This window comes from Cygnus olor, chromosome 14, assembly GCF_009769625.2.
Source record: "Cygnus olor isolate bCygOlo1 chromosome 14, bCygOlo1.pri.v2, whole genome shotgun sequence".
Taxonomy (NCBI): Eukaryota; Metazoa; Chordata; class Aves; order Anseriformes; family Anatidae; genus Cygnus; species Cygnus olor.
In genome coordinates this window covers 3,457,182-3,600,751 of record NC_049182.1, presented here as the reverse complement: position 1 = coordinate 3,600,751, position 143,570 = coordinate 3,457,182, and the positions used below count along the sequence as shown (strand labels likewise).

At 44.6% G+C, this 143,570-nt stretch overlaps 2 protein-coding genes and 1 long non-coding RNA gene across 25 annotated transcripts; 2 read left to right on the top strand and 1 right to left on the bottom strand.

Moving 5' to 3' along the window:
- The first annotated feature begins 5,651 nt into the window (after positions 1-5,651).
- On the top strand, positions 5,652-6,189 carry NEUROG1 (neurogenin 1). Its single transcript, XM_040573943.1, is given in 2 exon segments — positions 5,652-5,963; positions 5,965-6,189. Coding segments are annotated over 2 exon segments (537 nt in total).
- A 64,346-nt stretch (positions 6,190-70,535) lies between these two features.
- LOC121077764 (core histone macro-H2A.1) lies at positions 70,536-116,784 on the top strand. Of its 20 annotated transcripts, XM_040573242.1 has the most exons (12): positions 70,539-70,652; positions 73,950-74,009; positions 75,175-75,423; positions 77,074-77,242; positions 78,851-79,051; positions 92,846-92,952; positions 94,475-94,672; positions 96,524-96,634; positions 102,951-103,050; positions 108,526-108,615; positions 111,486-111,660; positions 116,064-116,784. In XM_040573242.1, the coding sequence occupies exons 5-12, from the start codon at positions 78,880-78,882 to the stop codon at positions 116,227-116,229; spliced, it is 1,119 nt and encodes a 372-aa protein (XP_040429176.1). In that variant the 5' UTR covers positions 70,539-70,652; positions 73,950-74,009; positions 75,175-75,423; positions 77,074-77,242; positions 78,851-78,879; the 3' UTR covers positions 116,230-116,784. The 20 variants fall into 20 exon arrangements, 15 of the variants coding, with proteins under 15 accessions (XP_040429188.1, XP_040429186.1, XP_040429187.1 ...); XM_040573247.1 differs by lacking the exons at positions 75,175-75,423; positions 77,074-77,242; positions 102,951-103,050 and adding an exon at positions 104,541-104,631 and having other exon boundaries at positions 70,538-70,652; positions 78,853-79,051; positions 96,527-96,634; XM_040573244.1 differs by lacking the exons at positions 75,175-75,423; positions 77,074-77,242 and having other exon boundaries at positions 70,538-70,652; positions 78,853-79,051; positions 96,527-96,634.
- LOC121077765 lies at positions 116,388-132,601 on the bottom strand. 4 transcript variants are annotated; one of them, XR_005824299.1, is made up of 6 exons: positions 132,463-132,601; positions 131,538-131,567; positions 128,195-128,314; positions 125,020-125,096; positions 120,466-120,617; positions 116,388-119,030 (listed from the first exon to the last, which is right to left on the bottom strand). It is a non-coding gene; the product is annotated as an uncharacterized LOC121077765 (long non-coding RNA). The 4 variants fall into 4 exon arrangements; XR_005824300.1 differs by lacking the exon at positions 131,538-131,567 and adding an exon at positions 123,704-123,792; XR_005824297.1 differs by lacking the exon at positions 131,538-131,567.
- Positions 132,602-143,570: the final 10,969 nt, after the last annotated feature.

Sequence of the window (143,570 nt, the reverse complement as noted above, 5' to 3'; positions counted from 1 at the left end):
AGGCTGGGGAGGGCCAGGAGGGAGCGTGGCCCGGCAACACGCCCGCACCGCCAGGGTCCGTCCTTTTTCCTCCGGGACCACTGGGACCCTGGATCGGGGCTGCTGGAGCTCAGGACCACGCCGGGTGCAGCCTGGGGGTGCCCCTGCCAAAAATGGGGGGGCACCAGGGTCCCGGGCTGAGCCCTCCAGCCCCACGCTTTCTTCCCGTCTCCCGTTAGGATGATCATATATTTCCCAGCGCCGGGCGCTTGACTGACATTTGGGCTATTATTCGGGGAGATAGATTGTTTGGCCCGAAGATGCATTGTTTGGGCTCCTCATAAAAGAAACGAGTTAAATGCCGCAGCTACCACACACAAAAATGATTCCTTCTGGCCATAAAACCAGTGGGACAAGGAAGTGGTTGTAGGAGTCAAACATAATTGATGCCCCAAAAGATGTTATAAATAATCTGCGCGGAGTCCTCTCTCATGTGCCTCAAAACCACAGAAAGTAGGGCTTTTTTTTTTTTTTTTTTCTTTATCTCCCCTTGAATTCAGGAGCATAATACACCGTGAGCACCAATAATTGATGTATGTTATAATTCTTCATTACCCTATCAGTAGTCTGGGAAAATTGGAAGAAAAGAAAATGCCAGAAAGTTATGGTAAAACTTAAGATGCGACAGAAGTAGCTTTCTTTGCTCATGCTGTGAGTGTTTGAATAAGAAGAATGTCCCTGCACTGTAACAAGCTAAAAGAATGAGGAAGACAAAGGATTTCACGAAAAAGGTTTAGATAGAAGACAAGGCAAGTGAAACTGAAAGGAAGGGAAAAAAACCATTTACAATGGAACAATGCATGTACTAATCGCTTTGATATATTATACAAACCCAAAGACCCAAAACATTGTGTAATTATTTATAAATGACTTCTCCACTCCTGTGTATAATACCGAAGAAAGAATAAAACTGCAGGCTACTCTCTAAACTATTTCTAAATAGACCTAGCTCAAAAGGAAGCAGAAGTGTTTGAAAAAAAAAATAATTAATGGTTGATTTTATGGTTGTCTCATTAAAACATTTTAATTACAACAAACAAAATACATTTGTGCTTGCAGGGAACAATCGCTTACCTACTACCCCCCCCCTTCCAAAAAAAAAAAAAAAAAAGAAGAAGAAGCTGGATCACACGTTTGAAACCTGCAGACAGAGCATCCCCGCTATTTCTGCAGAGCCCTCGGAAGGGGCCGAGCCCCTCGTGTAGGATTTTGGTATGGAGTCAGCTGTGCTGTGCCAGGACCCCCAGCACCCAGTGCCCTTCCTGCAGCGCCCCCAGCACGCGGCCTGAAGCCTCACGCTGGCGGGGCAGGTATGGGAAGAGGCCAAATAAAGCCTCAGGAAGGGCCCTGGAGCTGCTCCCAAGGCGGCTTAGGAGAAATATAGGAGAAAAATCCGCTGCTGCAGCAGGGGTTAACGCCGCCGCCTGAGACCTTTCCAGCACGGGCTGGCAGGGCTGTGCATTAGCCAGCAGCAAGTGCGTGAACCCCTGAACCCTCCGGTAGCCGCAAGCTGTAAGCTGACTCCGGCTCGGTCCCGGGGGCACAGCTCCGTCTGTCCGTCCATCCGTCCGTCCCTGCGAGCAGCCGCCGCGCTCTGTGCTGCCCACGCAGCCCCACTGAGCTGCCAGCCCGTTGCTGCTCTGTCCTAACGGGGCTGCGGCAGCGACCTGGGCATCCTGACCTTCCCTTTGCTCCTGCAAGGCTCCCTCTCGAGCTCCCTGCTCCCAGGGCGACGACTCAGCCACCAGCCACGGCGCGTCTCCAAATTCGGATCGAGCATCTTCTGCAGGCAGCTCTGCCGCCTCGCTCTGGTGACGCTTTCAAACTGTGAGCACAAAAGTGGCATTTTCCTGCTCCACACACTGCTTTGACATCCTCACCACATTATTTTTAAGCCCTCATGTAACAAAACGTAGTTTGGTGAGTTGTTGCATCTGTGCATGTCCTAAACCTATGAAAAAGCAAAGCACCCCTAACTTCTCCAAGGCACCTTCCCATTGCGGGCGCAGTTGTGCTGTGAGCTGTGCGTTTCCCCACTTGCAGAGAAGAGTGGCACTGCCCCTGCTCTAATCCCCACAGCTCTGGTCAGTTTGGAAATGCAAGGCCAATTTCTAACCCGGAGATCCGTGCAGCTTCACAGGGTGTGATCAGCACCTACCAGGGCATGGGCTCCTCTCCTTGAGCTGATGCTGGAAGCGGCGCACTCAGAGCAGAGCTGGGCACAGGAGCCGTGCGGCACCTCTCCGGCAGCCTTTCTTCCTCCTTCCCCAGCTCACAGCCTTTGGGAGTCCAGCCACAAGTGACACATCAACCAAGGGCAGGTGGAGGAGCGAGCTTCATGCCTGAGGCCAGGCCCGCAAGCGACGACCGTGCCACACGGAGCTGCCCCGTGACAGTTTGCTCTGGTCTCAAGGGATGACTTTGGCACCTTGCACGCCGGACCACCGGTGCATGGCACAGGTGGGGTGATCCAGCTGTGCTCCTACGGGTTCCCCAGTCAGAAAGGCCATTTCACGCTTCTTTCTCCCCCTTTTTTTTAGGAGTAATGTCTCTCAAAGCAAACATGACATATTTATGGTAGGCTTCCTTAGAGCTCAAAATACGAACCTAATAACCTCGACAAGTCCATCTGAGACCAGTTCCCCTTACATCCAGGTGGAGAACCTAATATCAAAGGACAAAGGCCAGAATATGGCCATGAGCAAGGTGCCGGGAACACATGCTGTGTTCCATTTGGGGATTTTTTCTTTCCCAGTCCCAGAAAAGTTGGTGAAAGTTTGGCAGCTGACTTCCCTAGGAGCATGCCCATAAGGTGTAGGAGCTATTATCTGCGTCGGCTGAATAATTTATCTGCAAAATTAGTAGACTGCCTGCGATAGAACTGGTTGAATTATTCATCGGGAATAAATTATCCAAGATATTTAGCACTTCTTTCTGTTTGCGAAGGCTTCCTGAAACAATTCTGGTTCTGTGAATGCATTCGTTATTCATAAGTATTCAGTGAATAGATTATGCAAACAAATTTCAGCCTATGGGTTGTTTGTGAAACACTCACTTCAGCGCTGGCTATTCATGGCTGTGACTGATCACAGAGACACATGGTGCTCTCTCCCCTCCTTGATTGGAGCACAAACTTTTAAAACAAGAGAATAACAAATGACAAACTGCAAATGATGGATAAGGACTAATGAATAATGCGCTTTCACTGCAAACTTTCAGACAAGTGATCGGTTGTGCCAAAGTCTGTGAAACTCTAGGGAATCATAAACATTTTAATGAATAAACTATTGACTGCTCAAAGACACCTAAACAAAAGGCAATAAAAGTGTTGCAGACAACACCGGAGTTTATATCACTGTATACAAAGTGCACGCTAACAAAAGTTTAACATTTTTGGCCATATGCTTCCATAACCTTTAAATTTCTGCCCCTTCTGACTTTCTCCTGGTTTGTGCTGGAAACTCCACCGCAGGTCTCTGCCTGCTGGCCGAGGACTCTGATCGTGCCGTCACTTAAGGACATGAGTCGCCCAGTGGAGTGGAACTGCTTAGTGCAGAAAGTCATTTAGGTATGCACGGGCCCTAAAAACATCAGCTGGATTGCAGGTCCGGTGATGGAGAGAGCTCAGTCCCTGCGCAGCACAGCCGGGCCCTGCTTTTGCCCGGTTAGTTTGTGCATCTGAGGTCCCCAGAAAATGGTAAAAAGCACCAAGCAAGCTGCTCCTGCAAGCTCGGCCCCTGGAAAAGTATTTCTGTTTTGAGGCTCGTTAATATTCATCACTCGGGGCTTTTCGGACTGCTCACTTCTGTGAGTGATCTTTTTAGCACAAAGAAGATTGTTTGTGGCGGTCTGCTGGTGTCACCGATCATCTCGAAGTGGGGAGGGTGGAAAGCAGGAGAAATAACCCCAATCAGCAAACTGCTCGCTCAGGTTCAAGCCAAAGAACAGTCGCCATGAAATTAAAATGCTGAGATACAGACACTAACTTCTGCTGTCAGTTTTCCCTGTTTATCAAAGGCATAGGAGAAAATCCCACAGAAGTGGGAATGAGTCTACATTTAATGTCAGGGGAAATTACGTAAATAAATCGGAGTTTAGGCATAGAAGTCTAAAAATGACTATTGATGGATGGTGAAACTGAAAACCATCCAGGGAGCCAAGTACCTGAGTGCTGACAATGGGGCTTCCTTACAGCACGGGGACGCAGGGTGCAAGAAGCCAGATGTCAGACCCAGGAAACTTATCAGATACTTCTAGAGCTGATCTTCCCGAAGTTATGCCTGAAATAGCGATAGCGGGGCACTTCGTGGGGACGGCAGCAGGTAGATCAGCTTTAGGATAAAAACAGCACGGTCCTTTTTGTTCGTTTGTATCCACAGAGAAAGAGTTGTCTGTATACGTTCAGAACCGCTGAAATTTGTAAGGTGAAATTAATGTGGAGTTTGTAACTTTCTGAGCACCTGCAATAAGCTCTAAGAGCCGAAGAACACCCAGATATTCAGTGCTGAAAAAACGGCGTCGAGCTAAACCTTTACCATTTCAGAACATTTTCGCTTCGACGGGCAGGAAAACTGCAAGGTGGAAAGAAAAAACAAAAAAAAAAAACACAAGAAACTCTCAGCACGGGCCTGACCGAGAGATTAAAACCAAACCCCCCCTCAACCCGGCTCAGCCTCCCCGAGCCCTACGCGGACCAGAACCGGCCGGTGGGAGCGGGACCCCCAGCCCGGGGCCACCACCTCGGGGGGAGGGGGGGGGGGGACACAAAAGCAGGGGCTCGGGGGGAGGAGGGGATGAGGCGGGGGGGGGGGGGGGGGGGGGGGTCGCGGCAGATGCGCGGCTGCCCGCGGTAATTGCGGGCACGCTCCGGAGGGCGCGGCGCACGGGGCCGACCTGCCGCCTCGGCGCGGCCCCGCGGGGCGGCCACGGGGCCATTGTCCGCCCGCCGCTATAAGTACGGGGCTGCGGCGCCGTCGTGTGCCAAAGCCGCCGCTCACACGAGCGGATCGCTGCCCGCAGCACTTCAAAGACAAGAGCGGTCGCGTGGCCCACGTCCCCCCCCACCCCCACCCCCACCCCCCCCCAGCCCCGCCTTTCTCCGCCGCTCGCTTGCTTTTTTTTTTTTTTTTTTCCTCCTTTTTTTTTTTTTTTTTTTTTTTTTTCCTCTCGCCGAGGAGCTGAAGGCCGCCCTCGCTTTCCCCTGCAGCGGGGAGCTTCGCTTTTTATTTATTTATTTATTTATCTTCCCCCGTGTGTGTGTGTGTGTGGTTTTTTTTATTATTATTATTACTATTTATTTTTTTTACCTTTTTCTTTTTTTTTTTTTTTTTTTTTTTTTTTTACGCCGTTATCGCTTAACAGCGGCCCCGGGACGTGCCTTGCCATGTGAGTACCGGGGATGCAGCACCTGCGCTGCCGTCGGGGCCAAGCACCCCCCCTCCATCCCTCCCTTGGGCTACTCGATTTCCTGCGATTTTTTTTTTTTTTTCCCTCCCCCCCCACCCCCTTTTACCCCTCATACCCCTTCCCCGGCCTCTTCGCACCTTCCCCCCCCCCTTCTCCCCCCCCCCCCAATCCCCGTAGTGACTGGAGCCCGGCTTCTCTCCCGCAGGATGCCCTCGGAGGCTGCGAGCAGCGGCGCGGAGCCCCCCGGAGCCCCCAGGGAACGGCGGCGGCGGCGGGGCCGAGGCCGGGCTCGCACCGAGGCTTTGCTGCACACCCTGAAGCGGAGCCGCCGGGTGAAAGCCAACGACCGGGAGCGGAACCGCATGCACCACCTCAACGCCGCCCTGGACGAGCTCCGCAGCGTCCTGCCCACCTTCCCCGACGACACCAAGCTGACGAAAATCGAGACCCTGCGCTTCGCCTACAACTACATCTGGGCCCTCTCCGAGACCCTCCGGCTGGCCGAGCAGTGCCTCCCTCCCCCCCCCCGCCTGCCGCGGCCCCCCCGCTCCCCCCAGCCCCGGCAGCGACGCCGGTTCGTGGCTTTCCAGCGCTTCCCCGGCCCCCCCCTCGCTCTGCGCCTCCGCCTCGGGCCCCAGCAGCCCGGCCACCTCCGAGGACTGCGCCTTCGCCTCCCCCGACGGCCTGCGGGGCTTCCGCGGGCTGCCCCCCCCCGCCGCGCCCCCCGGGGCTCCCTGCCGCTAGCGCTCCCCCGGGGGGTAAAAGGGGGGGGGGGGGGGGGGGGCACCCTCCCGCTGCACTTTCCAGCCCCCACCCCGAAAAAAATAAGAACACCCCCCCCCCCCTTCCCCAAGCCCCTCTCCCGGGTGCCCCTTCTGCCCCCCCACCCCCCCCTTCTCCTCCTTCGAAAAGCCGGGGAGAAAAGCGACAGATTTGCTGCCGCAGACGAGGTGAAAAGTCAATTTTACAATTTGTAGCTCTCCGGCGAAGAAAAACGAGCATGAAAATTTGGTTTGAACGCCCTGACAATGCCATGAAAAGGCTTAGGGGGCCGATGCTGCCCGGGGCGCAGCACGGGGCTCAGCGCGCATCCAGCGCCCCCCCCCCCCCCCAGCGCCCGGGGCGGCTCAGCCCCTCCCGGGGGGGGCCCCAGCACCGGGCCCGATGGGACCCCCGCACCCAGAGGCTCATGCATTATAGATGCTGACCCCCGGCGCGGCGGCCTTGCTTTGGAGCGGGAGCAGACACGGGGTATTCAGCAAGCGGGCCAGCGAGCGGTTTAATTTATTCAAGATGTTCATTCATATGAAAATTGTATTTTTGTACATAAAGAGCTTTATTCTATTATTATGCCTCTTATCAAAGTGGGTTTTGTTTTTGTTTTTGTTTCTAAGAAATTGTGCTTTACCCTGTAAATAAAATTTTTTTAACGTTTTTACTGAATTTCGGCGGTGCCTGTGGAGTTTGGTTTCTTAAACTCGGGATTTTCCCTCCTCGCAAGGAGCCTGGGCTGGAAGGGAAGGGTTCGCCCCGAGGTGACACCAGCGTTCCTCACGCCACCCCGCTCACAGACACGTGCAAATCCTCCCAGCCAGCTCAGGGTACCTGCAAACATCAGCTGCCCCCCCGCATCTCACGGGGAAGGGATTAGAGACCCGCTCGGGACACATGGGCAGAGAGCAGGAGCAGCACGGTGCCTCTGGCACTGCTGGCTTTTAGGGCCGGCCTTCCCACGGCTCATACAGGGAGCTGGGAGCTGTCGGGGGATTTGGGGCGAGGAGCGGATGCTGCACCCCTGGACGGGGTAAGGTTGGCTGGTGTGAGCTGCCCCTTCTCCTCGAAACCCGGGGTGCTGGTCACTGCCACACAGGGAGCACAGAAAGGGCTGAGGTTGGAGGCACAGTGCGTGGGCCTGGCACCGGGCCTGGCACAGCGATGGCTCAGCAACAGTTTCCTCTTCCCCCTGTTTTACAGGGGGATTTAAGGCAGTTCAACCGTCTCTCTCCATTTGTCTCCAAAACTCGGATCAATCTGAGCTGTAAATGGGGTGTTTGTGGGGCAGGGAGGTGGGTGCTTGGGTATAGGGCACTGTGCAGGCTGGAGTATGCTAAAAAGTCAAGCCCGACACATCCTGGATGGGACAGCCCATGGTTAGTGGAATTAATTGATTTCACTTTCCTATGCCTCAGTTTCCCATCTGTACAGCTGGGATACCACCATCCCCGCACGTTGTTGGTGAGCTTAATGATTTCACTTAGCGGAGCTCTCAGAGCTCTCAGATGCTCAAAACCCAAGAAGGAATTCAGCCTTTGGGACAGGATCATACACTGAGCTGGGGAAAAGGCAGAAGGTAAACACTGAAATCATTGGGCAAAACCCTAAAAGGCCATTCAGCACACATCAAGGCAAAACCTGTGCCTTGAAGTCACCTCTCCTGTGTAACAAAGAAGGTGGAGATATTATCTAAAATATAACACAGGATCATGCAATTGCCAAATAAATAAATAAATGAATAAATAAAAGAAAGAAAGAAAGGAGCTGAGATAAATTTACACAGGCACTCAGTGTCAGCATCTCCTCCTTTTCAAGTGCCTGTGCCTGCAATCTTTCAGTCTTTGTATTTCTTTAACATAGCTTTCACGTGCTTGTCTCTGCATACACATACATCCAGCTCTGTTTCAGTAAGGGTAAATGCTAAAAAGGAAATGTCATTGTTTTGAAATTTTAATAGCACTTTAATACTTATATTAATTAAAGACACCAGCAACAAGTATAGTCCAGTTCCTTAATGATGTCCCGTTCAATAAAAGAGATTTGTGAAATCTAATTCTGGCAGTAACAGGTCTTGATCTGTGACGCAGTGAAGCTTTGCTTGCACCTGCCCTTGAAAGCCAGGAGGTTTTGTATGGCGTAGCCTCCAGGGGCTGAAATTTAGTACAGTCCGTGGAGACGGAAGGTCATCTAAAGTCACTGGGTCCCAAGACACTGGACTTCAATCTCAAAGAAAAAATAAAAAACTCCACAAAACTTCAAAATATCCTCTATTCCTTTGTGTTTCCTTAGCTGCCAGCAGAGATCCGTGGGCATTATGCAGCATATAAAGACCGTACATCTACGAGGACTCAGTTTATGGCGTTAATGTTCCTAATGGGCACTGAAAGCTGCGTGCTGCGGGAGGGCACAATCGGATTCATACATTAACATGAGTCAGAGAACAGTTTTTGCCCCGAGCGATGATAGGTTCAGACATAGTTGAACAAATCTGCCGCCGGGACAGATGGAATGCCCATATTCAGGGGCTGCAGCACCCAACTGCACCCCGGTTCACAGCAATGTGTTTGTTTTTATTTTTCTGAAAAGAACGGCTCGGCGAACCGACAGGGAGCTGGAACGGGCTTCCCCGGCTGCAAACAGGTGGCTGGCAGTTGCACTAAATTCACCTCCGCACACAAACAGAAAGGGAAAAATAGGTAAATTAAATGCCGGAATTGACAAAATCCTTGGCAAATTCTTTGATAACACCACAAAGTTACCGGGTAAAATGTTTCCCTGAACCGCCACCCATCTCAGTGTCAGTGCAACCAGTGGAAAGACCCCTGCTGGCTTCAGAAATCGCAGGCTCAGGCACTCAGAGGCAGTGAAATAGCTTGAATTTGAATTTTGGCACCACACTGCATATATGAATATGCATTTTTTTCAGATGTCTGCTGATGGGCGTTGGTAATCCCTTAACCTTGCTGGATCAAAGCAATCACCTCCAGGGCATGCCAGGGTTAGGGACCCTCAGCCAGGAGGTCCTGCAAGTCCTTGGGTCTCATCCATTTCGCCTTGGATTAGGCAAGTGTGAGATGGCCCCAGAGACAGGGTATCTCTGCTAGCTGGGAAACCTGCTGCGAGTGCAGGCTCCAAACACAGTGGAGATTTCCCCACTTTCTCTCTGCTGAGATTTACTGTGTGCAGACAGCCCGATACCAATTGCTAGGTGCTCCTGTGCTGTGCCACAGGGGCCGTAGCAGCCTCTGTACCAACCTTTTCTGCCCGATATGAGGCTCTAGAGAGTCTCCGCGAATGACCTATGCTCAAAGTATACACAGAGGGAACCAACAGCTGTGAGTCCAAAACTCTGCACAGGTTTTAGATAACAAGTATTTTCTGTGATTTCGCTGCCATGTGGTGCACTGCTGGGGCTGGTCTCAGACAATGCCTGGGGTTAGTTATTAACAAGAACATCTTCAGAAGGATTTTTATTACTGGGTGTCAGTCTGCTGTAGATTCTGATTTTACTCTGTACATGATCTGGAAAATACAGTCTGCACTACTACCTGTGAGCACATGAAATTTTATACTATAATTATAGATCTCTGGGGCTCAAATGCTCCATTAAGGGTGATTTGTATAGTAGGCACAGATTATCAGAACAGAGGCAGGTGATAACTAATTTCCAGGACCTTTTTCATTGGTGGCATATGCCATTGAAAGAAATCATCTGGAGGAGCAAAGTTGCTAAGGATGGGGCGGATTTACTGACCGTCAGGTACGTGAGCACTGCAGAATGGAGATGCCAAAATACTGCATAAAATAATCCCAACTTCTGATACCTTAATGAACTTTTACTTTTGCAGTCTGCAAATGACATTACTGAATCATTTATTAATCTTGATTAACAAACTGACTTGCTAAAAGCAGTTTATGCTCAGTATTCCAGTAACTCTGTCCGTGATCAACCAGTCCTTTTTCTCTCTCCCTCCTCAACCAAAAGGCTGAAGGATCAATATTAAAAAATACCGAAGACAGATGTCATAGAGCCATGGTGAAGCAGCAGATCCTTTTAAAAATACAAACCCTTTTTAACTCTGTTTTACAGATTTGCATTTTATGCTCTGTCAGAAGACAGATATCCAGGGAAGGTGAGAAAGTGCCAAAAAGAGGAAGCGTCACTGATGGAGACTATGGAGAATTTGGATGCTGAACAGTATGTTAGGTCCAGACTTTGAAGGTTACTTTAGAGTTTCCCTGCCCTGTTCAGAAAGGCCTGTGGGGCCCAACCCCATCACTAACCACCAGGGCAGTGAGGAGCGTAGGGCCAAGCTGAGAGGTGAAATCGCTGTGCCCTCTGCAATAGGGTTTTCCTCCCCACTGCCTCTCTGCTGGGGTTACTGCCTTCTCAGAAGAGATCAAGGCTTCTGTGTGCTGAGCAATGCTTCTTTTTATTATTATTATTATTATTATTATTACCATTACTACTATTTTTATTCAGTTGTCAATCTTACAGTTTAAGATCCACTAGACACGAGTGAATAGCCTCTTCCCAATGGCTAATGCCTTTCTTCATCAGCGTGGAAACACTGATGGCACAGCACTCGTTGTTATTCACGTCTCCCTCTGTTACCTCTGGTTGTGTCTGCAGCAGCATCTGCCAGCACCTCCTGTCTCACTATTTGAAAATCTTATAAAACTCTGATGGCTCAAAGAGAGAGAAACAAAAAATCACCTTAGAGAGGCTGGGACAGAGGTGCTGTCCTTCCGTGTGCTATGCACGCAGCTTTGTGGGTATAAGAAATGGATCTTGCTCAGTTCCTCTCCCATTCATTTGACTTGTTGGCTGTTGGTAAGATTTTGGCAAGGTTTGGCAGGAAGGGGTGCGTGGCATGATGTGCAGGATGGGATGAGGATCTCCTGTTCCCACCAGCCATGGTCCTTCACTAATTCCCTCTTCTCTTTTCCCAAAATCTAAAAGTCAGTCCCTACCTGCAGTCTGTCCCCCTGGGGGCTGAGCCTACTGGTTCTATATATAACTTTTGTATACTTCGTGCACAGTAAAACAGCATAGTTGGACATAGAGTAAAAACTTGCTGAAAGAAGACTTTTAGGGGAGAAATTAGCTTTATTCTTTGCGTAATAGTGAGTAAGGACCAGCCAACATGGTCCTGCATCCACAGTCCTAGTGGAAGTGTCACTGTTGAGGTCAGAGAGTGCTGGGTTTTCTAATTTCTAACTGGAAAAAAATGCTCGGACAGCTTCACTAATGTCCTGCTCTGAGCTCACTCCTTTAGCTGCACTGTTCAGTGTCCTGCTCCCTTACTTTCCACCCAGGAGCTGCATTGTGTTTTGGGAGAAGCCAGCCTGTGTCATTACACAGCCTCCTTTCCACTCCTGTTTCATGCCCGTGAGATGTGCTTACTGAGGAGCTCAAGCATCTCAGGCTACTGATGCCTCTATTTCCCAAACAGGGATTTGACAGCTCCTGAGGACTTCACTATCTCTTTCTTGGATTATTACATTCTGCACATTCCGAGGTAATCTTTTTTTTCTTTTTTAACTTGAAGATTTCACAACATTGCCTTCTAGGAAGGCATTTAAAGCTGTCTAATGGCAGTCCAAGGCGATTATGGACTATAATGGTTTGTTGCACAAATACTGGATTAAGTTCCATCTGTAGGACTTAATTGGACTTATTCCTACAAACAAACAGCGTGTTCTGCCTCTCTCTGCATGGCAGATGTCAGCAATCTTTATAAAATCATGCCCACAAGTACCTGCAGTGGGGCTGCCTGCAGCAGCATTCGGCCTCTGCAGCCCAGCGCAAACCATGCAGACATCACGGTTCTCCAACCTGCACGTTGCCATTGGCCTAAGAAACCAAAAGAAACACAGCATCTGCAAATACAAAAGGTGCCAACACAAAATCCCATACCAAAAATGGTGTTAGTCCACTTCTGAAAGTGGCAGGAGAGGGGAGACGTAACCCTAGGGAACTGGACACCCTGGGTCCCATAGTTTGTCCCTGTCCAAAATTTAGCACTTCAGTTTAGATAAATAAGGCAAAACAGAAAGCAGAAGTGCTAAAAAACAAAGGGAGGAAGATGAAATGCCAAGCATGGTCATATTCATGTTGAATTCCCCATGTTGACCTTCAGGATAACATACCAAAAAAAGCATCTCACAGGCAGGATCAGAGAGACTGGAAATCACTAGTGACAAGTAAAAGCTTAGCTGCCTCCACTAAACAGCCCTTCTCAGCCGAATTTCTCCTTTAAAATAATTAGTTTTGAAAAAGCAGGTCTCTCCTTCAGCAAGGCCAATCTCCTTGTAAAAGACTGGCATCTGGCCTTAGGATTTTAGGGGACACTCTGTAAATCTTGACATGGACCAGAAAAAGCATATACTCTTCCCCTGTGGTTTTCCAGTTTGGTCTCTTGGACTTGTGGCAAATAGACATTACTTATAGATTATTTTTCCCAGAACCCAGAAAAGCTGGAGACCTTAGCAGTCAAAACCAACAACTGTATGCAGCTGGGTCAGTCCCTCCCTCCGAAGCCTACATAACTCAATTTACATTTCTATATTTCTTTACTCAGCTGTCCCTAGGTAGAAATGCTCAAGTTGTTTCTTTCATTCATTGGTATGAGTATCCAAGGAGTGTAACTCCTGAGGTAAAAGAATATGGCATTTTTTTCCTTCCTATTCGAGTGCCATCCACCCTGCACCACGTCTTTGAGCTGAAAGGAAAACCTTCCCTGTCACAACAGCAGTAATGGATATTGCTCTCTCAATTACCCCTTGCTTCACCAGGAGAGCAACTGATGCGCATCGTGTTTATCCAGCTCACTGAAGTGCTTTCATTATCTGAGAAAAGAGGTTAATTAGGATTTAATCAATCTTTTCACAGGGTACAGTTTCCTCCTCTCCTATTTGCAATCCAAAAAGATGTCAGCTCCCAAAGCCATAATGCCCTCTTGGTAAATCAAGTGGCAGCTAATGAGGTCCGCCTGGTGCTGGGGACGGAGGAGTGGGGCTACCTGGCTGCGGCCACCACCTGCACCCGCTCCTGGCCCCACCAGCGGGGTCCTGGGTGCGATGGGGATGCTCCCTGGGTCAGCTGGGGCACAGGGACAGGGGTGCGTGCCTCTGGCTGCCTGCAGGGCTCCGAGGAGCCACGAGATGCATCCTGCAGTAAGCACAGAAACTCTACCCTCCTGAAGGAAACAGATGGGTCTTGTGGTTTTTGTTTTTTTTTTTTCTTTTTTGTTTTTTTAAGGGTGTTAAAAATAAGCTGGGAAACATCTTTGCACCTGTACGGGGCTAAACTTCAGAGGTGAATAAGAGATGCTAATGATACTTGGTATCAAAATTAAGGATAATAAGAGCATTTGCCCTCTTAAAAGAAACATATGTAGAAGGATGGAGTTTCCTTCATTAGGCAGGAGGCGAGATTTTATTCTTCCCTGAAAACTGCCAGCAGCAAAACTGAACTCTCCCTGATATTGTGAGTCCTGCCGGCATCTGGCCATGGCTCCGCACAGCCACCCTGGTGCTGAGCTGTGGCTGAGACAAGCACCCACCAAAGCAGAGGGGACTGAATTTTGGCCACCCCCACAGAGGACCCTGGTTGAGATTCTGGCCCAGGACAGCTGTTCCAGCCGTGCAGCCTTCCTAGTGCCAAGAGAACCAGCAGAGTTTGTAATAACGTTGCCTTTCTGAAGTATTTAAGCAGAGAAAGTGTCCCGTGCGGGCACATGCTTAATGCTTCTTGGCTACTGGGCTATTCCGCCCATAGCCACGGCTGCTGACAATGCGGGGCTGAGCCACATGCCCTGTGGTAGCCACACTCTGGGTTTCTTTCCCTGACTTTGGGAAATTCATTGTCTTTAGCACAGTCTCTAGGTTCAAAGTCTGCTTTCGCTCGGCGGGGCGCCTTTTCTGGGTTCATAAAGCTACGTTCAGAAATCTTTGGGCAGACCCAAAGCTGACAAAAGTGTCATTAAATAATGCTGCCCGTGAATGAAGCTACCAAAGAAGACATAGTCCAGTTTGCATCTCAGTTACCAGAAGAAAGTGCAATGACAGAGTGAGTAATTGGCTAATTGTCTATCCGAGCCCTATTTTAACAGTGCAGTCGTGCGATCGCACCATCTGGGGGGGAGCCGGGGAGCGAGCCCCACGCGCACACAAAGCCGGCCCAGGCCAGGCCTCTGCCTGCCTCCTGGCAGCCCCCCGAGCCCCCCGGGCACCGCCTGAGACCCTGAACTTCTGCTGAGAGCGCCCGACCCGAGAGCTGGGGTCTGCCAAAGGGTTTCTGCGGGGTTTCGGTGCGCTCTGAAGCCCACCTGAGTTGCGCCCTGAAATGAGCCAAGTGGCACCGAGGGGCGATATCTGCCTGATTGCCCGGCTGCTAATGAGCACAATTAAGTGGGCACTGTTGGGTTGGAGGTAGGGGCAAAGAGCTGCCATCCCCAGGCAAGGCTTGGGCCCAGCTCCCCGTGCACGGGGCGTGCAGAAACGATGGCATTTCCCCCTCCTCGTTGGGAAAAAGCTGAATTACTGCCTTTCAGGCCCCATCTATTTTCCTCCAAAGTTACCATGAAGCAAAAAAAAAAAGTATAAATCACACTTTTAAGTGGGCCTGGCACTCGGCTCACAAGAAGAAGAAGAAGAAAAAAAAAAAAAAAAGAGGTAATGCCATAATGTAAAATAGTTAAAAGCTTATTAGAGCCGTTCAGGGCAGTATGATTTCCACTTTGTTTCAGAACACCCCAAGCCCATCCTTTCATGCTATTGTGAAGGCAGCAATTCAAATCTCCCTTTGTCAGTATGAATAGCCCCTCTTAAAGCTCTTTTATGCCAACATATTCCCTACAGGCATATGCCCTTTAGCTCTATTACTGATTTACCCAAGTATTCAGCCCATACCTTCTGCTTTTCTTTTGCACTTACTGAAGTTCCCCATGACACGAGCTACGGCCTCCGCTCTGCTGCCGGCCCCGCACCCCGGCCCCAAACGGGGACGCTGCTGTCCCCGGCGCAATCCTGCTCGCCAGGAAAAGCCGCACAAAAAATAATAATAATAATAATAATAAAATAAAAAATAAAAAAACCTAACAGAGGGGACTTTTCGAATGATTGATTTCGCTCCCCCCACCCCGCGCCTCTCCCCCTTCTTTCCAGGCCCGCATTTGTCAGCGCAAACAAACGGGCGGGGGCCCCCCCCCCCCCCCCCCTCCCCAGCCTTGCAGAGGCTTTGAGGGGGGAAAAATGCGTGCGGAAAAACGCAAGTGGGCCTATTACCTCCACTTACCCTAATTAGACTTGCTTTGAAGGGCTATTCAGCGGGTTTGAAAGGCTGTCCTCTCCCTGCATCTCATTGTGCAATGTTTGCAGAGACATTTGCATCTGTTTGTGCTTCGGAAAATAGCAATGGATGCTTTCAAGAAAAAAAGCAAAGCCACCTCCGAGCCCCTCGCAGCCGCCCGGGGCCGCGGCAGCGCAGGGGAGCGCGGGGCGGCCGGGAGGGGGACACGGCTCCCGCCGGGCCCTGGGGGTTCCCGCAGCCCCCCCCCCCCCCCCATTTAAACAATTGCCCCTTAACAATGCAATTTGGAGGCATAAAAAGCTAGCTGCTGACTAGATTAAATCCAGATGACACGGGACGCAGAAACAAAACCATTAAAAAAAAAAAAAAAAAAAAGGAGAGAGAGAGAGAGAGAAAATCCCCCCCCCCCAAAAAAAAAGGAAAAAAAAAAAAAATCGAGGCTAAAGTAAAACGGGAGGCACCCTAACAGGATAGAAAGTGTGAAATCCATGCGGAGCGAGAGAGAATAGCGGGCAGCACAGCCCGGGCTTTCATACGCATATGGCCTTGACCATTTGACTCTGGGCCCATTGAGGTGATCAGCTGGAGACGGGAAGGGGCATCTCTGGCAGCGCACACGTCCCGCTCGCTCCTTGAAGAAAGCCCGGGGAAATAAAGCTGCGGAAAGGTGATTGATAGTAAACATTTTGTAATTTGGGGGGATTAAACTCGCGGATGATCTTGATCAGGTTCTCAAGGCATTGCCAGAATGCAATTACATTAGAATAGCCGCTGCAGGATCGCTGCTGGCAGAGCCACAATATCCGCCAAAGAAAGGGGGTGTGAATGGGACAAAAGGGTTAATTTGAATACGTGCTGAAAAGACTGGAGGTGGACAAGGAGCTCTGCAAGGACTTCATCAGGAGCCATGGCCAGAAGGAGACGGTTTTGCAAATACAGAGGGCGAGCGGAGAGGATGTTTGTAAAGCACACTTGGAAAGGGGGGAGAAAAAAAGAGAAAAAAAGCCCCACAAAGCTCAAACTGCTTCTTTCTTCCATTGCCCTTGGCTACGCTCAGAGGAGCACTTTAGATGGATTAATCACAGGGAAAAACAATAGGATAAAAGTCGTCTTCTGCTGGAGAGCGCTCCTCTGTCCGTCTGTCCTCCACTGCTGCTCTTTCCCACCCAGACACAAACTCCCGGCATGGGCCTGGGCTCAGCACCATGCCCGCAGCTCTGCCCGGCCTCTGGCCTGCTCCTTTCCATGCATTTTGGGGCTGGAAGTCCCACAGGTATTTTGTGTGGCACTCCCAGCTGAGGTGATGCTATCAGGAGGTTGAAGGTTGGAGCAGATCGCTCCCCCAAAATGCCTGGCACGAATTAAGCATGCAAATCCATTCTGCTGCTCCGGAGACAATGCACCCCGCCATGCCGGAGAGAAATTCTCCTGCTCGCTCAGGCACCCATGACATGTGCTTTTCCGCTCATCTTTTTAACTTTTAAACACACACTGGCATCTGGAAAATGCTCCCATGCGCGGAGCAGGCCTGGCAGCTCTGGGTGGGCTGGGGGGGGGGGGGAGAGAAGTGCCCCATCCCACCTCCAGCAGCACGGGGCATGTCCCACCCCTCCGAGGGGACAGGGAAGATGCTCGCTGCCACCTCCTCCCCACCCTGCCTGCTCGAGGGTGCCGTGGCTGCACCCTCCCCGCTGCAGCACCCAGTTAAAGAGGAAGAAAAGGTCGCGTGCCCTCATGGTGTGCTGCGAAGGATCCGAGCCTGAGCCGGAGCAGCAGGGCCTGGAGCCAAGGCGGGGGGAAACACACAGGTGGGGAAACCTTGGTTTCAAGAGGGAAGGTGGGAACATGCTGCTGTTGCTGCTGGCTTGTGATTTATGGCAGATCTTACACTCTGCAGCTCCCTGCACAGTGGCCGGAGGCTATACGAAGATGATTAGGGTGACAGCAGGAGCTGGGCACGGCTTTGAGCTCCAAAGCCAGGCAGGTTGGTGACCCTCAACATCTGAAATGAGCCCAGAGCTCCCCAGCAGGGACACGGCTGTGGGAGCGAGCAGCCACCCCAGCTCTTTTGGGCACTGAGACCTGCTCAAAGCAAGGCACTGCCGGTGCATAACAACAGCAGTAGCGACCCAGCTCGCTTACAGACCGCTGCCTGTCCTGCTTGTGGGGCTGTACTCACTGCCTTCCCCACCGTGATGCCACCCCAGGGACACTGCCACCCCCAGGGACACTGCCACCCCCAAGGGACAGTGCCAGCCTGACCAGCTCATCGGTGATGGCACCCCTGCAGTGGGTCAGGTTGGGGCTCGGCAGTCTCCATGGTGCACGGCCTCAGCTGCCCCAGTCCCTTTTTGACATTTGAGGCACCGAGTGAAATTTCAGCATTTTCTGCCCGAAACACCAGTAGCGTTTAGCTCCGTGTTGTTGGTTTTGAGCATGCAGATGCACAATCTCCACGCTGTATCTCAGCCATTGCATTCATTAAACACTCTCCAAAAGCAAAGCAAACCTGTTTGATTTTTATATGTAGGAAAGCAGACCCCCACTTTCCATCACCCCCCGGCTTGCTCAGCCCCCCTGAAGCCAGCAGAGCCCCCCGGCTGCCCCTTCTCCGGCGCTGCTCTGCCCGGCAGCTCGTGTGCCTGCGCTTCGCCCCGGCTGCCCCTCGCTGCCAGTTTGGGGAGGGCTTTTTCCACCGGGTTTTGTTTCCTTTGAGCACACCCCGTGTTTGTGTTGCTCTTTCTCCGCGGCACAATGCGCCTCTCCATTTCCTCGGCCGGGGCTGGCGCGGGCGTCAGATCTCGGCGGAGCGAAGTCGCAGGGGTCGCGGGTCACCCGAGGGCATCGGGGACAGACAAAGTCTCTTCAGCGGCTAATGTAAGCCGGGTAGCGGCGCGCTGAAAGCGCATCCACTTGAGACTATCTACAAGGCACTCAGCCCTCTCTAAGGGCTTATAATGTTGACTCTCCTGTCATTGGATCCAACCCTGCTCTAAGCCCTGGAGGTACGGGGGGCTTAGAGACATTCATTCAGAAAAATAAATCCCCCTGCTCCCATTCTCTTCATGAAGATAAATATACCACAAACAGAACAAGGAAAGAGGCTGAACTCCTGATCTCTGCTCCAGCCGCTTAAAAATTGCAATTAAAAAAAAAAAAAAAAAAAAAGAAAGAAAGAAAGAAAAAGAAGAAGAAAGCACATTTTATTATACTCCTTTATTATTTGCATTTAAAAAAAAAAAGAAAAAGAAAGAAAGAAAAAAAAAAGTTTATTAGACTCCGAAAGAGTTTATTAGTATATTTTATTTGTACAACTTGCTTTCCATAGGAAGTCACTCCCCTCAAGAGAGAAAATGGGGTTTGTTTGCACCTAAGCTCGCTGCTTTGTGTGGCGTTGCAGCCAGAAGCCCCCTGTTCCCTCGTGGAGGGGCTCATTTCCCCACCCCAAACTGCTGCTCCCCACAGTGCAGTTAAACCAGGAAAGCTCCTGGCCGGGCAGGACCACGGCTTGGTGGGACTGTGCAGAGCAGGGGGGACCTGGGGCTCCAGCTCGCAGCCTGGAAAGGCTCTCCCAGCACCACAGACCTTGGGGTAAGACCATCAAACACCGCGTTGTCAAGCCTCACCACCTGCTTTGCCTCTATTATTCTCACCCAAATTTTTGTTTACGTCAAATCTTGCTGAAATACTCCTTAGATTGTGGCTGTGCTGAAGGGACTTTGGGTGGCTGTGGATCTTTTTAAACTTACGGAGTTTTCCTGAGAAAGGTTCCCTGGTGTCCCCTGGGAGTGCAAAAAGAGCAGCAGCTCCCTCCAAGCCCCTGTCTGTAAGTGCATCCAGATGGGATGCTCCCAGTAGCTCCACATCCCCACAAGCTGGCTTCTCGTGGCCAGAGCTCCCTGTTTAAACCGGTGAGCACAACCGAGCTGCCGGCCAGCTGCTCGAGATGTCTCCAAGCCTGCAGAGGGGACGTGCGGAAGGTCTCCGGCAGAAGCACAGCCCAGCAGGGGCTCTGATCGACAGATCTGAGCCTGTGTCAGCATCAATTCCTCCACTCCTGTGTGGCTGGCTCACTGCAAACACCACCTTTATGAGGATTTTGCCCTGACCTCCTGCTAGACAAAGGCGTGAGCGTCACGTTGGGCTCTGCCTCCAACATTCAGGCGCTGAAACTTCACCAGCACCTTGAAAGCAAAGCCTGAGAGCCTCAGCAGGCTTTGAAGTACAGAAAATTCTTTCTTTTTAAGTTCAGAAAAACAGCTTTCTACTTCTCTACCTCCCCTCCTCTACCCCCATTTGCTGTCCCTCGGCCACCCTTGCTGGCACCTGCGAGGGCTCAGGGGGAAGGGCCCAGGGTCCCGCGGTGACACCCAGGCTCCGTGGCACCGCGAGGCTCTCGGGGAGGGAAAACGCACAAAGGGGGAAAATTGTTGCCCTGGGTAGGGAAAAGGCTGAGCTGGTCAAACAGCTGATCTAAAGGGGAAATAATGGGATTTTGCGGGAGTCACATTGATGTTCGGATGAGAGGAGCCTCTGGTTGCTTTTTTTTTTTTCTTTCAAGCCACCAAACAAGATTCTTAAAGCCCTTTAAAATCTGCCTTTGCTGAGCTAATTATTATCACCAGAGTTATTAAACAAAAGCTCAATGGCTTTTCCAGTGGCCCTTCAACAGTTTTGGGGCTGCCTCAATAGCAAGAACTACAGCTGCCTTTTTGCCACATTCTTCCACAAGTTCCCAGATGTTGATCTTTACTTTAAACCCCACAGAAAACCCACAGAGGAGGTGGGCACCCACTGCCCCGGCTCTGCCTCCTCTCACCTGCCGCCCTGTGCTGCCGGCACGCAGACGTTTTCTTTTCTGAAGTCCACCAGCGGAAAAATAAATGTCACAACAGAGTATCCAGTTTTTGAGTAGCGAGACGGAGGCCTGCAGGAAGCCTGCGCCCGGCGAGGGCTATCCAGTGACTTATTGAAGGAAGCCATTGACACCTTGTCCCCAAGGAGAGGCTGCCCTGGGAAGCCACCGGCACAGAGAGGGGCTTGTGGGGTTTCTGTCTGAGCAGGTCGCCAGGGAGTTTGATACACTGACTTTTTTCTTTTTCTTTTTCTTTTTTTTTTTTTTTCCTATTTCAGAATCAGTAGTTGCATGGCTTTTAACCAGAGATACTCGAGGAAAAGTAGAAAACAATAAGCAAAGAAAAAAGTCATAAGCAAATGAGTGAGGGCAGCAATAGAGCTTTTTAGGGTGGGTGTTTCTTCAGAAATACCGCAGCAGCAGAAGTGGCTCAGGACCTCGTTTAGCACCTCGGAGGTCAGTAACTGTTCAGGGCTCCCCAGGTGGGAGAGTTTCCCCTCTCACCAGCAGAGTGGCAGAGCACCGAACTGTCCAGCGGTGAAAGGATCTCATCCAGTGCCTCCACCTGAACCAGCAGAGCTGCAAGCCCAGCATCCCTAATTTTTAGGGAACAACTGCTAAAAAGAAGCTGCTGCTGGAGCAACCCAGGGACTGGTTGTGGAAATGGTTGGAAGCTGTCCCACAGAGCACTCGTAACCCCACAGCTCACCCGTCACGGGCCGGCCCTCGCCGTGGAGCAGCACTGAGCCGCTGCGGCGAGTCCTCCCACATTGTTTGGAGAGGGCCCTTCAAGATGAATGGACTTTTTTCTCCGCAAGTGAACATCGAAACAAAACCCCTCCAGCAGCTCAGGGAGAGCCGCCTGATGGACAGCCAGGAAATGGGGCTGATCCATCACGCGCTGTCGGCCCGGCGCTGGCACCCGGGCTCAGGTTTCGGGGCAGAGCCCACTAACAAAGTGGTCTCGTTTGTGCTCTCCTTTCCTTCCCCTGCAGCACACAACCAAGACGTTCCCTGGCAGTGCCAGCACCCATCCCTGCAGGCCCTCAATGTTAAATACACCCCGGATGAGTCCTCGCAGGCTGGTCCTTCAGCCCCAGCTGTTGGAAGGAGCCCCCGGGGCTGTGCCCTGGGGCTGGCGGGGGACGTCTCCCCCCTCCCAGAGGGGCAGGGAGCGTACACTCACTGCAGTTTGTGCAGATCGAGCACAGGTGCCAAGCTGGTGCCTTCGCATGTGTCCCCGGCACCATGCCCACCATAGCCACAGTTGCCACAAGGAAATGCCACTTCTATGTTCATGAAACCATGTGGGTTTTTTTATCACCCCATATGTGCTGAGGCTGGGCAGTGATGGGGCTTCTGAACAAAGATAAGGTATCTTTTTCCCCTACAAACTGCCCAATTAATACTTTAATCGATTTTTCAGGGCTCATGCTAAAGCAAAGCCTGGAGCTGTAGAGCTAAGCTAGATGTGAAGCTGTGCTGCTTGCCTGGACCCGGCACAAGGAGGGCCGTGTGGTGATGCTCTGGAGTCAAAGAATTGCTCCAGCACGGAGACACAACACCCTTTTCTGATTTCTTGGGTACCAGCAGGTGCCGAGCAGCATCTCCAGCCCTGGTCCTACGTACCATCCTCTACCAAGGCAACATCCCAGCCCTGCAAGCTGATCTCCTCTCCCTTACCTCTTCTTCTGTCCCCTCTCCATCACCCCCGTGACCGGAGGTGCACACAGGAGAAACCCTCAGCGACCACCCCCCTGCCAGCAGCACCAAGAAATCGCCCCCCGGCGGCCCCCGGCTCCTCTCCCTTCCCCTCCGCAGAAGTCATCTATTTTGTTGTGTGTACACACAGAAAACAAGGGGCTGCCCCTTGTTCTCCTCCAGCCATGACACATCAAATTATCCTGCCTCCAAATATCCCATCTGGCTGTTAGTTTTTAGCTTTTTTTTTTTTTTTTTTTTTTCTTCCCCTCTCTAGGTTGTTTCTGCTTTCCTCCTCCTCCTTTCTCTGCTCTCCAGCCCATGTGTAAAAGTAGCAGGGGGGCCTTTATGAAAAGCAAAGCCCCACGGCAGCAGCTTCCCAGCCAAACTGCTCTTGTATTACTTTTTGATGAGTTTTCAATTTAGGCCTTTGCAGACAGGGGGAAGAAGGCGACTTGAGAGACAGAGGGGGGAAAAAATGCAACAGATGGGGCCGATTGTGCTCTCTAGGCAAATTAAGGAAGACATCTGTAGCTCCCAAATACTGGTGGTCTAAAGCAATTAGTCCCCTGTGAAAAGGGGCCTCTCTGAGCCTCCTCCAGCCAATCCGCGCCCCGGCAGCACTCACGTTACAATGGCCTTGACCACAATTCACTGAGCCAAAAAAAAGAAAGATTAATCCAGGAGGAGCTGCGCGGCCGGGCTGGAGTTGCTAGGCTTAAAAGGGAAGGTTACGTCCGTTTCTGCCCGGGGTTTTGAGCAGAAAAAGCAGGCTAGGGGGGAACTTCTGGTTTCTTCTTTCCGCCCGTCACCCAACATGTACCTGTTTTACGTGTGTGTGTGTGTGTGTGTGCACGTGTCCCTGTACCAGGAGAGAGCCGTAATCTGTAAATTGCTCGGGGACCTCAATTTTCCACTGGCTTGTTCGGAAAGTGATGAATGAAGACGCAAACCCCTGCGGTTGGAATTATCTCCCCCAGCCCCCTTTCGGTCACCCTCCCTCCCGTATAGAAAGAAGCTGTTATATGATAAGCCCCCTCTGCAAGCGATAATTATAAGGATTGTTATGATGCCAGGGTTCTGCTCGCACAATTGGAAATAGGAACTCCGGCTGGGCTAATCCGGCCGTGTGGTCCCTTATTTCATGCGACATCAGGAAGCTGCGAGTGGAAAATTCAGAATAGGACTTTACCCAAGCTGGTTCTGAGCCCCCTCCCCCTGCCCTCCTCTCCCCTGGCTCTTTTATTCATGCATATTTATGATCAGTAGATCTCAGCGGAGGAAGAAAAAAAAAAAAAAACACATACAGAAAACAAAACCGGCAGCACAATGGGGAGAGCTGCTCATGGGAGGTCACAGCACCTTTAAATTACACCTCTTGGCTTTGTTCACCCCCGCACAATGGAGCTAAGAGATAGGAAGAATAGCACCCTGCGCCCTGGTGCATCACAATTCTCCCAATGATTTCAGAAAGAAAAGAGAGCCCCGACTAATTTGATATCTTATTGGGTTTCTGTTAACCTAGGGACGTGCCTCGTCCCGGCCGCGGAGGCTCGTCTGGGGCTGGGCCATACAAAGAGCATTACTAAATCTCTGCACTGCGCTGGGCTTTGCCAGTCAAAGAAGATCTGTCTTGGTCAGGTTTGAATTTGAGCTGAGTTAACTGGTTCGGAAATACAAAAGCACCACCCGCCCACTGAACCTTTGCCCCTTTAAATTAATTAATTTAATTAACGTGCTTATTGTCATGGCACCCGTCAGAATGGGATCTTCCTGGGGCCGCACCAAACTCAAACCTGCCTCGCGCACAAAGGGGATGGGTCCATGGTTTTGGAGCTGCATTTGAACCAAATGACTTCTCAAGGCCCTGAAATTTGAGTCTATATATTTATTGCTCACTCAACTTTTTCCTAGCCTGTCACCAGGACTGAGAGCGGAGCTGGGAATTGCCATGAAAACAACTGCTGCCACCAGCATTTGCTGCCACATCCTGGCAGTGGGAATGAGTTAGATGGGGAAAAAAAAAAAAAAAAAAGCAATTTTAAGGTCAAATCCCATTTCAAACAACATTTGCAGCAAGCTGTTAAATGCACCAGCCCGAATATTTAGTAATAACTGCTACTGAAGACAAACTAGATAGGGAAAAGTGAAGCTGGTGCTGACAAACAGCAAAAGCCCCTTCAAGAGAAAGAAAACAAGGGAAGGCCCTGCCCTTGCCCAAGAGGACCGGGCAGCCTGTGAGCATCAGCCCCCGAAGCCCAGCCTTGTCCCTCTTCTGTTGTCCTCCCTTTCAAGGGAGCAAAATAACCCCAAGTCATTTCTAGACCCTGAGTGCTGAAAACATTTAAATGTTGCAAATGTTGCCAATGTTAAATACTACATGGCCAGAGGACTACTGGGAATTTGGAAAGCTATTTCAGTTCCAGAAATGCTAAATGGAATCACCACTATCCCATAATGAGCCTGAAGAGCCTAACCATCGATGTCCATGCCCACGTAAGCCCAAACTTTGCTGTAGTCCCTCCGTGTAACTCTGGGTGGTATTACACCTAAGAGATGTTAAAAATTGCTTGCTGCACTCAAACTCTGACCTCTTTTCATTGAAAAGAAATACAATATTCATACTTCCCTACCTCACTTTATTATTCATGATGGCCAGAATTTATGTTTAAATACACTTGCCCTTTAATACCAACAAAACCCATCTCCCTCCAACTCTGCAAGCCTCCCAGCCCTGCCTACGAATGCCACTGAAAGAGGAAGAAGAAGCAAGTCCTCGTACCCCTAACAGAGGAGATAGGGAGAAGCTTTCGAGGTGCCTTCCAGCTGCAGCTGGGTGTTTTCCCAGCAATACGTTCGTATCTGCTGCGAGTGTCCTGCAGAAAGTTGCTCGCCACACTTATGGAAGAGGCTGGGGTATGGGTTTCCTTGCCCAGGAGCTAGGGCTTGACTGACATCACCATGGGCACCAATAACAGGAGATTTCCCCAAAGACGCCCAGGGCTTTGAAGAATGGTCTTTCAGCCTGTGTTGAACGTACAGATAAAACGTCCATGGCAGAGCCAAAGAAACTAATCAGATCAGCTGTGCTTTGCGTTGCTGTTTGCTCAGGTCACTATCCCATGGTTTACAGTGATCTCAGCCAAAAGCCATACAGATGTCCAAATTGGCCTCCTGGCTTGTTCCTGGAGAGTCCTACTTTGGAGAATAACGATTTCTATGGGGAAGTTCTTGGCCAAGTCCCTCACATTTAGACCCATCTCCAAGGAGAGAGTCCTGCTCCAGCTTCCAGGCAGAGCTGAAACATCCCAACGCCACGCAGTGCCAAAACAAGCACTGAAAAATCGCAGGTCACACAGCAGGAACATGGAGACAAATATTTATACGTGGAGAAGAAAGGATGGGGAAAAAGGAGGTGAGACTCCCCAGATGTCTGCGGGATTAGATTTCCACAGCCATTTAAAAGAGTTGGGACTTCAACATGCACATCTTCGGGATATCCCTGGGAATTTCACAATTCTTTCTGCAGCTTTTCTGCTGAGTGTCAGTGCTCACATGCTTCGTTTCCCCTGCGTGGCTCTTCCTGGAGATCAAGATATAGGTAATGTAGCAATAGCATGGCAGTGACAGCGCAACTTGAGTTACTTTTTAAATAATGTAATTGTTAATAATCTGCTTAACTACTGCAGTGGCTATAAAAAGGAAGCCTGACTGGGTGGCACCATCTGCCTCCCTGCCTGAGAGCGATGGGGTTGCCCTTGGAGCCTCTGAAGTGCTGCTGGTTTGGGTTTCTACTCAGTTTTGATTGACGTGGGCTGGAAGATGAGGTTTAAAATCAAGTTCTCCAGAAGCAGCTGATGTCCCCCAAATGCTGTTGGTGCTCCTGCAGCAGGGCTCGGCTGCCCTGCAAGCCTCCTGTGCCCCGTATGAGCCCAAAAAAAGCAGCAGCAGCTGCAGCAAGTTCAACAGACGTGCATCGAGCACCACCCTCTGGCACAAAGCTAAACTGGAGGGGAAAACGGGAAGGATTTTTCTCTATAAAGAGGAATAAAACTTTTCTTTGCAAAGCACCCTGAGCACAGTGACAGCAGGGCAGGTGTGTTGTGCATAGCACTGTGGCCTGAAAGGGGGAAAGATGTTCTAGAGGAGTCACAGTGGCCATATACAACTAATTAGTAGATCTAAAAGGATCTGTATGGCTTAGATGTTGCAAGGAAGATGCACCCCAGAATAAAGGAGTGACCTGAACCTCTTAAATCTTGCTCCTGGGACCTGAGCTTTGCTACCTTTGGTGTCGCGTTGGAGCAGCAGCCCCCATGGTCAAGGGGAGCCAGTGCACAGGTACCTAAATTCAGTGCCATAAACCCAAAACCGAGCGGAGGAGTGGGAGTCTGCTTTGCAGGGGTGGGAGTCTGCTTTGCAGCAGGGGTCACTGCTCCCCCTGCATCCCAGCTGTGTCAGGGAAACGGCTCCAAAAGGCCTGGGCTGGTGGCCTGGGCACCTGGGATGCCCCATCCTTCAGTGCAGTGGCTGAGAAGCCAGAAAGCCATAGGAAAGCTGGGCTTTCACTTTTGGAGAGGTGCCTGATGGCTTTTCACCTTTGGAGAGGTTCTTATGGGCAGGTCCCATCTCAGCATCTCTGGCACTGGGTCCCAGCACCACAACCTGCTCAGCCGGGCTCTAAAAGCTTTTCTCAGCTACTTCTATTCTTCATTTTCCTAACCAAAAGGCCTCTCAGTGGCCAGGGGGCTTTTATGGGTCAGGTCCACCTGCTCCCCCCCAACAGAATGGGGGACAATTTAAAAAAGGAGAGGGAAAATACAGTTTCCGTCTTGGTCATGTCACTTGATCTTTCAAAAAATAAAAAACAAAAATAATGAAAACAGTAATAAAGCACGGCCACCCTGTATGGTCTAGCCCTGAAACGCTTAACCTGCTCCTTACCTTAGCCTGGGTTTCATTCAGCTGCTGCCCTGCCCTCTGTTCCTACTGTCACAGCATCACAGAATGGCTTGGGTTGGAAGAGACCTTAAAGATCCCCTGGTTCCAACCCCCTGCCATGGGGTTTCTTTATCTCAGAGCGTTTTATAGAGATTAATGACAAGTTCATGGCAGGGATTTTTTGCTGCCAGGTATTTCGCAGGGCCCACGGAAGCAGCAGGCTTTGTTACAAGCTCCTTACAGAGGGCCGGGAGCTGACAGATCTGTGCTTTGTCTCGCTTCCAGAAGATGGAGCTCGAAAGCCGGGAGTAGTTGGAGCAGCGTGGGAAAGCCGCCGCCTCCTCCTCCTCCTCCTGGGCCACACCAGCCGCGGACGGGGCAACCTGATGGGGGTTTACAAGGCAGTTCTTTTCAATAATGATTAATAATAATAATAATAATAATAATAATAATAATAATAATAATAATAATAATAATAATAATAATAATAATAATAATAGAACTTCATAATCACTCACAAAGTGAATGATTTTGGCGATACTTTTGTAACAGCCATCGCCCATCATTTTTGCCTGTCTGCAGAGTCTTCGAGTTTTTAATTTTCTGATGTTTCACTTACAAAACTAAAATTAGGAAAAAAAAAAAAAGATGAGATTATCCAAGAAACGCCACTTATTGAGATACAATAAGTCCTGGTGTTCAGCTATGATTAGGGAAATAAATTTCCTAATATCATTTGCCATAAAGGAATGAACCACTTAAATTCTTAGATAGCAGGATTAAAAACTTAAAACTGATTAAAATTCATTTGATTCAACCTCTTTACCATTGCAACTCAAGCACAGGCTAAACTTAATAGGCAAAATCCACTGGAAAAGCTCAGCTGGATATTTGTGAAAGTCTGTTTATTGCGTTTTTGTACTTCTTTTGGTTTCATTTGCTCTATTTTGTTGAGGATGGGTTGGACCAGGCTGTGTGTGAGGAGGATGCCTGCAGGAAAGTGTCCCTGCTGCCACCTTGGAGGCTTTGCAAACAGCTCTTGCTGTCTGTTCTGCTCTCCTTCCTCTTCCCCATCCTGCCAGGGCTGCGAGGAAAAGCCTGATGGCAGCAAGCGAGCAGGCGGGGACTGGTGCCCTTGGCACCTGCTGGTGGAGGGGGGGGGGGTCTTGCCCCTATTGTATCCCACAGGATGAAGCCAGCCTGGTCAGCAGGGTCTATGGGTGGAAAAACACCCCAAAGTTGCAATGTTCCCTCCCGGGTCCTCCTGCCAGCTCGATGCCTCCCGTAAGCTGCATTCCCCCTTTTTTTTTTTGCTGCCAGCTCCTCCAGCACACACAGCTTCTCCAGTTAAATGTAACCCAAACGATAAACAACGTCAAGAAATTTGTGTGGCTGCAGCGCTTTCCCCTTCCCAGTAGCAAGGAAATCAGCATGTTTTGTTTTGTAGATTCAGGTAACAACGTCATCTGAGTGCTGCAAATGATTTATGCCCCTTTCAGCAGCAGGACTCTGGAAAACTACTTGGAAGATATGAACACCAAGCATTTTTTCATTTTCTCATCAGATTTCAATTGTTATGATATATGCCCTCGAGAGACTGCGAGGAGGGGAGAGGGGGCAGGGGAAAGCCTTTTATAGTATATTGAGATCCATATGGAAAAAATATATATTTCCCACACATCTGATTCAATACAGCGTGCACATTTGTAAGGCATATGTGAATGAATGCCAACAGAGGTGAATTTTTATGAAACCAGACTGATTACATGGCAAAAAATATACCGGCTGAAGCTAGATTTATTTACAGCATAGTAAATTGGCTGCTCAGAAGGGCTGGCACTGTACTGGCGATCAAGATGTCTGGGGAAACGTCGAGCTGGGTTTGACAAAAGCCACCTGGGACAGCCCAAGCGCCCGTTGTTGCGTCTTCTTGTTTCACAACAAACCCTGTGCTGAATAACATTTGCATCGGCCTCCCAGGGGTAACATCGGAGAAGGGAAGGAAGAATGTTGCAGGCTAAAAATGTAATGCATTAGACAGAGCTCCAGAGACTTGGATTTTATTCCCATTTCTGCCCCTGGCCAGGGGGGTGACCTGGACAAGCTGTTTTCACATCAGCTGGAGCAGAGTGCCCCCCTCCATCAGAGTTGTGGCTGAAGGGGAGGAGGAGGAAGGTGGGATCCTTCATCCCAGGCTGCTGCACAGCCACTTCGGTGTTGCCTTCCCCAGTCACGGACCCTGCAGGATCCAGACAGGCTGGCAGAGGACAGCACCAGGGAGATGGGCTTCCAGGAGAAGTGGTGACAAGGTCTGGTAGCCCTCGGTGGGCACACAACAGCCATCTCTACTTCAGAGGGAAAAACAGCCATAAGAATAAGGCTGCTGCCCTTTCCCTCTAGCAGCTCTTGCCCGGACTATGGGATTTCAGCATCCAATAGAGTTTTCTGTAACTTGGAGTTGCCCTTTGCTTACTTTTGTCCCATATTTGTCATTCCTGTTGTCGCCTTTCAACTCCACCATGATGTACGCAGCAAAAGGGACTCGTCTTTTATTTCCGCAAGTTCATGAGTGACTTTAATACATCACCCTATAATTAGTGGTTCCTTTTCTAACCAGGGATGAGCTGGAGTGAAAGGGATCATGTCAAACATGAAGAAATTGTGTTGCACCACTGATAATCCCTGGAGACGTTCCGTAAGTGCTAAAACTTGTCCTGTTTCAGAGTAGATGGTCTCGTTACATTTTCTTCTGTTGAAATGGTGGGGCAGGTGGAATCTGTTGTCCTTCCTGGAATTAGGCTAATCTGGGACAAAACTAATGAGATTTGAAATATTTATTTGCATTGCAAAACAGCAAAGAGGGGCTGAAAGAAGATACCAGAATCCTGTTTAAAAGCACACCAGCATGTATGCCTGCACACACGCTCACTCACACACACACACATTTTTTTTCTTTAAGCAAAAGCAAACCAGATTGCATTACCCAATAAGATTAGTACTTTATTGAACCTCATTATAGGTTCACGTCCTCCCATAGTCATATCCCACTGTGTTATTTTTGGCACATGGAGCCATCATGATTTAGTATCCTGTGTGAGAAAAATGAAGTCTCTTTCTAAAATATGTTGACTATTATTCCAGATGTGGTAGTTGCCTGAGATTCTTTTCAAGCAGGTTTTTATGGCTGAGGTTGTTTGAATCAGGCATTATTTATTTATATGTTGGAGTTAAAGAAGGGGTGGGAGCAGTTTTTAATGAAAGCTAAAGGAAAAGGGATAATAAAGTGTGCTCACTGGAGAAAGAAATATTTACACATAACTCTTGTATGTTTCCCAAGAAAAATAAAATGAGGGTATATTGAAAAGCACAGTTATTATTTGGCATTCTCCTGCAACAGCAAAATCCCAGGAAAAGGCTGAATTTTAAGTAATTAGACTTTCCAGTTAATTAACTGGTTATAGCTAACCGTGTTATTGGCAGGAGGTCAGGGAGAGGCAATGAGTCACCGCAGATTCTTGCGAGGCAAGATCACGGCTTTGCGGATCGGGCCGAGGCAGAGGCAGGGGGGCGAGGGGAGCGGGGCTGGCTGCGGCCGCACAGAGCTGCCCTGCTGGCTGCCCGAGGCTTGATTTACGGCTGGCCCACCGCGAGCAGAAGAGGTGTTTGCACAACCCGACCGGGCACAGACATGCAAAACGAACGTGGGGAGTCAGAAGAGAAAGCAGCTCAGGCTAAGGAAGAAGGGGAAATTAATGCGTTGTGTGAGGAATAGCAAGAGATGAAAGTGGCGATGAAACTGCCCAGGGAATGAGAATTTTGGCACTGATGCCAGTCGGGTGAGGATGTGGCCCCCATGTGGAAAAGGACGGTGTCCATCGGTGTGCTTGTGGGTGTTAACTGGCCTCTAATTCTTACAGTTGTAAGAGAACTTTCTCCATGAGCGAATTCCTTCTCAATGCTCACGGAGGAGCCTCCCGTGGGTAGAAGACGTGATGCAGAGCAGCAGTTCCTTTGGAGCACGGAGTGCCAGCATCTCCACAGAGCAGTGGGCTGGGATTTGAAATTCAGATTGCCAAGAATCCCCCCTTAGAAGGCAATATATATATAGATATACGTAAACCTCCACAAATCCTGAAGGACACTCATCCAGAAGACAAGCTCATAAGGAAACATGTTCAGGCCCAAATTTCCATGAACCATCCAACAAGCTCATCCAGCCCCAAGTCTGTTCCCACAGGGATTTTGCCCTGTATCTTCCCTCCTGCGTGTCTTGAGCAGACCTGGAAATGGAAGCACAGAAATACCACTGGGCAGAAAGCTTCCTCGTGGTGTTTCCCCATCGCTAGGAGGACCAAAGTCCTGGGAACTGTGCTGCATTGCTGGGCTGGTTTGGCAGAGCGAGACGGCACGGTCACAGCTGAGCACAAAGGATGGGTTTGGATCTTTCTCCAGCCTTCTTCGAGGGTTTAGTTTACCAGGATTCACCATCAGGAACTTGTTCGTGTGCTTGGTGATTTCTGGAGCTGCAGCCCCCCGCCAGCAGCCTTGTGGCCAACTTTGTGCTGCTCCGCGTTTCCATGACAGCTGCGTGCTGGGACATCTTCTAAACACAGGCAGAATAAGGAGAGAGCCTGCTGTTGGGTTTTGTTTGTTTGCTTTTCCCTCCTGATATAACAAATGTTTCCAAACATGAAAAATAAATAAAATAAAATAAAATAAAATAAATAAAATAAAATAAAATAAAATAAATACTTCCACATCTGCGTTCACACCTAGACTCCCTCAGCAGTTATTTCAGATCCACATTTCAAAGGCTGAGCTGCTCCCCAGCTGTCTGGACAAGACGTGTAATTCCTCACGCCATGCTTTTCACACACGAGCAGCACTTGTCCCTTAGTACAGATGCCCCTCATCCCTTTCCAGGCAGTACGTAGGATATGTGGTTTGAAGATGTCAACAGCCACTGCTAATTGCAGGGTCGTAAGATCCCTGCCTTTTGTTTCTGTATTTCTGCCAAGCCACCTAAGGGTGTTGATGTAACCGCATTGGGAAATTTTATAGGGCCCAGCCCACAAACAGCCACGTCTGATCCAGCTCCTGCAGATCCTGCCCCAGATTGCTGCCCCAGCCCTACACGTCCAGGCTGAGGGGTTTAACGGAGCTGATCAGCGAGCAGCAGAAATGTATGAAATCAGTACAAATTGGTTAATTTGCTGTGTAGGGATATAACAAAAGCCTACTTTTAATTAACAACAACATATCTTACATTATGCCTGAATCCACTGGCAAGAGCTGGTTTATTATGAAAGCATCACATGGCTGGCAACACACCTGGATGCAGAATTAGCTCCTGGAAATTAATTCCTCGACCACAGAGTTCCCTGCTCTGATAACAGCTCATGTGAATTTAGCTCACTCTGCACAGGAACGGATGAAGAGTGCTCATACACTCCTCACAGCCTCTTGAGAGAGTGGGAGCAGGGACCTCGCTAGATTTTGTTGCTGTATTATCTCTTGCCTCATGAGCAGGCCCCGTGATTCTGTGTTTAGCACGTAGGGATAAAGGGAAAGAGAAGACAAGTTCTCAAAATCAACAATGAACAGAGCAAAATATCCTCTGGCAAAAAAAAAAAAAAAAAAAAAAAAAGGCACAAGCTTGCTGGGGTCTGCCTTCAAGAAAAAAAAATAAAAATCCAGCCCAGGCACAATGTAATTCTTATTTATTAGCGGCTCTGTGCAATGCAGTGGGAAAAGTGGCATGGAAATGGAAAAAAAGTGGGGATCAGTTGGCTCAGAGCACAACAGGGGCCTATGTGCGGCCTGTATGAAGCCTGCAGGTGGCTTCGTGGGGCTGTGCCGACAGCCGGCCTGTGCTCCTGCCCTCAATGCCTGCCTTTATCCGCAGGGCACGCGCCTCAGCCTCGCTCACGCATGCACACACACACACACTTGTGTTTATAAAAGGACTGAGAACTTCTTTACAAGGGTAATACCCAGGAGATGACAAAGGAAACGTGGCCGGGAGAGGAGCGCAGGGCTGGGTTATGGCATTTTTGCACCCCCTCGAGCAGAAGCTGGTGGTCCCGCAGCAGGCCCAGGCTGGGTGTGAGGCTGGCCGGGGTCTGCCAGCATCCCAGGGGACCTGGGGAGCCCGGCTTCCCTTCCTCTTCTGCCGGGCTGACACTGCTAGAGACCCCCGATGGGCCTGCACGAGTGAGAAATCGGCATTTTTTTTGGCTGGCTTTTCAAAAGAGCACTCGGCAGCTCCCAGGGTTCTTCCTATTGGCAAAAAAATAAAGGGGATAAATCTAGAAAATGAAATGTGTATCTGCTGCTCTAAATCTATTTGCTGATAGCCAGATGTTAGCTTTAATCTGAGTATTTCAGCTAGGAGGCACAGAAGGGCCGGCTACAGATTAGGTACAGGGAGGTTCGCTTTTATCCTGTGGCCTTCATCAAGTCCTCAGGAAACTGAGGAAAAAATATTACCCGTTTGATGCCGTGATAACGCAAAGTAGGTTGGGCTGAGGTAAGGGCACGAAATGGAGGAGAGCTGCATGGGGAACCGCAGATCCTTTCAGATGATGCAGATATTTTCTAAAAAGCACCAGGCAGAATGCAAAGAGAAGGCAGAGCTGTTGTCACCCTGAAAATTGGCTGCCTCCCAATCTGCTGATGTGCTCGGATGAGGTATTTGCACAAAATATCACATTTTCAAGCAATCTGGCCATTCCTACTGATTTCTCTCTGTCATGCTTCACCCTCACGGCGGCTCTTTCTCCAGCAGCATGCTGCCCCTGACTGCAGCTCCCAGCGCCACTGCCCCCCTGCTGCCGCCCCGGGCACCCTGGTGCCAAGGCCCCCACCAGTTCTGGCACTTTCCCATTGCCTCTTCAGAACACTCGACATGATTTTTTGTGCAGAACATTCTTTTGGGGGTAAAAAAGCGAGAATTTCACGTTTCAGCCATTGCATAGGCACACCGAGGTACTAGCGTGAGGTTTAACATTTTTCCAGCATTACTCAGCACTCAGGAAAAAAAATTTAAAAAAAAGTCAGACGATGGATTTATATCTTTGCATTTCAGTGGATGTGAAGGGTCTAAAATCTCCCTCATGTTTCTTTTTATTGATTGCTCCCAAGATGAAACAATTGGAAGTTTGAGTAAATTTATAACTGGCTTGTGAAATAAACCTCACATCTAGCAAAGAAATTACACTGAACAGGAAACAAGCCCACAGAAATTCATTATGTTCCCAGAATTAAATGAAAACAATATAGTTTATGGAGCATAGAATGTAGTTACAGTAAAAATGAAAGGAAAATCCCCCCGCTGCACCGACAGCTTGCGCCGAGGTCCGGGGTCCTCGGGAGTGAGCACATTGTAGCTGCCAGCTTTGTGTCATCACTTCGGCACTCCTGATCTCTCAAATGTGCACCAAACTGCAGCAGAAAAACACATGGGTACGGTCTCGTGCCTCTTTTCATCCCACAAATGTGACCTGCTGAGCCCCTCCATAGCACTGGGGACCGCAGAGGGCAGGAGATGCAGTGATCCTCCTGGGGATGCAGCATCCCACAGCCGATGGCACAGCCTTTCGGGCTGGCAGTGAAAGGCAAAAGGCTCTTGATAGCCAGCCTCCCCGAGCATTTATTTTTAGAGGAAGAAGCATTCCTCTCCCACCTCCTCTGTGACCTGAGCTGAAGGGCTACGGTGGGAATCTGTTTGCGGGATTTACAGAAGCGGAAAACTGCTTGCTGCTGGGTAAACATTGAGAAATACATATATATATATATAATAAATGATGTTTCCATATCACAAGCAGATGTTGGGACATAAAAGGGTAACTGTAGGTTCAAACACATCTTGAAAAGACTTTAAAATCCTGACCAGCGATGCCCAAACCCATGACAGCAATGTGCAGCTGTTGGGCTGTGGCACCCAGTCCCCAGCAGCAGGCCCGTGGCTCAGGCTGTTTATTAATGGCCCTGCAGGTGAAAAGGGAAAGATATGGCGCACATTTAATGATGCTGGTTTTGCCCAGCCACCCCCATGCTGTCCCCATACCATCCTTGGCCAGTTCAGCCCCGTTTGCAGCTATCGCAGCAGCAGCCAGAGCTGCATGTTTGTTGCTGATGAAAGCAAAGCTGGTTTCAGGCTGACAAAACCAGGTTGTATTAAACCGTGCTAATTAAGAACTGACCCAACATGGGAAAGCCGGCTCGGTGGCCCATAAAGAATAACTCTGACAGTTGTTAACAAATGGCCAAGGATCTCGGTGTGCAGCAAGCCCTGGTCACCAGGTTAATGGAGAGGCCGCCGAGTGCAACAGGCTCCTTCCCTGGACATACAGACACACAGACAGGGGCAACTGACGGCAACAGGCAAAGTAGGGACCAGCAGGTCTGGGGACACAGCTGGAAAGTCCCCATGGCCAGTGCTCACCCAAGCCTGCAGCCCCAGGAGGGTTTTAAAACAGGAACAGGGAAGGACCCTCCCATGGCTGTGGCTCCCAGTTCTTGTAACAAGGGAAGAAAATTTGGCTGGGCAAGCACAGCAAGGGAATGGGTGAACCTGACGGGTCTGGGGTCCCCTCCCAGTCTTTGTCCCTTGTTCCTGCCATCATCTGAACATGCATCCCCTGAAGAGGGGAGGGCCAAGTGCTGTGGCAGCTGCACGGCACAGCTCAGGCAGCCCTCCACTGCCTGGGGAAAGCTGCTCGAGCAGCACCAGCCAGAGCTCACATCAGGAAAACGAAAAGCCATAAAATGGCCTCATCATCCCTGCAGTGAGGCAAGGAGGAGTGAAACGCCAAAAGCGAGAGAGGCAGCTTACAGCAGGGTCACTTCTGTAGGAATTACCGCATGGAAGAAATGGAGTCAGAACTGATTCATGGTCCCCGCTGCTCGGGGGCTGGGGAGAGGGGCTGCGTGGGGAAGGACTTCCCTCCAACACCGCATTTCCAACAGGATCCTTTTACCTCTGGAAAAAAAGGTTTCACATGCACTGAAATAAGAGAAGATGTAACAAATAGCGTAATGGAAACCTGGCCAGGCTGGGTCCCTGCGCTGGCTTTTCCTGGTGCGTGCAGCGAATTTCCAAGGGCTGCAGCCCAGCTCGCTCCTGCGCGGGGCGCGCCCCACGGAAAGGCAGCAGGAAAGTTTCCTGGCACCGCGGCCTCTTGCCCTGGCAGAGACTTTTAAAAGAAACCAGGTTCCCACTGCTAAAAAGCTGGCCCAAAAAAAAAGAAAAAAAAAAGAAAGAAAAAAAAAAAGTAGAAATGAGAATATTAACTTCTTTGTGAGTTTTAACACAGATATTTATGCTGTGAACAGCAAAATTAATAAAGCCTGGGTCTCTCCATACTTTTCCTTGGTTTTGATTTTAAAGGTCAAGCAAGAGTGCTCTTTTCCAGGGCTGGGCTATTCAGAGCAGCTGTCACACATGGGGGCTCCAGAGCATCTTCTGCATAAGCCGGTCTGTAAGAGTTCTCAGCCAGGACAAACGTACATCGCTTCTATTTTCTTACACTTTTAAGACTTTAATTCTGAGCTCTCTCTTGCTGTGTGCCCAATTTGGATAAATTGATGATTAGGTTCAGAAGCTGCAGGCGGGCAGGAGAGGTTGGAGGGGGCAGGCACAGGCAGAGACATGAGCGCAGGGAAGCTCACTTCGTAATTCAGGCTCAGGGCTGCTCGACCCAGGCTGCCTTCATTTCCGAATGGCAGGGAAGCGTCTGCAGTGTTATCCTTTCCCCAATTACGAGGAGTATCGGTCCTCTGTGAGCGGTGTTTCTGGCCAGGTTTAGCTCTGAGGTCATCAGGACTTCCAATGAGTTGAGAACTGGGCACATCCTCAAACACTGCCCTCGGCACGCAGCAAAGAGCCTCCACCACCCGCCGTGACCTAATTGTCACGGGAGGCTGCTGGGTTCTCCAAACCCAAGCCCTGTTCGCACTGAGGTCAACACTAAAACTCCCTTCTGCTCCAGTGAGGGCGACAGCTGGGCCAGAGCAAAACACTTTGGAAAAATCCCACTCCATTTAGGCATTTAGATGATTACATATGGCGATGAAAATTACAGATTGCTTAGATGAGATACCATTTATCCACTTGCAGACAAAGGCTAAATAAATAGCTGCAGATTTATCTCATGGTTTGACAGCATCTCTTTCAGGCCACCAAACTTCTGGACTCTGTTTATCTGCTACTGTGGGTCAGATGCCTTCATCCCTTGGGCTGAACAAGTTTTTTGGCCCCAAAAGCCATGGGCATGGACACGCCACAGCCTACCCCATGTGTCCCTTCCACGCAGAGGAAACCCTGAGAGCAGCCCAAAGCACTTCTGATGCAGGATGATTTTGGAAATAGCATGGCCAGCAGGAAGCCCAACCTCACGGGCTTCTCTTCTAATATTCAGAAGGTGCTTTTATAATAAATGTAAATATTTGTCACAATTTACAGCTGTTTCCGTTTATTATTCCACAATCTTAATGGAAATATTGCAGAGGAAGCCAAACAATGAATCTTTTGAGCATCATCCACGTCTGGTGTGCGTGTACCAAGGCTCATTTCTTTCTCGCTCTCAGCCTGCTAATGTTCACCAGGACACCGACTACACGGCAGAGCTTTCTCAGCCTCCTGCACATCCAAAGGCTGCATTTAAATGGCAATTATTCCCGCAGTGACTTATGTGGTTGAGCTGCTGAGGCCAGGACTGGCAGGAAACACATGTTAGAAATTAGTGTATGTCTGGTACTGTCTCCTTTCTCTGTTTCTCCAGGTGGCTGAGCAACAGCAAGCGCAAGAACACTTTCTGATGCTGACCCTGGTTAATGTGAGCATAAATACAAGGTTAATACCCCAAGGATGGTTGATGAAGGAAAAAGTGAAGAAAAGTAATCAGGATGAGGAAAGTAATTCAAACAATTCATTGAAAAATGTGCACCTTTGCCTTGTATTCTGACAACAAAGAGCGAGGATTACCATGAAATAGGAGAATAGCATGTGTTATGTTACTTACTCCTCGGGAAGTAAATCAACACCGTACAGAAGATGTTAAATCTCGAAGTAAAGCTAACGCTGTCGCTATCTTGAACCAGGCAGCGCGCCCCAGCAACAGGCAGTGTGCGCAGGCCCCTCTGGGTGAAATCAGGTGGCTTTCCTCTATGGACAGATGATGTTTTCTTGCAATCTTACAGCTCAGGGCTTTCAAACCCATTGCAGGGAGGAGCGGAGTGGAGCCGTAGTCACTCAGCAGTCATCCCTGCATCACTGCATGAAACGCTTCCTGCTCTGCCTCCTCCTCGGGACTCATCTCCTCTGCCAGGGACAGGCTTGGGGAAACCAGCAGCGTCCCCAGGAGTGAGGAGCACCAGCAGAGCCGCTGCGTTCGGTGCTGGGGACCTTGGTGCAAGTCAGGATCAGCCAAAAAGCAGAACTCTGTGATGCCAGGGGAATTGTTCATCGCCTCTGTCATTTTCTTGTCTTTATGTATTATTTCAGTACCACACTTAGCATTTTTTCTACATCTTTGGGAAAGCAGCATTCTTCCACTTAGCCCTGCTGGGTAGGGCCAGAGGACCATGAGCTTTTATTGTCCTCCTGGCAAGAGGAGACCAAGGGCCTGACAAGTCAGAAGAAACGTGCTTGTGGCTGGGGCAGGATCACATCCTAGAAGAACCGAAATGTGGTAAAATAGGAAAACCCGTGGTTTTGCCATTTACCTGGAAGAGACTTGACACCCCCATGGGTGGAGGCGGAGGCTCTGCACCTTTCCGGGAGCTGCTCCGCAGGATGCCAGAGCTGCCAGGGCATGCAGAAGACGTGACTGGGGAAGGGAGGCTGAACATTGCCTCCTTCCTTTTCCAGCCCTCTCAAATTGACCTTCCCCGAGCCATTCAATGATGTCATTTTGGGCAAATATATGCACTAAGTCCTGCATTTTTTAATGCCAGAGACTATAGCACTTTCCTGTGGGAAGGAAGAGGGAAATTCCTGCTCCCTCCCCCACCACATACTCACTCAAAGCACAATCTGTCCCAGAGCCTTAATAAATTTTTATGCGTACTTCAGGCCAGTTTCTGCTCTCAAATTCATCAAGGTAAATCTGGAAGGAGCAGACTCCAGTGGAGCTGTGCCAGTTTCCCTAGGAGCAACGTTGCCCTTCCTCTGCCCAGAGCAAACAGATGAAAACGAAGAGAAACGCAGCTTTGGCATCCCCCTCCCGGGCTGGACCCCTTCCCCTTCTCACTTGTCCTAAGTTTTCCTTCATGACCTGTGATCTCCTTTGATTAGCTTATCTGCTATGTTTCATGTCCCTAGATGGGAGCTTGGGATAAGATTTGGGATGGCCACTTCTGCCTAAGAACGCTCTAGAAGCATCCCCAGCATCTGTGCAGCTCTGTCCATGCGAGGTCCTTCCACCCTGGGGCCAAATCAGCAGAAGCAGGTCCTCTCCTTCATCCATGGGCCTCTCGCCTACCTAAACCTGCTCTCAGTCAAATACCAGCCTCCTGGATCCCTACCAGCACTGCCAGCAGGCACTCTGAGTCCCATAAGAGCCAGCCAAGCTCCCAGCCCAGGCTGAGCAGCTCCAACACCCCTGGATCCCCACCCAGAGGTGCAGCCGTGGGGCAGCACTGCCCCTCGGGCTCAGCACCACGCAGCACCAAGCCATGGGCACGTCTCCAAGGCAGCCTTCAGCACGTGCAGGACACCGCAGGGGATCAAAGCAGAGGGGCAAGAGATCCCTCCCCAGATGACGGAGGGATCAAGATAAGAGAAGTAGCTCTTGTTCATAAAAAGAAACATTCCCAGAACATTATGGCTAGCGCAGGAGAGGGTGAGTGTGCACTCACCCCCTTTCCTGATTTACAGCGTTGAGGATGAGCATTAGGAAGTGCGAGTCTTTTCAAGAGAGAGGCTGCAGCACGAACAATAGGCAAGGTTATGAATACTTCTACCACTGCCTATAAATTCTTCCTGAATGTGTAGAGGGAGAGTTAAGAATGAGCTTGCTTGGTTACAAAAACATATTTCAAGTCATTTCAGACACAATGAAATGAAAATTAATACAATTTATGTTTCCAGCCTTCCATAAGGCAATAATCTCGTCAAACAGCAAAGCAGAGCTCTTATTCTGCTCCTCTGCCGTCTTTGGGGCTGCAGACCAGAGAGAAGACAAAGGGTTTTAACCCTCTGAAGTCATCCTTTTTTGCATCTTAGGTTCCCTCTGCCTGTTACAGCCTTTCCAATTCAGCTTGGTGTCTCGCTTTTTGCTTCTGGGTCGCTTTTGCCCTCCTACCTTCCAACCACGTGTTAGCCTGGGATCGGGGAGGGGAGGAGAGCCGAAGTTGGAAGAAGTCCCGCTCACGGCAAAAGTCCAGCTCGAGGCGAGCTCCCTGGTGCCCAGCCAAGCCTTGTGCTCGGCTCCTCCTGGCCGTTCGTCTCCCCCTTGTTCCTGACAGAGCCGCGCTGCAGGAGCAGCACTACATCTTTATGTCAGCTGTGAAATAAGCCTTGTCAGGCCTAACCATGTCATCCGACCACCCAGCAATGCATTAAAATATACCACATCGCTTATAATCGCTAGCTGTAGACAAAGAGCCTGCCTAAACCACTCTTCCCTCAAAGAAAACCAGACGTACTTGCAAGACCTTCAATTAGCCCTTAAGCCACCTTCTCCTCCCTGCTCCACTCATCCCTGAAGTCCCTGGAAAACAGATGGTTCCTGCAGCTCGCCTGCGAGTTTAATAAATCTGGTGTCTGGTGGGCCGAATGAGAGGAAGCAGGTTTCAGAACGAGGGGGCTGCGGCGAGGAGCCCCCACCAGATACTCCCCCAGTCATTGTGAATTTCAGCTGATGCTCGAGCCCCTCGCTGGGAGGAGGAGGAGCTCCCTCGGCCTCTCCCCTTCCCTCTCTCTACCCCCAGCTCACAAAATCGTTAAGGCTTCACCAGCTCCGTCCAGATCTGGAATTACCCCCAGAAACACGCTGGCAGCCAGGGCTGGTCCCAGAGCTCTGCTAATGGGCTGCTGGTGTGAAATTCGGCCGGAGGAGCCCGAGAAAACCAACGCCTACCCCTGGGGACAAAGACCACTGTCACCTCCCCAAGCGTGGCAGCTGGGAGCTGTGTCCAACACGTCCCTGCCCTGTCCCAAATAATTCATGCTCTGTGGACAGGAGGTAGATAATGTCATCCTACATGTGCTGTCTCAGAGAAGGAACAAAGGCTGAATTTATCTCCTCAGGCACCCCAGAGGAAACACAGCCGCTGGCTTTCCTTTACTCGTTGGACATTTACACAATCCGCCCCTAATCATTCACAGGGCGCCTTGGGGAGCGATGAAGCCATACCTGCCGTATTTCTTCATGGCGCTCCCTCTTAGATATTTCCTGCAGGAACCCCAGCAAATCTCCTGTAATGCCACTATCTGCCTGCTGCTCATAACCAGTAATAGGGATAAGCCCCTGCGTGCACAGACGTGGGACAAGTGATGGGAGAAAGCATCCTCCTTCCAACAGCAGCCCAGGAGAAAGCACCACAGGCATCGGGGCCTCGCGCTCAGCTATAAAACTCAGGTCCAATCTGGATCAAACATGTGCCAAAAATATGGATATATTCAGCCCAGGGTAATGATGAATACTTATAATCAGCTCATAAAGAGGACTTTTGTCAGCTGTTTAGGCAGTTTTCCTGGGTGGGGAGACTGATGTGATGAGTTCAGGAGCAGTGGCTCGGGTGCCACCCCGTCCCCCTGCCCTGAGCTGCAGGGGGCTGCACAAATGGTGGGGAAGAAGGAAATAAAAGGATGGATTTTGCTACTTTTAATTTAAATCTCAGTTTGTTGGAGAGTATCAGATAGCTCTTATAGGTATATGCTGGGCTTATCTCCCCATTGCAGCTCCCAGAAAGGAAATCTCTTTGCAGGTTAACTCAGGCTGCCCTGAAGTTTGGGTAACGCAATGTGGCTCACTCAGCCACAGACGGGGGTGTCTTCGCAGGTGCAGTCACCCCACATTCTGCACAGGGCCATAAAACATCAGCCAGGCTCCATTTCCTTCCTCATCCTGATGGAGCATAAAGAAGAAATGGCCGTGATCCCCAAAGCCCCTCTGAACATGCAGAGGGCTCAGACGCTGCTATAACGAGCTGCTATCACCCTGACCGGAGAGCTGAAGTATTTCAAGACGTTGCTCATTGCGAAGTTAATGATCTGTTCGTGGCGAGAGCACACGCAGGTTCAGGCTGGAGGGATGGAGTCAGCCTACTTGCCCTGAATCTTGTGAAATTAACCTTCTCCTGGAGTCTGACCTCAGGAATGGGACCAGGGAAAGCCATCGATGTAAGAGAAGAAGCTGTGATTGCAATCAGGTGGAAGGCCCCAGGTGTGGCAGATGCAGGCATGGGTGTTTTCTAAAGAAATCTTGCCTCAAACCTGGAATGGACTGATGGATGAGTGCAGCTCAGACAGGTGAATTATATAAAAAACAAACAAAAAAACATACAAAGATTCAAACAGAAAACAATACATGTGAGTGGCTACCAGCCGGGCTAGCAAGAGTTAATTAGTTTTGTTTCAATAAGTGGAAAATTCTGCAGAACAAACCAACATAAAACCTCACCAGACTAATTCCAGGCGAAGAACAGGGCTGTTGCTTTAACACACTTGAGCGTTAACAGAGAAAACAGAGGACTGTGTTCACATCTGAAGAGTGTGCTAAAAGAAACGCTTGAATTTACAGGCAGAAAATTATTGAGAGAGAAAAGCTTGTTACATAAAATATATAGAAGTAATATAAAAGTACACCCTCCGAGTCCAAGCACTTGGATGCACGGAGCACAAGATCATCATCAGAGCCTGTTTTGCTGATGTGCAAGTATTTCAGTTTGCTGAAGTAATTTTGAAGTGTTTATATAAAAAGGAGAATTGTGGCGAACCACTTTGAAATCACCTCTAAATGCTGAGGACAGAGCACTCGAGCATCCGAGTTTGCCAGGGAAGAAGAACTTGAGGGAACAGAACCTCGGAACAGCCAAGGACATTTCAATGTAGAGGGAAAATTAAGTGGACAAGATGAGAAACGGGGAAAGGCTGCTAGGCATATCTTCGAAAAAAAGCCTCTTCGCGTATCCGTGGCCTTGAGGACAAATAACTTTCAAGCACTCTTGCAAGCATGAGTGCAGGGGAATTGAGGGGAAAGAGAATTTGCTATTAACGTGGTTCTGACTCATTGGCATGAGCTCAGCTCTTCTCGGTCTGAACACTCCTCTGTAGAACAGCTCAGGTTTTGCAGGAGGAGAAGCTCCAGGCCCGCACAGAAGGGCCAGGGGCCAAAGGCAGACCAGGAAGTGATCTTTCCGAGCCCCATCCAAGGCCTGGTAAAGCCACCAAGAAGCATTTCAGGAGACGCTGAATCTGCCACGGGATGCTTGAGTGCCTCAGAATCTCACAGGTATTCCATGGGAAGCCTGGGAGCAAGAGATATGTTTGATGGAGGCTTTTATTTTATTGCAGGAGCCAAAATGAATGTACTGTGCATTACTTCAAAATCTGGATTTTCGAAATGTCACCTTTTAGTGAGGAAGGCTTCTTTTTTTCAGAATCTCACACTTTGCATGTAATTCATTCTGGAACGCTACTCATTTTTAGACAGGAACCCCTTTCACTGCCAGCTCCGTGTGGGAAATAAAAAGGTTGTTTCCCTGGATGCCCACATGCAGAAGTCAAGGTGTGTCACCCTCCCTGCTGTAAGCAGCCAGCTCTGGTCCCAGAACACATCTGCCAGCACTCGGTGTCACCCACCGGGACACTGATCGTGGCCCCCAGCCAGGGCTCCGGTGACCTGCAGGTCTTGGGTGAGCTGCAGCCTTCATTTTGAGTTGCATCGAATGCTGCTTTCAATACTGGAGATGCTCCAAGACTGTCTTAGCTGTGGGAAAAATAAACAAATAAATAAATAAATAATAAAATAAACATTAATTGTTTCAAGAAGAATCTCCTCTCAGGTGCAGGCAGGCAGGGGCTGCAGTGACGAGACCTGCCAGAGGATAAAGAAGGGCTTACTGCTCCTGATTCTGTAAAGGGGCCAGAGCTCAGGTCCCACTTCTGCAAGGCAGCGAAACGCAGACTTAGTGTTTAGCACGGGAAGAGTCTCTCCTACTTAGGAGAAGCTTTTTTCCACAGCACATTTAAAAAGATTGGACAGAAAACCAGGAGAAAAAAAAAATCCCACAATAAGTGGGAAACTGAGAAGGAGGTCTAATAGTAATAAACGTTCACCGCTTCTCGAAGCAGTGTTTGCTGTCTCAGAGAAAAATCGTCTTTGGGTCTGAGCCAAGGATGTGCCATGTCGCCCCAGGGCCACCTCCAATGCTGGCAGCAGGGGGGTGTTACTTTTTTTTCCTGGAGCAGGGGGGAGAAGGGGAGAGGAGGAAGCTTTTTTGTGGATAGCTCAGCAAAAAGATAGGAATATTTCCCCAATGTTGCCAGGTTTCTCTCAATGTACTTCACTCGGGCACTATAACTCCACGTGCTGTTGCCCTGACGGGCGATCTCACAGTTCCCATTGCCCTCAGGAACACCCTGAAACCTTCCTGCGCACGCAGAGGCAGGGCTTCCTCCAGAAGGAGCTGCAGAATTTAATTAACTCTACTCCATGTTTGCAGTCCTGTGATTTCTCGTACCTTTAACGTGAACTCACATATGGATTAAAGTGAAATAAAACCTACAATTTGAGTTCAATTCAAAGCTGATTGGAAACATGTATTACCTTTCCTTGACCCGGCAGTCAGAAGGGAAGTTATTACAGTTCTTTAGTGAGTTTGTAAACTCTTTACTGCTGTGGCAGTTTTAATCCTGCTGAGAGAAAATTTGATCTGGAAAATAAATTGCTCCCATTTTATTCTTATGTTTCACAATCTCAGGTTGAGATAGCACTTAAGCATCAAGTTGCTTTGGAATCAACAAGCGAGAGCATTATCAGCATCCAGATGGCGGTTTTAGGTTAAATAATAAGCAACCATAAATAACGATAAAGAAGTGCTCCAGGTCTTGCAGACTTTAACACGCTGACATGAGACAGAAAAAAAAAATAATGGAAATTTTAGAGATCTGTTTACACTGTGACCAAGAACCAAGTTGTACGTCTGAACAAAACTAACTGACAAGCGGATAATGTGCTCCCAGAGAAGCCATCGGATTGTCACCATCCTCTGCAAGTCTGCAAACATTTTGGGGCCGCACAGAAGAGAAGCACGTACTCGGGATGCTGAAATACTGGAAACAGCTTCAGCAAAGTGAGAACGCAACAACAGAGGGCCGGTCCCCCCAAGCCCAGAGCAAAGTCCCGTTAGCTGTGATGCACTCACAGGACCTCGCGGCTGGCTGCACGTCAGCTGAACTGCACCGGGAACAAAGCGTGCGCTCCGAGCGACGAAGCTGATTAACACGTTACGAAGGGGAGAATTGGATTTTCTCTCTCTTGAGGTCTTCAGAGCAAGGCAGGATGCGTTTCTTCACGGAAGATGCGCTTTGGCAAAGCAGGAGTTACGAGGTTCCAGGCAGAAATCAGCTGGGCAGCGTTTATTGGCCCGTGATAGATGAGGTGTACCGGCGCTGTACCTAATCTAATGTTCCTCCAGCTTCCAATGCCACAAATCTCTGAGCAAAAAAAAAAAACATGAAGGGTTTCACCCAGGAAGTCTAAATCAAATATCTGGCGCCTTTGCTCAAATTAAGCAAATCAAATACTCCGTGCAGGGCTGAAGTGCCTTGCCAGCTGGGGCAGTTCCACTCCCGCATGCACGTTTTTGCATTTGCACCATGGCGAGGCACTAATCCCCCGTGCAGTGTAAGGTTCTCAGCCTTTCCTTTCAGTGTACCACCACGAGGTGCTTCTGCTCGTTCTCACACTGGGGAGACCTCAGCCTGCTCAGATGCTGGAGCTGGTGTCCACAGGAAAGGAGCCAACGCCATCAGGGTCAAAGAACTTCTTATATTTTAGCAGCAGAGTGAAATGCCACCTGCTAAGGATTTTTCCATAATTCCTTAAAAATAAACCAACGAAGAAGGCTCAGGAAATAGGAAAAGAATTTTTTCCCTCTACTCCTAATTCCTCTGCCAAGCCGAATGCTTGAGTAAGCCACCTGGGCATCTGAGCACTTTGAAACACGCAGCCTGCTAGCAGAGTTTTCTCTAGCACCTGGGCACCCAGTATCCACAGTTGCTGAGATTCATCTGCCACATCATTAAGACAGAAATGTTAAACACTCCAGGATATTCAGCTGAAAACTGGGTTTTATTATTCTAAATGAGCTTCAGTCTCTCACCAGGCAGAAAAGATCAATAATATTTCTTTTTAACCCAAATAAATTATTCACACTGTACAGCAGAGTCAACCCAAAATTATTTACAGGAACATAATCGTGCCACCCCTTTTTAGTCTCTCCACTTTTTGCATGGTGCAACAGTAAGATGGAAAAATATTGATGCTGAAAGCAAATCAGAAGATGACCCAGTGTAAATGGAGCATAAGGGAAGAACTTTCTGGACTTGTTTTCTCTGCTGACATCTGTTCCTTCCGACACGTAACATTACAGAGAATGATACTCTGCTTTCACGGGCGAACAAAGACCTAATGGTAAAATAGAAATAAAATCAGAAGCACACAAAATGTGCATAACGGGCTGCACCGCAGATGAACCAGCAGACAGAGGCTGGTGCTCAGGCTTGCAAAAGGAGGAGGCAGAGGACGGATGCAGCGCGCTGCTTCCCCTGCCTCCTCTCCCTGCTGCCGCAAGCTGGCTTTCAGGGGCTCCTAGCCTGACATTCAAGCCCAAGCCACCGTGTTTCACACCGACCAGCTGAGCTGCAGGACTAGGATTTAGTCAGACCTCTGCTTGTACAAAAGGTACTGCCTGGTAATTTCACTGAGTGCTCCCTCCTTTTGCCTTACAGCAAAAAGAACTGATTGTCTCGTGCTCGATTTCTCTATCTACACACAGCTTCACAGATCCATGCCCTATTCCTACTCCACCACCTCCTTCCCGAGTTGAAATCCTTCTGCTTAGCCTCTCCTCTTCTGGCAGCAGTCACGCACTTGTGTCCCTCCGCATCGCTCTTCTCCAGACCTTCCCCCAAGCGAAAGCCTTCCAGCAGCCCCCACCTCTGGGCGTAGCTGCTAAACCAGGAGCTCTGTAACAGCCCCAGCCCTCCCGTCCCCCCCGGCTGCCACGGGAGGGGACGGGGATGATGTCCCCCCGTCCCTGCCAGGGGACACAGCCCTGTCCCCAGCCCTGCTCCCGTCCCTCCCCAGCCCCTGTGCTGCTCCTGCGGAGGAGGACTGAGCACAGGATTTCTTCACATCGCTGCAACCAGCTTACTGCGCTCCCCCCGGCCCCGGTTTGACTTTCTATCATTAAACATCAAGGTAGGGTCCAGAATACCTAAAGCCTTTGAGTGGTCAATGTAACCTACACCCGTCAAAAGCTCCTGATCCACGGCCAAAGCTAACTCATTAGGTACCAGAGAACCAGCACTTGTAACACTGTTTTTCTTGAAAAGCTGACTGCAGTGGGGATATTATATGAGGAATGTTTAAATGGAATATATTTTTTACTCAGTCAGTAATAACCCTACGAGGTTTGTAATTGCTCAGGTCTTGCAGGTCATGAGTTATTAAAATGCAGTTATTAATTTTGCATACCTACCGATGTCTGGTGTAATGCTCCGAGAGCTACCCCATGGCTCAGGGATGCTCTGAGATCAGGAGGATAAGAAGTGTCCTAGGGGACAGATCCTGCTCCTGGCTCACAAAACTCCTTGCTCGCAGTGAAACATTTCAGCCAGGCTTTCTGGGCCGCTTTTGTTTCCTTTCTGCCTCTAAAAACCTGCCAGGGAAATGCTGTGCTAACACGTTAGCCAGTGCTGTGCTCGACACATGAAGGGAGAAGGAGGCGGGGGGACAAACACAGGCACCGAAACCCCGAGGTCACTGCGCCGATGAGAAGCACAGAGCAGGCTTTGTGCAGATCTGCCCTGCCAGCTCCCTTCATTCTTGACTTGAAACACTTGCTGATAATCCACTCCTTGACCTCTCCTACACAGGATGCAGTGTCACTATATGGAAGCCATATGGAACGAAGGGATCGCTCTCGGTACACGCTGAGCACACAAAACTAAAGCTTACAATGGCACCGTAGCCCAGGCAGCTGGGGCGGCTGCTTGCCAGCATGCCCTCGTGCTGGCAGCTGGACGCTCATGTGCCTGGTGTGATAAAGCCCAGCACACCAGCCTCTCTTCGGAGGCATTTCAGCCAGAGGATGTGTTTGTACGTACCTCTCCGTAACTGAGCTAGCTCCTGAATTTATCGTCCTGCTTTCTTTTCCCTTTGGATGTTCATTAAAACTGTGAAATGTTTTCTAGAACATGAGAAGCAGAAAGGATTCTTGATGTTCCCGTTCCTTTGAAGGAGGGTACCTGGTTCCCATTAATACCCTACGTGTTACGGGACGAAGCTACGGACGATTTGCTTCCTAGCGATTGCAGATTGGAGTACAAAGCTCAGTAATACTCAGAAAATGCACCGAGTTTCTGCTCCAAATGCTTTAAATGCGCACACATATGTCATGTCTAAAATGTAGAAATATCTCATTATTTGCTGATCGGTCCCCAGACAGGGCTTGAACAACTCCCTCCGGGATAAATGACCTGCGTGTGTGTTGAGGCACCCAGCTCAAAAGCAGCAGTATTTTACGAAGAAACAGCAAGACTCCAAATTTGCCCCTTCGGTACAGAAACGAGCACGAGGCTTCAAACAAGCCTGGCTGCAGATTGAGAAGGATGGAGCTCCGTGTAAGGCCTTGACCATCTTGTTCCATATTTCTTCGCTAATCTCTTTCTCTAATAGCAGAAACGATCTTCTGGCAGATGCAAAAGGCACCCGATGACCAAATTCTAGCTGACGTTTCCATCCCACGTTTACCACAAGGTGCTAGTCGTGCCCTGCCCTGCATTTCCAGTGCTTCTGGAGCAGATGGCTGGAGGCAGATCGCAACCAGCACCTTGTCTCCCCGCTCCTTTGCCTTTCGGGAGGGTTTTATTGGAAATCTCATCTGCTCCCATTGGTTTGGTCCCGCGCCAGCTCTAAATGAGAAATGGCCCATTTCTTGCTTCATTTCCCCCTCAAAATTCACAGAGAGTGCTCAGGGAAGCCTGACTGCTTTGAATAAAGCCCTGTCCAAAAAGCCCAGCACGGGCTGAATCTGTAGCTGGAAGCAAACGCCAGGTCTTCAGCCCATCGGTGCTGCACCAGCACCACTTGGGGGTCCCTGCTCTCTGCTTGCTTTTTGGCAAACCATGGTGAAAATCAAATTTCTCAGTGTATGGCAAGGCAGAAGCAACGGCTCCTCCACCAAGACAAGTGAAACCTTTCTCCAATTTCCAGCTGGGAAAAAAGAGGGTAATTTGGGGCTAATTGTTCAGGTATCAGGTTCAAGTGTTTGGTGTCCAGCAGGAAAAAGGTGGAGAAAAATGTGATGTGTTTTGAAGCAGAGATTGAGCGACCTTCCTCGCACACAGATCCCAGCTTGCTTCTTTTGGGTGGCAAAAAAAATGAAGGGCAAAATGTGTCTTTTCTTGTAAGCTAGCAGCTGACCTCAGCACAGCCTGAGGGCATTTTAAACCTATCTCCGTCTTTATTACGTGTGTCATATGCCCCTATTCATCCTTTGTAGTTTAAAGCAAAAATGACCTTTTATAGCTATCTAAAGCGTAATTTTGCTCATGTTCTCCACTCTCACCATTTGTTTTGAGTTAAATATCAAACAGATGTGCACCCATTTTAAAAAAAAAAGTTTAATATTAGAGAGCATGCCCTCATATAAGACTGGGAAAGCCTTTCAGGGAAATAAGCCTTTCAAATAAAAAGGCATATTAGTAAATTTTAAGGTGATTTTAACTGTATATTTTCAAGCATTAAAGGAAACAGATCCAGCAAGCCATAAAGTGACAAGTGGGAGGTGGGGAAAGATATACGGTACTAGTTTGAAAGAGAAATTAGACCTGGAACAGGGTGGAAAAATCCACCTACCCTGGAGCTATTTGGATTCACGGGTCTGGGGGCAGGGAGGGAGGGAGGGCTGAAGGCTGGGAGGGGGCACAGGTACAAGCATCAGCTGCATCCCTCACCCCTCTCAGACGCAGGCTGCCGCCTGACCAAATCACACCACGGAGAAGGTGACAGCCCCAAGGCTTGTTTTATGCCTCATGACCAAGAGATAAAGAGGTTTTCTGAAGCCAGCTCTCGGTTTGAATCTTGTGCTGCGGCTCCGACGAACGGATCAATCAGCTCAGCAAAAGCTTTGCTCCAGTTCCCTTCCTGACTCCGCAGTGCTGCATTAAACATTCCACATCCCCTAATATTTCTTGGTGTTGCACATATTTAAAGCTCGGAACCAAATTACCTGGCTCCTATGCTCTGCAACAGCCATCTCCTCTGATGGCTAATGCTGAAATTAAAGTATTTCCATGTGGCTGCTTGGATTTCTTCTCCTGTAGGAAAGGACTTTCTCTGCTGACATATGCCTGCAAATTACATTTCCATTTGGCACCCAAGGTGGTTTGCATAGCATCATTCTGCTCTGTTCTGGGGCTGTTTCGTTTGCAGTTTGTGGCACTAGGGAGGAGAGCTGATACGCCTGGGGAACGGCGGAGCTGGTGGTGTTTTACAAACCCAGAGCTGTGTCCACTGGCACGGAGCAGCAGGATGTGACTGGTTATCGCTGCATTAGGCTGCTGCAGCACGGCCTGGAACCCAGAACAATCCAAAGTCATTTTCCTTAATGACTGCTTAAGGGAAATCATCCCGTTACCATCCACTTGGCTCTGCCAATGCAGCCAAGCCCAGGGGTCTATAGGAATGAGAACTTTGCAGGCTCGGGGAAATAATTCCCTTGCTTGCTTGCTCTCTGCCTCTTTTACGAGCCAGGCTGCCAGCCTGCACATCCACAGCAGCCCCGCGGGTCCGATTGTTTAGCTTTACTTGTGGTAAATTCAAGGTTTGAGAAGTGCACCGCGGACCTGGGAGGCATCTTCCCGACTGCCACCCTGCCGAGCGATCTCTGAACCAGGGCCTCACAGCTCGGAGAGCCCCGGAGCCTGGGGCAGCAGGAAAAGCCTGCGTTTGGGTAACCTTTGCGCACCCCTGGTGAACCTCACCCCGTGGACAAACCTCTCCCCACAGGCTGTGCACGAGGGCAAGCAGAGCCCCGAGCTTTGGCCTGACGCTGCACCAGCCCTGCAGCCCTTGTCTGCCATTACCAGAGCGTTTGCCTTCATATCCATGAGGGTCACTCGCAAGCCAGCTGCTCAATTCCACCCTAATGAAGAGCGTTGGCCTGTTTGCTTAACCTGGGATGACTCCACTTAGCACTTCTGGTTTCTTGTAAAAGTCCACACCAGCATTGCGTGCACCAGGCTCGTGCAGCCCCAGCTGAGGCTGAACAAGGACCATCTCCTGGTGCCTGCTCCAGGTACATCAGCTCCATCACCACGCCACGGGACAAGCTGCAGTCCCAGCGCCTTGCAGGTACAGCTGTGTGTTGCTCTTTCACGGCCACCCTCACTGGAGTCAGCGTGTGTTTTCCATGCTAACCATGCGACAAGGTTTGTCCACTCTATCATGAATATTGGGGTCAAAAAGCATTGCTTTCATCCAGAGCTATTTGTCTCTTTGTTTGTCTCCTTAGCTAATTTATGAAGTCTATCATCACCACCTAGGTCCAGCACAGGGTCCTCAGTCCCTGAATTAGGGCGGATTTTGATTGTGTTCACTCACAAAAGAGTAGCTTGGCCACTCGGAGGCCTTCCAGCTGACTAGGGCCTGCTCCATCCCCCAGGCAGTGCTTGCATCTGGAGAGGGAAATTAGCACGAGTCAGATGGAGAACAGGAGCAAAACAAGACGTAGCTGTATTATTCAGGCAACTCAAATCACAACCCAACAGAACTCAATAGCGTTTTTTTTAAAAGCAGTCCATTAAATCAGGACAACTCTATAAAAGTAGCTTTTCGCCCTAACTATTGAAATAGAACAATGAAATTACCGCTGCTAGATGGACTGTTACTTAGCTCGGTAGGATTTTCCCATCCTTCACTGAGAACAAACACAGCAGCAGCCAGAATGTCAATGTGTGGTACCGAGCACTGAGAATCATTTAGATTCCAAACCAGCCCATCCTAATCCTTGCCTCCCCACTAGCCGAGTTATTTGTCGGATAACCAGAAACACCTGGGTACAAGGAATTTCCTGCTGCAATTCAGCCTTAATTTCCTCAGATAGTAAAAACCTAAGGCTCGCAAAGGTGAAAGAAACCAGCAGTCAATCAAGTAAATCACCACCACCACCACCGCAGCAGTGATAGTACATTCTAAATTAAATTTTAATTCCCACCTGATGGTTCACCGGGAGTTACTTTTATACGAACCATTCATCTGACCCACCTTTGTATTTCAGACGATTTGTTGGGGTCCCATTAGTTATTAACACCCATCCAAGTTCCAGGACAGCTTTTGCTGTACTTGTGATCAGAATCAAAATTCAAACCAAAGAAGGCAAGGTTTGTAGGTGTTAGCTGGACAGATACATTAAGGCTAAACAGACAGCAGTACTGTGGAAAGCAATGAGCAACAGAAATGCCAAGAAATTTCCCCAAATTAAAGCACATCCTTAAAGCCAGGTTTTTAAGAGGAATATTCATGGAGTTTCTATTTTTACATGCTCAGCACGGCATCTGCAGTCATTTCTGTTTGCAGTTCTGCCAGACCTGCCAAAGCAACAGACAAAACTAAAGGATGTTTTGGCAAAAAGAAAAAAAAAAAAAAAAAAAAGCTGCAGAGTAAAAAAAAAAAAAAAAAAGTGAATGCCATAAAAGATTCACCAAAAATTGCTGGCACTCATTTTTTCTTCTCAGTAAATATAAATATGAATGTTCAGAAATGCCAATGAAAACTAGATTCTTTATGCTAAGAAGAAGCTTCACTAGGCAGCTTCCTAACACACTTGAAGACCTAAAACCAGGAAGCTTACTGTCCTCTCTGGGCAGGGGACAACAGCCTTACGAGTTGTGCTAACAGACAGCTGTCAGCACCAACCAGTAAAACCCCCTATCACAGCTGCTGCTAGCTTCATCGGCAGGTCCCAGGAGACATTCGATCCAACAGCTCATATTGCAGCCTCAGCACCCCAAATATTGGGAAATTCAACCACACAATTCTGTGCTGGAAAGCCTTTTGCTGTATGGGTGAGGAGAGATATACAACTTTCCTCTTGATCAGCTTCATAATTACTTCGAGCTGAAAATTTTCGTTATCAATGTGAATCAGAAGCATCTTTAAGGAACGATTTGGCTCTAACACATTGCAGTGTGGGCCTTTTTAAGACAAGTCTATTTTAGAACAGTCATGTTAGTGGTGTTTGAGCAGCAGCAGCAGCGAGGCTGCTGGCACATCTATTTTCAGACAGCCCCACAGTAACAACCTGCACACACCACTTGCCTCTCTCACATCGAGATCAGTGCAAGGCAACTGAGACCTTTGCAAACCCTGAGACAAAGCATGAAGCAGGTGTCTGTGCCTGCAGAGACAGGCAGCGACAACCCTAAATTAGTAAGGTGGAAAAAAACCTGAGGCAAAGACATAGGAGATTCTGCCACTGTAATTTAGGAAACAGAATAGGGTGTTATGGCAACAACTGAGTGATGTGCTTGCCAGAGTGGAATTCATGTTGGAAAACAGGAATCCTATGCTCTCAAGGAGAAAACCAAGCAGAGGGAACATTCAGGTTTTTATCTTTTCTCATTTCTGTTATGCTACAAAACTGGCCAAAGCCATGAAGTATCACCATATGCATTGCTGGGACCTTCTGAAGGAGAGGGAGGGTTTCGGTCTGATGCCTCTGTAGGGCCCAGCTCCCCAGTGGTCAACTTACTCCTAGGGACCTCATTCAGGAGAAGACAGAGGACGAGCTGCCAAACCACAAGGACGACATTTAAAACCCTCTTGGTCCCCACGACTTGGACCAAAACCTGCCAAAATGACAGGCCAAAAAAGGGAGAGCATCAGCAGTGAAGAGCATTTCCAGCCTACGACACATATTTCCAACAGAGTGTACCTTTCCTTACTGCTCTAACCATACATGCCTCCAAGGGTGACCACATCCAACACACAGCTCTAAGAAGGGAAGGTTGGTGCGTTGACTGAACAAGAACAGCAGCAGGGATAACAAACACAATAATCTGAAAATAATTAGAGCTCTTCCTCAGGGGAGGAGATTTGTTTCTCCTTCCTCGAGGTTTTCTGTATATTCCTCCCTCTTGTTTACCCCGGGCAATTTTTTAATTCATAAACTTTATTCTGTAGGTGGGATTTTCCAACCTCCTGGCTGTTTATTGCAATTAGGGTTGCCTCTGTAGTGATATCGTGTCTATTAAAAAATGTTTATCACTCTCCACTTTAAGCACATTTCAAAGCATGGCTGTTGCTCAGCAACAGAAGAAAGCTGGCTGCTGCTTCCTGAGCAGAAAATCGTGAGCGTAATCACCTCATGTCATCCCATTCACTGATAATTAGACAAATTATGTTGAAGGAAATGCCTCATATTAAGGTTGCAGCAGTGATTTTTGCTTCCACCTGCAGGATCGGATCTTGGCTCCTCTTCTGGGCGGCCAGAAAAGCTTCGTGTTTTATGAGAAGTGTTACTGCTAAGTCCTCTAACGCAGGAGAGCCCTGGAGCCGTCACCCAGACGAGGTCACATAAGAAAGGGAAGAATCACACTCAGACCTCTTGAAATCCATCCCAACGCCCCATCCCCACAAAGAGCCTACCCGAACTGTGTGCAGACATTTTCTCTGGGTCTCCACAACCCTCTCTGCTTCCCATGGCCTGGAGGCCTGCCCGGGTCCGAGGTCCTGTGTGTGCCCTCAACTCCGTGAGCCACCAGAAATAGTGGCTCCTCCTCAAGGCTTGCCCTCCCCGGAGCTCACCTCGGCTGGATTGATCCCTGTCTCTGGATGCAACGTGCTCCAGTAGCAGTTACACACCATCTCGGGTGGCACTGATGATCCCAAGGAGGCCTGGTCCTGTTGTGCAAAGGAGGACTCCTCCAGGGCCCCTTCCAGTGCCCACAAGAGGAAAGCATGGGCACCTAAACAGCTCAGAGACTTCATAAAATGAGCAATTAATTTTAATCCCCACTAGATGGTGCAGGAAGTCAATAAATGTCAATCGTCCTCTAACACTGGACTTGACTTTCAAGCACTTCCATGTTTCCCTGCAGTACCTCGTCAGATGTTTCTGTCAGGAAGGCCTGAGCAGAGCTCGAGCTTCATTCTGAACAGCACCTGCCTGCCTGCCATGCACCAGGGAGAGTTTTAAAGCACCTTTTGGGCATAGCTCTCTGGGTTTATACAGCACATAATTATTATGACAAATAATAAAAACAATGCTAATAATAATACCTATATAGAAATTACTTGTAAGACTTAACAGAAATTGAGTTCTGCTGACATTTAGGACTTCTCTATGAGATTTAATAGGAAATTGCATCCTTTTTCTATGATAAGATGGTTTAATGTATCAAAAGACAAGATCTGTTGTCTTATAATTACATTGTAAATGATTTGAAAGTACAGATTGTACAGCTTCTAGTACAAATGGTCTAATTCGTGGTTAAAGACCTCCAAGATTCTGGAATAATATAAAAATATATATAAAGGTAATGAAATCCTGATGTTTTTTATAATTATTTCTGTCCTGCAAGATTACAATAGCTTCAAAACCCTATTTCAGCTTTCTGAATCTCAGGCCATAAACCAGAGGAGTATTGCAGGATCAATATGCAAGCTATTTAGAAGACTGTTTGATGCACATATGACTTTCTGTAACACTGACACATGGCAGCATGTAGATCTAAAACCAACAACAAAACATGCACACGCTTGGGTAAGGATGAAAGAGAGAACGAACATGGCAGATGTTAGCTGGATCACATAATGCTTAGCTGGAAGGCACTCAGATACTCTCTGGTGATGAAGGTGGAATAACATCCTGTATAGATGAGAATGCAATTTACCCAAGGAGCTTGCAAGCAAATAAAAATATATATATATATAGTACCATACTCATGAAGCAAGCCCTCTCTCTTCAGTCCTAAATTTTGCCATGAGGCAGTGCTCCTAAATATCTAAATCTGTATGGGTCAGATGAGTTTCCAGCTCTCTGAACACAAATCAAATCCAAAGAGATAATGAGCCAAACAGGGACATTAATTATTTTTTATGTTGTCATTTATTTTGAGACATTTAATTAATGTCATAAAAATATATAATATACATTTTCAATAAAGAATTCAAAGTACCACAATCAAAGATCACATGACCTTAGTTTCATTATGAAAAGTACCTGGATTCAATAAAAAGAGGACATAGCTTTATCCTAGACATAAATTTGGTTCAGGCAGCAATATTGAGAGAGGTTAAATGCTAAAGAAAACTAATCTCTTAAGGCAATATGAATCATAGGAAAAGACGTTGTGGTAAAGCGATAATAAAAATCACAGCTGTAATTTTCTTCTCCCAGAACCGATGCCTACTAGCTAATGTACCACACTGCCGGTGCCTCCACACTGCAGCCATGGAACCATAAACCTGACCGACCAGGGGCTGAATCTGCAGGGTTTGTAGGTCACAGATGGGAAGTGAAGGTAGGGGTAGATGCCGTCTGCTCCGTATTAAGCCATGAGCATCTCCTTAACATGGCTGACTTGCAATCTTCAAAGTGCCACCGGGGTAAAATGCCACGAGCACATCATCTTCTGGTGTCAAATGGTGCAGAAGCGTAGTTTCAGTGGTGCTGTGCTGGTTTCCTCCGATCGACAACTTGGTGCCATATATTTCCAATTAACGTAGTTGCTTGCTTACATTTATGAGGCCAGTTTAGATTAAGCAAAGGCAGTTTAAAAGTTGTCCTTTGCTCCTCAGTGTTTATTGTCTTTGCTGTCAGCCTGAAAGTGAGACTACCCCAAACAAAGTCAGTTATCTTTATTGCCATTCGCACAACAGCTTTAGATTTTGATTTGCTCAAAATCTGGAGTCGAACAGCAGAGATCAGCCTCTTGGACAGCACATCTGGTCAGTCGTTTGGGTTCTGGAGCATCATCTACAGAGCAGTATAGGAAACCTTCCTGTTGTTCTGCTTTGTTTTTCAGTTGTTTCCTTTCTTTGTCTAAAAGCTCGGCATGTTTGGGGTTTAGGTTTTTTAATAGTCCCTTTGGGGGGTCAAATTTGATCTGAAGAAATATATCACAAAGTAACTCTTCCTGTAATGCTCTGATGCCATCACAGGCAGCTAGCTGCTGTGTAGGAGTGCTGAGCACAGCAGTAAAGGCTTGCCACAGAAAGGCCTTTAATAGTTTGAAGTTGGAGCAACACTGTCTGCTACGACTTGCTTTTTATACAGAGCATGATAAATGCCTCTAGGAAGGAATGAGCTAAAAAAAAATAAAATAAATAAAAAAAAAAAATTAAAAAAAATGGAAAAACAATGTCCTTGTTCTCCGGTTTTATTTTGGTTTCCTTTTGTCTTTCTGAGTCCAAATTGGAAAAATACAATAATGTGTGGCAAGCCTGTCAACGCCCAGTGAAAAAGGCTGTGTCTTGCAACCATTGCTTCCTGAAGGGTGGAGCTGCAACATGTTCTCACACATTTGCAAAGGAGATGACTCCCTCATTAGGAAAATGCAGGTAGGTTTCCCTCCTGGCATCGGAAAAAAAAAAAAAAAAAAAAAAAAAAAAAAAACTTGCTTTAAATGATCATTCTGAATGGCACCGTTGCTGAGAGGCTTAGGAAGAGAAGACTTAGATTAAGTCTGCTTCTTTAACAAATCAGTTTGACCCTGTATTTTCCTGATACCTACATGAAAATCTTGGCTGCACATGGATTGTCCTGCTATGAGCTGCCTAAAACCATAATGAGCATCTCTGGGATGCCAAATGCGCTAGCTCTGTCTCACATCGGAACCTCTTTGATGAAAACATGAGATGCAGAGGCTGGAACTGAGTTGGCTCTCAGGGGAAGGACGATACTTCCCAGGAATGAAAATCCCTCCTCCGTTGCTCACCAGCTGGATGCGGACAGCACCAGCTCATGTTCCTGACAATTTTCGTATGTGGGCATCAGATGGACTCTGAAGTGGGTGAAAGTTGAAACCTTCTGCAGCGAGGTCTCCCTGGATTTGGTGCTCGGGAAGAAAAAGAGAAAAATTGCTGAGAGGGACTGAACTCTTTTAGGCTCTTGAGCAAGCCAGGGACACTTCCACTAAAATATTGGACTTATTCATAATTTCTCTAACCCTCAGACTATTTATTGCCAAGCCCTGAGGAAGTGTTCCAGCATCTCTCCTTTCCCATTTCCCTGGGAACCCTGCAGCAACACTCAGGATTTATTCCTTTCTTGAAAGTCCAGACTAAGTCTTCGGTTTGATCCATCACCTCCCTCACCTCCCCGTACAGGAGCTGTCTTCACATTCTGACATATTCCCCGTGTGTTTCTCTGTTACTTTAAAACTATTTTTTATTTAATTACACTAAATCTGCTTTTATAAGTGCTAGTTTGTCTGATAACCAAAATACGGTCATTGGGGTTGTGCTTTTCCGTGCTTTAATAGGGAGCCAGCTCTCCTGCATGGCTTCTAGAGGAACAGATGTAGGGCAGGTAATGCTGCCTGGGGAATGGGAGCCCAGCAGCCAGGGAGAACACTGCACTCAGGCATGTTTTACACAACCCAGAGCCCTGACAAATAACAGTTTAAACAAAACATTAGCTACCTTATGAAATACACTGCGAGTACCGCCTAATGAGAAAATACCCATCTTCAAGATGTGTATCTGACAGAGGTCTTTATTAGATAAAATCAGCAAATTCTCTTCAAATGAATCCTCTTGCAGCCTCCATAGCTCGTATCTGCTCATTCCAGCTGTAACATTAAATCTGTTTGCTTCTCATGCTATAATCCCCTCTTATAAACAGTCACTGGCAATTCTTATACAACGCTAACTGATCACAACCTCCTTATTTTAACTTCAGTAGCTAATCCAGTCAGATAGCAAAAATGAGGAGGTTCCACTTGCCTTTTGCACAACTGCTCTCCATGGCCTGCTGAGTTATCTCCCCGATTTAAAGAAGGGCGCGGTGCAGATCAGAGCTGCGGTTGTATCACAGCAACTACAGCGCAGCCATCTGCGAGGGAGCAGCACGCATGCACGCAGCAGCCCCAGCAACAAACAGCTCTCTCTGCAGCAGGAGACGACAATTTCACGAGCATCCGTCGTGGAGAAAAAAATAAACTAAAAAAAGCAATAGCCCTGGGCGACAACCTACCATAGGTCTCTTGAAATCTTAAAGCTATGCACTACAGGATCAAGCATGGGAGCAGGGGGCTCTCAATAAAAAACCATGAATTTCCTAGAAAACAAAGGTGATGATCTCCTATAACCCTCTCCCATGGCGCTTCCTCATCCTACGTTTCTCCCTCCTCACACCCTCTGACTGGTAGAAATGGGAAAAGATGTGGCGGTAATAAAACATCCACTGTCTGCTTTGTCTTCAGGCTGAGGTGATGGCATGGATCTCTGCAGAAAACAAAAAGTTACTGCAGATGATGTAATTTTAAAACCATCTGTTGTAATTTACTGAATAATGAAGCGAAGCCTTGCTCTGCCCAGCCTGAGAGTGGTTTTCCTTTGCTCTGGCACACCCCTGCAATGCCACAAGCCTCTTCCAGACACCTCCGGGCACAAAGGCGCACGGGCGGATTGTGGTGTCCCAGCCCTCCCTGGTGGCTGCCCAAACACTCCTCATCCACGGAAACTGTGAAATGCCCACAGTTACTTCAGCCCAGCTCAGAAGCATTACAGCAGAGCCAGTTGTGCAATGCTCTCCGAGGAAGTTGTCTCCACCTCCCCAGGGAGGGCCGAGGTCACACGGAGTATGCAGCAAGCCCGAGTCAAACCGGAGTTCATTGAGCATTGATCGACTCAGGTTCAGATGCAATTCCAAAGGTAAAATCATGTGTCACCTCCCCAGCCCTCCTTTTTATCTTATATAGCAACTTGGAATCCTTTCCCTCTTCTCTCTGCTAATGCCTGCTCACTTCTTTTGATGTCTGAAATAAAACTCGGCGTGCTGGAAAGATTGCAGTTAGTGTGTGGGAACCCAACCATCGCGTTCCTGTTGGGCTCCCATCTGATTGCAGGTGCAAAGACCTCGTACTCCACACATCGGCTGCTAGATTTTGCTTAGAGTCTGAAGAAAATAACATGAGAAAAAGCTGAATTAGAGAAACAGCCTGATCTTGGCTAAACATCCTACTTCTGGTTTAGGGAGGTTTAGAGCTCGCCAGCAGCTGCAGCCTTCACCCTCCACACATTTTCTTTCCTTTCCATACGGGCAAGCATGGGGCTGTTGGGTCGGTAGGCACTGAAGTACACGGCATGCTGACATTGGGCATGAAGCACTGCACGGGGAGACAGGGAAGGCGTTGCGGTTCACCATACATTTTCTTTGCTTTTTGAAGCTTTCTTTAAGAAGCGTCTGTGGCACAAGGTGCCAACTGCGCATCGCCTCCTGGCGAGCTGTGCCGCATGACGGTGTCAAACCAAAATGCCAGACACGAGACCAGGACGGATCCCCCCAAGCAGCAAAGCCCATTTTTGTGGCAGAAAACAATCACACAGGCCTTCAGACCGTGGAGTTTCCTAAGGAGGAAAGCGAACCGCTGCAGGAGCAGAGCGGGGTGCGCTGTCGGGGGGGGGAACCAGCTCTGCGGCCACAGCTGCTTGCCTCTCCCTGCACATTTGCCAACTTTCATTTTCTGGCACTCAGGTTGGAGAAATTTTTGCTTTTTGCCAGGTGAAAGGCGTTGGCTGAGCTGAGCTTACTCAGTAGTAAATTCTTTCTAGAGCTCTGTTTAACGTAGCTTGGACCCAGCGCAGTTTGCCCATCTGCTCACTAGCTGCTGCGTCCCTTATGGGTGCTGAGACGTCAGCAGCATTTCAGCCCTCAGTTTTATGGCTCCCATTATTTCCTCCTCCTTTCTCAGGCATTCTGCTGAGCAGGTGCCTTGCTGATCGCAGTATATGAGCTTGGATGCAGACGCCAGGGCCTGAAAGACATTTCAATTCCTCCAAAACCCAGGCATTTTTCAGCAGTTTTTTGGCAGACCATGTCAATGTCTTTGAACACACTTTTTATTTTGCCTTGGATCTCTCCTCTGAGCCCTTTGTCACAGGTTTAGTGCCCCCAGCGCAGGAATGGATCTGGTTTGGATTAAAGCAGTAGCTTCTCTGTGGCCTCTGCAAGCTGAAATCTCAGCCTGTACATTTTTGTTCAGTGTTCTGCCTGTAATCCGCATAGTCTCAGCAGCAATAGGGCTGTGTCATCAGCTGCTTTTAATGGCTGCCAATTTCCTTTCTTCTTTCGCATAGCTCGGAGGAAGTCAGGCTAACCTGGCAGGCCCCGATCTGCTTGGCTTGTTGGCTTTCCCTTCCCTTTCTGCATGCTCCTGCCTGTTTTCGTGGCCAGCATTATTCTGGATTTTGGAGGCTGCATCTCTGTGAGGTTCTGCATCCCAGTCATGTCAGGAAATTGCAAAATTTCAGCAAAATTTCAGCCTTCAAATCACCACAGCACAGTACAATCTTTTTTTAATTTTTATTTCTTTTTTTCTTTTTTTTTTTCTTTTTTTTTTTTTGGCTGCAGCCTGTGACATAAGGACCTCTCTATGTGCCAGCAGTGCTTACATCTCCATTAGCCGGAGCACAGCCCGTGATCATTTTTCTTCGCAGCCTTGCACGCTTCCCGCCGTGACTTCTGGATAGCAGCAGAAACTGCCTCCAGAACAGACGAGCTTATCGGAGCAGCCTTCATAAATCAGGTCTTGCCTTTAACCTTAAGCCAGAGCTCTCAGCGTAAGATAAAGTGGTGCCAGACCACACAGTTCATCTCGAAGACGGAGGTATAAGCCTCGGAGCCTGGCTTCATTCCCGGGCAGATGCCAGCCCTAGACACATCCTGCTCACAGGGGTCGGCCAGCGCTGGCTTCTCATGCTTTGGCTGTTGTTCAGCGCTGGATTCAGAATACAGCTCAGTGACAGATGCAATAAACCCTTCTCTCATCTGCCTTCCATTGCTACCCAAGGAACAGTACGATTTTTGTCAGCTCTTGCTTGACCCTCTCATTTCTTTCAGTGCTTAATAATGCTTCTAGCAAAGTATTGCCATCAAATCCTATCTGATCTTTTTCCTCTTGAGAATGAAAGCAAAAAATAAAAATGCTTCCATGAGGAATTCAGGTCATCTGAGTGCTCCTTCTCCCTTCCAGTCAGTTCAGGTATGTATAAAATTGACAGCTGACTCTTTTATTAATTCACACATAACAACAATTATTTGGCGCTCCTCCACAGCTACTCCAAAGTCAATGTAAGTGCGTTCATCAGCTACCTGCACCACCTCTGATGTGATGTGGCCTACAAATGAGTGGCCTGGCAGCTGATGGAGGCTTTAAGGACCCAAAGCTCTTCCAGCAGCGTCTGTAAGAGGCATTTCCAGCAGCACGATTCCAGCTCAGCCTAAACCCGAGTCAGAAGTTCTGCTGTTTAAACGCAATTTAAACTCCACCTGCTGGCTGAGCTCCTCAACGGCATCATCTCGGCACAGTAAGGGTGCTCCAGCGTCCCCTTTCAGTGCTTAGGGGCTAAAGAAAAATATCACGGTAAATCCGACTGAGAAAAACACTAGGCAGGACTTTCTAAAGTGACTGATGATTTTCGTAGCTCTGTTTAATAGACAGATATCTAAAAGATCTGATTTGCAAAATCACTAATCACTTTTGAAAATGTTGGGCAGAACAACGCAGGAATAATGAGATGCAAATGAGTCTAAGGAGAAACAAGAAAAAAGTCCTCTCAGTTTAAAAAATAAATAAATGTATTTTATGAAGAAGGCTTGGGATAGTGGTTTGAGTAACCAGATGTTGCTTCATTTGCCAAATCCAGTTTCCAGAGATATCTTTCAAATAATTATATAACAGTGGACTTAATTGTGTATACAGATGCAGAACTCAAAGTATATCATGATAACGGGCAACGAGATGGGTGCAGAAAGTGGACATTCACTGAGGATTCCTGCATGCCTATCTTTTAACAAAGCCATGCATTGAAAGAAAATTAGGATTTTGCTTTCTTTTCTTTATTTTAGTACCAAAAAAAAAAAGCAACTTCAGTGGAAAAAAACAATATAGAGAGCTGTTTAAGGATATGAGGTGCATTCAAGAGAAGTGCTGTGCCCTACTAAATGTTTCCATCTGTGATAAGGGTAATTTAGCATAAAACTGCACATCCCTTATTTTCTAAAAGCTGGCCAGACCTTAGAAAAATGTTATGATATTAATGAGACAGAAACCTCTGAGAATTCAATGCATAGCATGTAGGGAAATAAAAAATTAATTTAGGAGGCATATTCCCAAGCGGTGGGGGTTGTCCACAACAACCAGCACACTCAGCAAGTCACCAAATACTATTTCCTTTTCAAAATAGTACATAGATTTAGATTTTCATTTTGTTACATATTCATATTTCATATTCATTTATTATCCAATAAACAGTTTATGTGACTGTATTTCTAGTCTATGAATTGTTCGGGAAGTATTCACCACAAGTATCACCTGGAGAATGCTTTGATTTCCATGGTTTGAGTTGTGGGACAGGTCAACCGACACGTGAGCCTAATTCTGCTTGCCTGGTTGATCCACAAGCCCCGCAATGACCCTCTAGGCAACTCCAAACAAATATCCTGACATTTTCCTCAGTGATATTCACCCCAATGCTTTCCATAAGCCACTTTTTCATGAACAAAAATGTCATCAGATGAATTAGCAAGGAGCAAGTAGAAGGGAATACCATATCCCAAAATAAGTTGTAGGGCTTTATATAAATACGGTAACCAGGAATATTTTTCTGTCAAAAAAAAAAAAAAAAAAAAAAGGAAAAGAAAAAAAATGATCTTCTGTTTATACATTAAAGACACTTGTTTATTCTTACTGTGCCTAATGACATAGCGTGGAAATGACAAAATAAAAGTCTGTCTCGCATCTCTAGGCTTGTGCTTGGTTTCTGGGCATTGATGTTTTCCTGCCTTTGTAATGGGTAAAATAACAAGTTCCTTCTTCCAAAGGGCTATGTAGAAGGATGGACCTGTTTGCTTGTTGGTACATAGTTGGATGCTGGTTACCCCATCAAAAGCAGTACGTATGAGCACAATCATACCACAAAGCCCATGAGAAATAATAATAATAATAATAAAAATAAATAATAATAATAGTAATACAAATAATTATAATAATAAATCCAGCAATAATCACTGGGTTTCTCATAAACATGTATAAGCTCTTTAAAAGCACAAGTTCTGAACAGTTGTCAGGAAACCAGGCCTCCAGTCAGGCCCAGTTGGTCACGGTCCATGCCCGGGGCAGCTGCTGGCCCGCCTGGCCCCGCAGTGCAGTGCAGGTGACTCCCGCAGAGGGAGATGTTGCTTTGTTCCTTCCTGCTGTTTTCCAGCCATGCTATGGGAAAACCTTCACGTGTTCCAGTCATTGCACTGACTCTTCGCAGCATGCAGATTTTTAAGATGAGCAGAGCATACACTAGAACTTGTTGCCGATGTGTATTCCTGAATTAAATGTGTGTGTTGTCCTCACACACAGCTTTTCTTCCGATTTCTGCTCCACCAACAGCTGGAGGTGGACTGTTACAAAACGACACGGCAGATCTTGCTGAGCCAGCGTTACCACATTTACGGTTCGTGCCTGTTTCCTCAGCCATGCCTGTTTCCTTAGCCCACCCCAGCTACGTCTCCCAGCCTGGAGGCAGCAAGTGGCCTGCAGCAGCACCCCCCAGCGCTGTAGGTCCTTCCCCAAAGCCCCCTGTGACCGCACCGCATGGCTCTGCTTGGACACAAACATGCAGGAACAATTCCACACAAGCATCCAGCACCATCATTTCTTGCTTTGTTTTCTGTCTGCACGGAGAACCCGCTTCAAAATAAATAGGAGGTGCAATGGTCTCTGATTTGAACGGATTTACGAAGGGCATTTTAAACTGAGGATGTTAGCCCCTAGCAATCTTCTGTTTGCTGTGACAGTGATCTTCATATCTGTGTATTTTGTTGAATTTAAAGAGTAGGGTTTGTCTCATGAGATGAATATGGAAGCCCCTGATTTCAGAGCTGCCTGGTACTATGGCAGACGCCAAATCTCTTGACTCCTTCATGAACTATATTCTATATAATATCCGTTGTCCAGCACAGGAGCTTTTTTAATTAATACTCCTCAGAGAGGTGATCTGATTTTTCTCTTGGAGGCAAAGAAATGGGTCCATTTTAAAAATAACCTGTTATTTGAAGTGATGCATCAGTGAGCTCTCATGCAGAAGAGCAGTTAGTAAAGTATGCCATAGCAACAGCCACATCTTAATAGACGATCATCTCCTGGACATCTCCCCCTGCATTTCTGCAATTACCAACTCTGTCTCCTACCATCTGCAATTACATAAAATCCCTCTGGCAACTATAGCTATTGCTTACACGGAAAATTAATGTTGGGGAAGCTATGGGATTTAATAACTAAAAATAAGAGATGTGAGTTATTACTGCCTGACTATCCACCAAGCTTTCCACCAGCTACCAGGAACCACTGAGCAGACCATCATGGGACGTAATTTTGAATCCTCTGGCTTAATGATATAAATCATAGCTCTTAGATTTAATACTTCATTTGCACAATAACACAGAACTTTCCCCAGCCACTTGACATTCAAAATGCAGTCATGCAAGAGGCTGCTTTGAATAGCAGAAGAAAATGAACTGCGTTGCTTAATGCACAACCTGAACCAGGTTACGCTCCGAGCAGAAGGCTGACACTACACATAAGAGGCAGACAAGTGTGCCCGCTCTCTGTGTGCTCCAGCGCGCTTCAGTCTTATTTTAGAGCACGCTTCTTCTGTACTGCTGGGAGACAAGCATTCATGCTTCCTGATGTCACTGCGTCATACTGCAGTTTTGCTAACAACTTGATAACTCAAAACAGCATTTTGCTTTTATTTTGATGAAGGATGTTTTGAAATGCATTAGGTCGCTTTTATTTTGAAGAAGCAGGTTTTGAAATGCATTATATTGGAGGTTAATGTTTTCCCAACTCTTCAGATTAATTATGACTTTACAGATTTTTGGCATGTCTTTGAATCACAGCATCCATTAGCTGTATAAATGACTTCACAATCTGGGTTAAAAAGTGCAAGTATCATCATGGTTTTCATCTTCCAGATTTAAAACGGAAAAAGGTTGCCTTCCTTTTTAAAAAGTGGCATTTAAAAATTTTTCAAAGCAATTAAAGATTTTTGTGTGTGTGTATGATAGGGGACATTGATAAAAAGTTGCATAGATGATACTTTTCTAGAAGAAAACAATTACAGCAACAGCATAGATATTCAAAAATTACAAATTTCATTTTTGGAAAAACACAAAAGGTTGTCTGCCACCAAAAAAAAAAAAAAAAAAATGGATTTTGAACAAAAGAAGTCAATTATCTGTACTAACTCCTCTCTGTTTACCAGCCTGGAAAATGAATCCCAGACACCCACTTCTGCTCTGAAAGTATTAATCTAACCATAACATATTAGCACCAGTTGGCGCTTCTGCTACAGAATAACATGTCTGGCAATAATATAGAGTTGACAGTGCCTTGAGAACATTGAGGCAGGAAAAAATAATTGTTTTCTACATTCAGCAGAGGAGTACACTCACAATTGTTGGGACCTGAATGTCAAAGCAAGGAGTGGCTATCTGAAAATGGGATCCATTCCGTTCACCTATGGTAGAGGATGGCTGGGTGTAAAACAGCAGCTCGCTTTGACAAAGGCATCTGTTGGTTTTTGAAGGATGCTGGAGACCAAACTGCAGTTCTCTGTCTATATAATGAAGGTAAAAAGGGATTGTTATGATCACTGGCTCTGACCCTGCACAAAACAGGTATCAAAATTCATGTTATGGTTCCAGCAATAGTTCCAGGCATTTGTGGTCAATCTCTCTTGCATAAGTTCCTGATCTTGATGGGTTAATTTTGAATAATTGGGAATCCGCATATCTTTATCGTGGCAGGAAACCAGAGCAAAGGGAAAGAAAAGATCTGCCCCACACATCTGACTTCCGTAGTGCAGAATTTCTCATAACAGTAACAACCATGGTGGGTTATAACAACCTGTATCGAGGCCAGTGTCAGCCCTCTGGAAATCACAGTTAATGCTCTCTGCGCTCAGTGGGGATGGATACTGGCTCTGTGCGTTGCATTAAAGCGTGATGAGCATTGACTGGATTTGGTAGGAGGTCACTGTGCCCGTCTGACGCAGAATGCAAGGATGTCAACAGCATTACACAAATTACGGGTATATATAGGTGATTGTGACCTGACTTTAAGGAGTCAACCGAAGCACAGATTAGTGGTATAGTCTGCAGAAAGAAAGAGAGCAGACTAAGCAGCTGAAGGAGGTTCAGGTAGCCCCTCCAGAGAAGTAGGTCACTCCTGAGGAATTTGAACTTTCTCTTGACCATGTGAATGTAGAAGGAAACCAGCAGGGATCTGCTGGCTTTGCACACTAAATCCAGAGAAGATATTTCAGCAAACTGAAGTAACCTAGGCCATGTATTCTAAATATCCAATCTAATAAACACACAAAAGCACCACTGACAAATGAGGTGACACATTCAGAATTAAGACAGCTATCCCAAAGTGAAAATGCTTACCTAAGTTTAAGGGGATTACATCAGCTGCAACCCTCCCTGCACTGCTCCTTCCCCTCCCAAGCAGTATTTCCTTCTCTGTCACCTATGCTGCATAAACAAGTTAGGTGTTTAGATTCTCAATCACTTAAAACTATCTTCTGCAAATAGTCCCTTGAGGTTGCTCAAATTGATTATAGAGTCAGGATGTCAAAATGAAAAAAAAAAACACACAAAAGTGTAAGAACACAAACTGTTTGTATTAATCATAAAGGCAGCAGAGCTCTCGGAAAGGTGCTTTTTATCATCCTATATCTAAATAAATACATCACTAATCTGGCAAAGGGAATAAAACCTAAGCCAAAGTTTGGTTTAGTGAGGTAGTTTATGTAGGGTAGTTTTACAGAGTTTTGTAAGCAATGCTCCCCTTTATACAATCATTTGTGCCACTCTGTCCTTTCAAAGCCAGCCAAAATGAGCCCTCTTTGCAGACCCAGCAGACATTCAGGATGATAAATCTGTGCTTTGGTGGGAGGTGAGGCAGTCAGTGTTAACATTACAATGATCAACATCAGTCTCTGCGCCAGCATCCTATTCCATGGACAAATTGTTCAGGCTCTCTGCAAACTCAGGCAGAGCTCAGGCGAACTTCAGAAATTCTCTCCAGTTGTATTTGGAAAGCTTTCTTCAAAGGCACAAGATCGAGATTCCTCTTAAAAACAGAAAACATGAACAAAGACAGTAGAAGGGTATAGACAGCAACCTATGCTGGTTTGCAGATAACTATCTTCACCTGGTCGCTGTGTATCAGTCCCATTAGACAAACAATATCGCAGGTTCTTTAAATTCATATAGACCTTCCCAGCTTTTCATGTCAACAGAGATGTTTGGGTTGGATTGTTTGTTTTTAAATAACGTTTGTGTGGGTGACAGCAAAACGGGGTGGGGAGAGCCAAGCACTGCAGAAGCAGTTCTGCTCCACGCACTGCAACAGCCCATGGAAGGGCTCCTTTGTGGGCAAGGGAAGAAAAGAGGAGCGGTGCTTACTGCGGTGTGAACGCGGAGGAGGAGGTGGGAGGGAGATGGCGTGTGTGGATGGGAACCTGGAAAGCAGAGCATGTCCTCAGCTGTGTAAGATGAGCCACGGCAGATGGCCTAATAAGTACTGTATCCATATCCTTAGGTTAAGGGCAGTCAGGGACTATGCGGTGCTTTACTTAGCGGGGAGTCTTTGTTAGGCAAAACTGCGTGTGTGAATAGCGTTGGGTTTGCAATTAGTGCTCAGGGAGCACAGCCAGACCGCGGTTGCATTTGACTGTGTGCTGCACTGCGATGAAATGAGGGATGTCTTGGGAGAGCAGGAGTTTAGCCGCACTAAAAACCAGACCGATCCTGGCCATTTTTATGGATGAGAACAGCAAAATTATAATTACTGAGCTTGGTTAGCGGAATTGCATGGTATTGCTATCGGGGGCCACATTCACTGCACGCAGCCCTGCCTGTACTGTACCTTCTCTCCATCTATTTCAGAAACTTTTTTGGGTGATGTATCTCAGGCCAGGGGCGATATTAACCCTCATTTCTTTTATATAATCCTCCCCCAGTTCCCTAGTTTTCATTCTTCCTTTATACCACTCCCTTCCTTTCTGCTTTCTTTACCATATGACAAAGCTTCTGTGAATATGTGCTGATGCTGAGCAGAATAAGGAGAGCTGGAGCATGGGGTGGTGAAGAGAAACTCCTTGCCTCTACCTGCTGTGCCTCAGCTGTTCTCACCCCTTGCCCCTAAGGGTTAATGGCAACGATGCTGTGCCACTGCCGCTGTCACCTATCACAGCTCCAGCAACACCAAGGGACACTGGGGAAGAGGCCACAGGCCTTATCTTGCACTGAGCAGTGAAGAAAGGGAGCAGCAGAAGGGCCTGGGAGCAGCTGGGGGACAGCAGGAGCAGGGAACGTGCTGAGGGGACACCAGCCACTGCCCCGTGACCCTCAGTCGGTGCGGGCAGGGGCCGCGGACGGCAGGGAGCTGGCTCTCCCGATGCGGCAAGGTGCGCTCAAGGACATCTGTGCCACCACAGCAGGAATTCCTCCAAAAGCTCCATCTGGGGCCTTCGCAAAATGGCAGCCAGCCACTTTTGTACAGTAGAAGAAAGCATTTCTCCCAACGACTCAGTGCCTCCTCTCTCCCCGAACAAGGAACTTCACTCAGGGAAGGATGCGGCACTGAGCCTCCCCACCCATCTCCTCCCCTGCCTTCCCTCCTTTAGGAGCGGGCACATTTTGTACACAATGGCCGAGGCCTTATGTCCACACAGGGGCCGGGCGACGGGGAACGGAAGGGAACTGAGGAGAATTGAGGGGAACTGAGGGGAACCGGGGAGAGCCGCCTCCACAGCCCGGCGGGCACCGCTCAGGCAAGGGTGGGCGGCGGAGGGGACGGAGGTGGCAGCGCTGAGGGCACCGTGGACGGTGAGGAGACGGTGAGGAGACCGTGAGGGGACCATGAGGGGACCACGAGGGGACCGGGGGGGAACTGAGGGGACCGGGAGCGTCCCCGTGAGGGGCGGAGGAGGCGGGGAGGGGCTGAGGGAAGGGGCTGAGGGGAGGGGAGGGACGCGGCGCGGGGCACTGTGGGAGCCCGCCCAGCCGTTCCCGTTGGCCCCGCGGGCGCAGCGCAGGCAGCGGGAGCGGGGCGGCCGCCGGCAGACATCTTGCGGCCGGGACCGCGCCGTAAGTCGCCGCCGTGGGGCTGTGGCCGCGTGTGGGGACGGGGGAGCCGCGCCCGCCCTTACCGGCGGGCCGGGGCCGCTGCCGGCGCCGCTGAGGGGCCGCTGGAGGCGGTGGTGCTGGGGAGGGGTCCCGGGGGCAGCCCCCTCGCTAAGCGGGAGGTGTGTGTGGGGGGGTGTTGGGTTTTGGGGTGAATTTGGGTGTGGTTTTTTTTGTTTGTCTCGCCTGGGTTGTGGAGGCCTGTCTCTGCTCAGGCCGGGGGAGCCGGCGTGGTGGTGGCAATGAGGTTTGGGGGGTCGGCGGGCGGGCTGCGGGGTGGGGGCTGCGCCCGCCGGGACCCGGCCTCGCCTCAGCCCGCCCGGCCCGGCCCGGCCCTAGCCCGGCGCCGGCGACCCGCAGCGCCCGCCGCCAGCTGCAGGCGACGAGCAGCAGGAGGTGTCCTCAGCCCGCTCCGCCTCGGGTGGAGAACCCGTGGCGTAAAAGTTACCTGCCCAACGCGAGCGGCTTCGGTAAAAAAAAAAAACCGAGCCGAATGGCGTTCGTAGACCCGTCACAGGCATCCAGGAGGGGTGAAAATCAGCGTTCGGCTGGAAATGGGGCCCCTTGTGATTTCCGAGCTGTCACCTCCCGTGTAGCCTGCAATATGTCTGCCTGCAGGAGCCCGGCAGCCGCACGGGCTGTCCCTGGTAGGGGCTGTGAGGAAAGGTGGATGCGGGGGCTTAGGGCACGGGGCATCTTACAGAGCACCCAGACCTAGGCAGGGGACCGACGTGTTTGCGCACGTAGCAGGCGGCGAGGGGAACGACTGCTTCCGTAACTCGCATCTCCTGTAATCCTTTGGTTTCCATCTAATCTCTCAAAGTAAGTTGCAGAAGGCCGGGGCGCTCGCATCTGAAGCGGGCGTTTGGAGCCAGCGTGTTTGGAAGCCCAGTGGTGTAAGCCAGGTTGCTTCGTTTGTGCTGATGGAAAGAAAACGGCTGTTGCGATGGGTTTGGATGAGGCTTGTTATTTCTCTCTCGACCGTGGAAGTGGAGGACCGTTTTTTCCCCAGGACTGTGTGAGGCTGTCACTTAGCAACAGGTCTGTGGGGAACTTTGCAGATCCGCTGTCTCCCTCGTTCCTGAGAGTCGGTCGAAGTAAATGAGCTAAGCAGCAAGTGAGCAGCTACTGGAAACCGAACCTGGGTTCTTGGGCACAGCACTGAGTTAAAAGGTTCAGGCATGAGCAAGACAATTACAGTTGCTTCGACGAACACATTTTAGCAATTGAACATGATATATTTTGTATCAAGCAGTCCCTAGCCAACTCCTGAGTGTATTTCTAAAAGTGGTCTGAAAGAAAGGAGTTACATTGCTTTTTTTCCCAGGTTATTTTGCTGCGTTGCTACATTGTGGTGGCAGCTGTGTTTTCTGGGTAGTGGTTGCAGGTTACTTTGCTGTATTATATATTATAACCTTGCACACTGAAATGTTTTAGGCCCCTTGGGTTCCTAAAGAGTAACTTTGTTTTGTTGTGTATGAGGCATAGAGTACTGATTGCCAGTAAAACTAAATGTCGATAGTGCAAATTAAGCCGTAACTGATCTAAGAATTCATAGTTAAGGCTATAATTTGGCCTAATGATGGTAATATAGGAAGAGTGCTTAAGCATTGCTTATTTTATAGATCAGCATTAGCAGAAAGAAAAACCAGCTACTGCAAACTTGCAAAGAAGGGATAAAGGAGCAGGAAGCGTTAACTGATGCCACAAGAGGAAAAAAGAGCCTCCAGAGAGAGCCTCCCTTGGGAGGAAGAGTATTGATCCGGGGGCAGATCAGTGAGCATTAGGCTTTGTCAGCGCAGTGCTTCTGAGAGGTGGATTTGGAAAAGAAGTGTTCTAGGTGCAGTGCTTGCTCACTTGTCAGGGAGGGATGTAAACAAGAGCCTCTCTGTGCACAGAGACGTTGTAGTGCCTTACCCAGACCCACCCTGAAGAGCAGATGGACAGGATTCAGCTTGTGGTCCTTGCTCCAAAAAGGGTGATGCTAGAAGCACATCACTCACGGCCTCATCTGTGGGCTGAGTTCTTGCACTCCCTCCCCTCAGCAGTACAACATCTTCATTAAATTTTTGGGTTTTCCCTTGGAAGCATCCAAGTGAATTCTTTACTGTGTTTTCACTGTTGTCCAAAACGTCAAGTGGCAAACAAGTTTTCAAAATGTTCTTTGAAACAGTTTTTCCCTGAACACTGAATTCATAAACAGTCCAGTGATTTAAGGTCCTGTACCGAATTTGACGCTTCCTACCTACTATACAAAAAGCTACAACACACAACTGGACTTGTTTTCATGCTAGCACTCCCAACAGCGGTCAGCGAATACAATTGTATTTACGTTTTCCTGACTATTGGTGGCAGGATGCCCAGCTAAAACTCATGTCACACTCCCAGCACTGTTCAGAGTGGGCATTTGCACATTAAGAGGATATTTGTTTCAAGGTTTCAGACCCATTGTGGAAGGAAGGGACTTCTGCCAGTTGAATAAAATTGTGCAATAGTATTCTGTTTTGCACACAGATTCGGTGAAAATGTTATTTCTCTTTTCGTCCTGCTCTACGTTCTCATGATGGGAGTTTGAGTCTTACTAACCTTCAGCAAAAAAAAAAAAGGACATCCATAGGGCACTGGTAGATGAGGAATATTCTTTCAGGTTTTCATGTGAAAATAAATGTATACTGCTACCTTTGCAGATAAGAAATTATTGTAGTGCTGGAACAGCTGTTGTGCAACCAGTTTCACTCCTCTCTTCCAGACCACAAAGAATTGCTTCTTTGATAAAGCACTTAAGCTGAAATTTGAAATCACGTCAGACCAAACAGTTACGGAGTTATTAGCTCTTCTTTTATGACTGTAGTACCTAGAAACCACGGTCACAGCCTGAGACACTGTAGTGCTAGGCAAGCATTATTAGAGACCATTTTTTTACTGACTCTGTAAGCAGCGCATTTTATAAATATGTCAGACTAGCTTCTGATTAGCCAAGAACACAGCAAATTAGTTGTCAAAGCAAATTCAAGTGTACCTTTTCAAAACGAGTTCAGTGAGCAGCTATTATAGTACATAAATAGATTGAAGATGGAGTGGCAGCACTTACTCGTTAATCTTTTGAAATAATGGAAAGAAAATAGCATTGCAGTTAAGCCCTTGTGATACAAAAGTGGACTTTTCAGCTTAGTCTTTGTATGGGAAAGAGGAGAAAAATTACTAAATCCTAGTATTTGTCCTATTGTAGTAATGGTCTCCTGCATTCCCCTATACTTACAGATGTGATCCTGTAGCTCTAAATGTAATCATCTGTTTGCTGAGTGCAGTTAATACACCAAGGTAAGCCCACGATGAGAACAATCCCTGTCTGACAGCAGTGGAACTCACAGCAATTTTTTAAGTCATTAAAAAGCAGTACCTGAAAACTGTTAATAGTGAGTGGTCTTTTATTGTTACTGGTGGATAAAAGGGTCAGACTGACTGAGTTAATGAAGTAGTGGTATCTGAGCTATGAGAAATCAGGCATCACTTGACTGGGATGTGCAGTCAGTACCTCCAGAACTACCTGATGTTAAAGTTTCAGAAAAACACGTGCCTGTGGACATTTAATGTAGATGGTATTTAAAAGTGTGTTATAGTGGAGTATCAGCCTTCATACAGAAAGCTACGGCCAACAGCCAGCTTCAAGCAGAAAAATATTAATTATGCTGATTTCTTTGCTACACCTGAATATTATTTTGTTTCTTAAGATATTTCTTTCTGGCTTGCAAACGCTTGACAGCAGAGGAGCCTCGTTTGAGTCTTTGCTGTGAGCTAATATAACACCATCACATTCTTGTTTCTGTAAATTTTGAAACATTAGAAGGTGGCATGAATCTTGCTACAGCCTTTAAGAGGCTTTCAGAAGGCTGAGTCAGGTGCTGCGTTCTGCAGCTGGGGCAATCTGTGTCCAAGCTCAGCAGAGCCGCTGGAGAACACAGCATTAAATTTTAGTCAGAGTCAAAGGTGGGCTTATCGAAGTTGACCACTCAGTGATATCCCATGATTATCACAGTGATAATTCTGTGAACCGTCACCTTGAAACTATATCAGTTTATTGTCAAGCCTTCGAAGACGCTAAGCATTTGACAAAATTTCTAAGTAATTGCATTGTAAAGGCAAGAGAAGAGTAAGAAAGGAAAAGACTGGTCCATTGACTGTGATTTTTTTTCCACCTGCCCAAATCTTGTCTGAGCTATGGTACATGTGATAAAGTTCCCTTTGGCAAGCACTGCCTCCCTCATCTGCTGGCTAGCAGTGACTCAGCAAGCAGCTCTGGTTCATTAATGTTGGCTGTGATCCAGAGTTTCTGGTGCTACAAAGATAAACCATTTGAAAACGTGTAAGGCACATAGTTTTCTTTGGGTTTTGATCGGTTGCCCTGCTCTTTACGTTTAACTTCAATAAATTTCTTTGTGGCTGTTGCAAGTGAAATCTCATTTCTTTCCCTTCTCTTTTGCCATAGAAAACCAGAACTGGAGAAAAGTCTCTGAGAGCTCACTGGGCCATCCAACGCTCTGCTCAAAGGCAGGACAAGCAAGTTCTGTAATGATCCCAAATCCATGATTAAGCCCAAAAAAAGCTCTTCCATTCCAGGCTCTCTTTTCCCCTTCCAAATCAAGTGGTTGGCAAAAGGAAATGTGGTGCTTAGAACTTAACTGGAATTTCCCTCCCTTCACTCCCAGTATGTAAAGACAGTAATTCATTACGTCTGGTAAGGATGGGATCCTTGAGACAGGAAGCTCTGAAACTCACTTTATCACATTTTACATTTAATATTAAAAGTTTCAAAAGTGCTTGCTTTGTTCAGTAGGCAAGCCCCCAGCTTTCTGGTTTGGGCAGAGTTTTTCTTTGTAAATAAGCTTACAAGTAGGTAGCTCTCTAACATACAGTATGAGAGGATCGGGTTGTCAGGATATTTCCAGGGTCATCCTAAGTATTGAGAGAAATGTGACTAGCAGTATAAAATAAAAGGGGAAATGATCCTCTAGATTTTGCAGAAGAGGTAAAATAATCTTTTTATGCAAGAAAAAAATATGATTTTATATATGGGTAGGTGTTAGATAGTTACAGATGCTAGGAAACTTGAAGGTATTAAGTAGAAAATAGTACATTAAAGGGGAGAACACTTCCTGATCTCCAAATATGATGGAAACTAAAAGCAAAGTGTAATGCTCCAGCCCGATAAGGGAGACTGGTTGAGCATGACCAAAGACAACTGGCAGTATGTTAACAACAAACTTAGCATCACTTTGAGTAGATGATATTTATCCAGGGACAGTGATTCACAGTAACTGTTTGCTTCTACGTATGAAGGAACTGCTTCCCTTCCTTCATGAATAATCATTGTCTTGGAACTGAAAATGAAAGGGCAGTGCTCTTTCATCTCCTTCTGTTGCCAGTTACAGCGTGGCCATCCATGTATGTCTTCCATTTGGATTTTTAGGTTGGGTGAGCTGTACTTACTGCAGCTCCTTCAAAGCTACTTTGGCAATAATTCTATATCACCCCGTATTTTACTCATGCTTTGATCCAAATGTTGTAGTAGCTCACGGGTGGATGACGTTCTCCCAAGGGAAGACCAAAAAAAAGACGACATCAGGAAATAAGGACTTCCATATTGTCTTCCAGCTAGCCTGACCATCCCATAAACTCAGTGAGCTGCATTCCATAGATCAAGACCACAGCTGTCTGAGGAGAGGCTTTGTGAGAGCTCACATCTGTGTCACTCTCAAAGACCTGATCCAATTGCTCAGCTCAGGGGAGACAAGAAGCCCCAGAACTTCTCCATTATTTGCTTCCTTTTTCTACTCCTTTCCCATCTTCCTTCTACATGGACTGTGCAAGTTCTGTATCCTGATTTTTGGGAAAATAGGCAGTCCAGAACAAATATGTTCCTTTTTCAACATCTCTACTGAATTTAATTGTTTCTTCCTTTATTTTCCCCTCAGTAGAAGTGCGAGTAGATTATTTAATTGTTCCCATCCCGATTCTCAGGCTCATACCAGTTAGGAGGTCAGATCTGTAATGAACACAGGGCGTTCAGTTTCAGCTTTTCCTTCCCCAAGCTGCCCTGTTCTGCACATCAGGATCCTTGCTATAGCTGTGGAAATCAAATGGATTTTCACAAGGAGTTAATGACCTGTTTTTAGAAGTGTTATGTGTTACAAAATGTACTTTATTGTGACAGCTAAAATTCAATTACAAATGGTTAATATAAATTTACAATTTAAAGCTTGCAGGTTTTCCTTGGAAAGAATCTGATTTTTCTCATTCACCTATCAGTTACAAAACAAAGGAATTACAGGTGAAGCTAGAAGCACAGCTGTTTCTCATGCCCATTTTCTCTCTTGCTTAACTTCAGTGAACTTCTTAACATTTGTGAGATTAAACATCTGTAGCGCTGATGAAAATGGAGCATGGACCATAAGAATTTGCAGGCAGCAAGCCCGTAGCCAAGTGAAAGCCCCACCCAGCCATTCTCAGAACAATGGCAGAGCTAACAAGATGACAAAATGCAGCTAAATTGAAAGGTTTGTAAACCAGCTGTGGGCTCCAGTTTAGGAGGTTTCTCTAGGGAAGAAAATGTCCTCTTACAGAGTGTGAGCTGTTACTGAGCCGAGTTCGCAGTGAAGGAAAGGGGAAGCAGGGCTTTTGATGGCTTCCTACTTCCAGTTTCCTGTCTGGTTTTTGACATCACTTTCATAAACGTAGCCTGACTTCTGTCTGAGCTAAGAAGGTGGGATTGTTCTGTTTACCTTTAACAAGCCATAAACTTGTTGCATTTATCTTACTTAATGTGCTATGCAGTTACAGAGTCCTTGATGAGTAAAGCGTGGAGGTGGAAAGGAAAATAAACATTTAATTCGTAAATTTCTTTTATCCTGAGTGGTCTTGATTTGATACTTAAGTAGTCTGTATCTCAGTGACTCACTGAGGTTTAAAAGACTCCAGGACATGTCAGTACAGATCAGTAGTTGCAAAATCAGAGTTGGTGAACCTGTTTTGCCTAATTCTGAGTTCATGCAATCACGGATTCAGATGGTTGGCAAATACAGTTAAGTTCATATGGAGAAGGAGAGAATTCAGCATAAACATGAGGAAAAAAATAGAAAGGGAAGGAAAGAACTAACTGCTGTGATGGGAAAGCAGGCTTGGAGAGCTTCTGCTGAGTATATAAACACAGCAACAACTTTGCATTCATATCAGGTAAAATTTGGGCATCCAGGAAAGAGCCGGTATGTATCACTGATGTATACCACTGGTTTTCCTAGAGTTCAGACATGCTGGAGGGAGGGAGGGGGAGAACAGTCTCCTTCCCACTGAGTTAATTTCAAACCCCAGTGCGTTGCCTAAACCTTCAAAGACACTTTGAGAGTCTGCAAACTCTCCACCTCTTTGGGTGTGCCAGCTTCTATTTTACAGCCTGAGCAGAAATCAAAGAGAGAAAAAAATATTTGACAGCTGTATCAGCAGCAGGTTTCTTCACAGAGATAAACTGAGATGCAGTTGTCAGATAGCTGCTGGGTGTTTAGACTACTGTTATATTAGGGAAAGATAGCAGACAGAAGGTCGTACTGCTGCAACATGCCATCTAGGAATCTGATTAACTTCAGCATGGAGATAGCTGGATGCTGGTAGGTTCGAATCTCAAGGGGTTCATTTCAGGTCTTTCTAAAACACACCTTTAGTTTACAGGAGATGTAGTTTACCATGCATGGGTCTGTGTTCTGTAAATCCACACAGTCCTGAAAATTTGTGTTTTGTAAGGAAGATAAAATGTACAAGAGTCTTAGTGTGGATATGGTTTCCTAGTTGGGAACATAATTATTCATGAGTATAACAGTCCTACCGTGGATGTTCAAATGCCAAATCAACAGTTTTTCCAGGAGAGCAGAGATTCATGACAGTTCTCCCTGCAGAAAGCATCCTCTGCTTTCATGCTAAAGTTCTGTTTTACATCTTAGGTGGTTATCACACTTTGCTCCACTAATGGTGCCAGTTTTAACACGTTAGGAATTTCAGAAAAGTAATTCCAAAGCCAATTTATATGAAGCTGCTTCTCTGATTACCGCTTGAAATCATTTAAATATTGTATTCCTTATTGATAACCTTTTATCTTTTTCTTTTCCCTAATATATAGTGTTGTTCCAGACCCAACACAGCCAAAATGTCCAGCAGGGGTGGGAAAAAGAAGTCAACCAAGACTTCGCGCTCTGCAAAGGCTGGGGTCATATTCCCTGTTGGAAGAATGCTGCGTTATATTAAGAAAGGCCACCCGAAGTACAGAATTGGTGTAGGTGCTCCAGTGTACATGGCTGCTGTACTGGAATATCTGACTGGTAGGTTTTGCAGAACAATGTGAAAATAGCAAAAGTTAAAGAAATAACATAAACTGAATTTGCACACTATGCTAATGGAAAAGCACTAACAGATCCTTTGATTTATAGACGACTAAATAAAAAGTTACCGCTGACTTAAGTGCCATGTTGTTCGTGCATCTTAGTCAAAACCAAGGTACAGCTACCCCTGCCTCAGAGTTTTGATGGCTTTTGTGCATTGCAGTAGTTGATTTGCTTTGACCTGTTGTAAACACTCTTTTCCACATAGGCAGTCAGAAGGATTCTTACTGACATTAAGTATGGACTAGGCCTTTAGTGTTGCAGTCCCCTTCCTGCTCTGATTTTGTGCCTCGTGGCTTTGTTTGGGTTATAATCGTTGATACGGGAATACGTTCCTTTTAAATAGAGAGCTTTTCAGTGTTTACACAGGGCTCAGGTTGCTTACAGTGGTGTTTAAGCATTTTTCCTCAATTTACAGATTATTTTTGAGACTATGTAGGCCCTTTGCAGTTTGATGGGGTCTGTGTGTAAATGCACACTGTTCATCTGCCACAGATCAGCATAGCTTAATTGCTTTTGCTTGTAGTCATTTTTCTGTTTCTCTCTTCACAACAGAATGAGAACACCTTAAATGATTATCCCATCTTAACAATGCCGTCTTGGAGGCTGAAAGTATTTTGTCCTCTGTTTAGAAAGAAAATTCAGTAGAAGAAAGTGCTTTGTCCAAAGACATACTTAACAAGATATGCAAGTAAAGAGCATTACATAGCAATTCTTTGCTCATACAAGACTTATGACATTGCAAATTTACCCCACAAAACAGCGTATAAAGTAGTCTTCTGAAGGAAAATGAACCCCAACTGCAATAGCATCAACATACGGACTTTTTGCAGTACCATTTTTTTTTCGGAATAAAATGGACAAGAATGAAGGATCAATTCAGGTTGCATTCACATGGCCAGACTGACTTGCAAACATGTACCTGTAAGCTAGGGATTTAGCAAAATGCACAAGTGCTAAATGGGTGAGTGTTGGGAGACGGGTTCTATTAGCATGACTACCAAAAAAAGCTTGTATTGGATCTCATGTCTCATAAAGAAGTTCTGTGTACAGTGCATTTGCTTATTTCAGTGTTCTGGTTGCAACAGATGCAAGTGTTTCAGGGGATAGTGGTCTTTAAGCTGTAATCAGTTGTGGGTTTTTTTTTTTACTTTGATCTGAGCAAAGCATGTAGTATATATAACATGTGACCTGAGTCTGACAGCTATGATCATACACATTTAAGGCAATTTTAGATACGCCTCATAGTATATATTGACAATGAAGGATAGAAATAGGCTTGTTTTCTATAAAGCTTCCAACCCTAAAGATGAAGATTGGTAACATCAGAGAAAAATTAAGAGTGCTTGATTTCTGTAAGGTATTTATATTACATTATTGAATTTTCTAAGCCATCAGACTTTTTTCTTCACTTGTTCGTGCTCATGGTTTTATTTATTTGAGCCTTTTCTTTAAAAGAATGCTTTTAAACTTCATAGATGGCCTTAAAAATTAACATTTCCTTCAGCTAGGTTCCTGCTTAGAGCAATAACAACTCAAATAAAATGCTTCTTGGGGTGAATGGGGCTTTGAATGCTGCCCTTTTAAAGAAACAGAACAGTACAGGTGAGCTCAAGGCACTGCTAATGAGCAGCACATGTTATTGGTTAACTCTTTGATTTAAAGGTTTTCTCAAGCAGTGATAGTTTAGGCAGCAGAGAATAGGCTGGGGAAATAGAGGTGTTTCTTTAACTGCCATGCATCCTTGGAAACTGGTTGAGATTTAAAATAAATAAATTCATACCCATCACTCTGTCAGGAAATAGAAAAAGGGGCGAGGGGGAAGAGGGAGGAAAGCTATGGGCGGAAAGTACCTCCTTTCTTCTCCTTCAGAACACTTTTAAGGTTTTCGTATTGCTGTTCCCTCCCCCCCCCCAAAAAAAAAAAAAGGTTAGGTAGATAGTCCTAGGATCCTGCATTTCAGGATTTTCTTTCATTTTATACATAGATGCATCTCAAAAACATAAACACTCTTTTTCCTTATCGAGTTAGTAATAGTTTTGTTTTATGACTGTTTCAGTCTGGTGGCTTTTTTCCACCGTTCTTTAAGTCTTTTACACTCTATATAGCATAATCTATTAACCTTTAATAATGAGTATATTTTCTGAACTTCAAGTAACTCATCATTTTCAGTATGATTCAGAAATACTTCCTGGAAATGGGATGCTCTAGAGATTTTTCTTCTGTGTGGTGTTATTTTATTTTTTAACTTCTTGGCGATTATTATTTCAGGAAACCAGAGAAATCTTTACTTCTTTATGGGAGAGTTTTCAAAGATGCTCATGTCAGCACCTGATCTGAGGCTAAATGAAAGCGTTTGAACCTTTTCAAAATAAAAGGAGGAATGTGACCTAATAGAAATGAGACCATGCAAAGTGGTATAATAAACTGGCTAAATCAAAAAAGCAATCCTGTGCATCCAGGAAGGAGAGGAGAAACATAAAATATCAAAAGCAGTTGCAGGAAAGAAGATCTTTAGAAAAGACTGGGAAGGGAAATGACAGAAACGTGACCTAATAGGAAGAAACCTAAGGTTTGAAAACTAGTTCATGTGTGTACGGAATATGGCACTGGCTTTAATCCTTTAGAAGATGAGGTGCTAAATTTCGCTGGCCTGTGCGAAAGTTTAACTCTGAATGTAAATCTGAAATTAGGCCATAATGTGCTCAGATCTGGGATTTTTTTTGATTCAGCTTGGGATTTGAACTTTTATAACGCTTCCAGCTGTTCAGACTTACAGTTCTGTTCTGGATCCATCTGTGGGTATGACTTTATCTGCTTCTTACTTTGAAGGTAACTTCCTGTTACCATATATACACTGCTATTCATCAAAAAGTGAAAATACACACTCGGTAACTTCTTGTAGTGTGTGGGTCTGTTTGGACTTTAAGCCCTTCTTCAGTCTCTGCTCAACAAAGTGCTTTTCAAACTATATTTGTGTTCTCCTCATGCTTTTGTTAGCACGTTTGTGTACTGTATAGCTCCAAGAGAAGGAATGTGTGCTGTTTTAGCACGCAAATTAGTTTGGCTGCTTCAGTTGCTGTGAACTAAAAACTTTTCATGTTTGCTGTGCCATGCATATTTGTGTTGTACCGGCATTGAAGCAAGTGGACATACTTCCTTTCTTTACTCCGGAGGAATAGTGTGGGTGATGAACTAAAATGTATGGTTCTTATTTCTTCTTGGCAGTGACAGTTCATACAGTGCTGCCTATCTTGTAGAGAGACGACATAGTCAGAATAATTGACTAGTTTCTGCTTATGCTACAGAACTAGTCTTAAGCATTATTAACTAGCTTAAACTGGCAAGAAGTTCAGTGTTACTAGTTCCTTCTGTCGTCTTTCCTTATTGTGGTACTTTCCTTACAATTGTTCATTGCTCGTATATCTCCCCATAGGTGTAGTTTGGAAAACTACATCCACTCCTTATTTTCTCTGCAAAGTAGTGCATATCAGTGCATATCAGTTAATATCAAATACAATACTGAGTCAGTCAAGAGGTCAGACTTCATTTGGGGCATTGCAGCTGCTCTGATGATGTTGTATGGTTTTTATTTGGCAGAACTGATCCAGCCCTACAAGTAAACAGTTATCTTTCCTTCAGATCTATAGCTTGCAGAGGTTACAGCATAGTCCAAACTCACTTACTAAAAGACACTCGTTTGCCCTTGGAAAAAAAGATTCTCTTGAGTATATTTAGAGGTAGCGAGAACCAGGCCTGCAAGCGATTTCTGCTCCCCCTGCCCCCAGTCGCTTTCTCTATGCTGTAAATAATTTTCATTTGCCAAAATGTCATAGCAAATAAGGAGAAGGAGAAGTTTATAAAACAGCAGGAGAACAGAAATACAGAAGAAATAAGACTTTGATTTATACTTGTTCTGTACTTACTGAAGTAAGGTAGGAGAAAAATGTCTGTTTTCTCCATTAGACTTTTTTTCCAGTGGGATTTTATTGCCCATTGTGTATTGTTGATCATGTATTTTGTCAAAATGTAAACTAAACACCTTTTCGGACCCAGGGTTAGAATTGTGTCTGAGGCATTCTGGTGCTTACCCGAGTTTTTGTTTTCAGGCTTTCTGATGTCACCAGAATCCTTTAATGGAGGTTCATGTGCTGGAGCTCAGTTCGATGCATTTTCATCTTGATTAATTTTCGATGTGGAAAACTTTCTTAGGCCAGCTGCTGATTGGCTGCAAAATGAAAGTCCTTCCCGAATGCAGTAAGTTTAACTGCTCGCTTCAGATGCTCACTTTCCAACGTGCAAGCTAATCAGCTTGAACTGCTGTTCACCTCTCGTGTTCTGCTCGCTGCTGAACATTTTTACAGGGTCACAGAGGAAAACAATGATTTGCCCTGTTTGTCAAAGCAGAAGTAAAGCTGAACTGCTTTGAGGCGGAGGGGTAGCTCAGAGGGCCACACTAAAAAACAAGACATCAGGTTAAAAGCAGATTGAAGTTCCAGGCATTTTGAGACAACATTATAGTGGTCTTTAGGGAGTAATGAAATTTAAGAAGGGAATTAATTGACAGTATCTATTTGATACAGTTGAAATGTATTCACTACCAGGATACATTTCTTCTATTTAAACAGGCAGCTTTAGAAACGCTAATCCCTATTACAGTGTTGTGCCACAAACTGTGTCCCAGAAGAGGTTTAAAGTAAATTAAGGGGCTTGTAGGACCCATGCTCTATTTAAGCAAGCATGAAACTACCTCTTCAGATGCAGGGTGTTTTTAACATGGATTAATACTGGGCCTAAAATACAGCAGGGTCGCAGAGACCTTTGAAAAATACCGTTATAGAAAGCTCCTTTGTAAAATTCCTCTTTTACATAAGGCTTGAGTCATTTTCTTAACAGAGGTGGGATTCACAGCTATGCTTTTAAGAAATGCCACTTTAGATTTAAAACTTTGCACTGTTATCATTTGAGCGGCTAACTTTCTTTCTGAACTAATAAAGGCATGAATTAGTCTGCTTCAGATGTATGTAAATGAGGAGTTTTCTTTCACTGATAAGACTTCCCTTGGCTCCAGCCCTGTAAACACTTAAGCATGTGCCTGTCTTAACTTGTAGTCTCACAAATTTCACTGGCTCTTCTAGTTACAGAAGCTGAGTTTACACAAAATGACTTGCCAGGTCAGGGTCCCACTGTATTCTCCAAGCCTCACAGATCAGGTTTGATGAGAAACGATAACTGAAAGCATTTTTACATAACAAAAGCCCTCACAATACATACTGATTAGCCAGTATAGATATTTATTTCAGAAGGGTAAATATCAAAATTTGCATTGTGATGTGTCATATTGAGATAACGTACACAATGGTAGGTTAGGGTTGTTGGGGCTTTTTTGTTTTTACATCTTGATCATGAATAACTTTATCCCATTGATAACTGTTAAATTCAAGTTATATTTTAATATTCTTAGATATAGAATTATATATTTTCTCTCTACTCTAGTAATATTACATCTCTTTATTTGCCTAAGTTCCAACTATAAGTTACTGTTCAATTTAATAGCGGTGCAGTCATTGTTCAAAAGTGTATAAGGGGAAAGGGTGTTGCAGAAAATTCCTGCTAGACTGAAGAACACCCCAACAGAAATTCCGTGTGAGGGTTGAAATGGGCCTAATACTAGATGAGAAATGAAATATGTAATTTAAAAGCTGTACTTTACCATTGATAAATTCATTCTGTTGTAGGCAATTTTAAAATGTATGTTGGATTTGTCTTCTAAGAAATGTGTATTACAATTTCAGTGGAAAGAACAGGGGTTAACTGCCATCGTCCCGTTAGACAAGAGAGCTGATAGCATCGTTGGTCATTCCTTCTGGCCTTCCTTCTCTGACATGAAATCCTTGTTAACCCCACCTTGTAGAACACATGAAGTAATACAGGATATTGCTGCGAGAAATTAGCAGTAATAGCACACTGAAATAAAATACACGTGGTGTTTCTAACCTTTTAGACATTACAGCCATGCATGTAAATGCTTTCATTAGTTCATGATACGTTTTTTTATTCTGTCCTCAGAACGAGTGCTATTATTTTGTGTTCTTGAATGTCCGTGGCATATAACAGCGGTTCAGTTGCAAGCAGCTAATCTGCAGGGTTGGAATTTATATGGGAGTTCACAATTTGAAGGGATCCTGGCTCAGGGCTATGAAACAGGTTTTCAGCTATGTATAGCGGCAGACTTTTATAAACTTTGATGGAGAGTTTAAAAGAGTAATATTAATTTTCACTTGAATATGTCAGAGCTGTTTTTTTTGTGACATCACAGGTAAGAGCTAGTTTTTTTCCTCAGCTTTTTTCAAAGTTTAGAGGTTCTTTCATCAAGTATTGTAAGAATGCTTTTTTTTTTAATATTTTTTTCTGTAGGGATTATATAAGAGTGCCTGAACTCTGGTCACATTGTGTTTGCCTTGGGTCTTCAGTGGTCTTTTCCACACTGTATTTATCCCTAATTTTCTTTCAGGGATGAAATTCCATATAGATTGCTAGGTGCAGTCAGACGAAATGCTCTGTCCTTGACATAAACTTCCTCGGGGAAGAAATAAATTTAGGGGTTCTGCAGTGAAAGAGAGTATTTTTTAAATAAACAGGAGGTACTTTTCCTCCAAATTACAAAAATGTCTGTGATGTAGTGAGGCTTGTTGTTGCAAGATGTTATGGATTCCAGAAATTTGAATGGTTGCAGAAAACAATTAGACACATCCATCAAAATAAATTCCATTGGGGGATACACATGAAGATAGCATTTCTAGCTTCAGAAGCCCCTAAGCTGCAGATGTCTGGTAGAGTTCTTAAAAAACAGCATTTTAAGTTTGCCTTTTCCTTTAGTCCTCTGAAGAATCTGCAGTTAGGCACTGGCAGGGGACAGGTTATCAGGTTAGATGCATTTTTTTGCTCTGATGAAATTATAGCTAGATTAGACTACCCTTGAACACCCAAAGTAATGGAACATTTTACACGATATATTCTCCAGGCATAGATTTAAAAAAAAAAAAAAAGTTGAATATTCTGTATAGTCTCTCCTCTACAAAAATACTTGTAACTCTTTTTCTTCTAAATAATAAGTTTTATTTGTGTGCAGATACATGTATTTATTATGACTTCCATTGCCATCTTGGTACAAAAAGCAAAGACTTGGAGTGGCGGAAGGACTTAGCGACAACAATTTAATGAGTCGTAGTATTTTCGATAATAAATTTGGAAACCTACTTCCTCTGCTGTCAGAGGCGGTGTCTAATACAACCATTATCACCATCTGCCAGATCTTGTTGAAATGACTACACTGCAAAAAACGAGAGCACAGCATATATGGATTGCGTCAGCTCGTTGTTTTGTAGAGCCCTTGACAGTGACTTGGATGCTTTTCTTCTCTTTACGTGGGCATGGCTGCACACACCCTTGCTATACGGAACCATTCCTCTCCTCTGCCCAGGGTTTGGAGTCACTTGAGTAAAATCCAGAATTTCAATATGAAGTCCTCTCCTCCTTTTCTTTGCTTAATAACATTATTAATGTTCACCGAGTGTCAGTAGATGATTGTCAGCTGCCACTTTAACGTTTGGATATGCAGATTCCTAACATGTGCCTGCAAAGGTCAGAGACTAAGCGAGGACCAAGTCTGAAGACATCAGTAGTCTCCTGCACTCTGTAACAGCCAGACCAGAGCATACGTGCTGCATTTGATCAAGTGACGTCTGGCAGCAGTTAAATTAATCATGTTTGAGTGTCTTTCTAAAACATATGTAAACTGTTAGGAGTAACAGCAAAGTGTAAAATGCTGGGTAGAGGAAACTCCACAGAAACAAAAGGGTTAATTTGAGTTGGATAGGATTCTTTAAGTCAGTGGAGAAGAAATAGGCTATCACTTTTTAAATTAGTACTCAGTGTGACTGTTATAATAAATAACATTTGAGATTTAAGTTCATTTGAGATTTAGGTTCATTTTCAAGTTTCATCAAAAAGTGAACTCATACATTTTACAGATCAATATTTAACCAAGAATTTTTTTAAAAAATTAGGAAGCTAAATAGCTTTAGATCTCCTACCAAAAAAAGAAAAAAGAAAAAAGTAACAGATTGTATTAAAGTGTGGAAATGAGAAAAGAGCTCAAAAGAAGTGTGAGTCAGATCAGAAGGCTCTAAGTGGAAGTGGCTTTTGTGGCCTGAACTTGGATTTTATGTAAACAGCAGTCTGTCATCTGCCTCACAGAAAAGCAAAACTTACAATAACTTGGCAAAGTTAACAGTTTCTCCTTCGAGGGGCCTAGTTTTGATACAGCTCAGAGACTAAAAACTGAAGTGATTTTTTTTATCGCATCCTAAGAGAATGATTGCTCTGTTGAGAATTGAGGTTTCATCAAGGCTTGTTCAAAGCAGTAAAATTTCTTGAATTGATTTTCACTGCATCAAATTTCCATGACTTTGAACCGAGGCTGAGAACTCTTTTACTGGAATGCATACGAGGGAAAGTGTTATTAAATGATTCTGCCTTCACTGTTAGGACTGCAGATTCCAGTGGGATTGGGTGGAATACACAGAGAGAAGAATGCAGGAAACTCTTAACAATCTTGGTTGATTGGGGTTGATTGGGTTAAAACCTTCCGGAATCATGTAAAATGATTCTGAAGTCAATAAAACGCTGATGGAAGGATGATTAATTTAAAGTACAATAAACAGACTCCTTGTCATGTAGCTGGCTTTGTAGTAAATGCACATTTTCTCAATGGAATTGTATCAACATTCGTTTTGCTTTCATTTCTGGATATTGCTCTCAATTTTATTTTGAGGAGAGGCTTCAAAATTTTTTAGAAACCCCGGACTTGTTCCTTGTTGGAACTTTTGTGTTCAGAAATTGGCTTTGTGTCAACACGTCACCTGTTAGTTGTTAAGAGCTTAATTTTCAAAGCTATGATTTCATCTCCCAGAAGAAAAGGTGGACAAAGGGATTCGATGCAAACAGCGGTGTTTTAGCTCGAGACGTAAACCAAAAAAAAAATAAAATAATAATTTTGGGATGAACTCAGACCAGATTGAATTGAGCATTTACATTTAGGAAGTAATACAGCCTACAATGCGTGCTAAGCTGAAGGCTTTGTCATTTAAGCTTTTTAGTCAGTAATGACCAGTAATACTTTGAAAATTAGGATGAACGAACTGGTGTATTCTATATAAGTAGGAGAAGAATGCATTTACTTTTGTTTCCATATAGGTCTGCAGTTCGTACTGTGCCTGCTTTATTTATGTCTAATAGTAATTTGCTTTATTTTAACCTCATTGTTGAGTTCTTGTCCCAAAATCTGCAAGTGTTGTGAAACACCAAAGCAATGGTACTCAAGGCACAGCAGTACCACTGTGAAATAGGCAAATACAGATAGTGGAACTGGGAACTTTGTGGGATGTCCAAGAGATGATCAGAGGAGAGAAGTCTCCAAGTAAAGGATGAGGAACCTGTTCTGGAAATTTGCTTTAGGATGAGGTAACTATGGAGACTTCTAACACTTCTTGCTTATGTTTGAGTAGGAAATGGCTTGAACAGCTTTTCCTGTGGTCTTATCTCACGCTTCAGTACAGAGATACACAACCTGTTTTCTTTTCTCCTTTTAAAATGTTTAACTGAATTTTAAACAGCTCAGGAGAAAAAAAAATGCTCAAGTGCTGAGAACAGGCTTAGACCAGTTTTGGTTACCAATATCCATTTGCCTAGTTCCAAACGTTGCAAAGGATTTTTTCATTTGATATAAATGACAATTTTGTATACGTTAATTTTTAAGAGAAAATTTCCTAACATAAGATTTTCTTCCCACTTTAACCATTTCTTTTAAAGATGGAAAAGAAAAATATTAACTATAATTGTGTATTTTGAATCCGACTAGTGTGTTTATACTTGCTTGCAATGTAGAAGTAATTCATATGGGAATCTATCACATGCTGACATTACATTCCTACTTAGTTATTTCTTTCCTAATTATATGCTTTCCACAGCTTTTCACTCAACTTTTTCTTATATTTGCAGTTAAAGCAATACATATTGTTCTGCTTTTTTGAAATATACTTAATAGCACAGAAAAAGTCATTTGTAAGTCAAACATGAAGAGTATCTCTTCTAGTTAACCTGAGATTTCAATAAGTAAAAATCAAAGAAATGGACTTACAAAAGCTTATAATATTGAAATATGTTTTTATTTTCTTCAAATATAAAAAACACGTTAAAAAGAATCTTCTGTAAAGTGTCTTATAGCTGCCTCTTGCTTGAGTGGTGGTGGTATAATTATTCCCTAGTGTGGAGTAAATATATGGAAGGAGTGGAATAGACATTATACAACTTACTTGCATCCTTTTTGTGAGCCCTCATTTTTTAAAAATTATGTTGTTTTGGTCTTCTGGCTGGATGTGTACGTGCCAAGTGAATCCTGACGTCATGGAAGCTCTTAAGACTTTTTTACTTTGACAAAAGCAAAGCTTTCTATCTCAACTTTGTTCAGTTGCATGAGTTGAATTTTGAATATCAATTTGTTGTGAATTCTCGTAAATTGATATTTACTTGTTTACATATTCAGACAGACTTAAATTGGTTTGTGTTTATAAATCACAAACTTAGATGTAATTAAATCATTAAACTTGCTACAGTATTAAATATAGAGAGAGAGAGGAAAAAAAAATCAATGCATTAGGCTCTCCATTTGACTGCCTGTGTCCCAGTCTAATGATGCTCTCTGTCCAGGGATGCTGCACACTTCTTCCCAGTGTTGGAAGATGACCTTTAAGGAAACAACTCTTTCTTGACTCAAAGCTTTGAACCTGGTAGAAGGGAACTTCCAAAGCTGCCCCAAAGAAGGGTCTGACCAGAGAATTCAGGTCCAATCTCAATTTTAAATACCTTTTTCCACCTTCTCCTCTTTCAGCTACACGCCTAAATCCAGACAGATTATTCTGAAAAGTTGATTCTCCCTTACAGAGCAAGCTAGATTTTCATCTAATTTAAGATTGGTTTCAAACATGGCTGAAACACCATTTAAACCCTTCAAGCTGAAGTAGCGTAAAACAGATGTGAAAGGAAAGTTGGCCGCACGTTCTCTCCAGCCGAGTAGTTCGGATCCCATCCGGATCCAGAAAGTCTTCATTTCCAGCATTTATAAGCGCTCCGATCTGCTGGGTTTGGGTCAGTTTTGTTTCTGTCAGTGATAAATCAAAATATTGCTGCCTGTATTGGTGTCAGCCCCTTTGAGGGTCCCCCTTTGGCCAGATTTGTTCACCTGGCGTAGTTTTGCTGCTCTCTGCACGCCCCAGCAGTGCTCGGTTATTGTTGGAGAGCTGTGAGGAGAAGGCCAGAGGAAAAATTCCCCCCTCCGTGCCCTCCTCCTCTCCCAAAGCTCCTCTTTTGTGGTCCTCGACACCAGTGCAAAGCGTTCTGTTCCTGCAGAGGAAGTGGGGTACCTCAACTTCCCTAAAGGACCATTAGAAAACTGTAATTTCAAAATGAGTTTCCTGTCCAAGGAAGAGGGCTTAGCACTTAGAAGAACAGTTCTCCACTGTACAGGGCAGACATTTTAGTTTTATGAGGAACAAATAAAACATTCCTCTGTGCTTTACAGGCGTAACACTTTCTTAGGCCCTTTAGTTACGAAATGACCTGTCTGCATAGTTATGCTGATCGGTTGCAGAGAATAACACGGCCCGACTGTTCAGCCCTGCCTGACGCAGTAAAGAAGCGGAGGTGGGGGAAGCAGGGGTAAACTGCAAAGTGGGCTGCTGTTTGTGGCAAATCCTTCCCCTGCTTCGCAGCCAGCAATAAAGTCTGAGATGCAAACAAAACAAGTCCTGCGCTGGAGAGGTGGAGATGTTATTGCGGTGACACAGAAGCTTCCTGAGGTCAGTGGGGATGTGCGGGGTGTACCCCAGAGCACAGCTTGTCCTTCTGAATGTGACACGGGTCTTCTGAATGTGATTCTGAATGTCTTCTGTCACTACAGGCAGCTGTGTGCTCTGCCAAATGCAAGCTAGACCTCAAATGTCTGAGCTGCGGCTTGTAAGAAGTACGTGAGAAGGATTATGCCAGCTTAATTCTGTTCTTTGGAGGTGTGGAAAGCGTAGTCAGGTTGACCTTACCCTGTTAATCCCGCTTTAAAAATAAAGTAATTCTTGTCAGCATGAAACGTTATAAGAGTTACTTCTGGGGGCTTAGTTTTGTATTCTGTCTTGCCCTGTAATACAGTAAACTGTGCGCTTTAAAGAACACAAAAATATCGAAGGCCTACCATGAAACTCAACTGCAGAGCATCCAGAAGCAGCTGGAAGTTTTACAGTAGGTGTCATAACTAGCTTATTGTAGGACTTACAATGAAAAATAATTGGTGAATCATGTTAAATTCAGTCTAACGAGAAGCCATAGTCTGTGCTAGTACTGCTGAAGATTTACTGTGTGTTGCAGTAAAGGCATGTGGCGATGTGGCCTTTGGTTCTAGGCCAAGATCTTCAAGAAGAAGAACTGAAGATCTTCAAGATCTTCAATCTTCAAGATTACTGTCTTAATTTACTCTATTTGCCTCTAAAGCAAGCTTGTGGTAGGGCTTTCATGGTGTAGTCAGTTGTTAAATGTGAAACCAATTTCATACACTAGTTCTGATGTTAAATTTTAACATTTTCATGTCCTACATATATATTTATTTATATATATATATATATATATATATATATGGGGACATTTTCATTTCTTTTTTTCTCTTTTTCTCCAAAAGTTTACAGGTTTACAGAAGGTAGGATACCAAAATGCAGAGGATTAAAAGGTTTTGCATAATGGAGACACCAATAGCATGTAATTGCAAAGTCAGAGAAACATATGCCATCTTTGTTTATTGTTCCCCAGACTTCCTTGTAATTAATTTTGGTCTTTGCCTAAGGCTTGTTGAATTGAAGACAGATAAGTTAGCAGGTAAAGCTCCAGCCTTGCACTTCACGGATCCTTACAGGAGAGCAAGTTAATCTTTTCTAATTCAGTAACAGTTGTCATATGCACACCTGTTAAACATAATTTGTCAGGAGTGGAATTTTTTTCTAAAAGGATGATTTACTAGGAGCAAACAAGCATGACTTATCAATTACCTTTTCTGGACATCTTCTCAGAGACAGAAAATCATTAAGTCAGTGTAGCAACGGAGTTTGTATTTTTAGTACCCTAACTTGGACGTCGCTTCTATAATGTTACAAAGAAGGAACTGAAAACAGGAGCTTCTCCAGTAACAAAAAAGTGGAAGCAATGCAAGCCAGAAGTCACATTTGTGACAGGTTTGAGGAAAAAACTGTAGCTTTTGTACATCTAGTACTCTTTCCCCTTGTAGAAGGGGGATTGCAGGAAATAAACACGCAATAATCTTGAGAAGAACACTGAGAAGTCAAGAATCTAGAGGAAAGGCTTTAAAGGGACAAATATATATTATATAAACATTATATATAGTTTAGACCACAGATCTTCAGGTGCACATTCTGCCTTCAGCAATTATACACAGAAAAGCAAATGAAAATTTTAGGGTTAGATGGCTCATTGACGGTATTTTGTGGCAGTCAGGAGTAACATATATGATTCAGATATCTTTTTTGCTTGGATGCTAAATGACACATACTGATTTTTCTTAATGATCACAATGTAATTAAAAGGGGCTTACTCTTTTTTTTTTTTTTTTTTTCCCAGCGGAAATTCTGGAATTGGCTGGAAATGCAGCAAGGGACAACAAGAAGGGTCGAGTCACTCCTAGACACATCCTGTTGGCTGTAGCAAATGATGAAGAATTAAATCAGGTAAGAAAAAACCCCACTGTGTGAGGGCCAGGATTTCCTTCAGGGCTTTTTAAATTGTCTTTCCATATAGCTGAATTGTAATTCAAGACCTCTGCTTATTGAACAGCCCACCAGGAAACAGCTCATTCACTCACTAGCACACTCGCTATGTAGCTAACTAGAGCAGTCAGCTTAATTATGTATTTCAGGACACTTAAGATGTGTGAAAATGCAAGGGAGCTCTAGTGTGACATTTGCTTGCACAATTACAGCCACTTCTGTTAAAGACTGGAACATTGTTATAAGCTCTGTAGAGAAGTGGTGGAAATCTTGTGCATACTTTTTGGTTGGTTTTTGTCTCCCCCTTAACCAGTTTAGGACTCAGTGGGACCTATCCCATTCCTACTGAAGTCTGTCATGACAACCACAGAATTAAAAGCTCTGGAACTCTTGGAAGACTGTGTCCTTTACAAATTTCAAGATGTCTGACTTAGCCAAAAAATAATTCAGGCATTATTATTACAGTGTTGTGGTGGCAGCCAGAGGCACTGGCCAGGATTAATGTCTCTTTGTGTGAGGTGCTGTAAAAATACACCTAAAAAGACACTTTTTCCAACCCTGTGCATCATGATGGAGCAGGAAAAAAAAATCCCCAAACCATCCTCCTTCTGTCTGAAAATTGCTAATACTTTCCGTTCATCATTCTCTTGTAAGCTCAGAGCCTCAGTGGGTTGTGGTTGGGGAGCAGGGAGCAGTAAATGTGAATCAGAAGGTGGGAATACCTGAGGGACTTTGATATCACCGTTTGTATCCTTCCTAATACTGAATTAGTCCCAATTAGATGTTTAAAAAAATGGATTAAAGTGGTTTTAAATGCAGAACATGATTTATTTCACCTCTGCTTTTAAAGGCTTGAATGAACTGCACACTTTTGAGTATTGATCTGCTTTTCTTCAACTACATAAAGATTTTTTTGAAGAAAGACTTACAGGTATAGAGATTTGTATAAATGTTACCCTCCATTTGAAGTTTCTTTTACTAAGAACTGATTTCTGTTTTAAAAAAATGCCCGCTCAAGAAAATTCAGCAACAGAGACGTAATACTGTGTTGCCCACAGCATGGTACATATTGCAGTCCTGTACCATGGACTTCGGGGCCCCGTCCCTCAAAAAACAGGGCAGCCCCAGCCACAGACATGAGGGCATTGCAGGGCAGCCTGCTTTCTAGTAGCTGGGTAAGTCTTCATTGCATAGCTTCACAGCTTAATGAAGAAACAGCTCTTGTGTGAGCCCAAGTGACGTTCACAGTAACAAGCATATGTGCAAGAGGAATATATATTCCCTTTACAGTTACACCTTATTACATTATCAACTTTTTCTGATATTTCACGTTTCATGTCTCTCTTCAAAGACGTATGTTGAGAAACATACAATAATTGGTTAGAACTCATGACAATCTACAAAATTTGCAGTAAATGCCATTTTCTGTTTCTTGGTGAGTAAATGCTGGAATTTGTCATCTACAACTTTTATTTTTTATTAGCTATTGAAAGGGGTCACCATAGCCAGTGGTGGAGTGTTACCCAATATTCACCCAGAGCTGTTGGCAAAGAAGCGGGGGTCAAAAGGAAAACTGGAAGCCATCATCACTCCACCTCCAGCAAAGAAGGCAAAGTCTCCATCACAGAAAAAAACTGTATCAAAGAAAACAGGTGGCAAGAAAGGGGCAAGGAAATCCAAGGTAGAGTAATCAGTTTATTTGAAACACAAACTCGGTTATAGTAGCTGTAGAGAGCATCATGTGGGGTAGTTCAGGGATTTCAGTAGCAGCACAAGCAAATGCCGAAGGAGGAGTGCTGCCCAGTCCCTAGGGTAGGTGGAAGAAGTAGCACAGGTCTGCAGGACAGGCAGGCAAGCCAGGCAAGACTCCTCAGTGTTTAGACTTGGTGTTTTTAACTCTGAGGAAGAAATTAAACTAATTCAAAAGGAAGTGTGGAGGTGAGAGAACAAGAGGACCAAAATGTGATTTTTCTTATGCTAGAAAGCTAGGAAGAACATTTAACTGCCTTTTTTCCATTTTTAGTTTCAGTTTGTAGGAGTAGAGAATCTTTCTAATTCGTGCATGTGTAGTGAAGGATAATTCCTTCTGCAAAACTATTGTAAAGCAGTAGGTTATGAAAGTAGGAAGAAAAGTACATATATTTTACCTGAAATTGATGGTGCATTTGAAAATGTTGCCTTCAAACAAAGCTTCTATATTCATCCTGTATGTCTCTATTATTGTTTACTTGGAGACTTCTGATTGTTTCACTCGGTTTTTTGAACTGTTGAATTTAATTTTCCCTTTTAGAACACCTAGTAGCTGACATCTCAGGTTCAGTGTTTCTAATAACCAAGCACTAATAATTTTCCTAAATCTGGATTTTTTTTCCTGCTTGATTACAAAAGCAGGAAGTCTGTTGTGGGGTTCTGTTTTTCTTCCATACAATACAATAAACTGTATTGTCTGCTTAATATATTGGTATTCAGCTAACAGTAAATTCCAGGGGAACTGAAATAGGACCCCTGAAAATCTAATTTTGAAAACAATTATGTAAAGTAAAGCATGGCTTCAGCTCTTAGAAGCACCAACATACCTTTGCATCAGTCATCTCAGTTGGTCTGCCACAGATTTAGTTTATATACTTTGGAAAGGAACAGTAGGATAACATTGGCTTGCTTAGTGATTCAGGTGTGCTTTTAGCTTCAGCATAGATATTGGTGAGGTAACAAATATTTATATGAAATCACAAGTAGTAGTTTTATCGAAAATTATTTTTGGCATCACTTGAGTTGATAACTGCAACAGTCAATTCACTATCTTCATGATGCATCTTTTTCAAAATGTTTTTATTTTTATTCAGTAAATCAATGCATTCCTGAAGCCTATCATTTTACTTCAGTTAAAAAATAAATAAAATAATAATGATTGAGGGGACTCCCCCTCTACAGTTTTACTGGAGATAAAGGAAAGTGATCAGGTTAAACAAGACAGAAAATTGTTCACTCTTTCTTATTGTTAGGCAGGTAGAAAGTAGAAGTATTCTTCTGACGCTGGCTCTAAGGTCAGACAGATTTCAAAACCGTATTTCTAAAAATGTTTGGGAAACCTGTAATCACCTCCCTTCGCAGAGGGACAAAATTTGCACTGACAAGCCAGTTTTAACCTTAGAATGAGCGTCTGCCCACACATAGATATGTAGGGGGTTTTGTTTGGTTGGGTTTTTTTGCACACAAGTCGTTACAAAGCTGTTAAAAATTTGTCGTTGTTTGTATTTTTCCTTCAACACTTAAGACAACTGTCCCATAAATAGCGTACTATCGTAGGCAAGAAAAGCACATATAGAGATATTCAGACTTTGAGGTCAATTTTGTTATTGATTCCTTCAGCTGTTAGCAGTTACTTTAGACTTAAGGATAAAATCCAAATGCCAGTTTCTGTACTGGCATTTTATTGCCTGGTAAGCATTTATGGCATGTCACATATCTCAGTGTTATTAAACAGTGTTTTTCTCTTAGTCTTGAGTTAACTAATTAACTACATTTTTGGAAGAAGAAGCAGGGAGAAGTGAGCAAATCAGCCAGTGCTGACAGTACAACAGAGGGAACTCCTGCAGATGGTTTCACAGTCCTGTCCACAAAAAGTCTGTTTCTTGGCCAGAAGGTATGCTTATACATTTTTATAAATGAATACCTATTTTCAGTGCTGCTTAGGGAATAGCCCCTCCCACCACCCCCTTTTCCCCAAAAATGTCTAGGCACAATTGGTATTTCCCTATTGAGCACACGTGGGGGTGTGTGGTATTAGTTTTTGAAGAAAGAAATTCTCTGAAACAACTTCTAGAACACTTTAAAAATACATGAATGAGTCTTTATGTGCCTACGTAATTAAATATTCAAATAGAAGGAAAGCCTGTGTGCTTGTAATCTATCTCACCTTATTCACAGACGGCATAATTGGAACTGCTAATCTTTTGCCAAAGGTGAAATTACTTTAAGAATGAAATGGCTCTTCTGAAGGGCATCCCTCTTCATTCCTGTTGTGAAGGATTTACATTTTTTAATCAAAACCTACTTTAGACATTTGATTATAGTAGTTTTGTGTTTTGTTCTGCTTTTTTTTTTTTTACAACAGTTAATGTTGTGTAATAATGAATGATGCTTTTATGAAAAGCTATAAGTCAATGATCCTTTTTTCCCTGTGAATATGCTTTGGGACATGGGGTGGTTTAATACAAATACTTGTGTTTAAAGAGACAACTCATTTAAAGAGACAATTCAATAAATTAATTTGGTCTTTTATCTTGAAATCTGCCTTTAGTTTGCCATACAAAATTTTATTAAGTAAAACTGCATCTTTCTTCTATCATTCGGTAATCAGATCATTGTGTTGTAAGCCATAAAAGATGAACCATTTTTGTCCATTGTGGAATGTATCCTCTGACCCGTTTTTATTTCGTGTTGAGGTTGTTCTCCATTTACCTTTCCACAACTTGCTTACTAAGTTTAAAATGCATGAAAGTAACATTATTTCTTGCAAGACTTCGTTTTTCCCAGTTAAATTTGCAGCTAGAGCCAGATTGTTGGTTTGGTAGGTTTTTATGTTTTGGTAGGCTTTTTGCTGTTTGAGTACTTCTACGGGGGGTGGTTTAGAACTTATTTTTAAAAACATTTTGATGACTAAATTGGAACCCAAAACTTATAAACCAAGTTACTGGTTCAAGAAGGCAAGTAAGAAAGAGTTTTATACCTGACTTTGAGCTCTTTGTAGTTAGTTACCATAGGAAACCTGTAATCAGAACTAATGTGTTCTAACGAGACTGGCCTACAAATCAATGGGGCTTTGCTGTTGGGCTCAGAGGAAGAAAATCGTGAACTCCAGGACTGCTTTAAGCGGTGGTGAGCACAGCCAGTGTCTGTCGGAGAGCTTTCCAGTGAGTACCTTGTACTGGGAAATGGACTTTCTGGCTTTCTCGTTCCCTTGGAGTGCAGCCCCCTGTAAAGACATGGGCTGCTATGTGCCCATCCTCATACTGGTTCTTTGTCTGTTAGCCCCGCATTTTTTCCATTGACATGAGAGAGCCAGGTGTTAGGTTGTATTTCTAACACAGTACATGTAAATAAGGGAAAAATGAAAACCAGTTTGGCTCCTGTGAGGGAATAGTCCAAATGAAATGGATTATTTTCTCAGGGGTGGAAAATGTACAGATGTTGTTGAGATATTTCAAGCACAGATTATATTTTGCTTTTGACTCCATGAGAGAAACCCTCTTTAGAAGCAGTAAATGATTAGTATAAAAATCTACATAAAAAGTAGGCTATGTCTAACAAATATACAAATTTTCTGTATCTTGTTACGTGGGAGTTTAAAATGAAATTCTTGTTTGTTTTGACTTACTCCCAAAACAGCATGTTTAGACCAACCTGAATTCTTTCAAGCATCCATGTTAAGACTGAAAATGGGAAATCCTACAATGCAAAAAAAACTTCACACTGCAGTGATCAAAAACGTTTCATTTAGCATAAAAACAAAAATGCACCCCTGTTATGCTGGCTCATTCCTAGAAATGTTTTTAAAGTATTCTACAGAAATTATTTTCCAAACGTGCATTTTCCAAATCAAAATATTGATTTTCTTCTGTTAAAAAAGGCAGAATTAAAACTTTCAGTCATGGATCCAGTGGGAGCTCAGTGCTGCCTGTCTCCTACACTTCTGGTGGGCCAGGAGGTTTCTGGCTGAGCCAGGGTGTGTGCTGCTGAGTGCAGGGTTAGCAGACTGGGAGCTCACTGGTGGTGGTCGATAATTATTTGTGACACATGGTAATCTCAGATAACTGAGTTTTTATTTTGGAAATTTACAAATGAAATGTAACAATATCTTTAAAACTGTAGTGACTTTGAATCAACTAAGTGCTTCTACTTAGCCACTTCTACATGCAATTGCTGTTTAAAAGGATAATAGTGATATTTAAAACGTTTATCAAAGTCTGTTAATTTTGATGCTTAACAGAAAAAAATCTGTTTAGTTGTAGCTGTCTTAAATTAGTGCCACATGATTTTCATAAACACGATGATAAAAGAATTTTCTTCAATAGCTGTCCTAGACAAGCGTTGTGGTTCAATTCCTTAGGCTCGTGCATGCCATGTATTTTCAAAGGACATGAAGACAAAAGGTGATTGATTGCCTGTTTGGAGGAGGACCTTTCTTCCATTTAAGATAGCTTCACTTTTAAAGAGCATTTTGAAGGAAGGAAAACCTTCTAGTCTGTTGGGCAGGGAGAAAAGCACATTTAGGTGGTTTCACATGGAGGCCTGGAAATACGAGTCCTGGCTTGTGGAGCTGGCTGATTCTGAGATGCTGTGAATCACCTCATCTTTCTCTGTTGTCTTCCTCATTCGTGAAATGGAGACAACTACACGCTTCACATGGATGGCAGGAAAGCTTAATACGTTAAAACGTTTCGAGCTGTTCAATTGGAACGCAAAGATGTTCATATTGATCACAGCTATTTAATTTGTCTTGAATTTGTACATACAGATTTTCAGTATGTTTAATGTTCTTTGTTCTTAATAGAAATGTAAACTACAGTGCAAACACAGACACCTAAAACAAACAAACAAAAAACAATCAGTGTCTTTTGAACTTGATATCCTTGAACACCTTTACAGCATGTCTCTTTGGTCTGCAGAACCGCTGTCTGCTAGAACAGCAAATAATTTGCTAGATGTGGAGAAGGAAGAAAATAATCTTGGTCTTAGCAGCACATAATTCAGAGCTTAAAGCAAATATCTTTTTTCTTGTCCTCACATTTGCAGAAGGGGAAAGGAAAGGTTTTACTCACAAGAATGGCTCTTCATACATCTAATATCCCCAGATTTAATTAATGAAAAACATAATGGAAAATATTGCTAACCTGAGTATTGTTCAGTTTTTTACTGTTATTGCTTTAAATGTTAAGACAACAGCTGACGTTCAGCTAGAAGTTCCTGGAGATGGCTAAGAACCCTTCAGTTATACTTGCAGAAATGTGTTAGTTCTACACTATACAATATTAAAATCCAGTCAATATTTAAATGATTGCACATCCTACAAATGACATCCCAGTGGAAATGTGATATTCTGCGCATTAACTAGTTTAATTTTCCTGAGACAGTTATGGAGCAGAGGCAGACTTGTAAGACCTCAAGCCTAAGCATCAGGGTTTGGACATTCAGAAAGATCTCAGCCTGTTGGTCTGCAAAAGGCACCTCTAGTTTTCTGTATGAAGCTCAAATCAGAAAAAGTTCCAAGAATTTAAAGGTAATTCTGTCTGAGCTAAGAAATGCAAGGCTTAGCTCAGTAGAAAGTACTCATGTATGTGCCAAGTGCCATCTGCATTTTATCTAGCATTTAATGTAAATGTTACCTAAGATATGTCCATTCTTTATTGCACGTGTATGAGCAAGTTTTCGTATGTTTTTTTTAGAGTGGCCCTTTAGGGATTCATTTCTTCTGTCTGAAATAAATGCTTCATAGTATTGAGTAGTAAAATTGAGCAATTACTCAATGGAGTATTTAAACCTATAGGAAAACTTTTGGTTTTTACTGTACTACTTGACAATCGGCTAACAGTACATTGAACAGTAAATGCAAAACTCAGCAAAATAATGCTTAGCTGCCAACACGTCATCAGTTATGAGCAGCTTTTTAAGCATTTTCTTATTCCTGTTAAGTTGAAGCTTTAATTGCCAACTGGTTGCTTTGCAAATCCCGTATACGAGTAGGTGCAGAGAGAGTTTAAAAGTCTGAAAGCAAGATGGTAGTCAGCCAATAAATCCGGGGCAAAAACTTTTAGAATATAGGGCATTAGGGATCAGAAAGTCACTTATAAAATGAATGAAATGTGCTTAGGAACATACTAAAATTTCCACAAAACAGTCTTTTGGTGTGTGCATGTATTTTGTTGATTGTTTTTTTATTTCAAAATTCATAGTTTCTTTAACATTTTGGTTTGACTTGATTTGACTTTTTTTTTTAAACAGCAGTTGCTTGTAGTCAAACTCAAGACTCAAACTCAAGTATGAATAACTCACCAAGTGTGAAGTATTAAAGGACTCTAAGCTATTTGGAAAGTAAGCTTTTTTAGATTTGTTACAGACTCCCATACAGACTTATACTTAAAACAGGGCTGAATTACACTCGTTTTTAGCCAAAATCACCCTATATTAAAGGAACATCGGTTTTTCATGTAACATATGCAAAATATATGATATTGCAGAAAAGCAAGGTCAATTCATGTAATCAGATGAATGAAACGGAAATAGTTTTATCCATAAAACTTAAATAAATGTATGTTGGCCTCCTTAAATGACTATTCATTTGTATTGGTTTTGTGAATTGGTTTGTATTGCCACTAATAAACTCACACATGGAGAAGATATAAAAAGTTAAGTTTACAGAATGTGTGGATTACAATCCACGAGATGAAATTCAGTTATTGATGAGATTAATTGCCATGCCTGAATGTATATGTTAAGCTTCATATGTTGAATCCAGTGGGCTTTGGATTAGAAGGAAAGCCTCACTTGGTTTCAGCTGGCTTCAGGATTGCATAAATAACTGAGAACTTTCCATTTTGTAGTTGCTTTCCCTGTTGCCCAATCACCTCTTGAAACAATGATTTTAAATGGATATGCATGATGTAGATCTAAGCATAATTTATGATAGAAACAGTCTATTTCCATATACAAAAGAGTCTGGGTTTTTTTTCCCTCTGTAAAGTGCAAAGTTTTGGGTCTAGTAAAACTGGTGCATGTGAAATCAGACTTCCCAGGGTTGGCTGCAGAGCAGTGGTCCAAACCCCGTCTTATAAGCCTCCTTACATATCTGTCAGCATACTGCAGTTTTTACTGTTGCTGACTTTGGCATTTACATCAAATTGTCTCAAATTATGGAGTTGTTTCTGTGACGTGGGTCACAGGAGACACTCAAACCGTCAGCAGCAAGGAAATCGTGCCATTGCTTGACACCTCAGCACCAGTCAGTTACCGCTTATGGTCTGTATATTCCATTGGCTTCTTATCTGTTTGTAAATCTTGCTCAAAATGTGATGGTAGAAGTTGAAATCTCTCACATTTCATTAATTCTTCTAAGAACACATGGTGTGGATGTGAGCTTACTCTGTAGAAATCTATGCTAACTTCCTCACCGGAAGCCCGTAAGAAATCCTTCTGATGTCGTAACAAATAGCAATTGAGAGGCGTGTTTAAAATGCAGGGGTGTTACTTGGAGTTAATGGGCATTAATGGCTGGGGTTAAAATTTCTATTTTCATAAATAACATAAGGAAGTAAGGCAAATAAAATAATAACTAGAAGTGGTAAGCACATGAGTGTGCCTGTTTGCAGTATGTTGCTGGTCACAAAGCCAGCAGAACTGGGCATGTGAAATGTAAAGGTACTGCAGCACAGAGTATGGGGACCACTAGCATGCGAAGCAAAAGAAGTGTGGCCCCTTGCTAGGGTGGAGTGAGCTCTGGAGCCAAGAGCCTGCTTTCCTGAAGACATGCTCCAGTTTGCTAGCTTAAATAAGGAAAAGCGGTATCTTTCTTCCAGTTTCGGTGCTGAACAGTCACAGCACATGCATGTGACTAATGCAATTAATGCATGTGAAATTATTAGGGTGTCTTTCATCTATCCTTTCAGGAAAAACAAATAGCCCTTCATAATGCCAAAATAAGAATTCCAGATAGAAGGCAGCCTAAAGCTGAGACAGAGCCTTGTTAGTAGGTACATTTACTTCCTCCTGGTGTGAACAATGTTTGAGTCTTGTGTTTGAATATTTTTTTTTGGATAACAACCTTCCTTATGACCTGCCTTTTATTTTGCGTATTTGTTTGCAGTGATGCTATCTCCATCTGTGTTGCAAAGCTCACTTTTCTGCAGCTTCTCTGTGATTTCCCAGCTGTCCTGTTATTTCCCACCTCATGCTTTTCTTTTCAGCTGAACCTTATTCACAGTGAAATCAGTAATTTAGCCGGCTTCGAGGTGGAGGCCATTATCAATCCTACCAATGCTGACATTGACCTTAAAGATGACCTAGGTAAATGGGGCATGGGTTGACACAACTAATGGTCACATGGAAATTATGGAACCCAGAATTTACTCTGTAGGGCTTCATACGTTGAATAAGAGCCAAATTCAAATCTTCCAAGTTCTCTTTTTTTGAAGAACTATATTCACAAGACATTTTTACCAAATCTGAAAACTTGCGGCTATTGCTAATCTTCAAGCTGAATTCAGTTTAAACAAATTAAATTCTTTTCCATAATGATCATATGTGACTGTTAGCTATTTTGGGGGGTTTCTTACGTGGCTTCTTTGAGGACTAAAATACTTTTTTTTGTCAGGTTGTTTTCAAAATAAGCAGTTTCTCCATTCTAACTGCAATCTCTGTGTTTTTTGGTTTTGTGTTTTTTTTATAATCAGAGTAGGCATAACATTATTTAAAAAGGAATGATTAAATAATTAACTATCCTCAATTTTTTCTGTCTTGATTTCATGTTTGATTCAGTCAAATTATGTTTCCATTGTGTTTAAATTACTCCCTGTCACATTCTCATTCAGCTGAAAACGGAAGCTGATATTACACCAACACTGAACTTGCAGATATTATCATCGATGGGGTATCACTTTTAAACATCTATCTTGTTACAAATTGAAAACCAAATCCTGCTTCAACTGTCTCTTCTTCAGGAAATGTCAAAGAAAAATTAACTTCCCTGCGTTATGTACTGCCTTCCCCTGTTACTTGATTATACCTGCTGCTGTCTTTTTTTTTAAACTTCCTTAATGGAATGCAACCCATAATTCTCCTACTACTGCATTTCCTATGGGAATGTTCTTATGTGATTTAATAAGAAAAAGACTTAAGAAGGCTAATTTTTAAGTCAGTCTTTCTCTGAGATATGTATATTTTTACGTGTCTCAGCCTTTACAACACATAATTAGAGAATATGCCTTGCCTTTAAAATATAAGGTCGATCACTTACATGTTTTAAATCATATTCAGTAAAACCCTGCAAATGCGTGGTTCCTTCCATATGAAGGAGACTGCCATTTTTAGAAACAAAATGATAACTTGCTATTCATATGAAGATTAGCGCTTGTCAGCTTATTGATGCTGACAAAATGGAGAAACTAGTTATTTTGTTTGGCTTGATGATCCTGAATTTCTTTTTTTAAACAGATTCCGTATTTTAGTGTCATGCTTTGTGGGGAACTAGTTGTTCTAGGTTTCTGCAAAGTGAAAAGGGGAATAAGCTGATCTTAAAGCTTTAGAAATGATCTCATTTGATTGCTCTGACTTGTCATTTTAACATTGATTTGATCATGTCGTACTCAATATTCCTCCTCCTGTTCCCTACACCCCTTTCTCTACACACACCTGCACACACAACTCAGCATACTCCTTTGGCGCAAGGTTTGGAGATGTAAAGGTAGGAAATATGGACGTTGGTACATGTGTAAATGTAGAGCCTGTGCTGGGTCTCTGTCCAACGTGGTTGATATACATCTGTTTACCTGTTGTAGTTGCAAGTTGTACAGGCTGACATTGCCACGATCGACAGTGATGCTGTCGTTCACCCGACAAACTCTGACTTCTACACCGGTGGTGAAGTAGGTAATGGAAAGTTCAGTGCTGCGGAGTTTGTATGTGTGTGCATGGTCAATCAGCAGCCACAAGCTTGTTGTAGCTATGCAGATTTGCATTTATTTCTCACTTCCAGCAGTCCTGACGGATAGTAAAAAGAAATTAATTATTGCAAACTCAGTAGGCATTTCTGATTTGTATCACCAAATCAGATTTTCAGAAGTAACGATAGAATGCACTCTCAAAATCTGAAGTGCAAGAACAGTATATGTGCAATGCAGGCATGTGAGCAAGGAAAATGAATTACCACACTGTTTGTTTGGCATGTTAAATGCCTGTTTTCAATACAGTTTGAGTCTCGATCTTTAGATTTCTGGCCGCTTCCAGTACGTTCTCTCCATGCCAAGTTTCAGATGTTCACATCTGACATGCTGGATCTAGCCCACGTGTATTTTCTGAACTCTTTTAAGATTGATTAGTTTTTTTCATGCTTTAACTTATAGACCAATTGCCTTTGTAGCCCTGCTCAATGGTCCTTACAAGCACATGGCTAGAGATGCAACACACGTTTTTCATATGGTCGGTCATCTAAGCTGCACTGATGAAAGAAGGCATCGTAATACAGCATGACAGACGTCTTAAATTGTATCTCTGGTTTGCTCAGGGTAACTCCTGTCTTGGTAATACCCTTCTCTAAATACAGTATTTTGAAGGATTTCATAAACAGGCAGCAACACTTTAACTGAACTGCTGTAGTAATGTGAGAAGGCAAATCAGAATTTGGGCTGAATATGGAAGTTGCTGATAAGGGTGATGACACACTGTGCTTTTTTAAAGAAAAAAAAAAAGTCACATTATCCCAGCCTCTGTTTTACATCTCATCTTAACTCATCATCACCGTGCGAAGGGTTAGTTACCCTTTGTGCCGGAGGCCCTGCTTCAGTGCTGGCTTGAAGGGCACTTGTCCTGCCACGGGGCGGGCAAGCCTTACACAGCTGCTGTTTCTGAAGGAGCTACTTTCTGAGTACTGTGCAGAAAAATGTAGTTCTGTGTAGCCTGTCGGAGCGGGAACAGCTGTGACTTGGCTGGCTAAACATTATGCAGAGACATTAAAAGAAAAGTGTCGTAATACCCTGTATCTAAAGAATGTGCTTCTAAAGTCTGTCAGACTCATTTAGCTAATGTGCTCGTCTCCTGTCCTTTGACAAAGAACTGCTTAAGAAGCTACCCTACAAAGAAAATTTTCTCTCAAAGCCGCACTGCTCATACCTTAGCGTAGGTTCCTGTTGCCTCTGACTGCTGTAAGAAAGAATAGAAGTGCACAAATGCCTAGCTTCCAGTGATTAACTTTTACCCATCTAAATTTTTTTTAATTTTTTTGTTGTTTTTTTTTCCCTAACAATATAAATGTACTGGGGGCTTATCCTGAGAATTTTAGAGCCTAAATTTCTGCTAACGCTGTTTTCAACACTGATACCAATGCCTGCTTGGAAAGCATGAGATAATGACCTTATTCTCATGGGAGTGGCACATATTTATGCCTGTGAGCAAATAAGCTGCTAACCTTGAAGCTGTGAAGCAAGACTTCCATCAAGAAACTTGCTAATGTAGTGGAAAATGATTAAATACAGTATGTCCTTTCCAAGATGAAGCTAATTTACGACATAGTTCTGAAATATAATTTCAATATAGACCATTACTATTAAGCAGAAGAAGGACGTATTTAGGAGTGAATGCAGAAACCATCACTGATTCATACCCCATACTACTCTTGCTCTTCTTTGCACTGTATCTGTGAGAAGAGTGCTCCGTGAAATAAACTGACAAGGTTGTTCATTGCCGTTAATTATAAATTAATTCCCAGTAGAAGAGAAAAAGCTGGTCTTCCTGGATTGAATTAAACAAAACTAGGCTAAATTCCATTAAACGTACAACAGCTTTGCAATGGCAAAGAGATGACCTAGATAATAGATCTTTTCTGTTCCGAAGTTCTATACAAGGCTTAATTACGTTTTGCCTTGAAACAAGAGAAATTAAGGATTATGACCGTCATGGGGTTTAGAACTGATTGAGTTCATGGATTCACGGGGAATATAACTGGAATTATATACACGAGTGAACAGGGATATGGAAATGCATAAACAAGAATATAATTAGGATGGAGAAGTGCTTTTTTTCCCTCCCTGAAAGAGTGATTTCACAAGTCCCTGGTGTCAGCCACACCAGGTAAATAAGTTCAGCAAAGGGCGCTGTGTGTCATGCTGCCGTCTGCGAAAGGCAGCGCCCTTCAAAGCTCCTCCGTCCCGGGGGATCTCTGTTCAGAGCACGCTCTCTTAGGACACCTTGCTGCTATCGATAAAGCCATTACTGTCTTGCCTAAGAGATTTGCTGGGCGGTGCCTCCCACTCTGTTGCACAGGTAGCTCTGAGTTTCAGAGAAAAATCTCAGTGAGGAATTTGTCTAAATAACCTTAGACTAAAGTATTTACACAAATAAGCTTAAATGAGTACATGGAGCAAGGTGTACCCTGACATACGCAGTCTGACCTTGCAGTCCGACTTCTGGCAAACACCAATTGTGAATTGGTTATGAAGAAAGCAAAATACGAGATATGTTTTTTAATTATCCTCAGCTTTTGCACCCCAAAAGCAATAAACTGCCAATAGCAAAATAGAGGTAGGGTCACACGGTCAGTTTTTGAACGAACAAATGCCTTGTTTTCAAGAAACAAAAAACTTCTAATATTCACGTTGGAAGAAATTCAGCAATGGTGTCAAAACAAAAGCTTCTGGCAGTCCTCTTAGTTCTTAGAGTAATAGCTCTGTGCATTAAACTGAATCTTGGAGGAGGGGCTCTGCTTCCTTGAGCATACAATATGTGCACTTCCATCAGAAAATGCGTTTTTTTCTTTCTTCATCAGTGAAAGTAAGGGGTTTCACCAAATGAATGTCTAGATCTTTAGAGATCCAATTCTGAATTTTTGGAAATCAGTTTTCAAAGTAACGTCTCAAATAAGAGCCTTTATGATACCACTGCTTTTTACTTATTTACCTGTATATTTAATATGCACAGTACAAAATTATTTGGGATGCTTATGTAGTTAGGAAAATGCTTTCTTGGGCTGTTTTTATTATATTAATACCTAAAACTAGAGCTGCAAAATAAGATCTAAACCATTTAGTGATGGACTGCCTTTGTAAATGGCATACCTTTTGGTTGCCCTGATAATGCTGCACAGCTCTTCTCCTCCCAAAATGACTTTGTCCAGCTCCTTAGCTGTAGTTAGAGAAGTTCATTGGAGGAATATGTTCCTTAGAGATTCTCCTTATTTCTGAGGCTCTTCCTCTTGGTTAAAGGTGGCTCAACAAGCTGGGCAGTTACCAAGTAAAGCAGCCCGCTGCACTCACGAGACTGTTTCATTCCTGGTGCCACCTGTTGGGGTCAGGGACCAAGATCAGGTGAGTCTCAAATTCTTATTGTGGCAAATGGCTCTTTAAAACCATTTATAAGAGAGAGGGGAAATGAACCTTGAAGGCAGGAATTATGAACCTTCACCACTCTTGAGCTAGCACATTCTTTTGCAACGTTTCACACTGACAGATGCTTCTGATAAGGAAGGAGATAGGGACGTCATGTCAGATGTTCTGACTTGAAAATCACAGTCTGAGAATGTTAGCAAGGGATTCAGACGTGAGGTTTTTGGGTTCTTAGGGTTGTCTTTTTTGGTTTTTCATTTTGTTGTTGTTGTTGTTGTTTTTAATAAGTAGCTAATTCTGAAGTCCCAAAAGGTTTAGATCTTACTTTGCAGTCCCCAAAAAACGTTTGGGCAGAAAAATCTAGACTGATGTAATTGCAAATAATGATGAGTCGTGTCTGCTGTGGAAACCTGGGATCAGAGGAGTAAAATAACAATTCTCTGTTCAGGGAGCACTTTGGAAAAGAAAGGCGGCAAGGAGTTTGTGGAAGCTGTCATTGAGCTTCGGAAAAAGAACGGGCCCTTGGACATAGCTGGAGGTGAGGCTCTGCGCTTCGGAAACCTGCAGGGAAAAAAAACATTGGGGTCACGAGCTTCAACGTCTGCGGCCGTCCTTGTTGCAGTCAGCTGGCCAAGCTCATTCTAGCACACCTCTTGGGTTCATGGTGTCCCCAGGCAACTCTGCTGGGTTAAAGTTAATTTGTGCCTAAAGTTAAGCAGCTGTTGGGTAATTGGTCTAAACAGTGCCAAAATCATCACTGTAGAAGCTTATGATTTTTTGATGCCTAGTTATCAAAATTTATGTAATACCTGAGAAAAATCTACTATAGGAGTACTAACGTTTGGTAATGACAATTTGACACCATCTGTGATATTGCTGATACATGTTGTTCATATAGAATGCTGGTTCTGCCATCTGTGTTTATGCTATAAAAATAAATAGAGTGCATGCAGTTTTGTAAACGAATTTTGACTAAAGCTGAGGGGGAGATGTAAAACTTGAGCTATGGCAGGAAAAAATATGACTGTTTACTTCTGGTGCTTAATACAAATTTTTTCCTTGCTTTTTAAAATTTTTAGTAAGTTTTTCTTGGAATTGTTCTACAAAAATATGTAGAATCAATTACTCTTTTTTTTTTTCAGTTGCTTATGTGTGCCATTCCTTATCAACCTATTAACGAGTTGATCAAACTGTGCTAACAAATAGATTGCAATTTGGAGAGAAAAATTTTCTTCTCAAACATCAATGCATCCCTCAGATCTGAGTGCTGCTTGGCAGCCTGAGCCTGTAGGGAGCTCTCTGCTACCCCAGCAGAAACTGGACTGCTGGGGAAGAATTGACATGAATCAATTTCTCAGTTATATGGATATCCAGTTTTCACATTTCCCAATTACATGGGTATCCCTTTTAATATAATAACCACAATCTTTACCTGAAACATAACTGTAAATAGCACAGAATGTGGCCGTGATTCTTTCTGTTCGTTTCTATACCAAAAGTAAAACTTCCCCTTTCAGAGCATTTGCATTTGAAGTAAGGGATGGCCACTTTGGGTAATTAACGGTTGTCTTCAACAAAATCCTTATGAGTTAATTAACGGCTGCCCTAGAATACACTCTCTGTCTGAGAAGCATTATAGTTGGTGATGCGTATCGATACAGTATTTTATTCGTTCAGTGTGAAGATACTATCAGCATTTCATGTCTGACTAGAGATATGTCAGCTGCTTTTATTAGATTTTTTTCTTGGATTTACGATGTAGTCTGGATCTGCCAATGTTTTAGTTGCATATAAGGACAAATTAAAGTTGCCTAACACTGAGGTTATTCAACATGTTGAGAATTTACAAACCTATAAAGACATAAATCCTTGCGCTTCCATTGTCCTTTAAAGTGTACTCTCCTGATTAACCTCCTGTCAGAATGCCACATGACAAAGTCTATTTTCTGTCTTCTTCAGCAGCTGCAGGACAGTAGCCATATGTGATGATAGTGCTCCGAGAGTTATTTCTACTATATTTAAATTACAAAATGCCTCATAAACATTCCAGAGTGGAGTAGAGGGTTTCTGGCTTCTAAGCACCTTTGCAAAACTGATTTTTTTTAATTTAAACAAACAAAAAAAAAAAGGTACTTTTCTTATTGTTTTTTTAGAACAAACTCCCATTTTATTCCTGTGCTTCTGTGGCCTTGTATGATTATGTCCCAACGCCTGTTATTGGGCTTTGGTGCGTGTCCTTGTGAGACCGACTAGATTTATTTCTTCCATGAGCTTGTGAATAAGATGTTTTAGTTTCATCTCTATTTTTAAACAACCAAAATTTACAAGTTCTTATCTGAAGCCACAGAGCTGTGAGGTCAGAAATGGCAGGGATCTCTCGCCCGGCTTTCTGGCAGGCAGAGCACGGTTTGCTGCCCTGCGATGGGAAGCGGTGAACCCAGGATGCGTTCTGTTACTGAGACAGGGACTGCTCTGGAGACTGGGTGTACGTAGTCTGTAGGCAGGCCCTCTTGTGTCTTGGCAATCCCCACGTGTCCCTGATAGTATCCTGGTGATGATATGATTAGTACGGTAAAAGTTCTCCATTTCTTCATACATCCAAGGCCTCACCTGTTGGCATATAAACAGCGTGAATCAAACTTTGTAAATCTATAAATGCAACCTGGCCAGCTGTTTGTCAAAAATGTGACAAACGTTAACTAAGAGAGGCATTGTTGAAGCGGTCTTGGATGACCCATGCACATAAAAGCTTGAATAAAACTAGGCCCAAAGTTTTGAAATCACAAAAAATATTCTTTATAGTTACTTAGAAACAAAGAAGGAAATAAAGCAAATACTTGAATTCAACTCTTTTCCGGCCTTCCTTATCAGTTTGCAGAACACTAACAGCTCTGAAATAATCCAGTTTGTGGTTCGGTGTGATCAGAAGTTGGCTAAACAAGCTGTGTGTTTAGCAGGAGTAGCTGAAGGTCACACAAGTCGTAACACCGACAGTGCAGCATCCTGGGATTTACTGTCGCTTTGCAATAAACTCCGAACCGAAGCATGATCATCTCTTGAACAGGTTTATGTCCTAGCATATTACTGCCTTTCTCCTCCGACATTGCACAAGTTTGCACAGTCCCCAGTAGGAATGTGTTTCCTTTGATGTCAGTCATGAATTCTTGCTCTCTCTAAAATAAGCTCTATTATAACTATGATTTATAAATTACCACAGCAAAGTACAGCTGGAAGTGGAAAAGTCTCTGTAATCATGTTGTTATATTTTAAGGCTGTGTGATTTGTAATCTAAAACATTCACAGGGGCTAAAGGAATGTCTGTCAATTGTTTGCTATTTTAATCACATATGCATTCTTTTAATCCTAATGAGAGGAAAGCAATTATGTTTCACTTTCATTTCTTACTAGCTGTTGTCAGTGCTGGCCACGGATTGCCTGCAAAATTTGTGATCCACTGTAATAGCCCAGGCTGGGGCTCAGACAAATGCGAGGAGCTGCTGGAAAAGACAGTGAAGAACTGCTTGGCTCTGGCTGATGAAAAGAAGCTGAAATCAATTGCGTTTCCTTCAATTGGCAGTGGCAGGTAAGGCTGTTACATAAACATGGTAGTTGATACAGGCTACGTTTCCTAAGTGCCATCTCATATGTACCTGTCCCTTGTCAGGTACAAAACTCATTTCTACAATGCTAACTTCATTCTTGCTCGTTTGGATCAGTTCCCTGAATGCAATGTTTCTTCTGGGTTCCTTCAAGCTGCACATGGAGCCTGTAGTATTCTGAGGAGTAGTTAAACTTCAGCGTGTCTAGCAGTGATCCCTGCAGACCTTTGAAGCATACAAATAGATTGAAGAGCACAAAAATAACTTTTTAAGAGTATATTAAAAGTATTTTTTCAGACTTTTATTTGTTCGTATGAACTGGGGACATGGAGGAGAGCACGAAGAAAAGTGGTCTCTTACCTAGTTTTACTGCACGTCGTAGAATGGCCAGAAGACACAGAATCATAGAAAGGTTTGGGTTGGCAGGGACCTTAAATATCATCCAGTTCCAACCCCCTTCCCAGGTCAGGGACACCTCCCACCAGCCCAGGTTGCTCCAAGCCCCGTCCAGCCTGGCCTTGAACACCTCCAGGGAGGGAGCAACCACAGCTTCTCTGGGCAACCTGTTCCAGTGCCTCACCACCCTCATAGTAAAGAATTTGTTACTTATATCTAATCTAAATCTACCCTCTTTTAGTTTAAAGCCCTTACTCCTTGTCCTATCACTACACTCCCTGATAAAGAGTCCTTTACACATCTTAGTATTTGTTTAAGCAGTAGACCTGAAGTGCCTTGATTCTCTGGATTTCCAAAATCACTTCAAGCTTTCACCCAAAGTCCATAAGCTGAACTCCACGCAGTTTTATATCATGGGACTCTCCCAGAAAAAAAAAAAAAAAGGTTTTAAAAGTCTTTGTCAAGATTTTTGAAAGCCAGAGTATAAAGCTAAGGTCCTCTAGATTTGTACAGGATGCTCAGTGCCTTTGAATGTTGGATAATGTTTTTCAGAATCTAAATATGGACGAGCATTTTAATTTAAGGCTCTTGTGTTTGGAAAGGATAGGGAGGTTTGGAGCACTTGGCCCTTGGTGGCTCAGAACAAAGACCAAATCTATGCTGAATCACACAGTGGTGTATTTAACTCTGAACAACTGCCACTTTTGAAATTGCAATGAATTTGGCTGATCTTCACCAAGAATCTTCTTCCCATTGTGCCATGTTGCAACATTAGGTTAATCCCTGCATATTCTTTGTAGGGCAGAAAGCACTATTTGAGCTTTTGGGTGAATGGCAGTGCAGAAATAGAAGTTTTATTAGGATAATAAATTTAAGTGACTTGCGTCAGACGCAGCTCCAAATAAGGTGGTTTTGTATGGGTGGCATTTTAAGGAGGTAACTCGAGCAAACTTTACGGAACGGTAGAGCAATATAGTGGAGGATTCATACTGACCTGGTGAATTAGCTGTCGGATAAAGCAAGGCTACAAAAAATACCTTCCGTGGAGCCCTTTCTTTTCTGGAGAGCTCCCAGTGAAGAACCTTTCCAAACCGTTGCTGCAAAGTAGTTGAGTGGTGTTGGAAGATGATGAAACCCTGAATAATCATGAGATCCACATTCTGTTATGAAATCTGGTTACTGACAGGCAAGATCTGTGGCTATTTTCTCAGCTTGGCATATGCATGTTGCTCTTACTCAAGCAGTTGAAGTGGTGCTTTGAAAAGATGGAGAGGAATCAACAGGCATTGAGAAATGTATGAGGTTGTATATTTTCCCTCTCCTCTTTAATTAGAGTTGTTCAAGCATAAATGAATTTTGGAGAAAACAGAATATATTCTGACAATACTCTTTACTTGTTTTTATAAAGTCAGAAGTGTTAAAAGAAGTAAAGCTTTTAAAGAAAGCAAATGCCAAAGACACCACATGTATGCAGCTGTTCTAGCACAGACATCTGTCAAGCAGACATCACCCAATAAACCCACATAAACAATTTCATTCTCTTTTATAGTTGAGGAATGGGATTACATGAGGGCAGTTCAAATAAATCATGGGGGAAAATAAAATAGCATACTTGTAGCGTTCGGTGGGCCAGATGCTCAGCTACAGCCAACTTGTGGAAAGCACAAATTGGGTGCTGTACAAAGGTAGCCTGGAGTTCACCCTGGTAGGGCCAGCGGGAGAACAGGGAAGGAAGAGTTTGGGATTGAAAATAAAATCATCCTCAAAGTAGGGATTTCGTCCTGAGGCTCCAGCTTTGATCTGAATTGACACTAGCTTGGCTAAAGCCTCAAGCCACCTTTTCACAAGAATTTAACTCAGACCAGTAGATCGATGCAAGAGGCTTCTGTTTCTTCTTACAGCCCACACACGGCCATTGGTCAGCATCCTACTTCTGATTTTTCCACTTTGTCTTTTTTCCTTCTTTAGAGAGTGGTCCTAAACAGCTCATTTTCATCAGCCTCCCTGCGTGCATGCCTCCCTTTGATCAGGCTGCTCTTCTTTCGTTAGCCCTGTCATGACCACTTTGCAGGGACACAGCTGAAGTGGAGGTTGCATGGCTTCAGAGTCCTTGTCAGCACTGCAGAAACAGCGTGTACTCTGATTTTGATGCTGGCCTGTTCAGGAGCAAAGTTCCTCAGATATCTGCTCGCTATGTGCCAGGATGCAGCATTGCTACGTAACCGGCAAGGGATCAGATGCGGAGGCGCGCTGACTCCAGGCCCCTTTCTCTGTGTAAGCCAACAGTAGGAATTAGCACAGTTTTGACATTGGGGCTGTCAGTCGATTACCTTATCACACAGCTGGTTCTGCCTGAGCAGCTCAGTTGTCTTTGGAAGAGTACAAGTGTTTTCACAGTGCTTTTTCCTTTTTTTCTCTTCTTCAGTGAGAGAACAAAATAGGCATTTTCAGAAAAGAAAGAAACAGCACGATGTGCTATTCCATGTCTTCACTTCTGAAATATCACAAGCACTGTCCTCAGGCAGCAGGTGTAATACCCCATTACAGGCAGCACTACCCCAGAATTGCTCTCACAGTATATTTTATGGTCAGGTAATGTGCAGTAAGCGGTCCGTGACACAGGCAATTGCCTTTCTCATTTTGTGTCTTGCAGCGTGTAATGAGAGGGAGAGTACAACAGCGTTTTATTAGCAGAGGTTGGTGCTTCAGTGAGCAAATGCTGTCATGTTGCACCTGTTAACACCAGAGGTGAATTTAGTCCAGCTTCTTCGAATTGCTGAGAAAACTCAGAAACTCACCTATCTGTGTAATTTTTAAATTATCAATAATATTTCCCAATATTATAGGACAGTGTAACATATTTTTGTTGGCTTAAATGAAAGAATATATTAAATGTTACCAATCCTTTTGGATAAAAAAAGATGAAAACTTGTCAAACTTAGAACTGTTAAGTCACTATCCATCTCTGCCACTCTGTATTGAAAATACACGTGAAAGTGGTTTTAGTATCTCCTTTGTCTAAGAAAGATTTGCATAAATGCACACTTTATTACTTGGAGTGTTGACTATCGTGCATCTGTAAGTGCATGTCAGTCAACCAAATGATGTTCAACAGCCTCTTCAAATTCTGTTGGGTCCTGCTCTTAACAGAAGGGTGGCATCCCATCACCTTCAGACTGATTACTTCCGTGTACTTTACTGCGGCTTGGGGATTGCTCAGACTTTGACGAGGGCAAAACCACCCACTGGTGGGCAGAAGCACTTCCTGAGTAATATGGCAGCAAAGCTTAGACCACATTCCAGTACCAGGTGTAATCTGGGGCTTTTGCCATGACCTGTAAAACTTTTTCATAGTTGAGGTCATGGCTTTGTTCAGACTGCTCTACTTGTGCTTGGCCTGTTCTAACATTAGATGAAACTTTCAGACAAGAGCTACAAGAGAGAAATGAGGAAAGAAAACTGTAAGCAGAGTTCCTAGGCTACGTACTCAGCTTTGAAATTCGGCCATGCACAGTTTAGTCATCTGAGAAAGCAGCAAGGTTTTTCTGTTTTCTCCTCTCATGCTGCTGTTATACCAAGTTCCAGGTCCCTTTTTATTTTTCTTCAGGGATTGGTTTACTTTCACGATGGGTTTGACTCTGTAACTCTAAGGTATATGCAGTTTCCTGAACACTTCAGGCTGACTGGCCATTGGTTTCCTCGTCTGTTAAATGAGAATAATTGAGCCTTCGGATGGTGAAAGGTTCAACACATTAACGTGTGTGGACTCTGTGTTCATGTATTGGGAATGCTTTCTTCTGTTTGAACATTTTAAGTCTTGCTTAAACAAACAACTTTGTAGCTTCTAATTCAGACTGTAAACACTAGCTTTGTAGCTTTATTTACTGCGCTGCATTAGAGAAAAGACTGAGCCTTCCCTGCAAGGTTACACCATCAAAAGCTTGTTCAGCAGGTCTTGATTTCCTTTCTTTTTTTCTGTTTCTTTTACTAGAAATGGTTTCCCAAAGCAAACAGCTGCCCAGCTGATCCTGAAAGCCATCTCCAGCTATTTTGTGTCAACAATGTCCTCTTCAATCAAGACGGTGTACTTCGTGCTCTTTGACAGTGAGAGTATAGGGATATACGTGCAGGAAATGGCCAAACTAGATGCCAACTAAGCATAGAAACCTTCACAGTACCAGCTCCCTTCTACCCATCTTCTTCCCCCAAATCCTTAACTCATTGTGAAGCAGAACATCCCTTATTTTAAATTTTGCTCATCGAGGGAAATAAAGGTGGTTTTTTTGGATTTGTTTTAGTTTTATTTTGTTTTTTACTTTCTAAAATGTTTTATGTTGGCACTGATAGTTGGCATTACTGCTGTTAATGCACTGTATACCAGGCATCGTCTGAACTTAGTGTAATCTAGGAGATTTTATAGTTTTATTTTAATGAAGTATGGTTGAAGCAGAAAGCTGTTAGGAATATGTAGTCTTTTACTTGTGAAAGAAACAGGCCAACCCTATTTTGTAACTGTGTTGTGGTGCTTTATCAATACATTGAGTGGCGTTCCTTTCATTTTTTAAAAGAACAGATGCTATAAACCTAATTTGTGTTTGTTTATTGTCTTAATGATAAATCTGGAAGAAAAGATAACAGAAACCCTGTTGTTCTTAATTATATTTACAATTTTGAAATCATGTGAATTGATTTAGTAAAATGTTTGAACTGTTGCTGTCAGTGTACTTTAATTTTTCTCTTAAGTCTTTATTTTATAACTTCTGAAAAGGTAGCTGGGAGAAGGATGATGAAACACCAGATCTGAACTAGCAGCCTGGAAGCTTGTTTGGAGATGGTGGGCATCTTACATGTACTGGCTGGATGACTACATGCTCGGTGACACAACTGAACTTTCTGCAGTGAGCATTCAGACTTTCCTGTTGGTGCTTCAGATCCTCCTGTTCAGAATCTGACTTAATTGGCTGTTTATTTTGAGAGGTCCAAGCCTTTTATATCAAGTAAGGCCTAGGGTTTTTTTTTTTGAACTAGTTCCAATCATTGAATATTGGCTTGTTTGAAGCCTTTTTCTATTTTTTTTCCAAATCTTTATGAGCCCAGTTTGTACTGGTTGCCATATAGTTTGCACAGCTGAAATCCATACCAACATAAACCTCACGGAAGCCACTTGTTTTTGTACTCTGAGAAAGAAGAGGTTACATGTTCAAAAGCTATTGCATATGAATGCTCTCGCTGAAGAGGAAGCTCTTCCTTTGAAGTCTTTAGCCTACTTTCTATATAGTGGGCATACGTTTTCCATTTCTACAGAAAATTTCATTTGCTGATGAAAGAGTGCTTCACATCCATCCTGGGTTGATCCAGAGCACTGAGTGGACAAAATTTGACTGACTGTTACAAGTAAGCTCAGGACTCAGTATATGTATCCTGAATATCAAATATTAAAAACATGTAGTTTAAGCTCCTGCAAGAGTTTGGTTTTTTGCACAGAATTTGGAATACTTGCAGTTTCCAGTGGAGTGCTCCAGAGGAACAACAGTGACAATACTAGAAGACGATTTAAGATAACAGTGCAGTTCTAAACACGTACACAAAGTTAAGAGGAGCAGAGAGTAAGTTAACTCCATGCATCAAACATGTAAGGTGTTTGACCATACTACGAATGCAAACTTAATTTTTAAATGGCCGAAGTGCATCTGGTATCAGTCTTTAATGGCAGCAGGTTAAGTGGCAATAACTAAGATGCAGTACTTCAGCATTTAATTGTGAAAGGCATGCTGCACTTTCCACAAATTTCACTAGGTGTCACTAAAAGGATTGAAGAGTAGGCAGAAGCATGGATGAGGGTCACAAGGAAACACATGGTGTGAAAAGGGCCCTGAGTTTTTAAGCTCAGAAGGGCATTTTTAATACAGGAGTGTACACATCAAACCGTGTACCCAACAAATTACAGCTTCTTGGTCTCTCTGCACTGTAGAATTTACTGTAATGTGTAAAGTCTTTTTAAGTCCCAAAACTTTTTGTCAATTACATGAGAAGTGTTTGATCAGGTGTATTTTCAAAGTACTTAAAAGTACAACACCCCATGGTATTTAACAAATCTGACTTTTACACTGTTACACGAAATGAAGGGATGGCAACTTCTGTCTTTCAAGTAAGAAAGATCCTGAAGCAAACTGTAATGCAATTTGAATTACGTGGACTTGTTTCTCCTGGCTTCAAATCTTTTCTGCTTATTCACCCACTGGCACCACGAATAGCTCCACTGCTCCCATTGGATTGCTTGTGACATGCAATTTGCCTTGTTTGAATCCAGGTCCTTTTGCCAATAAAGACCCATGAGCAGCTCCCACCTGGTGAGGATCTCAGTTCTCAGCATCACATCCCACAGTGAACAGAAACACTTATCAGTGCTTCTTACAGTGTCTTGAAAAAAAGGGACAAGGCCATGCTCACAGTGGGCAGGGCCCCAACCTAAGAGCTTTCAGGAAGTCTGTTCTCATTATAACTCATAATCTTTTGCTCCTGTTTAAAGTTGCTGGCAATTTTGAAGGTAGTTTCATAGGCAGCATCACTGTATTCTCCTTTTGTGCAAATATCAGAGCTTCCTCCTCCTTCCTAACATTCACTGAAAAGCTCACAAAGCCTTGGTGTTTGCAGTAAATACTGTGATTCCATTGCTTTGACCCAGCCTGCTCTGAAAGTGACCTTGAACTGCTGCCCAGCTGGTCCCTACTGCACTTGGAGCAGGGGAAGCTTGCCTAGAGGAGGAGTTGGTGGTCTCTGACACGGCCTTGCCTCCCAGTCAGCACTCACCCACGTTTCCCACAGCCTGAAGACTGCTGCTCTGAGGTCCTGAAATCCAGCAGGCTTTGTCAGGAAAGCAGAAGCCAAAGATCCTGCAACAAGCTTGAGCTCAGCCACATGGTGCAGCCCGAGTAGATTATGGCATATGGTGAAGAACCTAAAAAACAACGTATCTGGTTACATGCATAACAAGGAAAACAGAGGAAATTCCTGCTAACATGTACTGCGACCAAGACAATACCACTTTGGGAATCTTCCTGGCATTTTGTTTGTTATAGTTAAGTGTGCAAGCTCCATGCAAAAAATAATCACACTTCAGGAGGGCCACATACAGAAAGTCTCAGTCAAAGTACCTTTACAGCTTGTTCTTCTCTTGGTAAGACTTTTAGGGATCTTATCTGACAACAACAGTTAAAATCACTGTCCTCTCTTTAGCAATTCAAGTACTTTAAAAGGTTAAAAGCATTTTGTTGCCAGTAGCAATTTCAATCAACTGCTTCAAATCTTGCTCTCCACTACTATTCTGCTTTTAGTCCAGACTTTTTCCACTGTGGAAGAGAAAGAACAGTATTACAATGAATTTTGAGTGCATCAAAAGTCATGTAACTTTAGCAGTTTGCTCTGATTTTGCAGGCTATCATCCTCCCAAAGCTTGCTTTTCTCATCCTAAGTTGACAGCCTGTGTGATTAGTTAAGCAGGTATAATTACCCTACCACATTCATGGTCAGGTTGCCAGGCTGGGTTTTAGAAGCAATTAGCTGCTGACAGAAGTGTTACTTTGCCCTAGAGAGGAAGTAAGCAAAAATGCAAATTTGGGGTCTTTCCCCTGCCCCCACCTCTGCAGACGAACAGCCCACATTCATGCTGCAGCTCTTCTGCCTCTTTGGGTCCTTGCTTCCTGAAGTCCAGCCCCCACATCCCACCCCACCCCAAAATGGAAGCAATGAACAACATTTGTGTAACCTTTAGTTTTCTAAAAGAGTTTGAGGAGGGCAGATTATTTAGGAACAGCAGCACAGATGTGTCTTCTGGATGATTAGTGCAGTGACGGACAGGTTAGACTTTGGGTCTCATGTTACATTCCACTCGAATCAGCCCTCCCTACTTCATGATTAGTTTAAGATTCACTAACAAAACTTGCTGCATTTGCTTCAGCTCCTTTCTCAACTTTTCAGAATTTGGATGTAGCATTTTGGCAGAGTCAGAGGTACAAGCAGGCTCCTAGCACTGGCATCCAGCCCACAACCCGGACTGAGATCTCCCCACTGCTCTTAGACATGCCCTGGACATTGGGTATGACCCAGGCTGCTTCAGCTCATCCTGCCCTGCAACAGAGAGGGGGCATCAGTAAAAGCAAGGTGGCCGAGCAAAGGCTGATCCCAGTAAAGGTGGGCCATGGGAAGCACAGAAATGTATTGGGGCTTTTTTGCCAAGAACAAATGCTGCTTATGTACAAGCTTATCGTAATTACAAAATATCATTCTATGACTCATTAGGAACAGCATCAGCATGATTATAAGCACTATATGAAAATATGAAGATATTAATAGCTAGAAGGGAGAGCTTCTAGTCCTTCAGCATTCAGACATACCATGGTGAAGTTGACAAAGTATTTGTGCAAGCGCGAGGAAGGCTGGAATCTGACACACCAGGCCTGAGCAGAGCACTTTTAGAAATAGTTTTCCTCAATAAAAAGGAGGCAGGCACTTTGTTTCTCTCCAGACATCTGATGAATCTGAGAAGCTAAGAATTCAGAGAGAGTACACCAAAAGGTAAGATAAAGCACAGAACAGAGGCACACAGGCTGAAACAGCGAGAAGATGCCTTGTTAGCCAAACAAGCAGAAGTTTGCAGAAAAACAAGGCTCCAATTTCCCTGTGTTAACACCAAGTTTTTGTGAGCTCTCTTCCCCTTGATCCTAGCTAAAATTGGGTTTTCTAGCCTGAATAACAGCATTGACAGGAGCTGCAGGTGCCCGGGCACTCGAAGATCAGGTCTGTAGCCTGTGGTAACTAGTGACATACTGTGCTCCGTGGTGGTTTTACAGAGGATGGTAATACCTAAAGCTGCAGTGGCAACCCAGAGGGAGCAGCATAATTGATAGGCCTGAAGAGTGCAGGTAAGTAGAAGGATTGTATTTATATCCCCGGCGTGAAACCCAATGGGAACCGGGCTATTGCACACTGGCTAAAGCGCTTGAAAATTGCCACCAATTCCTTTTTGTATTGAGTTCTTCAGAGATTTAGTTCATTCCTCCATCGAATCCTACTTAATGCCTCCACAACTCATGTTTAACCATTATCACTAGCACCCAGCTCATAAACGCTTCCTCCTTGTCAGACACCACGGACAGGAATCAAGGGGAGATGATACCGCCGTTCCCTAATACAGAGCAAGGAGCGACAACGCTTCACAGCGTAGCCTACGAAATCCCAACTCTTCCCCGCCTTCTCACCAGCCTGGCTAACAGAAGAAATTTGATATTTCTGCACCTTGAAATGACTAGCCTCCTTAGGCTTCGGAGAATAAATTAAAGTTGAGCCAAAGTATGCCTCAGCTGCAGTGATGGGCAGATTGATTTGCTTTCCATCTGGGAGATTAAATTCCACTGCCAAAAAAATGGCACCAGCATAATTAGCTGTCAGTCAAGTTGCAAAGAGACAGACTGTGGGATAATTGAAAGCCCTGCAGCTTCTCATTACATACTACAGTACCCCTATTTGCAAATTTCCACCTTGAGGAGGTTCCCCGAACATTGTCAGGATTGTACTTACTCCTCCTGGCGCATTCTTCTGAAGTGAAACAGGAATATTGTGCAGGGATGGATTAATTTTAAGTAATTCTTGCTTAGCCTAAGTTGGCTATAATATATTTGTCAACAGCCCCTGACAGCTCCACTAGGCTTTAATTGCAAGCAAATCCAAACAACCAGAAGGAAGTGGTAGCTCTTCAGCTCCGCTTATGCCCAGGAGACACCTTTCTAGGCCTAAAAAACCACCTAAAAAATCACCTCCCTTCTTTTTTCGTTTTCTCTCCACACAATATCCCTCCCTCATGGTTTCTCTTATTATTTCTCATAATGAGCCTATCAGCCTGCAGCATTACAAATGTGTACGTTTCATTTAAAATAATCAACTTTTCTTTCCCCCCCTCCCGTTTCATGAAGCTCAGGCGTGGTTCAGCAATGGCTGAGCGTACAGAAAAACTTTAGGAGAGATGAGCAGCTCTGATGGTCACGTTGATGGCTGCGGGCTCATTTTGGTAGGATGGTGAGAGGCAAAGAGGGCCCTAAGAGTAAAACACATTACAGTCCTCATCCTAAAAACACAGGGAGCATGCAAAGCATTTGACTTCTGAGTATAAAAGCAGCCAGTACTGACCGCAATCTTTTTCAGGTGAGCATCTCTACTTTGTCACCCTTCACCAGAAACTGCCCAACTCACCAATAAAACAAAGAATTGGGCCCATCACTCTTGCTAATTCCCCACTTTTTAACAGGAAACGGTTACTGCCAGCTCTGCTGAAGGCTTCCACCATCCTTCACTCCCCAGGAGAGGAGGCAGGGCTGTGCCACTGGCCTTACAACCAGGCATTATCTGATCACGTCTGCACTAATGTGCTTTTATGCCAGTGTAACCGAGGTGGGAGGAGATGGGGGAGATTTTGTGGGCTTTGCCTGCTTTTGGCAGCTTTAAAGTTCTCCACGCAGAAAGGTTACTGCTTCCCACAGAAGAGGGAGCCAGTGTCACACCTCCCACATGGCTCTGAAAGCTCTGAGCTAATAAAGCCCAGCCTAATACACTAATAACTCTTCTTAAACCAGAGCTTTCATTATAAAGAGTAATTTATGTTCACCTTTAAGAGCACCACGAGCCTGAGCCCTCTTACAGGCCCAGATTTGCCTTTCGCCTCCCTGTAGCACTTCCCTGGAGCTGGGAGTATTTCCAGACCTGCTGGGGACTCACTGGTGCAAACTGGGAGCCAAATGGAACCGAACAGGTAGTTCAAGAAGTGCTGAAGCTGAAGTAACTACCTCGCTGCTGTGATGTGGTGGGAGGCTGGCTTGGCACAAAACAGCAAGGCAGAAACTGCAGAAAACGGTGTGAAACTATTTCTGATCATTTCGGCTCTATCAGAAGTATAAACACAATCTACTCCTACGTCTAGAGGGAGCAGGTTGGGATTTCGCACGCAGTCGGGTCTCATGCTGGCTTATCCTCACGCAGGTTAGGAAAGGAAAAATCGTCCCTCTTGTCTGGGTACAATGGGCCTTTATGATTTATTAGACAGTCCTCCTTTTTTGCCTCAATTACTCACTTCAAAAGGGGGTGGAAATGGGACATTCCTAGCCCTAATACTAAATGCATGTAGTCAATAAAAAAAGAAAAAACACTGAAAAATGTTTAAAGGGAGGGTGCTTAAGTTATTGCAACCCTTGGGAGCATTAATGTATGTGCCAACAAGTTACTGTATGCGGCTTTAACATGCTTATTTATTCTGCTGTGTAATAAAACTCTGTCTTAAACAGTGCCAAAACCTGTTTGCCATGGCAACCCCTCATCACACATGTGTTCCAGTACTACTTACAAGCACCTTCTTAAAGAGAAATACACAGCAGGATGAATGGCTCGTGACCTCCGGGGCATTTTACAAAGTTTTAAGCACCCAAGTAAATATTACTTTGGACTGAAATATTTCTCCCAGGTATTTTTTTTCCCCTCCTCCTTTTTGAGTAACTCTTTAAGCAGTGAAGCAAAGCCTGTTCCCTGCTCACTTCCCTCCAAGTGGAGTTCTAAGGACTTGGACAAAGCACAGAGCCCAGCTTTTACCTGGCAGGCCTCAGGTGCTGCCTCTTGGCTGGGGAGGCATGGCAGGAATCAGCTGGTCTTCTGTAGTTTCAGGGGCACCACAGCTGTTCCTGGAGTAATTACTCATCCTTTGTATTGGCACAAGAAAATAGATGCTTCCCTCCTCCCACTCGCACTAAATGCTTGCTCAGTCTAGCCACTGGCCCTTAAATCTGAGCATGCACATGTTCGTAATAAAGCCAGGTAATGTTAGTGTTACACTTACCGGCTCCCTGAGTGCCCAGCCCAGGAAAGGGGTTGACTCTGGGTCCTTTTTCCATTGCTTAATTTACTGCTGTGCCTTAAAACTGGCAAGACGAGCTCGTTTCCCACAGCGCGGGGAAGATGCATCCTAGCAGGAACTTACCTGAAGCAGGATAGGTACAGCGCAGCCTGCTAAACCATCCCCAAATACAGGGCTCTGCAGCATGGGGATCCCTGGGGGAAAGTGGGTCCCTCGGGTGGCTTTCTCCAACACGCCTGCCCACAGCTACACACAGCTCTACGTGGAGGAGCAGTTCCTCAGCCTTGCTGGGTACAAACTCCCACTGGCTCAGCACGCAAAGCCTGATTGATCGAGGCTTATTATTATTATTGGCTGTTTGTTCTGCCAATGCCTCTGCTGCCCATGAGCAGCATATTTCGTATTTCCCAAACTGATCACAGGCCAGCACGCTAGGATGCTGCACCTTTACTCCGCCTGTTTGGGGAGGGCCGGGCTGGCTGCCCATGCTCAGGAGGCTGAGGAGGTCAGATGCTGCTGGGGGAGGCTCACCAGCAGCTGCAAGGACCCCGCTCATCTGCCTGCCTGACAAAGTCGCTCAGCCCCTGAGGAGAACTCCCAGGAGATCCCCACCACCACCATCACCGGAGCGCTGCCTGGGTGGGGTCCATGCTTGGGACATCCATGACTCTGCTAACCTCGCTGGACTCTACTAATTCGATCGCTAGAGGAATCACAGAACAGAATCACAGTGTATCGGGTTGGAAGGGACCCACAAAGATCACTGATTCCAGCTCCTGGCTCCACACAGCACTACCTGAAAGTTAAAACTTTACACAAGTTAGGGGCATCTTAGTCCTCTGGCACCATAACACGAATTTCTGCACAAGAAAGCTCAGTTTAATCCTTACAGAAAAACCTCTCTGAAATTTATCGGGCTCTTCTAGGCCACGCACATCCTCCAGGGTTGACGAACTCCCCACACTTTGTCTCCCAGCTAAATCCTAATCCCAGACCCTCACAGACCCTGGTGGGAGGGAGAGAGCCAGTCCCCGAAAGGCAAAGGGAACCTTACCAGAAACATTTGCAGTGACATTGCCTCTTGTCGTCAGGTCCAGGGGAAAGACCTTTCCAGCACCCAGGAGAGAAATCCTAGAAAGTACCAAAATACAGTCATTTGAAAAATAAATAGATGTATATAAAGCAAGGAAAGAAAACAGTGTATTCTTAATGCTCCATTATTAACGGTACTCAGTAAGGGATTTTCTGCTTTGCTGGAGCATGTAACAGGCTTAAATAAGAATCCCTATCAGAACATAACTTTGTAATTATGTAGATAACGTTTGCTATTGTAACAACAACATAAGTGCTCAAGCTCCATTGGTTACACATTTCTTTGGGTAACAGAGATGTCTCTCAGCTCGTGCTTCAGCAAGACCACAAGTGTCACCTTGACAAACGAGCAACCATTTAAGACTCCAGGCATTTAGTTGTGCTGTCCTCTGCTCTTAGGGAGAAGTTCAGCTACTGGTTCCTGGCACAATTCCTAAAGAGTTGTGCCAGGGATGAATGTTGATCTTCTAGCCCCATGAGCAGCATTAGTTAACCATTTCCAGCCTCATCATTAGCAAACCTCAGCACTAGCTCAGTGCATCCTTTCAAAGCTCAGCAGGCAGTACTCAAAGTGAAAACCTCCAGGAGCTTCCAGCAGAGGAAAGAAAAGCATCTTTGTGGTGCTTGTAGTGAAATTTTCCTGTTTTCACCCATGTTTGTTTGTAGAAAGCCTCTAGAAATAGAGCTATCTGGGGACTGTTTCCAAACACTTCCGTGTTTCTCTTTCTCTCCCCAAAATAGCACCACCACTCCTGGGTGTTTGGGGGGAAGCAGGTGAAATATTCCGTTTTCTTTCTTTTCTCACTGATTGACCATGTTTGTGATCTCAGTGACCAACACGGAACATAAACGTCCCTGCAAATATAAGTTCCAGGACATAACCCAAGATTTCTCAGTGTGCAGAAATGAAGTGTAACAGTTCTGTACAGTAAGTGATTCCTTCTGGTAAGCTGTGACCTGCTCCTGTGCGATTGCAGTGGATGTGTTTTACTGCCCTGGCAGTGGGATCGATCCCTTCCACAGTAAGTCTTGTAAACAGATCCGTTCCTTGCCGGAGAGCTGATTTTTGATCAGCTCCGTGTGAGTCAAAAATTGTGCTGAAATGTCTGATTACGAACAGTTCTGTCATGTCTTACAGCTTCCCAAATCCCAACTGGAAAACATCTTGATATAATACCGTGTCATCAGTTTAAAAGAACATATAAAGTTAGGTTTATTGAGCTGCAATCTTGCAGTGCATTTGCAAAATTCAGAAAATACGTTAATGTGTTATTTCTCCCAAAAGTAGTCACTGAAAACACACACTGATCTACTTGTGCATGTGTTTACAATTATTTCTACACATTACTGTGCCCAAATAACTGTTAGAAAAATTTCCAAGCTAGTGTGCGTATGTTTAGTTTTACTCAAATTCCCATAAATGCATAAGAAATATCTGCTGCCTAGAGACTCGAAAACGTAGTTTTAACTGGAATCAAATATCATGAGTGATACCTATTACTGCATCCTACCCGCCTATTCCATTATAACTTGGAGGCATCGTAATATTTCGTGTCATTACATAGTGCTGGAGGCATGAAAACTCTCCAGGCTGATTAGCATCTTACCATTCCTCACAGTAAAGCACCTAATCCATCGGAAAGGACTGCTAGCTCTCGGCTGATCATTCATTTGTCTCATTGAAACCCTATGACTCCATTTTAAGAGCTTTTTTATAGACTCGTATAAAGGAGAAAGTGAACTTTTTAACATGTTTGCACTCCACTAAGTCAATACACATAAAAAGAAGTACAACTGGGGTTCCTACATGGATATATGGCCCAGAAGTGCTAAGCTGGTAAAGAGATCCAGCTACTAGTTAGGCAGGAGATTAACATGATTGCCTTTTCTTCACATTGCTAACTGCCTCCTAGAAGCAAGGGGCATCCAGAAAACCAACAGGAGGATGAGCCAGGTCCTGGACTCCTCAGACAGAGGTTTTACCCAGTAAATTCACGTGGCTTTTTGCCAGACTAGTACATCTTAACTCTGGTTATAGTTGCCTATCAGTCAAGGAAGGCATATAGTTGCCTATCAGGGCAGGAAGGCTCTGCAGGAGGATCTGGATAGGCTGGAGCGATGGGCTGAGGTCAACTGTATGAAGTTCAACAAGGCCAAGTGCCAGGTCCTGCACCTAGGGCGCAACAACCCCAAGCAGAGTTACAGGCTGGGAGATGAGTGGTTGGAAAGCTGCCTGGCCGAGAAGGACCTGGGAGTATTGGTTGATAGTCGGTTGAATATGAGCCAGCAGTGTGCTCAGGTGGCCAAGAAGGCCAACAGCATCCTGGCCTGTATAAGCAGCAGTGTGACCAGCAGGTCTAGGGAAGTGATTGTCCCCCTGTACTCGGCTCTGGTGAGGCCGCACCTCGAGTACTGTGTTCAGTTTTGGGCCCCTCGCTACAGGAAGGACATGGAGGTGCTCGAGCAAGTCCAGAGAAGGGCGACCAAGCTGGTGAGGGGTCTGGAGAACAAGTCTTACGAGGAGCGGCTGAGGGAGCTGGGCTTGTTCAGCCTGGAGAAGAGGAGGCTCAGGGGCAACCTTATCGCTCTCTACAGTTACCTTAAAGGAGGCTGTAGTGAGGTGGGGATTGGTCTGTTCTCCCACGTGCCTGGTGACAGGACGAGGGGGAATGGGCGAAAGTTGCAACAGGGGAGTTTTAGGTTGGATGTTAGGAAGTACTTCTTTACCGAAAGGGTTATTAAGCATTGGAACGGGCTGCCCAGGGAGGTGGAGTCACCATCCCTTGAGGTCCTTAAAAGACGTTTAGATGTAGAGCTTAGCGATATGGTTTAGTGGAGTGCTTAGTGTTAGGTCGGAGGTTGGACTCGATCTTGAGGTCTCTTCCAACCTAGAAGTCTGTGTCTGTGTGTCAGTCTAAATTAACAGCATTCATAATTGCTACATACAGAACATGAAGACTTTGTGGCGGATGTTAGAAAACAAGCTCTCTTTGGATGGACACATGCACACCCCTTTAGCAGAGTCCCATAGCACCACTGTTACTGATGGTATTGATGGTGTAGGGCCTTGTTGTTCAAGGAAATGCACAACTTCAAGATGAGTAGCCTCTGTCCCAACAAGTCTATAATGCAAATACCTGGTACTTGTCCAGATCTTTCCCACATCAATACAGAGAGCTGAGTCAAGGGAGGAAGAAATTAAAAGCAGCTTCTCTCCACTGGTGTTGTTCCAGGCACTTGGCCCCTCATTCCAATGCCTGCGAGGTGGTAAGAGAGGGAAACTTAGAGGAAGCAAAACAGAAGATTCTCAGCAGCTGCAAGATGCAGCAAATGAAAGGAACATGTTTTTAAATAGAAACCATCAGTACCAGTACAGCTGTCAACTGCACTTTGCCCAAAAAGGGAATTTTTATTAAGCTCTGTAAAAGCTTCTAAATCTGGAACTCTAAAAGCATTTTTCTTTGTATAAAATGAAAGCTTACAATGGCATATCTTCATTGAAAGCCAACGTTAGAGCAAGAGCTTCACCAAGAGAATAGCTGAGATGAATGCTGTTATTAATTATCATTTAAACTTCTACAGTTCGTGAAACACTGTTGAAGTAAAGTTGATCAGGATCTCCCAGCCAGATGGCTAATGAAATGCCATCAGCCAGCCTTTCCCACAGATTATCTCCTTCATACTTTGTAACTACCAAGATGTCCACACCACCAGCAAAGTTTAACAGAGGTTTAATCTGAAGTTAACAATTCCAGTACAGTACCACTGATTGCTCAGGTTGCAGGAATCTGAGTGGCATTTGGGAAGCAATGAAAGAAATACAGGAAACCTCAAAGGACAGTCTGAGGCCATTATCTCAGGCCATGTAAATCAACGCAGCCCTGGACTGTCTCTAGGTCTGAAAAAGATTTTGCTTCTTGAATCCAGTGCTGAGCTGTGCAGCCAGGAAGCAGGGACTGAAGGAGGCAACAGCACAGTCAAGCAATGGATTTATCAAGAAGCATATATTGGTCAGGAAATGCACAGAGAATCTCAGGACTTTCATCATCCTGCCCAACAGTTCATCCCACACCACCATGGGTGGTTCCCAGTGGTTCTGGTCATCCTCCGACCCCACAGAGCCAAGCTTCCTGGAGTGAGCAGCAGGCAAGAGAGAAGGGATCACAGAGGACCATGCATCAGAAGCCTCCAGCATTTCCAACTTCCTCAGCAAGTCTGAAAACAGCGACCCTGTCCACCAACCAGGTGTGAACGTCAGCAGGAATTAGCCAAAAATGAAATGAAAGTTCAAGCGAGGAGGTGTAGCAAGGCAAGCAGACCTTCAGCTACTGGATCCTGATAGACATGTACACAACAAGACAAGTATGTTCATTTTTAAGCCTAAAATTTACAAGAGTCCAGCTGCATCGCCCTGTTCCAACACAACGTGTCCATAACTGCATTAAGAGACCGACTGCTGAGGAAAGTGACCCGGAGAACTGGGTACTTACACAAACTTGGACCTTTAACTTCTTGGTGGCACCTTTTCCATGTTGTAAGACATGGATATAAACACGACCCCCATCTCACAATATAAAAAATGTTTAGGATTGTAAAGCATTAGATTAGAATGAGTTACAGCAACAGGGACTAACTAATTAAGGCACTTCCACTACTTATTTCCTCTGACTGGACAGAAGACCTGGGAGCCACCAAAGGCACTGCTGAGCTTCGCCAACCAGCAGACAAGGCTTCTTGTCATGGGCAAATTTACTGTGGAAGATTTGAGGTGAACAGTGAAAGACAGACACTGACAGGTACAGCAATGCAGGCTGTGCCCAGTGCCCACTGCAATCAAACATTTTGAAGCCAACTCTCAGATATAGAAGTGGTTTCAGAGCAGTGGCCATGCAGAGCACATTCCCTAGGCCTATATCCAAAGTTTTGCAGGAAAATCTTGATTTGTGTACCCAAATAGCACCGAATTGACCTCATCACCCAGGGATTAAGGTAATCTTGCAATAATTGCAAGCTTCCTATATAACTGGAAATACTGATTTGTGCTGTTTAAAGGGGAAAAAGGTTTAGAAAATTTTGATTCCACAGGATCTGTAGACCCTTCAAACAGCAAGGTAGTTAGCTTTTAATTCCCAAAGTCTTAAAAGGACACCAAAAAAGAGATCATCATCATCTTTGGGCAAGTGAGTACAGTACAGCAGGTAACATGCAAGTGAAGTGTTTAAGTGTTTCTACTGTTACTCTAACTCATAATGTACTTGGGAAGACCTGCTGGAAGTTTAGCTATCAGAGGCAACTTGACAACAATTTGAAATATGACATACCCAAAATAACATCTGGGACACAACAAGCAGTCTAAGCAGCAAATACAATGTTTGCCCATATGTTATGAGCCTGAACATGTGGAATAACAATGAGAGTTTGAAATGCTTTAAAGTTTAACTTTATTACCTCACTCAGTGCCCTGTTAACTAGGTCTAATTTTAATCAGCCAACTGCCTTAATTTAGTTGCAGCAGAATTATCTTCTAGGGATGGTGGGAACTACATGTCACTGCCACATTACATTTATTCAAGGACCAGCATTCCTGGAGTGCTTCTCATTCTAAGTGGCTTTGTTTCAGAAACAACGGATAGTATAATTTTATCTGGCCCTGATGACAGTCTTGGGATTGATTTCACCATACTCTCACAATGATAGGTTTCTCAGAGATCCTCCGAGTTTCTAAGCTGTCCATATCAGCAGAATGACCACGACTCTGCTCACAACTTGGAGGAGAGGCCACAAGAGACAGGCCATCCTGAAGACAACTCTCAAGCCAAAATACATGGACCTTTCCATATTGGTACAGTCCAACAAAAGATCTCTAATTCCCCGTATCTCTAAATGGCAAGATTTAGAAGCAGCTCTTTTCCTTTAAAATTAAAGAGACAACCTGTTTTTTTAATTAAAAAAGCCAGTGCCCTCCTGAGAGATACACAAAAGGGAGGGGGAACCACAGCCAAGTGAACACTCTCTGATATGCAGTTTGTGCATGGTTAATGGATGTTGGGCATTAATATTTCTTACCCTTTTGTCTGTGTTCACTGTAATAGAAACCCCTGTCTAGACTGAGTGGCTACTACAAGTAATCCCAGTAATATCCAGTAAAATCACTCTGAAATGCGATAGCTATAGTTATCAAGGAGCACCAGGATTAACTTGATTGATTGAACAATGGACTTCTGGTTTTTAACATGATCTATATGTGTCCCAAAATCAAAAAATATACATATGGTTGTAAACCCTTCAATTCAGGGCAACTTATCATAGTCTGTAAATGTACCGACACACCCTAAAAGGAGAGAGATTAGTGCTGCTTCAAAATGAAAGGATAAATGGCAATGGCCATAAAGAAATACTTTCACTTAACCAGCCACTGCTTCTGCAAGGACAGGACACATCAGCCTCTCTACTGGCAGCCAGGGAACAAACAATACATACTTGTCTCAATCTTTCCTTAAAAGTCCTCTTCTGAAAAGACATCACAGCTGATGATTGTGGTAAGTTCAACCAAGAGAGACATCTCCTCCTGGAGCAGCCTCTGCAGTAACTCAGTAAACTACCATGCCATGGGACAAGGAGAGCTGGAGCCTACCAAGAGGGATAAGATTACTTTCACTGTACTTGATGAATTTAAATGGGTGGTAAAGTTTCTGGGTCAAGGTGCAGAGCATCATCTACTTCCACTATGAGCACATGGTGGTTTTCTTGCTAACCTGGGTCTGCAAGGGAGCACCTGATACCATTGCTTTGAGCTGAGATAATCTGGGGTGCTTAGGGCTGACCTTTCCAAAGGCTGATTCACAACAATTAATAATTAGTCAGAGATGTAAGACCTGGAACTAGAACTCCTGCATTCATGTCTAGCTCAGCCTACAGTCCTCTTCAGAAGTTTGGTCAAACACTTGAGTTCTTTTTATAGGCTAGTGTAGGCCTGGAAACAAGAAATACAGAATTTCTATCCAGCAAAACAGAGCCGACAGTAACCAAATGTACAGTTAGGTAGAGGATGGATCACTTCTCATGCTAGGAAAGCAGCAACCTTTAGAAAAGTTACACATTAGATCACATTCTTTCAAGGAACTACCACTTAAAAGTGGAATTTTATATCGGGAATTCACAATCAATTCCCACTAATTTAAAAGAGAATTATGTCAATATAGTTGCAACAGCACCTGACTGTACAAAAGGTGACATGAGTCACCTAGCTAATGAGAGCTTTTGTACTATGATATTCTCTTCAGGGACAGCTTTGGAATGACCTCACAAAAAGATGGATGCTTCTTCTCATCTATAGCATGCTAACAGACGTTGCAATTAAAAACAAGACAAAACAAACAAAAAAAAAAAACAGAAAAGCACTAACCTTAGTGAATTCTTCATTTGTTCATATTATTCCTGCCTCAGTCACACGATGACATAAAATACCTGGTCATTAAATTTTCAAGCTCTATCACGTGCTGCAGCAAAATGACAAACATCCTTCCAAACCTCTCTGCCTTCCTTTTTATGATGTACCTGTGAATCATGCTTCCTTTTGTTCCTGCATGAAAATGGCAGAACAGGTGGTTCGTGTTTGTTTGAAAAATACAATTAAAAGAGCTCTCACTGTATTGCTAATTGTTGAGTAGCTCGCACTTACTCACCTGGGACAAGTCTGCTGTAACGAGGCCACTTGTTCACTTTGTTTCTGTAAGCAATCCAATTTGAATGGGGCAGAGCAGGAAAGGGAGCTCTATGGAAATTCCCCCATTCATTTATTTTTAACTTTTCTGGTGGAAATGGTTTTGTTTCCAGAATCTGGGGCTGTACCTATTGCCTAGCCTTCCTCAAATTCTGATGGAATCTGATGTTTAAAATGAGCAAGAGATACTTGATTTAAGTCCCTTCCCTTCCACCAGCCAGTGTGGAGCTTTCACAGCTCCTTAGGTGAGGATAAATTTCCATGTCTAGCAAAACATGGGTAAAGAACTCTGCACTGACCTGACTTTGAACCTTTTGCTGAGCCATTCTCAGTGCAGGAAAATATTTATTTTATTACAGCTCTGCAGAACTCATCCCAGCCCAGATACTCAGATTAAGACCAAATGTGTTGAGCTTGCGTTAGGTGAAGTCATGAGAGATTTGTGTTTGGGATTTTATCTATATTTCTTTTGTAGATGTTACCAATGCTGAAATGGCACAAAATAAAAGAATTGCAGTAATAACAGTTCTCATGGCATCTTTCAGGTTCTTCTGGGGACTTCATAAAGGGGATAGCCCTATCCTGTGTCAAATGTTGTTTCTGAAGGATTATGTAGCACTAGTCTCTCTGAATCCTGAGAAATTCCTTTTACAAGAAATTTCATGAGGCTCTCCTGGCTGGCTGAGCAACTTCGAGTCTTTGAGCCTTGGCTTACATCAGCTCTCTGCACATCACAGGGCCTGCAGACATCTCCGGGCCCTGCTCAGCAACACCACTAGAAACAGAGAGATGGAGGATGGAACATCTGCCCAGCCAGAAATGGAAAAACATTGAGCTATAGAGAACTCATAGCTGACATTTGTCTCTAGGCACAGCCCAGATTCGATCTTGGGAATCCTGAAATATGATAGAAGGGACCATCTGACCTGTACTGAGACTTAAGTCTGAGATGTACAGTCAGACACCCATGAAACACTCATAAGTTTCTGATTTTCACTGCGTTAATGGCTATTTCGATATCAGCGAAAGAACTGAACACTCCTGGGACTAGACACTGATGAAACCATTTAAGAGTTTTCTCACCAAAATTTCTAAGTAATCCATGTTCTCATGGTAACAGCAAAATCCCTGTTAAAATATAGTTGCAAATATCCTGTTTCTTTTTATGGCCGAGCTGATATATCAGACCTGAGATATGAGATATACGATATTTCCATTACAACCATAATGTCTCCTTGGGACCTATATGGTGTCACTGTGTATTACCAGACTTCAAGAGCGATCTTGAATACAAAGACTTTATTTACTAAAATATCACACGTATCAGTTCCTGATTCTTCTATTGTAATACGAGGATAATGAAAAATAATGAAAAATAAAAGCTAACTCGAATATTTTAAAGCCTAAATGTAATTTTTAAACTTAGGTAGTATAGTAAGGAAAAAGAGAGGAAAATAGTGTGAAATATTTCAAAAGTTTTTTTTTTTTATCTGACCATGATCGCAGGGAAAACACCAAATGAATAACCTGAAGTTTTATTAGTGTCTCTGGGCTTGTTTCTGTGACTGTGTGAAAGAAACCTTTATAAAGGAAGCATTATCTGAAGACATCCCCCAGGTTTTAATACCATTTTCGGAAAGTGTAATAATATATCACTAATACAGAAACCGAGATCTGCCGCAGCATTATCTATCTGATCTGTTTGGAAGTAGCCTGAGACGCAAGAAAGGGTGGCGAGATGCAGATGTTATCAATTAGCCAAAGAAGTTAACAAAACAACTTCAAACCGCAGCAGTTGTTCCAGCTGAGAAGCCTTGAAGGGGGCATTTAGCTGTTGCTGTGTGCTCCCTTCTTTCGTATGCACTGATAGGAAGCCCGTCAGACCACGGCCGTGAAATCCCAGCTTTGGCAACCAGATCCTCCCCAGCAAATCCAAGAGGAAGGAGGCAAGACTGGCATTGAAAGGGCTGCCTAGTCCTCAAGGCAAAAACCACAGCTAAAGCACAACAGGTCTTGTGCAAATGGCATTTGGTAGACGAAGTGAGTGATAAGGAGAAGTAAACCCGCTTCTGTCAGGGCAGAACCAGCGGTGACACAAAGGTTATGTGAATTGCTGTTAAAAAGAAATCCTTCAAGTCATGACAAATAAGGAAAATGTTTGGGAACAGAAGATCAAGGCTAGAAATAGAGTGGAAATTTGTTTGTTCTGTGCCCTGAAATGCCACCACCTGACTGAGCTGGGGTAGAACAGCATATGTGGGGTTTTGCACAGACTTCTTTATCTTCTGACTATGCTGAATCCTTAGCACCAGCCATTGGTGTTAGCTAGTACAGCCAAACTAAGGTCCAAGGAAAATCAGGGATTTGTTTTATTTTCTACTGGAAATAAATATATATATAAAAAAAAAAGGCAAGCAGATGTTCAGAGCACAGGAGACGGATGTCCTTCGTTTCCTCCCAGCTGTTGGGCTCCCAGCCCTGTCTCACTCCCTGGTAGTTCAGCTTCTGACCATCCCAGCAGGTCCTTTATGTCCTAACTTGGATATTGATGGCTAGCCTTCAGACACCCCCGTGGGGCCTGACGTGGTTGTGTTCTCAACCCTGAAGGCACTCCAGGTTCAAGAGCAGTCTGAGGGTACTGCAGGATATAAGTCAGTGTCTAAAGCCCATGGGTACCAGCAGAGCAAGTGGTGCTTTCCATGGAAGCTTACGTGGGTAGAGCAGGAGAAGCTGCTTATCACCTCTGCGAGTAAAACTCCTCCAGGCTGCAAGTCTGGACCTACTTTTGCAAAAATCAGAGCAGAGTCTGGGAAAAAAGTATGCTCAAGATAAATACAGCTTGCCTGCAAAGTTGTGATGTCCTAGCCTTGAGCGTGACAAGACCCTTGGTGATGTTCATGGCCCAATATCTTGGGTGGGAGACAAAAATGTACCACGGTGTTCAGCACATGAGGCTCTTTGGTGACAAGCCCACAAGGCAGAACATCCCGGCGGGGATCGTGGGCTACAGGGTTGGGAGCACCTGGAGGCCAGAACTGAGGATATCTGAGTAATTGCACTTATCACACTTGATTAAAAATCCATTTTATTCAGAAGAGTGCAGCCAGAGGTTTATAAGGCAAAACATGCTGTAGAGAGTGTGTGTTGCTGGGGCTTGAAAGAAATAATAGCAATACATTCCCTGATGTTGAAGTGACAAGAGAGAAACAGTAAAAAGTTGCTGTACCTGCAGTTTTTCAGCGTGCTCTACTAAGCGCAGAGGGCAAAGGGGACTGGAGGAGGCTGTTTCATTGCCTTGGAGCAAAGACGCATCCCTTTTCTGCCATGAGTCCTGCATGATATGGCCACTAGCCCAGGGCTGCTGCGATTTGTGGTGCGTCACTTGGCGTGCATCTGCTGTAGCCTTGTCTGAGGTAAAACACTGACACCGTTGAGCTCATTTCCAAGTGCTTGCACCAGCATAGGGGCAGTCTGAACAGGGTCTGAGTCATGCGGTTGGGAGGCACCTGGTACGCCAGTCCTTATATAAAATCGGACTGAGAGAGGCCTCCTGGGTCACCGAGCCTTGTCTCCTGCTATCACAGGCACCGTGTCGGATAATCCCCTTCATAAACACAGCAGCAGCTGGGGGAGAGAAGCCTGGAATGGCTGAGGATGCTGAATGTGAGGTGTTATAGGGTCCAGAGCCAGGGGGATTAGGAGTATGCAAAGAATGCAGCTTTGTGCTGTTTAGAGGAGCAAAATAATATTTTATTAACAAAGCTGGAAAGTCATATACCCAGAGAAACACCCGAGACCTTAATTATGCCAGAGAGGCATCAGGGTAATGCAGTATTTGCTTTCTAATTCTGGCCCTAAGTTCAGAGAACTATTTTTTTCTGTTTCAACATTTGGTTGAACACAACACGCCAGCAACAGAGAAAAAAAAATAGAAAAAAAAAAGCAAAAAAAAAAGCACTGGTTTCCACTGCTGCAAGTACTGTGTCTGTTTTAAATCATGAGAAAGGGAGACTTCTAATGAGGCTGATTCATATAATGATGTATTTTACAAGCTATTCTCAGCAGATTCACTGCAATATGTCATTCTTTATGTACCATGAGAGATATATGAGCACACAAGCTTACAGAGGGTGGGGAAGTCTCTGAATAACTGTCCAGTTTTGCACCTTGTGCTGGAGGAGGAAGAATTGGAAGTTCACACAGGCTATTGCTTCCAAACCCTCCAGACCTCGGGTCAGCTGTGAACTCCACTCCAATAAATGTGAACATTACAAGACTTGTGTCTTAAAACTTATTTCCAAGGAAGTCTCTCGTTTTATTGCAACACGAATAAGAGACTCTAAGGTAATATTTACTTTGTTTTACATTTCATAAAAAAAAAAAAAAAAAAAAAAAAAAAAAAGACTGTAATTTCATGGAGGCTCTAACAGGAATACCTCTTTCCATCCAAGCGGAAGAAATCATGTTCAGGACCTTTCCCGAGGGCTCGAGAAAAGCACGTTAACATGGAAACTCCCACCCTGCTTTATTTGTGAGTTACTCTTGCAGGAGGATGAGGCTGGAATTGAGAGAAGCTATAACTGGACTAACTGGCCAAAGCCTGTGACATTAAGGGGCAGGCAAGGATGCTGAGAGGATAATCCCAGAGATGCAGCTCTCCAGCTGATGAAAATCAGAAGAGCCAGATAATCACTGAGAGAGATTCCCAACTAGAAAGAAGGTAATTGCAGGGGCTTTAAGAAAAAGGCTGCGGTAGTTTCTCCAGGTCTGTCTGTCACTCCCGTCATTGCTGCCTTTCCCAGCACTGTCTTTTAAGATGCTGGAGGAGGGGCTGAAGCCCTTTTAATGAAGCGAAAGGATGAACGGGAGGCCTGTCCAGAACAGCAGTGGAAAGAGAAAAGTCAAATGCAGGGAGCCCGGTGCGTGGCGAAACCAGAGCTGCAGCCTGCTCCAGACCCCGGAGCTGCCGAGGCACAGATGTCTTCAGGAACCCTCCACGGGGCGCCCCAAAGAGCTGCGGCCAGGTGAGAGCATGAGCTACATCCACGTGTGGCTGCGGGGTGAGGCCGTGGGGCCGTGCCAGCACCCAGCCACACGCCAACCCACAACGATGGCCCCGCAACGACGGCCCCTGACCGCTCGCCGCAGGACGGGCAGCCTCTGACCGGTGAGTCCCACCTGGCCCGGGCTTCTCCACCGCAGTGGCACAGCCGCAGGTCTGTTCCATGCTTCTCCTCGCGAGCCTGGTGCCTGCTGCATCGAAGGGGCCCTGCTTTAGCCTTTTTCTCACCGCCGATGTAGCAACCTGACTTCTGGCAAGGGGAGCTGGCTGCCGCTCCCCTGCTGGGCTGCCAATATACCTCCTCTTTCTGGCCCGAGGGGCCACCAGAGAGCAATACGGGCTGTTGCCAACTCTGTCTGCCTGGGAACAAGGGACCCGGCCTGGAGCCCGAGCCCAGAGCTTAGCGGTTCCCTGCTGCTAGCCCACAGAGCAGCCCTGATGGATTTCTTAAAGGCTGGGTTTCTTAAAGACTTTACTTACTAATTTTCTTAATTTTTTGTGGCCTCGTCAGTGACTTTGCCGTAACACTGGGGTCAGCCACCAGCTGCTGCCTATTCCCACGGTATAACCTGCCCACTTCACCGTCTTTCCTTAAATGTAATATGTGGTGCATTTGTGTCTGGTACTTTCTCTTGTTTCTGCAATTGAAATTTTATCCGTTCGTGGAGTGCCCGAAATTCTGCAGAGACACTTGGCCTGAATACTCATTTCATTGTTGAAAGCCAATACTGCTTTAACAGATGCAGTAAAATGGTGAGAATCTAAAGTTCACTTTTCTGCTTTAAATACCACAGATGAAAGAAGTCTACTCCACATAACCGAATGCCTCTCTTGCTTGCTGGCACATTAGCTTTAAAGGTGTTCTGGTAGTTTTCAGCCCTCTGTTTTACCTAAATGCTTTCGTCCAGATCCTCAGCTGGAGTAGATGGATGCAGCTACACAGCAGTCAGCAGAATTGTGCTGATTTATACCACCAGGCAGACTTTTATTTGTAGATAGCCTTAGAAAGTAATCACCAGGCTCCCTCAAGCTGATTCCACATGACTTGCAACTGCAGTTTTGTCTCAATGCTGTTCCCGAAGCTTTGGCACCCCGCACAGCACGTTCCCTCTGGGTAGGCATCTGTCCGCGGTACAAAGGAGTCCAGAGCAGCACCTGTGGCAAACTCCCAGCCTCCACTTGAAGTATCCTTCATCCTTAGACATGGTTAACTCTGTAATTACTGTATTGCCTCGGACAATTTCAAACGACATTTCATACAGGCACAGAAATCTCCAGACCAAGCTGTCAAATTATTTTCCTTGCAACGACTTTAAAAACACAAAAACGTATCATTTCCTCACCTCCGAGGAACAAACGCAGAGCGACCCAAAGCACCGGCAGGGTGCACTCTGTCTAAACCCAATGTCTTCAGGTTCTCTTTCAATATCTTTTCTGCCCTGTGAGTTAGACCAGTGCCGACCAGCTCCCTTCTGCTTTTGCAGCCTCTGAACACCCTGTGGAGATGTTAGGCTCTGTTTAGTGTACAGAACTCACAGCCCTGAGTTACATGGCTATCTTCATTCAGCAACACAGGTCCTCTGTTCTCTGCCGACCTTGCAGGTTTGTCACCATTTGAAAACAATTATTTTCCTCTGACTTGGCATTTTTGGCTGCTACCCAACTGCTTGCGGGCACTTTGGGATTTATCGTTTGAGCCCCTCAAAGGAATAGTTATCTTGAATGTTGAAAATATTTCCAAAAGGCTAAAACGTATCTTTCAGCCGAGTGTGGTTTCAGAATTGCTTCATATGGATCTAACTGATTCATTTTCTTGCAATGAAGTGATTGCAGGAATAGCTGGAGACTGGGGCAGAGGGAAGAGGCTGATTGTCTCCTACCACCAGGGACTCTAAAATAGTTGTATAATTTACTTCCTCTGAGATGTTCTACATAGCAGACAAATGTCCATCTGATCTTCTACATGGAATAGCTTCTAAATAAATGGTATAGAATAAAGAAATTTGGTTAGTAAGCAAAGCTAATAAATACTTCAAATGTTTAAAAGAGAAGGAGAGAGGAAGATTCAATGATTTTGACCAGCTTCAGTTCCCAGCGAAGCATTTAGTGTCCACAGGGAATCCTTACACGCCTGGACACAAAGGTCCTGACAAGGACAGCATGGCTTCCACCATGCACCATGCAAGTGGGGAATCTCAGCATCCCTGCATGCTGTGTAGTGATGGTGTAACGTAATCCAAACGGGTATCTGGATCCCAACTTTCCTGGCTAGCATTTAGCTGTAGGGAAGCCCAAGCAAGCCCCTAAACTCCGAACAGGGGGAACAGTGTGTGCAGCTGAAATGAGATTCCAGATGTGGAATTGGCACCATTTCCCTACCTGAAACTTTCCAGGTCTTGGTCTCAAAGGTGACTACCTGACAGAGAAAAACAGAAATAAAAAAATGATCTCAAAGTGTTTTTCATGTTGCAGTTAGGTCTCAGTCTTCGTAGTCAAGTCATCTTTGAACCATTCACAAACACGCTAGCCAAAATAAATAAATAAATAAATTAATTAATTAATAAATAAATCCATGTTTCTGATGTGAAGAACTCTTCTTTCCTGGGGCTTTCCTCATTCTGTTCTTACTTTTTATAACTACAGAAGGAAAAAATGCTCAACTAGGTTTTGAATTTGTACTTTGATTACTTGCTGTGTCATACAAGAGGACACTGCAAGTGGCACTGTTTGCAGTCTTCTTAGTAAACACTCTTCTACAGATCACAGAAAGATCTGGATGGTAAAAAAAAAAAGAAGTGAATCCATGCACCTTGATACTGTCAGCAGAATGTCAGTAATTTTTGTTAAATTCATTTCAGCCCAAGTGAGATGAACTGAAGGGTCGGTGTGATTTCTGCCATTGTTCTGCTGGTGAGGGTCATGCTTGGTGTTGAAGAGCAACACCACTTGACCAGCCAAAGAGCATAACGGTAAATCTACACAAGGTCCTGCATAGACAGAGAGTTGGGTATGTACACAGTTATTTCCAATGTAAATAAAATCAATGAGTAACCACACTGGGTCTAAAAACGATTTTCAAAGCTCTGTCATTACATGAGTCTGTTCTCTTGTGATTAAATGAGCCTTTTCTCCTTCTATTCACTAACATAACATCCTTGTAACTATTACAGCAAAAGTAATATATCAAGGTCACCTTTACATAGGCATTTAGCAGTCTATATTACGTTATAACAGGTGGACATGAGTACAAAAGCCAGCACCACTTGACAATAAGCTTCCGGCTGCTTCCAGCCAGCCATGGACTGTGGTCTGGGAAAATACTCACTTAGGAAAATCGATCAGCGACAGGACAGGGACATGACATAGTTTGACATCTCTGCTTTCTACAAAGCACACAGACTTATACAAGCAGATGTGTCAAGTGATGGAACTGAGCCTGCCTGTTTTACAAAAGTTATCCTACATTGACGCTAGCCTTGGCCACACTTCACAATAATTCCTGGCATTGCCTTTGACTATTTCTCAGCACATCAGTGCCTCGATGATCTCACTGGAAAGCTCTTCTCGCAGGATGTGCTGTCCTGCCCAGACTTGGTTTCTACTTGTGCCAGTGCTACCTGCATCTACTGATCCTTTGGGAGCATCCACAGCTCCTTGGGATTTCCTTCCTATCTGAGAGACCACGATTAGAAAATGTTAATGAACTACGGTTACAAGTTGCTAAATCTGTTCCTTTAAAGGAAAGTGAAACTATGAGTAGGATAAGAGAGTCGGGAGGAAAATTCCTAACACCTGGAGTCCAACAAACTTTAGAATAAAATACAATAAATTTGTTTAGCAAGTGGCAGCAGTACTTGGTAGGAATGCAATAGTGAAGCACACCATTTATCAAAGCTGTGCTTTGCCTCACAGCTTTATCAGCCAGATTTCTTTGCAGAGCTTGACTACATTATCCTCTGAAAAGCTGATATAAAAATACAGTTTTTCTAAGTATATATATTATAAAATTTATATTATATATTATGTACAAATGTAATATGTATAAATTTTATAATACATATTTATAAATATATATTTATATAACAGATATAAACCATCTAAATGTACTTATTTTTGTAAGGAGTCCTTTAAAAATAGTTCCTAAATTTATGAGCAAAAATACAACAAAATAGAAGAAAGTCAGTGACACATTTTAGTGCAGTTTATCTACCAGCTGAATCCTCCTGTCTTGCACAAAGCATTTCACATAAAGGCAGTGAGTAAAGTCCTTCTGGGGTTAAGGTGTTCTCTCTGAAACACAGGGTGACATTTCAGCTGCTTTATTAGCCCATGGCTGAGCTGCTATCCACATTCCCGACAAGGCAGACAGGATTTAGAGAAGTCCGTATGCAGACCTGCTGACTCCCCCCTTCTGGAGGAGGGAAGGGGGTCTTCCCTGCACCCAGGTGAACAATGAAGCATCTTCCGTGAGTGCCCTGTGCTCTTTCACTTACACCCATGCACGGGAGAAGCCAGCCTTACTAAGAGTAGCAACTACAAAACGGAGGCCCTGAAACCCTGGTGTATCATCACTGCCACTGGTTAGGCAAGTTCACACCTGAAATGCTGCCACGCACCAAAAGGGTCTTTGGGAAAAGGAAGTCCGGAAGGAACTTGCAGGCTGTTCACTGCAGCTCCTGGAAGCACCCTGCATGCCCAGTTTTTAGCTGAGCAGCAGGACCAGGATATGGCAATATCGTCTAGGAGATATCAGCAACGCCCAGGGGAGTTACTGTAAAATCCTGGAGACTTAGATATTTATATAACTGAGAGCCAGACGTCCTTCAGAAGCATGTTTACTGCTTCCCTCAGGCCAAGGTACTGGTGCAAACACATTAGATGCTGACTGATGAGGCAACTGCCTTTCCCCTTCGTACCCTTTGCAGCAGGGCACTGCCCTTTGGCTTCTGCTGCGATGCCCCCTCAATTGTGGGTGTGCAAGAAGAGGTGTAGGCCCAAACCCAAGGTATTATCACACTCTTCTCCAGAGAATGCTCTATGAAAATTGCAGTGCTTCGGTCAGTGTGTTCGTAGCTTGCTCATCCTTTTAGAGAAACAGGCTGCAAATGGATGGTGAGTTCATTGTTATTGCAGAAGTGTCTTTTAAAGATGCTCCCCCAGGGCTGCCTTGAAGCTTCTGCTTGACAGGTGTGTGTAATGTACCAAGATCCAGGGAGAAATCCTCTCTTGTCAGTTGAACTGAAATGAGTCAATGAACAGAAATGAGGTCTTCTCGTGAGAGAACAATGAGAACAGAATCGGGGGGTTCACACATGGATTAATTTACAACATCTCTAAGCATTTGCCATTTCAGTACTTGGAAATCCTGTCACATTCCTTGAGAAAGTATGAATTATAAATTCTTGCCGAAGACCTCACATATACAGATGTTTTGAGAGTTAGTAGCCAGCTTAGTTTTCTTTTTCTGTGTAACCAAAAAGAGAGCAGGGATTGCAGCATACCCCAATTAATCTATTGCCTGATAGTGGCAGTACTGCCCTACACTGCTAAATGTTTTGTCATTCAGTAAGATATTCTTCTACACTTATGATATAACTAGATATAAAGCATTTTGATCTTTTTTGTTATTATTATATTTATTTATTTATTTATTTATTTTTATTCAGGCAGACTTCTGCATTAAATAAAGCCCACACCTCAAGGTACAGCCAATATTAGGCAAGTCAAC

Bases quoted from the DNA above. Each gene is read 5' to 3' on its own strand.
- LOC121077764 (XM_040573240.1), top strand. From the start codon at position 78,880: ATGTCCAGCAGGGGTGGGAAAAAGAAGTCAACCAAGACTTCGCGCTCT. The intron at 94,673-96,523 runs GTAGAGTAATCA...CATTTTTGGAAG, and splicing joins AAGGGGCAAGGAAATCCAAG to AAGAAGCAGGGAGAAGTGAG. The intron at 103,051-108,525 runs GTAAATGGGGCA...TTCTCTGTTCAG, and splicing joins TGACCTTAAAGATGACCTAG to GGAGCACTTTGGAAAAGAAA.